Raw genomic sequence first — 120,068 nt, forward strand, 5'->3', positions numbered from 1 at the left:
GAAGAGAAGGAAGAAGACAGCGCAGACAAGCCCTGTGCTCCCGGAGGAGACAGGCAGAAGAAGGAAGAGAGAAGAAAGAAGACGGAAGAAAGCCCTGGCTCCGCGGGGGAGCCAGGCAGAAGAGGGAGCAGAGAAGACAGAAGAGAAAAGACCTGGGAGTTGGCGCACCCCCGGCAGAAGACCAGGAAGATCGGAACCCTGGCAGAAAGGCACCGGAAAGACCGGGGGATAGGCGCCATCCCCCGGCAGAAGACCCCGAAGTCCGGATGCCCCCCCCTAATGTAAAAGAGCTTAAATGGGGTGGGGGCATCCGGCGGAAGGCTCCGGAGAGGACCGAGGGATGGCGCCCTCCCCCGGCAGAAATCACTGAAGCCCAGGGTCCCGGCAGAAGATCGGGAGAGAAGAAACCCCCCCTTGTAAGAGAGCTAAAGAAGAAAGGGGGGGCTCCGGAGCAGATTAATAAAATATTTTATTGTGTGGTGTTTTATTTTACTTTACACTTTCCCCCATGTGAATGGGTAGAGGTACGATGTACCCCATACTCATTCACATAGGGTGGGGGGCCGGCATCTGGGGGCCCCCTTATTAAAGGGAGCTCGCAGATTCCGATTAGCCCCGCCCGCATACATAGTTACATAGTTACATAGTTAGTCAGGTTGAAAAAAGACACAAGTCCATCCAGTTCAACCACAAAAAACAAAAAAAAAAAAACACAGTAAAATCCTATACACCCAACTCCATACCCACAGTTGATCCAGAGGAAGGCAAAAAACCCCAGCGGAGCATGATCCAATTTGCTACAGCAGGGGAACAATCTGAGAGGCCCCTTTAATAAGGTGGCCCCCAGATTCCGATGGAAAGGGTTGTCGGGAAGAGGCTCTTGTCCCTATCGACATGGGGACAAGAGTGCTGTGGGGTGGGGGGGCAGTGCCCCCCTCCCCCACAGCACACACTCCCCATGTTGAGGGCATGCGGTCTGGTACGGCTCAGGAGGGGGGGGCCGCTCGCTCGTCCCCACCCCCATTCCTGTCCGGGCCAGACTGCGTGCTTGGGATGAGGGCTTGGTTTGGATCTGGGGGGGACCCCCGCGCCGAATCGGCGCGGGTTTAACCCCTCACCTTCCGGACCAAGCCTAAGAGCCTAATGTAGCCCTGGAGGGGGACCCGCGCCGATTTCAAGTTTGAAATTTGGCGCGGAGTTCCCCTTCATGGCTGAAAACAGCTCGGAGATTCCCGTGCGCTGCGTCACGCAGCGCATTCACGGGTACGCCGCTTGGTATTTACCAAGATTTTCACGGCGTACTGACAAGGCGCACGGGAAGCGCCAAAATTACTCTCTGCGCATGCCCAGTATGCAAATGAACCTCCCGAGGTTCAGGCGCACTGTGCAAGCGTACGGGGATCTGTTTTCAAAAAACACTTTCCCTTTCAATTCGGCCCGCCAAACACATTCAAACACATGTCACTTCACATGTGAAGTGTCCCCTGCATCCCCCCACCTCCCCCCCTAATAAACTCCAGCCCAAACCCCCGCAATTTACATTTCAATGTGCTGTGCGCCAGGTCTGTACTGGTGCACAATGCACCCTCTCCTGGGCGCACGGAGCACATTAGTAACTAGGGAAATACACTGCACTAGCAGCGTATTTCTTAGTAAATGTCAAAACGGCTGCTACTCCTGCTTTTACTCCATGAGTCATGGAGTAAAGGCTTGGTAAATCAGCCCCTATGTGTTAACCAGGATGAGAAAATCTCCTAACACGATCTGAACTTTCTAAACAGTATATAAATGTGAAGATAGCAGATATACATGTAAAACCTATGTATGGAGATTTTATTCATCCCTGTGTATCATCTGAAGCTGTTCACTTTACTGGGTGTATGGAGGGTTTACATCCACTTTAAGTGGCTCCTCCAGGGGGGTAGCACTACAGATGATAGAGACTATGATTGATAAAATACACATATGTAAGCACACAAAATAAATACATTTAGTGCTAGTTCACAGTGCAATTTCCATGTATTCCAGTGGCTCTAGTTCACACCATGCAGTCAGTTTCCAGTCAAATGATGCAGTCATATCCTAATCAAATGATTTGCACCAAGCTTTGAAAACAATCAAGTGCACAATGCAGGGCCACTGCTCATAAAGTTCAATAGACCCCCATAGCAGTGGGCGAAGGGCTGACCAAACTTTGCCCAAAGCATGCAGGGTTTCAGCATCCTCATAAATTGCCATTCATGCTTGCTTTTATGATGGCTAACTGTTTCTTTTGGTTTTATTCCTCAGCTGATATTCTCCCATATTTTGCACAGGTTTCCACAATGTATTTTATTTTCCTCCCAATTCCTCCCAAAAACATACAAGTATGATCATTTGCACAATACTTCATTTGTTTGCCTGGTCTGAATTCTTTTTACTGTAATACAAAAAAATGACAGGGATAAACACTGGCAGAGGCAAATAAAATGATCAGTTTTTATGTACAGAATTTGTGCAAAACATTTATCCTAAAAGGAAAAAAAAAGTTTGCTGTAACTACTTATATATAAAGTGTGACCTGGAGTTTGGCTTCAATTTCTTAGTGCAAAATCTGCTAATACATTTATCACTACCCTACCCACTGAGACTGACAATGCTGCTGTCTGCTTGCCTCTTATGTTCCTTTCTCCTGGGTTCCTGACCTGATGTCCTCCCATATTTGCACTGGTTTGCACAATGTATTTTGTTTTCCTCCCAAAAACATACAGGTAAGATCATTTGCACATGACTTTTCTGTACAACCGTTGCTTTTCCCAAACCCATACTGCACCAAGCTGACAATGTGGGCTTGCAATAATAAATACTACAGAAACAGCAACATAATTTACAGTTCAGTTTGTTTAAAGCGGAGGTTCACCCAAAAATCCACTTTTTGACATTAGCTGTAGCATACTGCTAACATCTGCAGTATGCTTTTTTTTTTTTTACTTGTACTTATCGTTATATGAGCCCTTGTTTTCCGGCTCCGAGCGGGGGAATCCTGCGGGGAATGGGCGTTTCTAAGCAAAGAGGAGTTGATTGACGGCTGCTAAGGCGCGTCTTGGCCTCTGTTTAATCTTCAACTGCCATGATGCTGCACATGTGATCAGTTATGACACCAGCCATTGGATGGTTTGACAGTTTGGTTGAGAGCACAACCAATGTGACAGTTAGCATTCCTGGCATGCCAGGAATGTAACTGCTTTTTCAAACTGTTAAATTGATGGGTGAACCCCGCTTAAGGCTGCATTCACACCTCCGCGACAAGATACGCCGCGTACGCGGCGTATTTTGCCGCGAGTGTGTAACTTTTTTTTTTTTTTTTTAACAAAGTCTTCCCATTGCTTTGTATGGCCAAACGCCAATGCCGCCTGAAAAAAAGGGTCCGGGACTTTTTTTCAGGCGGCAGGCATACGGCGTCTATGAGATGTGAACCATCTCATAGACAGCAATGGGAATTCTCCCCTCCAGCGGCACAAGCATCGGGCGTTTTGTCGCGGAGGTGTGAATGGGGCCTTAATGTCACAGGAATCTGAGTTGAAGTAAGTTATGACAAATTATGAGATATACTACAGTTGTAGTTTTTTTTAAAAGAATTATTAGTGTATTTGAAATCTCAGGTTTTGGCATTTTGGCTTCTGCAGAGCACATTTTCTCTGTGTTGATTAAAAAACGCTTTATAATTACATCTAGATAAATAGGGTATTATTGAAAAGCCAACTGTAATGTTCTCACGCAGAATAAATATTCTAATTTCAGTATTTCTGTCTTATTTACTGCTGCATATGCAAGTTAGTGCCTTGTTATACGATTACAGTCTAAATATTACACATTGAGTTCAAGTCTAACAAGCTATTCATGTTTGTTCTCAATAGCTGCATGGTGTTACCCTGAATAATATATATTTAAGATTTAACATCTCAAAGATATGATGTGGGTTAAATGAGAGTTATTTTGACCAGGCGTGAAAGCGTTAACATAATAACATTTATTGGAGTATAGCTGGTAATCTAATACACAAAATATATTAGGTTAAAGTAACATAATTACATGGAGGAATACAGAGTATATTCCTTTAAAACATTAATGTACAAACATATTCAGTTACAAGTAAAACAGATCTTTTTCCATAAATACCCTTTAGTCCCATCCCGATGGCTGCTGTTCCATAAAAGAGAGCCCGATGCTTGGGCGCCCAGCTGAAACCCCCATCGAAATGGAACGAATCCATCGGGCCCTGAGACCTCCTCCCCGTGACTCTGAACCCCCAAGAGACATTGTCTGCTGCATTGTCAATTTTCCCCTTAAGGAAGAAATACTGCAGAAGGCGAGAGACAGAGGCCGCATTTTGTTTAATGGAGCAGACATTAAACTATTTCAAGATCTCTCCCAAATAACATTACAAAACAGACGGACACTGCGCCCCCTGCTGGACACGTTGCGGGCTCGCAACATCCAGTATAGGTGGAAGTTCCCCTTCTGCCTCTCGGCCTCCTCCAGAGGTCACACAGCTCTCCTCCGTACCCCAGAAGACCTGCCCACGTTCTGCGAGCAGCTGGATATTCCACCTATTGACCTGCCGGACTGGTACGCTTTCTACTTCCCTGCTGAGCCGTGGAAACCGGTCTCCCACACTTCGTCCCCGAAGTCGCAAAGGCAACGTTCCAGACGTCGCAGACTGGACCCTACAGCACCTAATGACCGCCATTCCCACCGTGATCCTCCTCCACGTGACCTTGAACCAGCCGTCACCCCGCGTAGGGGCCACCAAGATGCTTAAATCCTGAAGACCTCACCCATCCACTCAACAATGACGAGAGGGAACCCCCGTTATGTTTTTTGTTCATGTTCTTTTTCCTTTTTCTTGTTGCTCCCTCTCGTTCTTTTCTCAGCTTGAAGGTTTACATGTTCTTATCTCCGTATCGCACAGTCGGGCCCTAGACGACTGACATCGCCCGGTAACCCGAAAGACCGTAGCCGACGCGATACAGTGAGCTTCCGATATCCTCCCGCGACTCCAGATGGACAAACCCCTGGATCTCCCCGGCTCAGGTACTGTTTCATCAGATTGTTTGCACGTACACAGTCGCAATAGCCCCCCCGTGAACCAAGCTGAATCATTATTTGTAGATTCTAAAGCTCAGGTATTGATGTGATCTTACACATGTATGGCTGCTATGGCCTCCTACGAACCCCAGCGAGCCCATGTCCTTGAAGCGCTCCAGCTTAGGCACTGTTTGACTCTGCCATTAGCCCATATGCACATCTATAACTGCAGTATCCCCCTGCAAATCTCATCGGACAACTTCTGATACCACCTCAGCCCAGATTCTGCTGTGTTTTATTCGTTAGAGCGTGTGTGCACTTAAGACCACTAGATATTTCGCTCTGCTATGTCCCCTTGCCCCCCTGAGGGCCTAAGGGAAATTCTACACGCCTCTTACACTTTCACTATGGGCTATACTCATACTTATACTCACTGCAAAAACTGTTAGTTGGGATTTCAAATGTTGCTATACATGTGTGGGTTGAGCGTATATCAAGCGGGAAGCGGTGACTACCTTCTCGGAGGAGGTTCCTGGCAGCTACATCTGGGTCTGGAGGGGGATGACCTATCCAGGTAAAGGTGCGGATTGCCTAGTTTTCTCAGAATGGGGAAATTGCATTGTATTTTACAACCCTGATGAAACATGTACTGGTCTTCTTTAATCGTTTGTTTTAACTGTTTATCTGCTTAAAGACTGACTGTTTTATACTTAATGTGTTTATAGGATTGGGTAGATCCAACCCCTTTCGGGTGTGCTAGAAGCTTCCTGGCGGTACTTAAAACCGCCAGATGCTGTCACTACCCCTCACATGTTATCTAGGATTTTGCCTACTTGATAGACTTTGGCCCTTGATTCTGCCTACCTTGCACTTGGTGTGCGGTTAAGCCGCAAACTGACTGCGGAGCTGAGCAGACCCAACGGACTACTGATAAGCTTTACTCTGAAACGTTAATGTCCCTCTTTAGTGGTGATACGTCTCTATCCACACCCTGGAAACACCTGTTCTCCACCCTTCGTCCTCTGTGGTGCGACATTCCGTATTCCGCCCACGGTTTTCTATCCCCCCCACAGCTTCCCTACTGGATTGAAGCTGACATTCCGGACTCCCTCCCTACCCCCCTAAGGTGGGTGGGTATTTCCCTAGCCACCTCCGGTAATTTCTCACACCTGGGACTGATACACCCTGCGTAGGTGTGACTTTTAATTCTAATATCCCCCTCCCCCGGGTCTGCTCAACTAGACAGACCCCCTCTCCCCTCTCCCCCCCCCTAATTTTTTCTTTTCTTTTTTTTTTTCTCTGTTCCTTTTTCCCCCCCCCCTTTTTTTTTTTTTTCTCTCTCTCTCTCTTCTCTCTCTCTCCCCCCTTCTCTCCCATTTCTTTCTTTCCTTACATCTCCTCCCTCCCTATCCCTGGGTCCAGCGAGTGACGCAAATCCCTCGCATACACTCTCTACTCCCCGCCAGCTGTTACGATGCAGAAGACACAGATCCCTACCCAACAATTATCGCTGAAATGCCTCTCGTTAAATGTCAAAGGCCTCAACCTCCCAGAAAAAAGGTCGCAGGTCTTAGCTGCTCTGACCAAACACAAAGCTCACTTCCTCCTCTTACAGGAAACACACTTCCGTTCAGATGCCATCCCTAAACTAGGCAACCATGTATACAAATGTGCATTGCATTCCACAAACCCAGACTCCAAAACAAAAGGGGTCTCAATCCTCATCTCCAAACACGCTGATTTCCAAATTTTAGACACGATGATAGACCCCGAAGGTAGATACATATTTGTTAAAGGTAGATACGCCTCCAAACCTGTTACGCTAGCAAATGTATATTGTCCAAACGAACACCAAACTTCCTTTTTCAGGAAAGTGTCCGATCTTCTCTTCACATTTCGCGAAGGGATCGTGCTGCTAGGAGGGGACTTTAACGTCCCCCTCAACCCAACTGTAGATACATCCACCGGTACGACGGCTCTCTCTTACAGAGCCCTCCGCCAAATCAAAATCCAGCTACAGAACCTGACGCTCCATGACACATGGCGCACCATGTTCACCACTGGAAAAGACTATACCTTTTTTTCCCCCCCGCATAACAAATACTCAAGAATCGACTATTTCTTTCTTTCTCAAACAGACCTTTCACTTCTCACGAAGGCCACCATAGAACCAATGTTTCTATCAGACCACCACCCCATTACAGTGACACTCGTCTTTCCAGAATCCAACAAAACGACTAAGACCTGGAGACTGAACCCCTCCTTACTAAAAGACCCCGAAAACCTTAGACAGATAAGCGCACGAATCCAACGATACTTTGGAGAGAACGCCACCCCTGACGTGACACCCATCACATTATGGGAAGCCCACAAGTGCGTTATTAGAGGGACTTTGATTGCCCTGTCAACGGCGCATAAAAAACGACACCAAGAAAGGATTAAGACACTCATTGCCACGATTAACCGCCTTGAAGCTGCCCATAAGCAGTCGGCCTTGCAAGCCACACTACAAGACCTCCTGCTTGCGCGCTCCACCCTGCTAGACGAATTAGGCAAACGTACAAGGCGACAATACGTCCTTGGCCAAAAAATCTTCTACGAGCATGGGAACAAGAGCGGGAGATTATTGGCGCGCACGATACAGGCTTCCAAAACTTCTTCGGTAATCCATCATATCCGGGACAAAAATGGCAATGTGTTCTCTAAAAATGAGGACATAACCAAGCAATTCGAGAAATTTTACTCAAAACTCTATAATTTGACGCCAGAAGGGGGGAAACCAGCCGACGCGCTCACACGTTCGGTCCAAATAAAAGAATTCCTTGCTCGATATTCCCCCAAGTCCATTCCCTCGGAAAAGGCGGAGGCCATGGAGAGTCCTCTTTCCATGGAAGAACTTAAATTGGCAATTAAACAAATGAAAGTGGGAAAAAGCCCGGGCCCTGATGGCCTCCCCTTAGTTTATTACAAATGCTTCCAAGACGACCTTACCCCTCAAATGCTGCGGACATTTAACTCATTCGCAAACCCCCAAGTGTCATTAGGAAGAATGTTAGAAGCCCATATAGCTGTTATCCCGAAAGATGGTAAAGACCCTTCACTAGTTTCGAACTACAGGCCAATATCCTTGCTTAATGTAGATATTAAACTCTATTCAAAAATCCGAGCAAACAGGCTGATATCACTGATTCCGGGCCTTGTTCTACCCGATCAAGTAGGTTTTGTCCCTGGCAGGGAAGCCAGAGACAACACCATCCGTACACTAAATCTACACCACTGGCTCACCTCATCAGGCACTAAGGGGTTCCTACTCTCCCTCGACGCGGAGAAGGCGTTCGACAGGGTGGCCTGGGATTACATGCGGGAGGTTTTGAGGAACATAGGACTCCTTCCTCGCATGTTCGCGCATATTGATGCTCTATACTCTAATCCCTCAGCCAAAGTTAAGGCTAATGGCCTCCTGTCGGACGCCTTCTCTATTAGCAACGGCACGCGTCAGGGCTGTCCGCTGTCCCCCTTGATCTTTGTCCTAACATTAGAACCCCTATTGAACAGAATACGTGACAATACTGACATCAAGGGCATCCCTTTTGACCGCAGAGAATTCAAAATCGCAGCCTTTGCCGACGACATACTATTATCCTTACAAGCCCCCCGAATCTCTTTACCCAACCTATTAAAGGATATTAATTACTTTGGGACATTGTCCAACCTTAAAATAAATTACACTAAATCTCATGCACTCAATGTGACACTGTCCCCCCAAGACGTCTCTCACTGTCAGGACTCCTTCCCTTTTCAGTGGAAAACTGAGGCCATTACCTACCTAGGAATCCAAATCACTAGAAAGTTATCAGATCTATATAGCGAAAACTTCCTTTCCTCCCTCACTAAAATTCAATCAGACTTGAAAGAATGGGCCGCACTAAACATATCTTGGTTCGGACGTTCAGCGCTCGTGAAAATGGTTGTCTTACCTCGCCTTTTATACATAATGCAATCTATCCCAATCCACTTACCCCCCTCTTTTTTCGCGACATACAAAAAGGCCTGCTCAGCCTTCATATGGAAGAATTCAACCCCACGCATTAAATTCTCGCGCCTAACCTGTGCAAAGACGTCGGGCGGAATTGGGCTCCCTGACCTGAACAAGTATTACCTAGCTTGCCATCTAACCAGAGTAGTCGACTGGAAAACTCACAAAAAAAGCAAACCCTGGGTGATGTTGGAGAACTCCTTTTCACAGTTCTTGACACATACTCTACCTTGGGTGACGCCCAGATACTGGCCCCCATCTATCAGGCAGCACCCTCTCATTCTCCCCTCTCTTCTAGCCTTCAGGAAAGCGATGTCTCTCTTCAACCTATCCTCACAACCAGGTCCGCTGACTCCCATGAGAGAGAACCCTGAGTTCCCACCGGGAGAGTCCAAAACATTCCTGCAAAGGGAATGGCCACACGAGGAGGTTCTGGCTTGTCATTTCTTTCAGAAAGGCCGTAGGCGTTCCTACGACGAGTTGAACTCCGATTCTCGTACGGGTGCCTTTCCCTTCTGGTCATACAGACAACTGTCACACTTCTTTACCTCCACAAACGCGAACGACCCCTGGAATAGAAGTCTTACGCCATTCGAAACACTATGTACACGCTCTACGCCCCAGAGACATCTAATCTCATGTATTTATGCTCTCCTGCAAGCTGACAAGGACCCCTCCCTGACACAGTCGCTACATACTTCCTGGGAGGCAGATTTACAACTGACTCTCACGGAAGATGACTGGGAATCCATTTATACATATGCTCACAAAGGCTCGATGAACGTAGCTATCCAGGAAAATGGATATAAAATCATCACAAAATGGTATAGGACCCCAGCCCGCTTACACAAGTTCTCACCCTCAGTTCCGAACACGTGTTGGAGGTGTCAAAATGCAATAGGCTCCATGATCCACATCTGGTGGGAATGCCCTCTGCTCCAACCATTTTGGAGAGAAGTTCACTCCATAATCTCCTCGGTCACCACCTATACCTTAGACTACACCCCAGCTCAATACCTTTTACACCACACATCCCTCTCCCGACACGCCTACCAGAAATCATTGGCCATGCACATGGTCAATGCGGCCAGACTCTGCATCCCCACCCACTGGCGCTCATCGGATGTCCCAACCATCAGAGAGTGGCTGGCCAGGGTGTCCAAAATTGAGGAGATGGAGGAATTAATTTATATTGCCCAAGATCGTATTCAGAAGTTTACAACGACGTGGGCATGTTGGTCACACTTCAGGAACTCAGATTTGTACAAGTCCCTCTTCCCTTGCTAGCAAGAAACTACTTGTCAGAAGGATTCTCACGACCTGGACCCACCCCACTTTCCCCCCCCTCCCCTCTTTTCCCCCCTTTTTTTTTTTTTTATTTTTTTTTTTTTTTTTCTTCCTCTTCTTTTCTCTCTCCGTCCCCCTCTTCAACTGGGGCCCTTGGCCCCTCCGGCGATATAACCGACCAACACCTCCCCCAGGCCCCCTGACTGAACCACAAGAGTCGGTTATTAATGACTTGTCCATAGGCTTATGGCATTTAACTGGTGTTATTATGTTAAATACTACATGGCGCTACCTTACGTACTCACTGATGCCGTGATCAACTGTGTTACCTTGCTTATGTCACGCCATAATTGTACTACCAGAAGTATTGTCATACTTTGTTTGTACTTGTGCATTTTTATACGCATATATGTATGACTATCTTTTTCCTTAATAAAAATCTTTTTTGTGGAAAAAAAATAATAATAATAATATAAAAACCATTGATGCAATTTAATAAACAGAAACTTTAATTATGGATTTGAAATGGTCGCGGCCCTTTTATTTGTATTTATTTAAAAACAACTTTTTCAATTATAAATTACCAATTTTATATAAGGTAAACTACACAATACACTATAAAACCATATTTAACTCAGCCATAACAGCTTGAGTTAATACACAAAAGTCCATATATAATATATAACTGTCCCATACACCAAGGCTCATCTAAAAATGAGCCTGGCACCCCACCTGCACCACGGCCAAGTCAATACAATTTTGTAGATCTAAATTGAAAATATCTAAAGCTACCTCAGACAAATGAACTGTGTAAGTCTTGTTGAACCCTGATAAACCTCCTTCTGTATCTTCATGACACGAAAAAACATTAACGGAAGGCATAAAGTGCCCGGTTAATTCTCACACAATTTTTTTCACAATACTTGAAAGTAGGCTTCGATAACCAAAGCAAATGAAGGACAACTTCAGAAAAGATAAGAACAGCTATGTATCAAAGTTTAAAAAAAATTATTGTAGTATTGTCATCGCCAATGTATTACTAGAAGCACAGCAGAAGTAAATATTTTAATATGTTCAATATAATGTATGATTTTTATTATTTAAAAGATCATTTATGATTATAATTTGTCTTTGAAAAAGTTGTTTATGGTTATTACATACACTTTCTTTTATTAATTATTTTTGTTTAATCTAGATTGATGCATGTACTCCTGAATAAGCTGTGTAAATAATCAACGAAACATGTCGGGTGGAAGCATCACTTCTATTCAATTAGATATATGTATTTGTGATAAAATTATTTGAAAAAAAAAATGAATTTAAATGATTTATGATAAATGTTTTTTATATTATTATTATGTGTTTAGTTGCACCTTTAAAGTCCCTGTTTTTTTTGTTTTGTCCATAAATCTACAATTTATTCCATACTAATAAATCATCACGTAAAGCCGATGTAATATGAATAAAATGAAATGGCGATTTAATGCTGGATATTGAATTGTAAAGTCGTTTAGAGAACACCATACTCACAGGTAGAGGCAAAAGCCAACAAGCCTAAGGACTGCAACGTCTTTAATACAACCTTACACTTAGCAAGGACATCAGAAAAAGAACTTTGGAAACCTTTTCAGCAGGTAAACAGAGCTGCATCAGTTCCGTGTCAATAGTGATGGCCAGAAATTCAGAAACAGGTAGTAGGAAGGCCAGTTTTTTCATGAGCAAGGGGGACATTGAAAATTTTGGCAAATCACTTGAAATTTGGTAAAAATATATAAGCACTCCATAACATCCACTGGACCAATAAAAAGAAAATCATCTAGGTAGTGGAGTACATTAGACAAACCAGATGAAAAACAGACAACCCATTCTTAAAATGTGAAAACATTTCTAAATAACGACACAACATAAACAGACCAAAGGCAGGCAACTGTCAAAAAAATAATGACCATTAAAAAAGAAACCCAACGAGTTAAAAGCACTGGGATGAATCAGAAGAAGCCTAAAAGCTGACTTAATGTCAGCCTTTGCCAGCAGTGCTCTCTGGCCCACCTTCTGAATCTTGACTAGACACTGACAGTAAAGGTGTCATGGCAATCAGATTAGCCAGAACAAGTGATGTTCCAGAGCATTGGTCAACCCAAACACCCGCAACACTATTGTCGACCTGAGCCAATCAGACAAACAAGATTGTTGTCCTAATTTGTTAAAAAAAAAACAAGCAAGCTAATTCATACACATCATTAGAATTCTGTAACTCACCAGGTTTACCAGATGGGTCAAGCACAACAGGGTCATGGACGCTAGACACAGAAGCAACGTCATCGATAATAGCATGTTGAAGCTCTACAGATGCAGATGTAGGCAATAAAGATTAAGTAACATCAGCAACATGTTCACTAATTGCAATAGAGTCTTTTAATGCGGAAGGAACATTGGAAGAAATGGAAGCATTAGGGACCGTTTTTAAAGCAGGAAATTTACCCTGCTGTTTACTGCATGGAAAAACGGATGTTTTTGGATGAAGATGCAAACTGCTTACCAGCAATCTGGCGAGGTGGTGAAGGGGATTCCATCCTGCAAGGTTTCTGAATCATTCCCACTAGATGACACAGCTGGCTGAACTGCACTAGTGCCCATCTGTGAATTCGTCATTTCAATGTTTTGATGGATGGCTGGGGATTCGATCCGGCGAGATTGCTGATTCTTTGCCATTGCAGACACAGCCGGTGGAACTGTGCAAGCGCCCGGCTGTATCTTCGGCTCTGATCCTCTTCTTGAATGATGAACGTCACAGGAGGCCATGTCAGCAGGTAGAGATAACGCCGAAGGCGACCTGGAAGAGGAAGGCAAAGAATTATAGTCATATGCAGGAGGAACCCAGCTGGTAGCAGGGGGGAACCAATAAAACAGGGACAGAAACGGGAACCGGGGAGGCAGATTGATGGGGTGGCAGAAGCAGGGGATCGCTGTCTAATTCGTTGTAGACAAAGCAAGGCACCACTTCATCCACTCGTCCCCATCTGGAGCACCGTCTCTCTCCATGATTTGTTGCAGGAGGGTTTTTATAATGAGCAGGTACGTGTCTTGCGTCTTCTTCTTCTGCTGATCCACTGCCGACTGATTTGTAATGGGAGTTACTAATGCGCTAACCACGCGGGTATAAATACACAATGACTAAAATTATAAATATACACAAGCAGCAGCCATAGCAAAAGAAGTGTTCACACACTAAAAACAGTTTGTTAAAGGGGTGAAATGGCGCTTACTCAAAATAATCTATTAATACATATATGGCAAAGATCCTGTGCAAATAAATACTGTTCCTGTGCAAATAAGTTCCTGTGCAAAAAATCTGATAAATACAATATATCTTAAATAAATAAATATAAAATTTCCTTGGTGCATAAAAGCAAATGCGGACTGATTGTTGCACAGTTACATTTATTTTTATAGAAAACTGATTGTGTAAGTTTTAACATGTGACTTGTCCTAAGCCAATCCTATTTTAATATTATAATTTTTTTTTTTTTAAATACTAACTGCTCTAAATTCTATATATTGTCTGCCACGGCCCCATAGGTGGGCAGTGCAAATTTCTTTGCCCCTCCCTTCTCCCATCCAAATTGAAAAAAACAGCCTTGTTTTCGAACATACATCAATAGACTGATTATATGTTCAATTTAAGCTAGTTATAGATCAATGGGTGTTCTGAAATGTGGGCACAATCTTACTGCCAATAGTGCTCCATCGAAAATGTTCCGATTACCATTTACCCCCAAGGTCTGTTTGGGAAATTGCTGGCACTTATTGACTTTAGGGTCTGCTTTAACTCATCTTATTTTAGTGGGCATTTTAATCCCTGCTGACTATGGACTGCGATTCGAGTTTTCAAAACAGGATAAATCACATTTACTACCTTAGGAAAATTAGTGTGATATATCTCTGTACTGCAAAAATGCTTTTGACGGAAAACTGTTCCACGACACCATGAATTAACCCCTTCAGCTATGGAAGATATTACTCCCTTCATGACCAGCCCTTTTTTTGTTATTCGGCACTGCCCTACTTTAACTGGTAAATGCGCGGTTATGCAACGCTGTACTCAAATTAAATTTATATTTTTGTTTTACACAAATAGAGCTTTCTTTTGGTGGTATGTGGTAAACGAAAAAATATCATACATTTTGAAAAAAGTATATTTTTTACTTTCCGTTATGAAACATACCCAATAAAAAAAAAATCGAATTTCTTCATACAATTAGGCCAAAATGTATTCTGCTACATGTCTGTGGTAAAAAAAAGTCCCAATAAGTATATATTAATTGGGTTGCATGAAAGTTATAGCGTCTACAAACTATGAGATATATACTGGAATTTTTATTTATTTAAAAAAATGTATAATAGTAATGACAGTGTTCAGTGACTTATAGCAGGAAGGTGGGAAATCTGACACTAACTGACACTTTGTGGGAACTGGCTAACTGGCTGGGTAAGGGGTTAACATCTGGGCCAATCAAAGGGCTAAATGTGTGCCTAACTATGTTTACTGTGTTTACGGTGTACTGCTCTTACTAAGGAATGTGCTGGTTTTTAATCCCCGAAACCAAAACCGGCACATCCATGATTTCTCCTTTCACTCGCTCCGGTGATAGGCATGTGCTGGAGCCAGTGGCAGCACAGCCAGGCAGGCGGGCGCCCCCTACCTGGAAATGGAAAATCATGTATATACCGGCCACATTGTAGCAATAAAACTATAGTGCGCGGTAGTCAAGTGGTTAAGAAAAACAGTGTATGATTAGTTCTTTTCTACGCAGCCTATTTACTATAAATTTATAGTATGTTATATATTTTGGGTAGATCCATGAAGAGGCTTTGCTACTATACAATAAAAGTAATACATCAGATGTGGTTAGTCATTTCATGTAAACATACTGCAGATTATGATACTGAGGTATTTTACATTAACTGTTGAATTTAATGATTTCTGTTCCCCATTGGTGATAGGTTAGCTTAAGATGTCTGGTTCAAAATTAAAACAGAACATTAAAATCCTGCTGCTTTCAAACATTCCCTCCTGCTGTTACTTAATGGCTTCTGTTGCCAGCAAAGAAAATTGATAGCTGGACACCAGAAATATGCAAGTTCTGAGCACAGACATTGATTACTTACTGTTATTCTGCTTGCTTGATATATTTTACGGTTGCCTGCAGTTCATCATGTTAAGGATACAGCAGTCTGAGTAGGACTTAAAATGTATTTGCTGTAAACATTTCAATAATTGTATATTGTAAGAAATTCCATAATTCAAAGTTTTGGAAGTGTTGTGTGACCTAATTAAAATTAATTTGATCCACATCCTTCCACCCACCCCACCTTCAGAAGCCACGTGCAGTTTCAGTGGCCCAAACTAAGCCATGGGGGCAGGACTAATATTGACACCGTAAATTGGGGCTGATGTTTGCATAACAGAGCCTCCAAATTCAGGAGATATCCAGGCAGATTAAGTGAATACATTCCTTGGAGGTTGGAAGTTTATAATCTGTGGACCTGAGAATTAAAGTGACGTTGACCCCTTGCTTAAAAAAACAAAGAGGCTCTCTTATTGCTTGCTAACTCGTTCAAATCCTTGATTTGCTGCACTTATCTGGCTTCCTCTCCACGGTCCCACTTCATGTGGGAATGTAGCTATCCTTTCTTGCTCACTCCTGATATGGACTACAAACTTACGTACAAACGCAATTGGAGCTCATAGCCTAATTCAGATAATGTTTGGCAAGATCAGAGGATGCCATGGAGTATGAGATTTACGTGTGCATAGGACAGTGCACTTGCCTGTATCTAACATGCAGTGTTCTTTCCAAAGCAATGGAATAGAGGCAGAAAAAGAGAGCTTAGGAAGCACACGCTGGACATTGCAGGGAGGCTGAAAAACACAATAAGTAAAGATTTTATGAAAATGTGATTACAATGCTTTTAAAGCGGAGTTCCAGCTTTTTTTTTAATGTTTATTAAAAGTCAGCAGCTACAAAAAGTGTAGCTGCTGGCTTTTAATAAACAGACACTTACCTGCTTCACTGTCCAGCGACGTGGCCGCCCAGTGTCGCTCCTCTCCCCCCGGCGCCTCCATTCAGACTGTGGGCAACCGGCCGTGACAGCTTTTGGCTTCACGACTGGGCACTCACCGCGCTGCGCTCTAGGAGTGGACAGGCAATCGCCTGGGACCTGTCACGTGTCCCAGGCAATCGCCTACAGGGAGGGGCCGTCTAAGGTGATATGACGAGTCGCCTAAGCAGTCCCTGGGCGGAAGGAGGAAGTGGGACAGGAAGTCCCACTCCTAACAAAGCCCCCACTCTCCGCCCAAAAAAATGACACGCCAAATGTGGCATGTAAGGGGGCGAGGAGTGGTTTAAGCGAAAGTTCCACTTTTGGGTGGAACTATTTTGTAGAATAAGGCTGTCAGTTAGTCAAACTTTAAATGACTAGTTATTAGGTTTAGTTATAAAGGTGGATCTTAAACTTGACTTGCAGAGAGGTTCTGTGTGCAGCCTGAGCCTAAGGCCCCGTACACACGACCGAACATGTCTGCTGAAACTGGTCCGTGGACCAGTCCGTCCGTGTGTACGAGGCCTAAGATGCAAGAGATCATTCTGAAGACAAACACAGGCATCTGGCCACAAGACAAGGTTCTTACACTATAGTTTAACTCAGGTCAAGTTCACTATTATAAACACACTAAATAAGCAAAATAAATGTTTTGCTGTGTCTTAAAAGTGAATCATGGTTATAAGTTTCACGACTCTAATAAACCCAATATCAGGTTAAAACAGTTTGCTTTTTATTTATCTTATGCATTAGTATTCAGTGCAGCTGTGGAAGATTTTCATTTGTGTTTTATTGGTTTAGATAGAAAAATAAACTGCACGTGGTGCTTCTATGTTTTTGGTAACACAAAATACATTAATTAAAGGGGTTGTAAAGGTACAATTTTTTTTTCCTAATAAGCTTCCTTTACCTTAGTGCAGTCCTCCTTCACTTACCTCATCCTTCCATTTTGCTTTTAAATGTCTTTATTTCTTCTGAGAAATCCTCACTTCCTGTTCTTCTGTCTGTAACTCCACACAGTAATGCAAGGCTTTCTCCCTGGTGTGGAGTGTCGTGCTCGACCCCTCCCTTGGACTACAGGAGAGTGAGGCCTCGTACACACGACAGAGTTTCTCGGCCGAATTCACCGAGAAACTCGGTCAAAACCCGGATTCTGCCGAGAAACTCTGTCGTCTGTACAGTTTTGGCTCGATGGAGCCGCCGAGGAACTCGACGAGAAAATAGAGAACATGTTCTCTATTTTCTCGTTGTCCGCGTTGTTCTATGGGAGAAGGCGGCCCGCCGAGCTCCTCGGCGGCTTCATCCCAAAACTCGACGAGGAACTCGACGTGCCAAGCACGTCGAGTTCCTCTGTCGTGTGTACGGGGCCTCAGGATGCTCTCTACGTTGCAGATAGAGAAAGGAGCTATGTGTTAGTGGGCATCCTGACAACTAATGGGGCCCCCCGGGCAATAGAAGATTATGGGGCCCCTGGGCTTACAGATGGCCACCACGCCCAGGAGGCAGTGCAAAGGCGGGGCAGCTAAAATCTCTGGATTTTCACATCAAAAGTTTGTCGGTTTTCGGACATATCAGGGACAGATGTAAAAAAAAACATAGATTTTTACATACTGTCCCTGGTTTTACTGAGCCTGGCAACCCTGATGGGGCCCCCTAGTGGCATGGGGCCCTCGGGCAGTGCCCGAGTGACTCAATGGTCAGTCCGCCCCTGGTCTTGACTCTCCTGTAGTCCAAGACACTCCACACCAGGGAGAAAGCCTTGCATTACTGTGTGGAGTTACAGACAGAAGAACAGGAAGTGACGATTTCTCAGAAGAAATAAGGACATTTTAAAGCAAAATCAAAGGATGCGTAAGGGAAGGAGAACTGCACTAAGGTAAAGGAAGCTATTTAGGGAAAAAAAATTGTACCTTTACAACCCCTTTAGATGGCCCCCCATCTATTTTCTTTTTTCACTCTGACTATTCTGCCTGCAAGGTGGTGGGACCTGCATTTACCTATATATGCTAAGTAAATTCTAACTTGTCAGTATACATACTGTAGTTATGACAATGTTCACAAGGGTGCCATTTCTTCCTTTTTACATCAGGTTTAAAAAGAAAGGACAAGGAAAACAGATGTAGAGAAATTATTTTCTATGCCAGCATGCAACGAGACTAGGAGGTAAACATTAAAAAGCCATATCTTACAGTACAGAGCACAGGCAAAGTATTCATGGACCTTGGTTCATAGGATGGTACCATAAGGTGATTGGACACTGGCAAGGCATTTTAGGACATGTGCTCTGGGTGCCACCCCTGTAACCTACTTTACTCTGTGAGTCCTTAGTTTTGTAGTAACTCATGCAGAGTAACAGAGGAATACTAGGGAGGGTGGACTGTGTCCTGTACTCCATGATATGGAATGTAAAGGTAAGTAAAAATTCCTTTTATGTTAGTCTTACAATACAGAATACAGGTATTCATAGAACCTGGAATGTCCTCAAGCAGTGAATGAGAAGAGTGGGCAACAATTTGGTAAAGTGAAACTGTGCCAACAGGCCCAACAACAAAAAGGGTCAATAGACCCAACTTCAGAAAGCTACATCTGCAGAAGATTGGACACACTGTACACCTGGTAAAACTTTAAAAAGGTTTGAACAGAGTAACGGGCGACACCCCTACATGGCTGAGCTACAGAGGCTTGGTGCTGGAATGACCAGGAACACACATACTTTGTGGAGTGGGCACATAAAAGGGCAGGAGGAGTTTTGTCCTTTAACCACTAGCCTACTGTGCACATACACCCCCTTCCTGCCCAGACGAGATTTTAGCTTCTGGCACTGCGTCGATTTAACTGACAATTGCGCGGTCGTGCGACGTGGCTCCCAAACAAAATTGATGTCCTTTCTTTCCCCACAAATAGAGCTCTCTTTTGGTGGTATTTGATCGCCTGTGCGGTTTTTATTTTTTGGGCTATAAACAAAAAAAGAGCGTACATTTTGAAAAAAAACACAATATTTTTACTTTTTGCTATAATAAATATCCCATTTTTAAAAAAATATATATATTTTTTCTCAATTTAGGCCGATACGTATTATTCTACATATTTTTGGTAAAAAAAATTATTCGCAATTACCTGGTTTGCGCAAAAGTTTGCCTACAAAATAGGGGACATAATGATTTTTTTTTTACTAGGAATGGTGGCGATCTGCGTTTTTTTCGGGACTGCGACATTATAGCGGACACATCGGACACTTTTGACAAATTTTTGGGACCATTCACATTTATACAGTGAACAGTGCTATAAATATGCATTGATTACTGTATAAATGTGACTGGCAGGGAAGGGGTTAACCACTAGGGGGCGGGGAAGGGGTTAAATGTGTATCCTGGGTGTGTTCTAACTGTGTGTGGAGGGGGTGACTGGGGGAGGTGACCGATCTGTGTCCCTATGTACAAGAGACACAGATCGGTCTCCTCTCTCCCTGACAGGACATGGAGCTCTGTGTTTACACACAGAGCTCCATGTCCCTTGCTCAGTTACTGGGCAATTGCGGGTGCCCGGCGGCCATCGCGGCTGCCGGGCACACGCACTGTGTTCCCAGTGACGCGATGGGTGTGCGCGCTCCCTAGAGGCTTTATGACGTCCTGTCAGAACAATATAGCATTCCGCCCGCCGTCATTTGACGGCGGGCGGGTGTCAAGTGGTTAAAGTGTCAGCTCTTGCAATGAGTTGCCAATTTCCATCAAGCAAAGGTACACTCACGATAAAAATCGCTGATCGGCGCCATAACTAGTTAAAAAAAAAAAAAAAAAATGCCATAAAACTATCCCCTATTTTGTAGAAGCTATAACTTTTGCGTAAACCAATCAATAATCGCTTATTGCGATTTTTTTTACCAAAAATATGTAGAAGAATACTTATCGGCCTAAACTGAGGGAAAAAAATAGTTTTTTTTATATATTTTTTGGGGGATATTTATTATAGCAAAAAGTAAAAAATATTGCATTTTTTTCCAAATTTTTCCTCTTTTGTTGTTTATAGCGCAAAAAATAAAAACCGCAGAGGTGATCAAATACCACCAAAAGAAAGCTCTATTTGTGGGGAAAAAAGGACACCAATTTTGTTTGGGAGCCACGTCACACGATTGCGCAATTGTCAGTTAAAGCGAGTGATGGTGCTAGATTCTTTTTGCCCATCATTCTGTATGTTGGTCCCTAAATGATTTAATTGTCACTGTATGCTTCAGACACCTAAATTATTTAATTATTACTTTCGGCTGCTTTGTATACCTGGAGTCATTTGACTACTGCCTTTGATACTGCTCTGGGCCTGCTCTTTGGTTAGTGTTCCTCTTGTGCCCCCCACAATACAAGAGTCCATGACGCTGTCTCCCGACCACCTTTGGATGCATTTTTGTGTTTGGTTTTTTTTTTGTGCATATGATCAGCCCCCTCCTCTTGTGGGATAGGTGGACTGCTATTTTTTGATGTTGTAAAAATATATATTCTGTTTGTATCACCGTATGTACACCATTTTGTCAAAAGTATTGCGACACCTGCCTTTACACACACACACACACACATGAACTTTATTGGCATCCCAGTCTTAGTCTGTAGCGTTCAATATTACGTTGGCCCACCCTTTGCAGCTATAACAGCTTCAAATATTCTTGGAAGGCCGTCCACAAGGTTTATAAGTGTGTCTATGGGAATGTTTGACCATTTTTCCCGAAGCGCATTTGTGAGGTCAGGCACTGACGTTGGACGAGAAGGCTTGGCTCGCTGTTTCCACTCTAACTCATTCCAAGGGTGATCTATTGGGTTGGGGTCAGGACTCTGTGAAGGCCAGACAAGTTTTTCAACCCCAAACTCGCTCATCCATGTCTAAATTGGACATTATTATTATTATTATTATTATTATTATTTTTTTAGGCCTTTTTCATATATTTTGTAAAGAAGAATAGGCAAAAATGTTACTCTCTAGATGTGCACGGCTGGTAGAGACATCCCCAAAAACACTTGCTGTAAATGCAGCAAAAAGTGGTTCTACAAAGTATGGTTTATGACAAATGCATGCCACACTTTTCAGATATTTATTTGTAAAAAAAAAAATTGAAAACCATTTTTCATTTTCCTTCAACTTCACAATTATTTGCCACTTTGAATACTTTTTCAATGCACTGTAGTGTGGCCTACACAGTTGTAGTTTTAATTGCACACAGTTGCGGAATTGAGCAGTTATGCAATATTAATAGCTACTCGCTGCTACTGTGTAGCATACACCATTACGAGCCATTTAATTGTTATGCTTAGCAATTACTAATGGGCAATTTTTGTAGTGCAGTTAAACCAAAATGAATGTGTAGGTTAGGCCTAAAGGACAACTGTCATGAAAACTTGTGTCAGCAAGCACTCCTGGAGAACGCTTTAAAAACAACATCAGCTAGGCAGGTATGGGAAAAAGAGCAGAGAATGGAGATCAATGAGGAGAATTGGAATGCTTGGACCTCAAGAAGTGTTTAAGGTCTTATCACAATAGTATTTGGTCCCTGCCAGACTAAGACTGGTCAGGAGGGCTCAATGTATCATACCTGGTGGATCTGTCCCAAGGTCAGGCGTCATTGGAAAAGGATGCACACTTATATTTTCAGTGACAACGAGCAATATTCCAACGGCCCCAGACCATTCTCTTGCATGAACCTATCAATTACATTCCCAAACATACACAATCATTGTTTTTTTTTTTATGTTTGCAGCAAAAATGTATATAGATGCTATTTGTAAATCACCAAAGGTAGACATTTCGGTCATGAAACAAACTCACCAGGATGATGTTGCATGAAAAATAAGTTTGCCCATTGCTAGACAAGGGAGCCAAATTAAAGAGGGTTTGGGGCCCTTGGTTGCATTTCTTCTGATCTCCATCTTCTTGAGACCCAATTGAGGGGGGGGGGGGGTCTTTTTCCTTCTGCTCTTTCATAACTAGATGTCTTGCAAAGTCCAATGGGGCCGTTTCTGGAACAGACTTGACAAATGATGATCTGTGTCAGTGATGGCGAACCTTGGCACCCCAGATGTTTTGGAACTACATTTCCCATGATGATCATGCACTCTGCAGAGTAGCTCAGCATCATGGGAAATGTAGCTCCAAAACATCTGGGGTGCCAAGGATCGCCATCACTGATCTATGTGGCAGCAGGGAGATAGACAGTTTGTTCTAACAGGCCTGGAATATTGGCACGGTGCTATGGCTCACTCTCGACAAATCGACTGTTTGCTCATTGGTGCAGTTGCCTTGAGTCCTTGGCTCTTTATGTTTAGACTGTTGATTGTTATGATGTGCTTCAGAAGACCTTTATTTTTTGTGTAACTACTCTTTGAATATGTTCCGATGCCTTACAGGCGATATGTGAGCTTTGTTCTATATTGACAATTTATTATTGTTGAAAACTGTTTAATAAGAAATCAATAAAAAAATAAAAGTCTGAAAAATCAGTATTTGAAATGGACAGAAACCCCACGGACACAGTATTGACATTTTTTTGACCAGCTGCTATACCACAAAGCGATTCCCTTGAATGGGCTCTCCGCACTGTAAGTGGACCCTGCTCAGGCCAACTGTCCCTCTGGATTGCTGTAAAAATTATTTGCCTCTGAATCTTAGTTTTGTTATACATTTGTCATGTTAATTCAAACTGTTGACTTTACTTATGCTCACAGGTTTCTGTCTGTTCCATTTCACATAAGTTGCACAGATACCCCCCTTCCCTCACTTAGCCACTATCATCTCTTGACCCTACTGGTCTAGTGCCGGGATTTGAGAAGTTTCACAATGGCTCATTTTAGGTACACCTTCACAGCCTTCCATCTTCCACCCCTAACTCCACATAAGATCCTCTTATCCCAATTGGGCTTTTGGGAGAGAATGTTTTGACGAAAAGATACAGGGATTTACCTACTGTCCTTTCCACCTACCTTTCCTCCTCTTGCCTCTGACCTACAGTATCTCACAAAAGTGGAAAACACCCCTCACATTTTTGTAAATATTTTATTATATCTGTTTACGTTACAACACTGAAGAAATTACACTTTGCTACAATTTAAAGTAGTGAGTGTACAACTTGTGTAACAGCATCAATTTTCTGTCCCCTCAAAATAACTCAACACAAAGCCATTAATGTCTAAACCGCTGGCAACAAACGTGAGTACACCCCAAAGTGAAAATGTTCAAATTGGGCCCAATTAGCGATTTTCCCTCCCCGGTGTCATGTGACTCGTTAGTGTTACAAGGTCTCAGGTGTGAATGGGGAGCAGGCGTGTTAAATTTGGTGTTATCGCTCTCAGGCCGCGTACACATGGTCGATCTATCCGATGAGAATGGTCCGACGGACCGTTTTCATCGGTTCACCGCTGAAGCAGACTGATGGTCTGATGTGCGTACACACCATCAGTTCAAAAACCGATCAGGTCAGAACGCGGTGACGTAAAACACACGACGTGCTGAAAAAAAAACGAAGTTCAATGCTTCCAAGCATGCGTCGACTTGATTCTGAGCATGCGCTGGTTTTGAACCGATGCTTTTGTGTACTAAACATCGGTTTGGACCGATGGTCAGCCGCCCATCGGTTCGGTTTTAAAGCAAGTTCTAAAACTTTGGTCTGAAGGATAAAAGTCCGATGGGCTGTACACACGGTAGGTTTGGACCGATGAAACTGAACTTCAGTCCGTTTTCATCGGTTTGGACCGTTTGTGTGTACGCAGCTTCACTCTCTCATATTGGTCACTGGAAGTTCAACATGGCACATCATGGCAAAGAACTCTGAGGATCTGAAAAATATATTTTTTTGCTATATATTAAGATGGCCTAGGCCAGGCATGTCCAAAGTCTGGCCCACGAGCCAATTGCAGTCCGTGTTCCGGTTTCATACAGCCCCGCTGGCAATTTGGATATATATTAGAGATAGATAGATATCTATCTATCTATAGTGGCCCCCAGCGAAACGCCACGTGGCTCTCAGGGATTCGTTAAGGGGCCACAAAAGATATATACCGTATTTATCGTTCCTCGCAGGCGACAGGGAGGGGGCGGGACGAGTGCCGTCCGATTACATACTGGAGAATCTACCGTTTACTCAGCGGCCTCTGTAACAGGAAGTCCGTCTCCTTGGCTGGCATTGGATGACTGTTCTGCCTATCATAGGAGGCGGGACATTGTGTTAAAGAGGCTACTGAGTAAACAGGATATTCTCCTGTATGTAATCTGTTGGCGCTCGTCCCTCCCAGTCCCCTCCAAGGCTACAGATGGCAATCGATCAGGCTGCTTTCATGGCAATGGTGAGGCTGTAGATGGGCACGGACCCTTATTTTGCTCCACACAGTTCTTTATTTAAAAATATTTTTTTTTCCTGAAACTTCCCTCTCAAAGTGAAGGGGGGTGTTATACACCGATAAATATGGTATAACCAAATAACTAGCACAAGCTCATACTTAGTCCTAAACGGCGCTCGAGGAATTGTTGGGGGGCCACAAAAGAGAGATTAATAGAGATAATCCCTATCTCCAAATAACATGCTGGAGCTCATCTCTTCACCACACAGCCACAAAGGCAAGAGAATTCTTGTTCTGCAGTGTATTAGTTTGTCAGGCAAAATGGTCGGCCTTCACGCATGTTCATCAAATCTGGCCCCCTTTGAAAAAAAAAAAAAATTGGACACCCCTGGCCTAGGTTATAAAAAGATTGCCAAGATCATAAAACTAAGTGAGTGCTGCCAGCATTGCTGCAGAGGTTGAAGGGGTGGGGGGGGGGGGAGATCAGCCCGTCAGTGTTCAGACAATACGCCACACACTGAATAAAATTGGTCTGCATGGCTGTCATCCCAAAAGAAAGCTTCTTCTAAAGATACACAAGAAAGCCTGCAAACAGATTGCTGAAGACAAGCAGACTAAGGACATGGATTACTGAAACTATGTCCTGTGGTCTGACAAGACCAAGATAAACGCATTTGGTTCAGATGGTGTCAAGCGCATGTGGCAGCAACCAGGAGAGTACAAAGACAAGTGCGTCTTGCCTACAGTCAAACATGGTGTGGGTATGTCATGGTCTCGGGCTGGATGTGTGCTGCCAGGAATGGGTAGGTACAGTTCATTGAGGGAACCATGAATGCCAATGTGTACCGTGACATACTGAAGCAGAGCATGATTCTTTCCCTTCAAAAACTGGGCCGCAGGGCCGTATTCCAACATGATAAAGACCCCAAACACACGGGCAAGACGACCACTGCCTTGCTAAAGAAGCTGAGGGTAAAAGGTGATGGACTGGCCAAGCATATCTCCACACCTTAACCCTATTAAGCATCTGTGGGGTATCCTCAAAATGGAAGGCGGAGGAGTACAAGGTCTCTAACATCCACCAGCTCCATTTTGTCCTCATGGAGGCGTGGAAGAGAACCTGTAAAGCTCTGGTGAACTCCATGCCCAATAGGGTTAAGGCAGTGCTGTAAAAATAATGGCGGCCACACAAAATAGTCATTTTGGGCCCACTTTGGACATTTTCACTTAGGGGTGTACTCACTTTTGTTTCCAGCAGTTTAGACATTTATGGCTGTGCGGCGAGTTATTTTGAGGGGACAGCAAATTTACACTGTTATACAAGCTGTACACTCACTACTTTATATTGTAGCAAATTGTCATTTCTTTAGTGTTGTCACATGAAAAGATAGAATAAAATATTTACAAAAAATTTGGAGGGGTGTACTCACTTTTGTGAGATACTGTATAACCAATCCTCTGGTACCCTCACTTCACCTTTCTCTTTCCGCTATTCTCTGTCCCTGACCTATCTAATCTCTTGCCTGCTCCTCCCTTGCTCTGTTTCTTGTCAAAAACCCACCTCGTCCTTTCCTCCACACAATGGCCTATACCTAAAAAAAGGTGATGATCACTCCTACCTCCTGAATGGCAGATGGTTGCTGTATTTAGAAGGAAAAAAAAGGGGGGGGGGCTGATTGCAGAAGAATTCTGTGTCACCTAGATATGTGATGCTAAATGGAAGTTGGGCCCATCACAACTACAGTTCCCACAGCTCATCCTTGTCTACCTTAGTACTTGCATTTTTATTTGTATTTAAGCAGAAGTGTACTAAAGTGACCTGCATATGGGTTTGTGCAAAATTAGTTGTCATAATATTTTTTTTATTATGACACAGGAGACAATTACTCATAAACTTAACGTCATGAGCAATTGCTGTAGGAACATGTTATGTTACAAGTGTGCTCCCATGCCGTGCAACTGGTCACATCAAGAAATAGTTTATCCACACCTGCGGTTATGTTCAATCCTAAAAAATAAAACAGAGTGAAACTGAAGATCAGAATTAAAAGAAGTTTTAATGTAGGCATCTGCATCCAACTGGACACTAGCATCCTAAATTAAGCGTTATATCTGACATTTCATTTTCATTTGTCAGCTCATCTCCAAAACCTAGACTGCTTTGCATTTCAGTGCCCTTTAGAGTTAGATGATTCAATCTCTGAGCTTGACGAGCACTCACTCCAAGCACAGCATCAAGGATGTCTGTGAAGGTTGCGTTCAGCCACATCCAGACTATTACAGATGCAATTACGTCCTCTCCCTGTCCAAACTGTCCGATTTCTGTCACCAACATGGCAACCTGACATCTAGGATTCCTCGCTTATGCGTTTGGGAAAATTAAACATTTCCTTCAAACATTATTTATGCATTGTTGGAGAACTGAAACAAAACAGTCAGGCAGGCAGATGTAACTGCACAGATTAAAGCATTTGCCCAATCCAGACAGAACACCAGCCTGTTGGGGAAACTAATCTAAACAAACAGAGGAATTATGCAGTGCTTTGTTTCCAAATAATTGCAGTTATAATATACAAAACACACTACATCTCTGCCTCAGAAGCACAATATATTTGTATTATGCAAAATATAAAACTACGCATTAAATATAAAATTTGATGGAACCCCTACTATAAAAGCGACTTATAATGAATCCAGGACACATAGCATCAGTGTTCACACTAAGTGCACTCAATTAACCAGAGTTCACAGAGGTTTGAATACTCCAGTGCTAAAAGGTTCATTGAGATTCTAACAGGGCATTTAATTGGGCATAAACTGTGGTAGGCTTAAAGTCAGGGCCATTCAGATGATAACAATTGTGGTGGGAAATAAAAAAAAAAACGATGCACAAGATGAATGCCATCATGAAAATTAGAGTCAGTAACCTCATATGCCATGATCTATCAACTTCCAACATAATTATGACCTTCCCCAGAGCAAATCAGACTGCCTCTGTAGCAAAGGATTTGCGATATTCAAAATAATATTGCCTGTAATCCAGAGCAGCCGATTGTGACAGTATTTTCAACCCTTGTGCAGCTGTGACAGTTCAACATATGTTCTGACAATCACAATGCATAGTAACACACCATCTTGCGTCGTGTGCTGCAATGGAAAAACGCTGCATGTCATTTTTTTTAATCTATTCCTGTTTGTTGGCAGCCCATTTAAAATGAGGTGGGTGACTTAAAGTGGTAGTTTACCTTTTCAAAAGAAATAAAAAAAAAAATATATATATATATATATATATATATATATATATATATATATATATATATATATATATATATATATATATATATATATATATATATATATAACACTGTACACCCTCCCTACACCCAGTTCGCTACTTACCCCTGGGGATGCCGAACTGTCATTTCCCCCATGCAGCTGATTCAGCAATCTGAGGATTTGAAGCGCCCGCTCTTCTCCCTCTTTCCTGTGCATCGCTTTCGGGACAAACTAGAGCGATTCAGATTCGTCAGTGCCTGCACAGTGAATCGCTGTAATCCATTCAGAAGCAATTCTCAGAGAAGTGTAAATCCAGCCTGACCGTATTCTCAACCCCCATTGCTGTAATCCTGGGCATTGGACTACAAGAATTGTGAAAATATTTGTGAATGATTTATCATTGTAGATCCAATACCTGTCTGTTTTTTTTTCTAGCAATGTAAAATGTGCAAACAAACACACAAACCTTTAATGATTGGGTATCCGTTTTTGAAATTCCTGTACCACGTTAGGACTGTACATACACATTTAGAAACCTTGAATCACCATTTCAATCCCAGAAAATACTGGGTGACAGACAAAATAATTTTCCACTATGCTTTGACAAAACTGAAGCAGCTGTCCATGGCAACCAAATCTGCTTCTATCTTTCTATCTGAACAAGGTACAGATAGAAAAACTCACTGGTTGCCATGAACAGCTGCTCCAGACTCTGACTGCTCCCCCCCCCCCCCATAGGATAAGGAGCACGTCCCCACATAACACAACACAATGTCATGCAGACTGTCTTAAAAAGTAGAGGGGGCTGCTCTTAAAAGTAGAAAGTAACGTGGTTGTAAAGGCTGAAGGTTTTTTACCCTAATGCATACTCTGCATTTAAAAAAAAAAAAAAACACCCCTTCTATTGCCAGTTAAACTCATGTGTCCTATTTACCTGAGCCCAATTTCAATCCAGCACTGCTCTTTGCATCCTCATTGCCCCACATACATTATAGCAAGAATTGCAACATGCATACCTTATGTTTTTCTATGCAGTTATGTGAACACAAACTCCAGCCCGTGTGTAAATGAGCGGCTAGTGGAAGGGAACACTCTTACCTGCAGCTTTAGATGATGACTGATGAAGTCACAGCTTCATACAATTTTTTCCCGCTGTCACCTTTGGGGTCACATGGAAAAAATAAAACAAACACACACACACACACACACACACACACACACACACACACACACACCAAAAAAAGAAAGTATATGTATATTGCAATCGATACCAATTGTATGCAGAGCAATGGGGAGGCAGTATTTAAAAAGGTAAACAATTGTATCGTTTTATCGTCTTCTTGGATTTGATTACCAAATCTCTCCCAGCATAAAACCAGAAGTTACCAAAACGTACACACTTTTTTAGTAGACGAACACACTTCTTAAAAATAGTTAGAATCCTCCAGGATAGCATTCAAGAACTTTCCTTAGTTAACTGCTATATTTCATGTTAAAAAAAAAAATACACAAGCCTAACCAATTTATGAAAGCATTGATTTATTAATACAAAAATATATCTGTACATATTAACAGTTCACAGTAACAATGAAATGAATTTGTTTCCTTATAATTCAAAATGGACATGAAAACACATTGAAAATTACTTGAATGATGAGATCTCACATGGGAAGACTGACACCTAGTGTTCAATATAAAAACCTCAATGGATATTTTATTTGCTACCCCAAAGATACATTTCTTAACAAAATATGTTCCAACAAGAATACAAGAAGGAAAAAAAAAAAAAAAAAAAAAAAAAATATTTTTTCAGGAAACAAAAAAACAACTAAATTCTTTACAAACAAATAACCTATGCCACCTGGATGATTGATTTACTTCATACCAAGTATAAATAACCTTACACCCCTTTTGTTTTGTAAAATACAGAATTACCAGAACCCTTTATCTGTAAATGTGATTTGTAACATAGTGAAGTTAGTGAAGTTAGACATGTGGACCCTACCAAACTTTGCAAAAAAAATAAAATAAAATTGTAATATATATATATATATATATATATATATATATATATATATATATATATATATATATATATATATATATATATATTTTTTTTTTTATTATTATTTATTAAAATTTAGACTATGCTACCAACTCCTCCCTTTATTGTATGTCTCAGGAAAATATATATAAAAAAAAAGTTTATTCAACATGTAGTTATGCAACAAAACCCAAGAAGCCTTTCTTTGAGATGCAAAATGAAGGAAAAAACATGATTTGTTATCCAAACATCTCAAAGAAAGAAAAATAGAAATCACCGCTCAAGGATACTAATCAGAAAGTCTCCTCACCTGATCCAAAGCCACGGGTGCTGGCAATGCATAGAATGATGCAAAATGAAGGAAAAACGTTCTGGACAGCCGCACTCCAAAAATAAATTGCTTTTATTGTAAAATACAAAAACACACAAAAAGCATGCCACAGCAGACGGGGTAAAAAGCTGGCGCGTTTCACACCAAACTTTAGTGCTTATTCATAGCTTACGAAAGTTTGGTGTGAAACGCGTCAGCTTTTCCCCCCGTCTGCTGTGGCATGCTTTTTGTGTGTTTTTGGATTTTACAATAAAAGCAATTTTTGGAGTGCGGCTGTCCAGAAATTTTTTCCTTCATTTTGCATCATTCTATGCATTGCCAGCACCCGTGGCTTTGGATCAGGTGAGGAGACTTTCTGATTAGTATCCTTGAGCGGTGATTTCTATTTTCCTTTCTTTGAGATGTTTGGATAACAAATCATGGTCACCCTAGTCATATATATATATATATATATATATATATATATATATATATATATATATATATATATATATATATATATATATATATATATATATATATATATATATATAAAAAATTCATTCCCCAATGTGCTCTGCTAAAGCCCAAGTCTACCCAAAACCTGGAAAAAGCCAGTTATATTCATCTGAATCCCCCCCATCCAGGTCCCTCGCTGACCCCATTTCCTGTGGGGACTGATAATCCAGCACAGTTCGTTAACCCCAAAAGTCCAGTCCTCTTCGCTACCATCAGTCTGATGTCATCGGTCGTCGTGATTCTAAGAGGACCCCTATGCTGGCTGGACTCTGCTGCTCGATGCAGAATGAGCACATGGCCACAGCTTAGTGTCACTAAACTTGCATCATAAAACAAACTATCAATAAATTCTGTATTACATGCTGTTCATTACTCAGTCACCATGAGATTAGTTTTCTGTATTTTTAAAAAAAAATCTGGATAATCCTGCTGTTCGTTATCTCCACCTTTTGACCAAGTTCCCAATTCAGACAGGGGATTTTGCAGGGGTTGTGTTGGCAGCTCTGCACATGCTCAGTATTAAGCACGTTTCTATGCTGACCACTACCTCCCTATCACATCTAAGCAGCCCATCCATGTGACTATAGAGTCACACATGTGGGTGTATACACCATGCTAAATGACAGCCCACTCCCTCCTCTTCCATACCTACTAACCAGCTAAGCACAATGGTGGCAGGATAGTACATCTTGATTGATGGAGGTTTTACCTTCCATTCTAAGACACAGCCTGTGACTGGCAGAAATCCACCAACACCATGTTACTGACAAACAATAATAAAGATTTGATTTAATAAAGATTTGATTATATAAAAGTTCCTCCTGCCAACGTTTTTCCTACAGACAGGCTGGAAAAGGGTCACGTGACAGCTGTATGTATATCGATTAGAAAAAAAAAGTACTTAAATTACAGTGCCATACTCTACACAGAAAGAGAAGGGACAATGAAAATTAAATAGTCTGTGTTTAGTATCACTTTAAAGTAAAAATAGGAATTAAAAAAAAAAAAAAAAAAAATAAAATTCCCCCCCTTTCTCTTAACCCAACGATCAGATGGAGGGAGGATTCTATTAACCTGGAATTGGGCTTTAACCACTTTAGCCTCGGACCATATTGCTGGTCAATGACCGGGCCACTTTTTGCGATTCGGCACTGCGTCGCTTTAACTGACAGTTGCGCAGTCCTGCGACGTGGCTCCCAAACAAAATTGGCGTCCTTTTTTTCCCACAAATAGAGCTTTCTTTTGGTGGCATTTGATAACCTCTGCGGTTTTGAGTTTTTGCGCTATAAACAAAAATAGAGCGACAATTTAAAAAAAAAATCTATATTTTTTTTACTTTTTGCTATAATAAATATCCCAAAAAACTTTTCTTCCTCAGTTTAGGCCGATACGTATTCTTCTACATTTTTTTTTATGAAAAATAAGTCGCAATAAGGGGGTGGGACTGACTTGGGGAAATGACTGATCGCTGTTCATACATTGTAAGAACAGACGATCAGGCATTTCTCCCCTGACAGGACCGGGAGATGTGTGTGTAAACTCACATCTCCCGGTCCTGTCAGGGGAGAAATGCCTGATCGTCTGTTCTTACAATGTATGAACAGCGATCAGTCATTTCCCCAAGTCAGTCCCACCCCCTTATTGCGACTTATTTTTCATTAAAAAAAAATGTAGAAGAATACGTAATTCGCAATAAGGGGGTGGGACTGACTTGGGGAAATGACTGATCGCTGTTCATACATTGTAAGAACAGACGATCAGGCATTTCTCCCCTGACAGGACCGGGAGATGTGAGTTTACACACACAGCTCCCGGTTCTCGCTCTGTAACAAGCGATCGCGGGTGCCCAGCAGTAATCGCGCCCACCGGGCATGCGTGTCGGGACCAGGGGCGAGCTGACGTATAGCTACATGATCTCACACAGCCGAGCCAACCTGCCGCCGTATAACTGCAGCGGCTGGTCGGCAAGCAGTTAAATAGTAATTTATACCCTAACATAATGTTTTTCCTACTATTTTACCAATATCCTTTTGGATCTACATTTGAATGTCATCCGAGTATTTTTTATCCTCTTTCGGGTACTTCTCTTCATATATATCCAATTTTACTGCCTAATATTCTTTATTATACACACCTGGATCACACTGCTTTACATAATTTGTAGAGATGTATATTGGTACTTTGTGTATATGCTAAAGGTTTTGTGCCGTATACCAGTATAAAATAGTAATGTGTGAAAAACCAAAAGAAATTATATAAAAAATGATTTTTGCCTGGAGCGATCATGGTTTTTCTCTAAACATCTCAATTAGCTGGAGTTAGTACTATAGATAAATAATAAATACATCATTTAGAAGTCGCACAAATCACTTAAGTTTTGAATTAAACTCCTCTAAATAGCTTATTCATAGTTTGTTCACAGTTTGTTGGTCTTTTAAAAATGTACTAGATTAAAGTTACCTAAATAAAGGTCTTTACAAGTGTTAAACACTGAAAGACATCGGTGAAGCAGTTTGAAGCACAATTCTACCCCCAAGATGTAGTACGGCACATGTTGGAGATTTTACAATTTGGGTCATTTTCAATCCAAGCTTTAACAGCAAGCAGATTCAAACCATTTACAGTATTCTAAAGGGCTGCATAACCAACTTCATCATGAGATTTTTTTTTTTTATCCAAGACTCAAAGCCAATATAAAATGAGCAAACTAGAATAATGTGTCACAGAATGACTGCCAGACTCCAGCTGTCATGTGACACCATCAAATCCTACAAGACTGGTGTAGACTTTTAAGTGTAGGTCAATAATACTAAAAACGCAACAGGAGAGGCTCTAAAAAATAGAGAACGAAGGAGAATTAATAATACTAAAAACCCATACTACAAAAAGACAGAAGAAAGCCCAAAGTACAAATAAATCAAATATAAATTGGATAGGTAATGTGGGGAAACAGTTGCACAACAGTGTGTACTTTCAAACAACATAAAATAGCTTGTGTAGCAATTATACAGATTTTGATTTCAACACCCTTTACCCACATGGCATCACTTGGGAACATTTGAAAAGGTGAGATTCTAATATACAATATTTACAAAATGTGAAAAGTGTAGCTATACCCCATTTTTTTTTAAATAGAATGCAGGAAGGTTAGAAACCCCATCAGGGTTTACAGCCATTTGGGGTTTCATTAGAAAGATTCCTGCTCTGGGAACAATTCTTTACCAGAGTTAGGCTCTGCTGAGAAATAAAACGTATAAAGCTTGCCCTGCATTCACTGGAGAATGGCACACTAACCCATTAATCAAACGATCTACTGTACTATAATAAGTCTGTGTTGCTTCATTATCTGACAATGTTTTATTTTTTTCAGAAAATGGGGAAAGATTGTTATTTTTTTTCCCCCCATTGTGGGTTTACCAGACAGCACTGTCTTTAACCACTTAAGCCCCGGAGCAAAATGCAGCTAAAGCCCAGGCCAGGTTTTGCGATACGGCACTGCGTCGCTTTAACAGACAATTGCGCGGTCGTGCGACGTCGCTCCCAAACAAAATTGGCGTCCTTTTTTCCCCACAAATAGAGCTTTCTTTTGGTGGTATTTGATCACCTCTGCGGTTTTTATTTTTTGCGCTATAAACAAAAATAGAGCGACAATTTTGAAAATGCAATATTTTTTACTTTTTGCTATAATAAATATCCCCAAAAACATATATATAAAAAAAAAAATTCCTCAGTTTAGGCCGATACGTATTCTTCTCCCTTTTTTTTGATAAAAAAAAAAAAAAAAAAAAAAATCGCAATAAGCGTTTATCGATTGGTTTGCACAAAATTTATAGCGTTTACAAAATAGGGGATAGTTTTATTGCAATTTTTTTTTTTCGTGACTGCAACATTATGGCAGACACTTCGGACAATTTTGACACATTTTTGGGACCATTGTCATTTTCACAGCAAAAAATGCATTTAAAATTGCATTGTTTATTGTGAAAATGACAGTTGCAGTTTGGGAGTTAACCACAGGGGGCGCTGAAGGAGTTATGTTTTACCTAGTGTGTGTTTACAACTGTAGGGGGGTGTGGCTGTAGGTCTGACGTCATCAATTGTGTCTCCCTATAAAAGGGATCACACGATCGATGCAGCCGCCACAGTGAAGCACGGGGAAGCCGTGTTTACATATGGCTCTCCCCGTTCTTCAGCTCCGGGGAGCGATCGCGAGGGGGTGGCTAGAAACGAATAGCCACGCCCTCATCCCGGATCGCTCCCACACGATTTCCGACTGCCGCATGTACCGGGGGGGGGGTCCCGATCGGAAAGGCAGGGACGTACATGTAGGCCCATCTGCCTGTACGTACCATTCTGTGGACGTATATGTACATGCGGCGGTCGTTAAGTGGTTAACTGATAATCTGCTGCTATATTCAATACAGCCAAGAGTGCATTTATATACTATTGTAAATGACTATTGAACTATGTTGATACTGTTGCATGGTCAGAGCTCTCATACTTTTTTACAGAGTCATGGAGAAATTGCCCTCTCACACAACATCATTTAAGATACCACTATAAAAAAAAAAAAAAAAAACACACACACCTCAACTACTCTAGGGTCTTGCTGATAATGCAATCTGATCTCCTGGCACAAATGGTCATGCCTTTTTTTTTTTATTATTTTGTTCTATTTTTTTTTTTTAAGGTATGTTTACATTCTAAACTCACATTTAATTACCTATTTACACATAAAGCAAGTTTAATTGCCATTTGTTGCATTGGGAGTGCAATTATGTAGTTCTGCATATGCATTTGGCAACAGTGAGCCCATCTGGGATTCTAGTTTCTCGAAATTGTATTGCACCTGTAAACCATGGTGGCTGCAATGGCTCAATCAGTAGGTTGAGGCACTCTTCTTTACTGGGGTTCACCATTTTACTTTTTTTGTAAAGTATAAATCTATTTTGGCCCTTTTTAAATCCCTAAATCAGAACATGTTTTGTTAACTGTAATCAAAAACTTTGTGAGATGATGCAGTTTGATTTGTTTACCAGACAGCATTTACCACATGAATCTTTGGGTGTCTTCACTATCAGGCCAAAGAAAAGTTTTATTCAAGAACAAGTGGAATGTAAATACGTTGACAGTAACATAGAGTAACAACTCTAGTAGTAGCTTGCCTACAGATGGAATTGGTGCATTTACTTTAAAGATAAGGTAGGGCAGGATAAAATACCGGAACTCCATTAGCTTCTGAGGAATAGTAGTACCCAATATACACATAAAGAACATCAGGAGCCACAGTATGGACTTGGACTTAAGAGCATCTACAAAGCTCCAAGCTGCAAATAGATATCCAGGAACCAACAAATATCTGACCAATTCATGTCTCTGGAATATTTTTTTCCAAATGTAAAATGTGTAATGTCGATTATCAGCAATTAAGTATTTGTGAACATAAGTGAACTTCCATATTAAAAACAGGGAAAGGCAAGCTACTAATGTGTATAGAAAAGGATGTTTCCAAACTGACTTGAGAAAGTCTGCACATTTCTGAGCTGAAATTAGGACTGGAAAGGAAAATACCATTGTAAAGGCAAAAAAATAAAAGAGCTGGGGGAAATTCAAACAGGCCTCGTGATTGCTTCTGTCACCTATCACAATACCACCATTGATTCCAATAAAAACTAGGAAACCTAGAACCAAGATGATATATGGCCAGGTTAACCTCAAGAGTGTCAGTATGTTCTTCGGATACAAAGAGTATTGGATGAGGAATTTTACAGCTGCTGCCGCTTCGGAAAATGCACCTTTAGGGGAGACTTTTTCATCGGTCTTCTTCAGTTGTGTCCTCCAAGCTTCTGTCACCTTTTCAGCTATAATATGTCCAACACAGAAAATAATCCAGATGATGTTTGTCTGCCGAAAACAAAATGCACAAAGCCCTAGAAGAGCTGCGCTTTTATGATTACCATAGAGGCACATTAAATAAGTGAAAAGGACAAAAAATGTAGATCCTGCATCCGTGTAGTAGAGGAATGTGAAAAAATATAAAGTGGGAAATACATAAAGTGTAAAGGTGAATAATATTTTCTTCATAACGGAAACCTGGAAAAAAAAATAAAAAATGAAGACGTTTTAAATGCTGTCCATCTTCGGTATAATGCTGTCCAATTACAATTCTAATATCAAAAAAAGTTGGGACACTAAAAACTACATAAAAAAAAAAATGCAATGATTTGCACATCTCATAAACTCATATTTTATTAAACAGAAAACTAGGGGTGTCCCGATACCACTTTTTTAGGACTGAGTACAAGTACCGATACTTTTTTTCAAGTACTCGCCGATACCGAATACCGATACTTTTTTTTAAATGTGTCCCCAAATGCAGCCATGTCCCCCCCACATATACCCAGCCATGTCCCCCCCACATATACCCAGCCATGTCCCCCCCACATATACCCAGCCATGTCCCCCCCACATATACCCAGCCATGTCCCCCCCACATATACCCAGCCATGTCCCCCCACATATACAGCCATGTCCCCCCATATATCCAGCCATGTCCCCCATATATCCAGCCATGTCCCCCATATATCCAGCCATGTCCCCCATATATCCAGCCATGTCCCCCATATATCCAGCCATGTCCCCCCATACCTAGATGCCGCCGCTGCATGGTTAATCAGCGTGTGGGGAACATCACAGCTTTCATTTGAATAGCTGTAGTGTTCCCCGCTGCGCCGCGTATAGACACTCCCCCTTGCTCGGGATTGGACAGATCCGTCCAATCCCGAGCAAGGGGGAGTGTCTATACACGGTGCGGCGGGAAACACTACAGCTATTCAAATGAAAGCTGTGATATTCCCCGCACGCTGTTTAACCATGCGGCGGCGGCGTTGTTGCGGTATGCGACGGCATTCGTTGCGGCGGCGAGTATCGGATGAGGCATCGGGGGCATTTGCGGGAGTACAAGTACTCCCGCAAATACTCGGTATTGATACCGATACTGGTATCGGTATCGGGACAACCCTACAGAAAACATATCAAAATGTTTAAACTGAGAAAAACTTACCATTTTAATAAAATAAGGTAATTTAGATGGCAGCAACACATCTCCAAAAAGTTGGGACAGAGCCATAAAAAGCTGTCAAAGCAAGCGATACCAACAAGCAAGAGTTGGGAGAATATTTTGAAACCAGGTTGATTGGCAAATCTCTGTTACTGACTTGTTGCCAATCTGTGAAAAGTTGCATCTAAAAATTGTCAAACAATTTCATGATTGTTCTTCAAAATAAAATTGCAAAGACTTTAGATTCTGTGATGGACATCACTGCATGGGCTCAGGAATACTTCCAAAAATCACTGCTGTGAACATAATTACCCATGCCAATCAAAAATGCAAGGTAAAAACAGAAAAAGCCATCTCTGAACATGATAAACAGAAAGTATTCCAGCACACTTACCAGCTAGCCTGCAAAGAAACTAAAGTAGCCCTGTCTAACAGTTCATGTTTAAAGACAGAGGATTTACATCTATGTGAAAGCCACAGTGCTTTACCAAGGCTCCCCTGTATACTGCAGCCCTAACTCTATAATGTCACCTAGGAGCACATATAGCAGTGGATAATTTAAAAGGCAGGTTTGTCTGGAAGGAGCCCACTCCTAATAGCTGCAGGGACACATTGGAAGCCCAACAAAAGCACAATGGCACCTGAAGGTATCCAAACTAATAAGGGGGCTGGAGGACCTCAGTTATGAGGAGCAATTACAAATATTACATTTATTTTTCTTGGAAAAAATGCACTTAAGAGTGGGATAGGATTGAAGTATACAAATACCTTAATGGCAATTCCAACATTGGGAGGAAATGGTTCAGTCTTCGGTCACTCAAGAAGACAAATGGCCACTCAATGAAGTTGTATGAGAAGCAATTTAACCTTAAAGGGCGTAGGTTTTGGTTTTTTTTTTCTTTACTGCTAGAGCAGCAGGGATGTGGAGCAGACTTTCAAAATTGGTGGTTTCAGCAGGAAGTAGCGAATTAAAAAAAAAAAAAAAAAAAAAAAGGATGGGCATCTTACTGAACACAATATACAGGGATATAGGAAGTGGTAGAGACAAACACACACACACACACACACACACACACACACAGTCTGACTAGATGGACTGGAGTGTTTATTCAACCTCACCAACTATGTAACTCAAATGCGTCCCCCACACCAAATTCAGCCAACAAGCTGTGCAGATAAGTGGCAACCACCATAATGTATAACTAGCCTTTACAGTAAGGTGCACATGGGAAAGAATATCTGAACATGATAAAGAAATACAGCGGTCTTCTCTGGGCCAAAGCTCATTTAAAAGTGGGCTCTTGCTTTACTTTTTTTTCTGGCAACCATGTCCTCCAGATTAAGACAATATGGACCTCCTGGCTTGTTATCAGTGTTATCAGCTGGCACATCTCAAAAGGCACTATAAATGCTATAAGTTTTAGAGCAGCATATGCTCCCATTAAGATGACATTTTTTTTCAGGAAAGGCCTTGCATATTTCAACAGGATAATGTTAACCGCATACTGAATTTATGATAACAGCGTGGCTTTGTAGTAGAAAAGCCTAGGGCTTAACTGGTCTGCCTGCAGTTCAGACCTTTCACCAATTGAAAATATTTGGTGCATCTTGAAATGAAAACATTTGACAAACCCACGACGACCCACGACTGTAGCAGTTAGAATCGTAGATCAGGCAAAAAGGGGACAACATTCCTCTCCCAAAACTCCAGCAACTGGCCTCCTCAGTTCCAAGATGTTTATAGTGTTAAAAGAAGCGATGATGCTACACTGTAGTATACATGGCCTTGTCCCAACTTTTTGAGATGTGTTTCTGCCAATTTTAAAATTATCTTATTGTTTTCTTAAAACCGCACATTTTCTCATCTTAAATAATTGATATACGTTTTCTATTAGGAATAAAATATGGGTTTATGAGAGTAGTAATAGTAAATAAACAACAGTACATATTTTTCTTTAGAATAATGTATCAAATTATTGCAGAGTTGAAAATAACGCATACATGCTCACACACTTGCAAGACTATAGGGCTGATTTACTAAAGGCAAATCCACTTTGCACTAAAAGTGCAGTCGCTGTAATCTGAGGGGAAGATCTGAAATGAGGGGAAGCTCTGTCGATTTCTATCATCTTATCATGTCCCCCTCAGATTTACATCGACTGCACTTGTAGTGCAAAGTGGATTTGCCTTTAGTAAATAAACCCCTATGTGTCTTTTGGTCGGCGGTGGTGGGGACTATCAACTCTATTGGTAAGTTGCGGGTTCCCTGTGATCCAATACCCCTTCTGCTGGGTGTCTGCGACACAGTCAAGGCCCCGCAGTCCAAAAAAAAGTATTCGTATTTTACGCAGCCCTTTATGCAAGGAAGGTAATTATTTTACAGTGGAACAAGCCCGCACCCCCGTCAGTCCAACAATGGAAAACTTTGATAGACCTTACAAAGAAGTGGAACTCCGCTTAAAGCGGGAGTTCACCCAAAAAAAAAAAATGTTTAACATTAGATTGGGCCTAATTACGGGAAGCAGAATCGGGTTTTTTGTTTAAAATCAATGCAGTACTTACCGTTTTAGAGATAGATGTTCTCCGCCGCTTCCGGGTATGGTCTTCAGGACTGGGCGTTCCTATTTGATTGACAGCCTTTCGACGGTCGCATACAGCGTGTCACGAGTTGCCGAACGTCGGTGCGGCTCTATATGGCGCCTGTGCACCGACGTTCGGCTACTTTCGGAAACTTGTGACGTGCTGTATGCGACGGTCGGAAGGCTGTCAATCAAATAGGAACGCCCAGTCCCGCAGCCCATACCCGGAAGCCACGGAGAACATCTATTTCTAAAACGGTAAGTACTGCATTGATTTTAAACAAAAAACCCGATTCTGCTTCCCATAATTAGGCCCAATCTAATGTTAAAACTTACGTACCTACTCAAATCACAAAGAAAAGGTATTTTAGTCTCATACCTTGTCGCACTAGTATAAGAAAAAAAAAAAAAAAAAAAAAATTTGCTTTTGAACTGGTGTCGTATCTCTAGTTAACTCTTTCAATTAAGCATTGCTGCTTTGAGAGCCAAACACATCAAATGATAAACGTTGGAAATCAAAGCTGGGTCCTTAGACACTTACCTTTGTGTGCAACTTGTTAAGGATTAAATAGAACATGTACAAGTTGCCCAGACTGAACAGAAGGTTAATAAATCGCAGCATTCCGGAGGAGCAGACAACATTCTTGCTCCAGCCAAACAACCAGGCAGCAGGTTTTACAATACCCACAGAAGTCAGATACAGGCCAGGTAAGGTTGTGATCATGGGATCCCACTGAGAACAAAAGAACAAGAGATAAATGAAAAGGAAGACAAAACATTACCAGTCAAATTATTGTTTTATTTGAACTAAATCTGTCTCACACCTGGTAAGTAAGGCTGCTTTCACATTGCAGCGTGGAGCCGCGGTGACGGTGGAGCCGCGGTGACGGTATAGCCGCGCTATTTGTAGCGCGGCTATACCGTCGTATTTACCGCGATATTCGGGCGTTAGCGGTGAGGTTTTAACCCCCGCTAGCGGCCGAAAAAGGGTTAATACCGCGGTATTACCGCGCTTTCCCATTGATTTCAATGGGAAGGCGCGGTATAGGTGCGGTGAACAGGGCAGGGCATGATTTTTCATGCGGTATAGCAGCGCTATTTTTAACGCTGTACCGCATGAAAAACGCCCCAGTGTGCAAGGGGCCTAAAGGTTACCTACAACAAAAGTATGTTCAGATGATCCTTCAATACAGATATACAGGCAACTATTCATTAAAGTGGTTCTAAAGCCTAAAAGGTTTTACCTTAAAGTGATTGTTATTTAATAGAAAAGCAACTGAGACTTTACAAACATGTTGTTATTACTAACCTGCTCTGTGCAGTGGTTTTGCACAGAGAAACCCTGATCCTCCTCTTCGAGTCCCTGGCTTGAGCTCCTGCCCCCCTACAGGGGCCCTCAGCAGGGGGGGGGGGGTGGGAGCGCCCGTGGGGGACCTCAGAAGAGGAGGATTAGGTCTATTTTATGAAAAAACACTGCACAGAGCAGTTGCACTTGTAGCCACACTGTCCCCACTCACTGTTAACATTGGGTAATATAAGAGTACAGATATGCTTCTAAAACACATTGATATGCAGATGCCAGCCTAAGAATCAGTCTGAATGTATATTTATAACATATCAATGTATTATTGCTTCAGTCTATTATCCCAAAACTATTTCACCTTAAATATTGAGATGTCAAAAAAACTATTGAATAGAACCAATCCCTCATGCAGACCGTACACTACAGTTTGGTACCTGACAAAGGAGACCAACTATGAAATGTCTGGTGTAGTTATGTTTTATAAATAAATGGGCCCAAATGCGCATTTGCAAAAATTCAGTGATACAGCTGCAAAGAAAGAGCCGCTCTGTAATCCCTGGCCATCCTTAAAACTGTTCACGGTGAATGGTCTGGCAGAAGGAAGTATAGCTGAACAACACTGAAAAACATCTGCTAATCAGTTCCAAAGAAAATTCTGTGTACAAGCTACTGACATTTAGGAATTTACATGTCCAGAACTAGAAGTGAATGAGAAGTATGGCTAAAATGATATGAGTGAGCGCTCAAGAGGGGGATAGCAGCTAGCACAAAAGGCGGCGATAGGCCAACCGTATATTAAAAATTTCAAGCGTAATAGTGCAGCGCTCAAAACAATTAAATACGCTGCACTGGACTTCTAAACTTCTAAGAGCCAGACTGAATTTACAACAAATATAATAAAAACAATTCATATACAGTGGATATAAAAAGTCTACACATCCCTGTTAAAATGTCAAAGATAAATAAATTTCAGAACTTTTTCCACCTTGAGCCTGAGTTCACACTAGCGCAATCTCAGATCGCATGCGACTGGCACCTGCACCGCATGTGGCAATCACATGAGATCTATGAGCAATGAGAGTTCAGCCATACAATTGTATGGCTGAACTCGCATTGCATTCATACAGAAAATAGTGAAGGGACTTGTTTTTTCCCCCCCTGAGATACATCTTCTCCGCCGCTTCCGGGTATGGGCTGTGGGACTGGGCGTTCCTATTTGATTGACAGTCTTCCAACAGGCTTCCGACGGTCGCATCTATCGTCACGATTTTCCGAAAGTAGCCGAACGTCGGTGCGCAGGCGCCGTATAGAGCCGCACCGACGTTCGGCTTCTTTCGGCTACTCGTGACGCGACGTATGCGACCTTCAGAAGCCTGTCAATCAAATAGGAACGCCCAGTCCCGAAGACCATACCCAGAAGCGGCGGAGAAGATCGCTCTCTAAAACGGTAAGTACTGCTTCGTTTTTAAAAAAAACTACCCGATTCCCCTTGACAAAATGAGCATGAATCTAATGTTAAAAAAAATTTCGGGTGAACTCCCGCTTTAAAGAAAATAGATCAAATAAAAAAAGTACAGCTATTGAAAGCCAGCCGTTTTAACTGCGTGGGAAAATGACTTTTTACTTAACTACACTCACACATTTTTTTCAGGGAAGGCTCTACAGATTGTCACAAGCAGAAACTGTCGACATTAATGTGTCGGAAATGATTAAATCATATTCATACCCTTGCTGGTGATCTCCTTTGACTAAATGGTTGTTTTAAATGAATTTTTTATGCTTTGGCACATACCTAAGGCCCTAAAAGCCATCTGTAAATTATGCGTCTAACTTTCATAAAAATGTACAACTACTGTCTCTTTAAAATTCTTATGACAAAACAAACCTTTTAACAATGCTGTAACAAAAGGATCAAGAAAACATTAGATAAAATGAAAAAGAAGGTACAGCCACTGAAAGCCGGCGACTTTAACTATGCAGGAAAAAGAATACTTTTTACTTATCTACATTCATAAATATTCATTTCTCAAGGGAAGGCTTTACAGATCGTCACAAGCAGAAATTGTCCACATTAATGTGTCTGAAATGATTAAATCATATTCATACACTCAGCAGCTAGTGTTTAAAACTGCAGCTGTGTGGGCACCATGTGCTGCAGGCCTAAGAATTAGTCTGAATGTATGTTTTTTGCCATATCAATGTATTATTACTTCAATCTGCCATCTATGCCCTCAGAGGACTCTCACTTCAAACATCATGGCATAGTTTCTATTGAGTTGGCAAAAATGCAGATTGGTACTGGGATTTGTTACTCTTCTAAACGACACGTTGTACATTGCAAAAAAAAAAAAAGCTCAATACAATGCCCAACTATTTTACTGGTTATGGATAAGGCAAGGGACGATTATAACATGTGCCAGGTTTTTGCCACCATTTGCATACTTCAGGACAACACATTTTAAAAATTTGGGACATTTTTATGTCCTTGATTTTCTTTCATAGTCCCTCTTCCTTGTATGGTCATCATAAGGACAGAAGTAATAGAAAATGTCCCCAAGGCAGTTAGACTCAAGAATAAAATGGACTAAAAACCGGCTTTAATTAATACTGAAGGCTCCATGCATACTAGCTTATTTTTAAGTTCCAAGCAGCTGCTTTGAGCATTTTCTTTTTCTGCCCCAAGAAGCAAATAGTGTTATGCAACAGTTTCCCACATTTTGCTTTTTGTTTTTAATTAGCCAGCGGCCCGCCGGCATCACTCACAACCAGTGTACAGCTGGTTGTTTAGGAGCGGGCTGGTGTTCTGTCAAATAGTGCAGCCCGTCAAAAAATATCTCCAATGGGTCTGTGCATGCGTAGTACGGAACGTCACTCCAGCTGTATGTTGTATGCTGTCAGCTGTCAGCTCCTGAACATTATGCATGTGCAGATCGTCTGTATAGCATCGAATAATGCCGCAAACAGCGAAGTGAGAATGAAATTGTCAGATTATGCTACGCTGCTGCAGGGTGTGTTTTGTGTGTTGCAGGGTGCCTTCAGTGTGTTGAATGGCGGGTTTTGCCTGTGTCTAAGGTCGTATTGCAATATGACCTTAGACACAAGCAAAACCCGCCGTTCAACACAATGAAGACGCCCTGCAACACACACAAAACACGCCCCGCAGCAGCGTGGCATAATCTGACAATTTCATTCTCCCTCCGCTGTTTGTATAGCGCTGAATAATGCTGTAGCATCCTTAACAATAGATGACTCATCAGCTGTCAGTGTGTTCCCTGCTCAAAGATTAAATTTAAACAAAAAAAAACACACACACACACACACACACACACACACACACACAGTGGCGTCTCCCGCTAGATTCATATCAGTCCCTTAAGTCTGGTATGGATTTTGAGTGGAACACTACACCATTTATTTATTTTTTTAATGGCATGGGGTCCCTCCCGAATTCCATACCAGACCCTTATCTGAGCATGCAGCCTGGCTCCTGAATCATATCTGGCCACGTGCCCTCAACATGGGGGAGGGGGCTGGCTCATTGAAATAAGAGTGATGTTTGCAGCTGCAGTCAGAGAAAATAGACTCAGCGGGCGAGACTTAGATGGGGGAGGTCCAGGGTTTGGTGTGATATCCCCAGAAATAAGGAGTAGTAGTAGGGTGAGGGAGGTGAGGTGGGAGCAGGATTTATAAGGGGCCAAATGCCCCAGTGATTCAGAACATTATGTGGGTTCAAAAGGCGCAGGAGATATGTGCAGTAGTATCGACAGGGGGAGAGACAGAGGTAGGTATCGGAAGCACATGGAAGATGCTTTGTGGGTAAAGAAGAAGTCCAACTCCACCTCCTTTTTTGTCCAATGGGTCTGAGTGAGTGAATCCACTGAAGGGGAAAGGGCAGATGGATGGGCCGGCTCCGATTCCTGGAGCCAGGTTTCAGTAACAGCAAAAAGACTGAGGGAGGTGGAGAGGAAAAAGGTCATTGAGAAAGGCAAATTTGTTAAGAGACTGAGCAGGCATTCCAGAGGGCACATAAAAGGGGGGCCGATTCGTGGAAGCAGGGGAATCAAAATAAGAGTGAGGGTTGCAGCTCAGCCAGAGAAGGGAGACTGACGGTTCTGTGGGTGAGAGATGGTGGAGGTCAAGGGTTTTGGGTGATATCCCCATAAGTCAGAAGTAGTGTGAGGGAGGCAAGGTGGCAGCAGGATTTATAAGGCCCCGTACACACGACCGGATCGATCCGCTGGGATTGATCCGCGGATCAGTTCCAGCAGACAGATCCGGTCGTGTGTAGGCCCGAGCGGACATTTTCCAGCGGATAAAAATCCAGCCGACGGATTTCCAGCGGATAAAAATTTCTTAGCATGCTAAGAAATCTATCCGCTGGAATCCTGTCCCTCGGACTTATCCGGTCGTCTGTACAGACTCACCGGATAAGTCCGCCCGATCCCCATCCCTCGCATGCGTCGAAGTGATTTGACGCATTCGTGGAAGTATTTACCTTCCAGGGTCGCGCACATCGCGGCGACGGCGCGGCCACGTCACCGCGGATGTTTTCCGCGGGGATTTTGATCTGATGGTGTGTACAAGCCATCAGATCAAAATCCGGAGGAGGAATGTCCGCTGGAAACGGTCAGGCGGACCGTTTCCAGCGGATATCCTCTCATCTGTACGAGGCCACGTCACCGCGGATGTTTTCCGCGGGGTTTTTGATCTGATGGTGTGTACAAGCCATCAGATCAAAATCCGGAAGAGGAATGTCCGCTGGAAACGGTCCGGCGGACCGTTTCCAGCGGATATCCTCTCGTCTGTACGAGGCCTAAGAGGGCAAATGCCCTGAAGATTGGAAAGCAGTATCTATGTGTTACCAGAAGGAACAGGAGTTGATATGTGCAGTAATTATGAGAGGGCGATATGTACAAGCTGTGAGGTGGAGAGGAGGTGTAAAGAAGTGAGAATTTGAGGACAGAGGGTATTATTGCAAAAAGGAACGTTAGGGAGAGCATGTTGGATGGTGAAGAGAGGGAAGAAATCAGGCTGAGGGAGAGAGATAAGAGATGAAAGTGCACTTGTAGATTGGAATGCAATACTAATGCCGCGTACACACGATCAGACCGTTCTCATCGGTTTGACCGATGGACTGTTTTCATCGGTTAACCGATGAAGCTGACTGATGGTCAGTCGTGCTTACACACCATCGGTTAAAAAAACGATCTTGTCAGAAGGCGGTGACGTAAAACACAACGACGTGCTGAAAAAAAAAAACAAAGTTCAATGCTTCCAAGCATGCGTCGACTTGATTCTCAGCATGCCTGGATTTTTAACCGATGGACGTGCCTACAAACGATCAGTTTTGTTCTATCGGTTAGGTATCCATCGGTTAAATTTAAAAAACAAGATTGCTTTTTTTTAACCTATGGATAAATAATTGATAGGGCCCACACACGATCAGTTAGGTCCGATGAAAACGGTCCATTAGACCGTTCTCATCGGTTTGACCAATCGTGTGCAGCATAGCATTTGTACTTACATTTATTAATGTGACTTGAAGAGCCAAAACACCTAATGCAGAAAACTTGTTTTGAATTTATACTTGGATGGGGTGGGGGAAGTTTGAACAGTTAATCAAGAGCTAATAAGACGACACATTAGTGAAATTGGAGTTTTTCTGCCCTAAATCAAATTGCAAAAGGGGGACGAAGACAGTGTTCTGTTAACACAGAATCCTGTGTGTGATTGGACACAGCCAATCAGCTGGTTTCAGCCAAAATAATTGGCGGAAAACTGCTGCCAAACTTGTGCCCTATTCACAGCACGGGTCAGCAGGGTGCACGTGCTTGCATGCCTCAAACCTGGAAGAAGCCAGTATATACACATTTGTGCCTGAACTTGCAGCTTGTGATATAAAGTATTTACTATTAGTGGTCGGCAAGTAGTTAAAAAGGGGATTTTTAATACAGCTTACCTGTAAAATCCTTTTCTTGGAGTACATCACGGGACACAGAGCGGCATATTCATTACTATGTGGGTTATATGGAGTACCTTCAGGTGATGGACACTGGCAATCTCAAACAGGAAGTCCCCTCCCTATATAACCCCCTCCCATAGGAGGAGTACCTCAGTTTTGTAGCAAGCAGTATGCCTCCCAAAATGGTCCCCAAAAGAGGGGTGGGAGCTCTGTGTCCCGTGATGTACTCCAAGAAAAGGATTTTACAGGTAAGCTGTATTAAAAATCCCCTTTTCTTTTCCGTACATCACGGGACACAGAGCGGCATATTCATTACTATGTGGGATGTCCGAAAGCAATGCTTCCAATGAGGGGAGGGAGACATCTCAGCCAGGAGATTTAATTCAGAAAGTATTCTTTAAATCATAATAAATCCAAATTAAATCCAACAAAAAATAATTATTCTGATTAATTTAATTAATTCATTAATCAATCAAGGGTGCCCCGAGTCTAGAGGATCTCAAATCGCAGCCTGCAGCACTGCCTGTCCAAAGGCTGCATCGGCCCTTCGTCTTACGTCCAATTGGTAAAATTTTGTGAACGTGTGGACCGATGACCAGGTTGCCGCTTTGCAAACCTGAGCCATAGAGATCTGGTGGTGTGCTGCCCAGGAGGCGCTCATGGCCCTAGTAGAATGGGCTTTAACTGATAAAGGAGGGGGCAACCCCTTCAAGCCATAGGCTTGACCGATTACTTGCTTAATCCATCTAGAGATGGTAGCTTTAGCTGCTGCCTGACCTCTTTTAGGCCCTTCCGGCAGAATGAACAATGTATCCGTCTCTCGAATCTCTTCTGTAGCTTTGAGATAGGCCTTCAAGGCCCTGACAACATCCAAGGTGTGCAGTAACCCTTCCTTTCTAGAAGAGGGCTTTGGAAAAAAGGATGGTAGGACCAAATCCTGGTTCAAGTGAAAACTGGACACCACCTTGGGCAGAAAAGACGGATGTGGACGGAGAACCACCCTATCCTTATGTAGAATGAGGTAAGGTTCTCTACAAGACAAGGCTGCCAGCTCTGAAACTCTTCTAGCGGAAGCCATAGCGACCAAAAATACCAATTTCCGAGTCAGTAAAACTAACGGAACTTCCGCCAGAGGTTCAAATGGCTGTTTCTGCAGTGCTGACAACACAAGATTCAAATCCCACGGACAAACCGGAGACTTGATGGGGGGATTAATGCGTAAGACCCCCTGAAAAAAGGTTTTAACTAAAGAGTGCGTGGCTAACGGCCTCTGAAACCATACTGATAAGGCAGAAATCTGTCCTTTAATAGTACTTAAGGCCAAACCCTTATCTACCCCTATCTGGAGGAAACGCAATACCCTGTCAATGGTGTATTTGCGTGGAAGCCATCTCTGGGACTCACACCAGCTTACGTAGGCCCTCCAGACCCTGTAATAAATTACTCTGGAGACTGGTTTTCTAGCCTTAATCAGAGTAGTAATAACTTGGCTAGATAGGCCCCTACCCCTGAGGATCAGGGATTCAGCCGCCAAGCCGTCAAATTTAGATGCCGTAAGGCAGGGTGGAGTATCGGGCCTTGAGAGAGTAGGTCTGGCCGAAGCGGAAGGGTCCATGGTTCGCCCACTGACATTCTCACGATCAGTGAGTACCACGACCTCCGGGGCCATGCGGGGGCTATCAGAATGATTGGTTTGTTTTCCACCCTGATCCTGCGCAGCAGGCGGGGCAGCATCTGTAACGGGGGGAAGGCGTACAGCAGATTGAACGGATGCCAAGGGCAAACCAACGCATCGGTTCCACAGGCCAGAGGGTCCCTTGATCGGGACATGAATTTGCTCAGTTTCCTGTTGAACCTTGATGCCATGATGTCCACATCCGGAGATCCCCATTTCTGGCAGATCTCCTGAAAGACCTGGGGATGGAGAGACCACTCCCCTGAAACCAGCTGCTGGCGACTTAAGAAGTCCGCCTGTAAATTGTCCACCCCTGGAATAAAGATCGCCGAGATGCATGGTACATGCAACTCTGCCCACAGGAAAATTAAGCTCACTTCCCTTTGGGCGGCTCGACTTTTCGTGCCCCCCTGGTGATTTATATATGCTACAGCCGTGGCATTGTCGGACTGCACTCTCACTGGAAACCCTAGAAGTTTGGACGTCCAGGCCTTTAAGGCTAAACGGGCCGCCCTGATCTCCAGGACATTGATTGGCAGCCCCCTTTCTGACTCTGTCCAAACTCCCTGCTGGACTTGCCCATCCAGGACCGCTCCCCAGCCCTTCAGGCTGGCATCTGTGGTTACCAGTTTCCAGATGATGGGACTGAATGACTTCCCTTTTAGGAGGTTCTGAGGCTTTAGCCACCAGTAGAGACTTTGCCGGACCCTTGATGGGAGGATCAACGGAAGATCCAGGCGTTGCGGATCTTTGTTCCATGCAGACAGGATGGTAGCCTGTAGGATTCGAGTATGTGCCTGAGCGTATGGCACTGCCTCGAAAGCGGCCACCATCTTTCCCAGTAATCTCATGCACAATCGTATAGTTGGCTGCCTTTTGCTTAGCACCAACTGAATCAATTCTTTGATCCCTTTGAACTTCTTTAAAGGAAGAAACACTCTTTGCTGCTCCGTGTCTAGCAGCATGCCGAGGTATTCCAATCGTTTTGTGGGCTGCAAAGCCGACTTTTCTTGGTTTAAAACCCAACCGAATACCTCGAGGTACTGAACTGAAAGGGCTACCGCTCGACACAGGCCCGGAGCAGAGTGATCTATGATCAGGAGGTCGTCCAAATAGGCCGGGATCAAGATTCCCTGGGTCCTTAGATTGGCCAAGATGGGGGCCAGGACCTTTGTAAACACACGGGGGGCAGTAGCCAACCCGAAAGGAAGAGCCACAAATTGATAGTGGCGCCCTGCGATAGCAAAGCGTAGGAATTTTTGATGACCCTGAAAAATTGGGACATGAAGATACGCGTCTCTTATGTCTATTGAGGCCAAGAAATCGTTTCGCTGCAAGGCTGCGGAGGCAGACCGTATGGATTCCATCCGAAAGGACCGAATCCTCAGGTAAGAATTTAGAATCTTTAGATCTAGGATGGGCCTTACATCGCCGTTGGGCTTTGGCACGACGAACAGATTGGAGTAAAAGCCTAGCTTGTGCTCCTGAACTGGTACCTCTACGATTACCCCTTGGTTTAGAAGACGATCCAAGGCTGTTAGCAAGGCAGCCCTCCTTTCCGGATCGCTTGGAATTCTTGATTCCTGAAAATGCGGAGGGGGAAACTCCCGAAATTCTATTTTGTAACCAGTCGCCACCAGTGAAAGAACCCACTTGTCGGGGATCTTGGCTTCCCAAACCTTTGCAAAGAATCGAAGCCTGCCCCCCACCCGATTGAGTGGGGGCGCCCCTTCACAACGCTGACTTTGGAGCAGGTTTAACTGGCTTGCGGACCCATGGTCGCTTGCCACCCGCGGCCTGCCCTTGCGACTTATTACCAAAGTTTGACCGTGCAGGAGGCCGTCGATACTGCCTGGGGGCCGAGGGCCCTGGGGCTGGGGATTGCTGCCGCTTAAACGCTGGACCCCGAAATCTCCTTTTGACTGGTAAAAGAGTACTCTTGCCACTAGATATCGTCTGTATGTATTTATCCAGATCTTCCCCAAAGAGCCTTCCTCCGTGGAAGGGAAAACCCGCCAACAGCTTTTTACACGGAGTCTCTGCCGACCAATTCTTTAGCCACAGGAGCCTTCGCATATGCACCAAGAACAGCGATAGACGGGAAGCTTGTTGGATGGAGTCCTTTATGGCATCCACCGCGAAACATAGAGCCCTGGGAAGATCGGCCAGATCCTGTGCCTGCTGAGCCGGGAGCTCTTTTAGCATCTGCTTAGTCTGGTCTTTTAACGCCTGACAAACGCCAATTGCAGCCACGGCCGGTTGCACCACTGCCCCTGCAGTAGAAAAGGATGCCTTCAAAAGGGTTTCCAACCGCTTATCAACCGGATCCTTGAACATCTGTATGTTTTCTACTGGGCAAGTTAAAGATTTGTTTACGCAGGAGACCGCTGCGTCCACAGCGGGAAGCACCCATTTCTTTGAAAATTTTTCCTCCATGGGGTACAAAACAGAAAACCTTTTAGGAGGCACAAAAATTTTATCGGGCCGGGCCCAATCTTGAAAGATCAGGTCTTCCAATAATGGGTGAACCGGAAACACTGCGTTACTTAATGGTGCTTTTAAGGAGCCCAAAGAGGATACGGCAGGAATCTGAGGCCCTGGCGAGGGCAGCTTAAAAGCCGAGCGGACCATGTCCGTTAAAGACTGTACCCACAGATTCTCTGCTTGAGATACCGAAAAAGGTTCCTCAATAGTGGACTCCTCAATGTCTGAACCTTCTAGGCCCTGCTCCGTTTGGTCCTCCTGGGATTCTAAATCCTCTGGGGAGAGAATCTCAGCATCAGAGGACACCAATTTAGGGGACGGAGATCTAGTCCGCTTTTTGGCTGTCAAAGAATTAGTAAGCAAAGTTGTCAGCCTCTGTTCTAACCCCTGCAGGGAGACAGATAACATATCCTGTGTGACAAACACTGGGTCGGGCAGAATGGGGCCAGCCACAGCACCCACCACATCTAATGGCTCCTCAAGGGCGGAATTTTCTAGCTTACTAGGAGAGGACAGAACCGGCATAGATAGATTAAGATCCTCAGAGCTAGAGGGGGAACCCTTCTGTTTCTTTGCCTGTTTAGCACCTTTAGTCCCCGAACCTTTAGGGCCCATGATACAATACCGAGGCACTCCGCTACTAACAACTAACTGTTGTAGCAAGGAGAATAAACCAAAAATATACAAGTAGCTTAAGGCACGAAACCTTATAAGCTTATGGGAAGGTAGTGCACACCTTTCCCCTGAAAGAAAAATATTTTTTTTTTTTTTGTCTTGTTGTTTTTTTTTTTTTTTTTTAAATAGTTAAACAATCTTTTTTTTTTTTTTTTTTGCACTTTTTTAAAGGGACTGTGTAAATTGCCAGACTGCTGTCAAAGACCCTTTGGCTAATAGAGAAAATTAGGGAAAACTTCCTATTTTCTCCCTTAATCAGTGAGGAGCTTAGCTCCAGACCTATACAGGTCTCTTTACCGCCACCAGGTGTCACCCTTTCCTCCGCTCTGTCCACGCTCTGTGTCCCTCCGGTCAGCAGACGAATCCCACACTGACCGGAGGACAGAACTGCTGCTGATACCAGCGAGGGGGGAACGCCCCCCTCTCCCCGCCGACGTCGCGACGCTCCCCGCCCCCTCAGCGCGCATCTACATCATGCGCGCGCACGCGCGCGCGCGTTCCAGAGGGGAAGCATCCATGAGGAGAGGAGCAGCACGCCGGCGGCGCAAGAGGACCCAGAGCTGCAGGGGAACCCAATACAGGCAAGTCCCTGGTCTTTAAGCCGGGAGATAACGGGGGGGGGGCCTGCCCTGCTTTCCCTAGAACCAGGCAAAGGAGCCTCTACCCCCCAAAACCATGCGGGACAGCCACAAGCAGACACAGTCCGTGGGGGAGGGGGGTACACTAGTAAATGGGAGGTGACCATCCTGTCTAGCAGACATAGTGGTAGAAGTTGCCCATGCAGAGCATCCCAGGCTAAACCCAACTAGTCTTCCCCCTGAGGGACCTGCCGACGAACCAAGTTCCGCAGGCCCCCCTCTTACCTGCTCCACGCTGCAGGGCTTTGCAAAAAGCAAGAGGCCCAATCTTCCCCCATCTCCGTGGGGTCTGTACTAGACCTTCAGGGACCCGGGTCCGGTGGAACACCACTGCCCTGGACCTATATAGCATCCTGGCAACAGTGCCTTTTGGGCTTTTTGGAAAGCTCAAAGTTCTGGGCCCAGGATCCAGCCCCTTAGTGAAGGGGCATTATAGGCGAAACCCCACGACTTGGGGCCCGGGTACTGTCCACTTTGGCTCTGAGGCACTTTGGACAGATCCGGTATAGTCTGCCTAGTCTCAAAGACCTGGAGGCAAACTTCTCTGTGACCAACACCTAAGACACTGGCGAAAAAACTGAGGTACTCCTCCTATGGGAGGGGGTTATATAGGGAGGGGACTTCCTGTTTGAGATTGCCAGTGTCCATCACCTGAAGGTACTCCATATAACCCACATAGTAATGAATATGCCGCTCTGTGTCCCGTGATGTACGGAAAAGAAAATGCATTGCATGCAAACTATTTTTTTTATTGAATGCAAAACAGAATTAAACTGGGGTGTTGTATATCTGCCTACATTTACACGTTACAAGCAACAAGACAGACGTAATGACTTACATCAACAAATGTTCGCAAACACCTACATTTTAGCAAGCCATATGGTTTTATTTTCGGATAGCATGTGAAAGTGTTAAAACATATGTCAGGTTTATAGTGCTGAGCCCTCATTAGGAAGATCCACTTTCTTTGGCCAGTTACATTTATTCTGTGACAACTGTTCAAGTTGAGATTTAGCCAGACTTTGGAGGAATTTCTTTCTGCATACTGTTGGGTCTGTAGGACAGAAACTGAAGAAAAATGTCCCTAAGGGGACATAAAAAAAAAAACACACACCCTTGCTGCTCTTTCCACAACCAACACCACACATTGGTTTAACATACAATTTAATAAAACAGTGCAAGAAGCAACATCAGCACCCTACTGAGGCCATGATCAATGAATTCTGACTTCTTGAGCCCCTGCACTTTGTACATTCCTCTTTGCCAAAATAAAACATGGTATGGCACAGTGCAGCCCGAACCTCCTCTTCTGGGGTCTTCCACCAGCACTCTTCTGTGTCTGCCCCAATAGCAAGCGTGTACAGATGTGTGGGCTGGATCCCAAGCCAGGCTGTATACATTCACTGACTTGGCCTCACCCTACACTCCCTGTTAACAGGATTTGACTGACAGCAGCAGGAGCTCAAAGGGCACAAGAAGTGGCAAAAAATGCAGGAAATGCATTAAAGTGGTTGTAAAGCCTAATTTATTTTTTTTACCTTAAAGCGGGGTTTCACTCTAAAAAAAAAAAATAATTCTAACATTACATTGAGCTCACTACCGACATTGACAGTATGCAGATCTTTTTTTTGTTATTTTCCCCCTGGCTTCCGGGTAGTGAATCCCGCGGGAGTGGGCGTTCCTATGCACAGGCCAAGTGATTGACGTATGACAAAAGCTTCCCCTCTGCGCATACGGCCGCATCACGAGTTGCCGAAAGAAGCCGAACGTCGGTGTGCAGGCGCCGTATAGAGTCGACTCGCAGTCCGGCTTCTTTCGGCAACTCGTGACACGGCCGTATGCATCGAGGGGAAGCTTTTGTCATACGTCAATCACTTAGCCTGTGCATAGGAACGCCCACTCCTGGGGGGATTCACTACCCGGAAGCAAAATAACGAAAAAAACGGTATGTACGACAAAAAAAAAAAAAAAAAAAAGAAGAAAAGGTCAGCATACTGTCAATGTCGGTAGTAAGCTCAATGTAATGTTAGATTTTTTTTTTATGGTGAACCGCTGCTTTAATGCATTCCTTGCATTAAGTTTAAAAATGGTTAACTGTTAGCATCCCCGCTCACTTCCCCTTTTATTTACCTGAGTCCTCATTTGATCCAGCCCATGCACATCTGCAGCTCCTCTCTCCTCTCACTTCCGTGTCTTGGTGGCTTTGCTGGAGCACCAGGAGCCATTGGCTCCCAGTACTGTCAATCAGAACCAGTGACAAGGGAGCAGGGGCCGATTACCGCTGTCTGTGCCAATGGGCGCAGCAGCGGGGCTCGGATGAAAGCATGCACAAGTGCCCCCCATAGGAAGTGGCTTTCCATGGGGGCACTGGACAGAGATGAGGGGCCAGGAGTGCCGGCCGGGGACGACCCGAAAAGAGGAGGTTCCATTGCACAGAGCAGGTAAGTATAGACATGTTTGCCTTGTTTTTTTTAAACATATACCTTTACAATCGCTTTAAGGTAAAAAAAAATAATAATAATAATAATAATAATAATAATAATAATAATAAGTTTTACCTTTAGAACCACATTAAGTTCACAATACTTTTACACTTACCTGATTAAAGTGTCCCTGGCAGTATTGCTGAGCTTGGGGGATGTGGAAGACTTCATCCATGTATGGGTCTCTCTGTTCTCGTGTGATTTTTGAGAACAGTAGGCTGGATAGAAGAAAACCGCCACTAAACAGAGCAGAAAAGTAATAGCCTTCAAGTTTCTCCATTTTTTTTTATGATACAGCAGTCCAAGTCTGGAAGAGAAAAAGACCATTAGGAGGAAATCAATATGTGCCACAGTGAACAATACATACAGAATTTTATATCTAAAAAAGTTGTGGTAAAAAAGCTAAATGTCACCAGCCTCTAGTCTGATCATAGAGCGCATTTTCCCTTTCAGATATTTAGAAAAGGTTAAGAGCTGTGCTTGGCGAAAAAGCCTTAATAGCATGGGGGAGGGGCATATTTGACAAGCTCAAGACAAAAAGAGAAATTTCACATGACCAGATTTTAATGAAATTTCATCTCACGTCAAATCATGGTGTTGGGCAATTTATCAAGGAGCTTAGATCCTCATATATTTTCTCAATAAAGACAACAGATGAAAAAAGAATTCAATGATGAGTCCTGTGCTACAGTCCCCCGACTCCCTCACATTCATTACAGCTTCAAGTACTATCAGTTGTTTGCCTTGCAAGGTTATACCGCAAACAAACAGGAATCTGCTTTTTCAAAACATTACCAATTTATGCACCCAATTGGCTTCTTTAGGCAACAATCTATGCATTGGATACCTTGTTTCACACTATGCAGCCAGAAATCTTATTTATGAAGATCGCCCAAGTAGTACATTAACTCCTTCAGAGCAGCGCTATGGCCAAATGACGGTTACATCACGGATCTGCTTTGTCAGAAGGCCCCCTGCAGGGCATGCGCTGTGATCACAGAGTCACTGAGACTCAGGTGATCACAGATCCTAGCCCCTTACCATGTGATCAGCTGTCAGCCAATGACAGCTGATCATGTGATGTAAACAAAAGCTCGGTAATCGTTTTTTTCCCTCCTCATGCTCACAGCGATCACCGGCTTTTGTGCAAGGGACATCGGTCTCAAAGAGGAAGTGGCATATCTACCTCATCTGTGCCCACAGGTACCACCTGCCAGTGCCACAAATCAGTGCTGCCTATCAGTGTCACCTACCAGTGCGCCTTATCAATGCCCATCAACGAATACTCGTTTGCAAAATTTTATAACAAAATATTAAACTGTTTTGTATTTTTGTTTTTAATTGGTCCAAAAGAAAGCTCTATTTGTGGGGAAAAAAATGATAAAAATGTAATTTGGGTACAGTGTTGTACGACTGCGCAATTGTCATTCAAAGAGTTAGAGCGCTGGGCAGGAGGGGGGTTTAAAGCGGAGGTTTCGTCAAATTTTTATTTTTTAAAAGCCAGCAGCTACAAATACCCCAAGCACAAATAGAGCTTTATTTTGGTGGTATTTGATCGCCCCTGCGGTTTTTATCTTTTGCGCTATAAACAAAAATTAAGCAACAATTTTGAAAAAAAGCAATATTTTTTGCTATAATAAATATCCCCCCCAAAAAAAAAAAAAATTCCCTCAGTTTAGGCCGATACATTCTACATATTTGTGGTAAAAAAAAACAACAACAACAACACCAAGCGTCTGATTAATTAATTTGCGCAAAAGTTATAGTATCTACAAAACAGGGGATAGTTTTATGGCAGTTTTATTAATATTTTTACTAGTAATGGCGGCGATCAGCGATTTTTATCGTGACTGCGACATTATGGCAGACACATCAGACACTTTTGGCGCTATTTTGGGACCATTCACATTTATACAGCGGTCAGTGCTATAAAAATGCACTGATTACTGTGCAAAAGTGACTGGCAGTGAAGGGATAAACCAGTAGGGGGCGGGGAAGGGGTTAAGTGTGTCCTAGGGATGTGTTCTAACTGTAGGGGGGGATGGACTATGTGTGACACGACACTGGTCGCCGTCCTGTCACTAGGCAGAACGGGGAAATGCTTGTTTACATTAGCACTTCCCTGTTCTTCCTCTCCGTGAGACGATTGCGGGACTCTCAGCAGACATCGAGTCCGCGGGACCCGCAGTCAGAATCACGCAGCTTGTGGCGGCGCACCCACAACCACTGGCCTTAAAGGCGATGTATATATACACACCGATCTGCCCAGCCGTGCCATTCTGCCGACGTATATAGTCGTGCAGCGGTCGGCAAGAGGTTAAGGAGTTAAAAAGGTTAGGCTTAGGAGTTAATTTATTATTTATTTTGGAAGGTTAGGGGTTATTGTTTAGGATTCCCCTAATCCTAACTGTTAACATTAGGGTTAGGATTATTTTTTTTATATTATTTATATTTTATTACTGAATTTGAGCATAAAAAAAAAAATGTACAAAAAAATACTCGAGTCAAGTGCTTTCACGCATTTCTATGGAATGAAAAACATAAAAAAAAAAATGCACCAATCCAATTCAAACTACAAACACAGTTTTGTACTTTATATTCTTAAATATGTTTTTTTTTGCTTTTTTTTTAATGGTAAACTTATTCAATGAATCCAAACTCTGCAAGCTGAGATGACATGCACTGCATTGATGCATTCTCACAATTTCACAGTAACCATGAGATAAAACAAAGGTCAGGAATATTTCTTTATCCCATTGTTTTGCAAATCTATGTACACTACAAACTGTATGATTGAATTGGTTCTGATATCGCTGTTTTACTAATCTGACAGTTTATTATTCTAAATAGGAAACCTTCATGTTGTTTGCAAATATTAAAGATTCTAACTACCAGCAAGAATAAGTCCTTACATTTAAAGAGCACCTGTCATTTCAGATCCATCATGGCAGCGCCTGTTAACGGGCATCCACTCACCTGCTGCCGCCATATCCCTCACCTTGTTGTTTCACTGCCGCATCACCAGCCGTCCTATTAAATGTGACTGTCGGTGAGTCAACAGTGGGTCAGAGGAGGCGCCGCTGCGGGACAGAAATGACAGCTGCTCTTTAAAAATTATGATTTAAATCAAGTCGATTTAAATTAATCCATTAACTAATGATGTCAATCATGATAAAGCCTAGGTTCACATTGCCACTGATCTGACATGTCAAATCGCTCCAATGGCACCATCCAAATCGGTGCAACGCCGCACCGATTCCCAAAAGTGGTTTCTGTACTACTTTCTGTGACTTTGGGGTGCGATTTGTATAGACATCAGTTCAGCAACCCGCACAGATGTCTCTAAAAATCGTCCCCCTTAGTCGGGACTGATATGTGGGAATGAAATTGAGCGAGTTCTGCTGATTTCATTCCCGCTGTCTGTGTGAACCTGAGCTAAAAATCGTGATAAAATGCAACTTGATTTAACTCAAATCCACCCTGACTAGAACTAGTGTCCCCATTGGAAGATTTCCCTTCTATTGCTTTTCGGGGGACAACCCAAAATGTAGGCTTTTCCTTTACTTTCAACGATAATGGTAAACAGGACAGATAAATAGAGAAGGCGAATCTCTTTAAGGCAGAAACAGACAGCAACAAAAACCTGACAAGCGTTCTAACCTCTCTCCACTCCATCCAAAACTAAAGAAAAAAAATGGTGCCCTTGGTTATCCTTTAAAGTAACTGTGCCGCTAGTATACCAAAATCCAGGCAGTGGGCAGAGCAAAATAAGAAGCTGAATATTAAACCCTCCAGAGGGCAGCAAGAAGGTGGTTTGCTTTCTCACAGCACCAGATCCATCCAGCTATCAGACACTGTTTCCCCTCTGTGTGCTTCCTCCCACTTAATGACACAGGAGGCTTCTTATGGCTGGATTGTTCAATTATATGACTCCACTGGAGAGATTTTCCCTCCCATTTTATTCCTGTTCCAATGGGACGCGAAAATGGCAGTAATTGGGGGTCACCAGGATGGGAAATGACAGTAATTGGGGGGTCACCAGGATGGGAAATGACAGTAATTGGGGGGGTCACCAGGATGGGAAATGACAGTAATTGGGGGGGTCACCAGGATGGGAAATGACAGTAATTGGGGGGGTCACCAGGATGGGAAATGGCAGTAATTGGGGGGGTCACCAGGATGGGAAATGGCAGTAATTGGGGGGGTCACCAGGATGGGAAATGGCAGTAATTGGGGGGGTCACCAGGATGGGAAATGACAGTAATTGGGGGGGTCACCAGGATGGGAAATGACAGTAATTGGGGGGTCACCAGGATGGGAAATGACAGTAATTTGGATGGGTCACCAGGATGGGAAATGACAGTAATTGGGGGGTCACCAGGATGGGAAATGACAGTAATTGGGGGGGTCACCAGGATGGGAAATGACAGTAATTGGGGGGGTCACCAGGATGGGAAATGTGTAATTGGGGGTCACAAGGATGGGAAATTACAGTAATTGGGGGTCACCAGGACAGGAAGAAAGCAAACACCTCATTCAAGCCCTAACCTTTCCCCGATCTGTCACCAAGACAGGAAATCAGGGGGAACTCTGACATTACGCCTGGTTGTAAAGACCTGTCAGTGAGGGGCTCCCTTCCTTATTCTATCCAACAATAGTACACAGAGATTGATGGAGCTCCTTGTAACGAGCCTGCGCTCAGTCCTCCCAGTACCATAATGATAATAATAGAGCTCCCATACCAGAGACACCTTCCGCCAGCAAACCTGAACCGTACTGCAGACTTCCGGAACCACGGTGCACCCTGGATCGCTGTCCGTGCTTCGCTCTGCTCACAGGTTCCGCCTTCCTGCGTGTCCCCCGGTGGATTTGTAGCTGGTCTTCTTCCCAGGCGGAGGGTCGTTGTGGTATATGGAAGGTGGAGTGTTGTCAGGACTCAGGTGTCTGTTTTCCAGGTGAGTTCTAAGAGGTTGACAACAGACCGCCATAGATATGACGTGACTGTGGAGAGGAGAGCTGGGTGGGAGTTATGAGAAGTGTTTATATTTATGTCCTTTATTCCAAAGCCTCATTCAGACCTGCGGATGGTGCTAATGTGCAACAGCATAGGACGGTCTGTTTTCTTGAACAGGATACTATATATGCGGCAAAAGAAGCCCCCTGCATTTTTTTGGGCACACACACACATCTTAAAAAAAAAAAAAAAAAAAAAAATTCACTTTTATTCCTATTACAAGGAATGTAAACATCCCTTGTAATAGAAAAAAAAGCATGACAGGACCTCTTTAATATGAGATCTGTGGTCAAAAAGACCCCAGATCTCATATTTAAACTAAAGTGCAATCCAAAAAAAAAAAAAATGTTTTTTGAAATAAATAAATAAAAAAAGTCCCTTTTAAGAGCTATGGACGGAAATTAAGTTTTGATGTCGCTTCCACCCTGCAATGTTAAGGAGCCGGATGGGGTCCATCTTCCCCCTCACTCAGCTCCATACCAAGCAAGAGACAGGATCCGATCACCTCCGCCACTGCAAGGTAAGCGGTGGAGGGCTTCGGAGCACGGCGGGAGGAATGCCCCTTTCCCGCCACCAATAAAAGTGATCTCGCTGCAAATCCGCCGCTGAGACCACTTTTATCTTAAAGCGGACCCCCCGCTGAAGAAGTGGATACCGGGGTTGCCATAACAACAATATTCTACTTCATAGAGCCAATGTATAATGACGGCGGGCGGTCCATAAGTGGTTAATAAGTCAAATAAGTATTTGACCTTCGCAAACCATGACAGTACTTGGTGGCAAAACCCTTGTTGGCAATCACAGAGGCCAGACATTTCTTGTAGTTGGCCACCAGGTTTGCACACATCTCAGGAGGAATTTTGTCCCACTCCTCTTTGCAGATCCTCTCCAAGTCATTAAGGTTTCGAGGTCTGAAGTTTGGTAACTCGAACCTTCAACTCCCTCCACATATTTTCTATGGGATTAAGGTCTGGACACTGGGTGGGCCACTCCAAGACCTTAAAGGGGTTGTAAAGGTAAATGTTTTTTCACCTTAATGCATCCTATGCATTAAGGTGAAAAAACATCCGACGGTACCGCCCCCCCCCCCCCCCGAACCCCCGTTTTACTTACCTGACCCCTCGTAAGTCCCGCGCGGGTCCACGTGATCCTCTTCGGTTCCCAGCCTGGCCGTTGATTGGCTAGGCTGGACGGATTGATAGCAGCGCAGCCATTTGCTGGCGCTGCTGTCAATCACAGCGGATGAAGCAGCGAGCCAGGAGGCGGGGCCGAGTGATACAGTCCGCGGCTATACCCGCCGCTGTATCACAGGAGCGCACTCGCAAAAGCTTTCCACCATGCAAGCTCGCTCGCATGAAGGTGGAAAGCTTTTGTGAGGAGGAGCCGAGACAGCCGCCGAGGGACCCCAGAAGACCGGATTCGGGGACACTCTGTGCAAAACAAGCTGCACAGTGGAGGTAAGTATAACATGTTTGTTATTTAAATAAATAAAAAAATTGCCTTTAGTGTTGCTATAATGTGCTTCTTCTTGAGCCAATCCTTTGTGGCCTTGGTCGTATGTTTTGGGTCATTGTCATGCTGGAATACCCAACCAAGTTCCATTTTCAATGCTCTGGCTAAAGGAAGGGGGTCCTCACCGGAGATTTGACGGTACATGGCCCCATCCATCATTCCTTTGGTGCAGTAATATTGTCCTGACCCCCTAGCAGAAAAGCACACCCAAAGCATAATGTTTCCACCTCCATGTTTGATGGTGGGTATGGTGTTCTTGGGGTCATAGGCAGCATTCCCCCTCCTCCAAACACAGCGAGTTGGGTTGATGGCAAAGAGATTGATTTGGTCTGATCCGACCACAAAACTTTCACCCAGTTCTCCTCTGAATCATTCAGATGTTCATTGGCAAACTTCAGACTGGGCCTGTATATGTGCTGTCTTGAGCAGGGGGACCTTGCGGACACTGCTCAATTGCAGTCCTCCGAGGCATAGTGTGTTACCAATTATTTTCTTGGTGACTGTGGTTCCAGATGCCTTGAGATCATTGACAAGATTCTCCCGTATAGTTCTGGGGCTGATTCCTCACTGTTCTCATGATCATTGAAACACCACAAGGTGAGATCTTGCATGGAGCCCCAGACTTAGGGAGATTGACATTTTGTGTTTCTTCCATTTGCGAATAACCACACTAACTGATGTCACCCTCTCACCAAGCAGATTGGCGTTAGTCTTGTAGCCCATTCCAGCCTTGTGTAGGTCTACAATCTTGTCTCCGACATCCTTGGACAGCTTTTTGGTCTTGGCCATGGTGGAGAGTTGGAATCTGATTGCTTCTGTAAGGAGGTGTCTTTTTACAGGTAACAAGCTGAGATTAGAAGCACTCCCTTTACCACTTCAATACAGGGCACTTATACACCTTCCTGCCTAGACACATTTTCAGCGCTGTCGCACTTTGAATGGCCATTGCGCAGTCATGCTACACTGTACCCAAACTTTTTTTTTTAACATTTTGTTCCCACAAATAGAGCTTTCTTTGGTGGTATTTAATCACCACTAGGATTTTTATTTTCTGCTTTTTGTTTCTGTTACAAAACTTTGTAAATAAGTACTAACAGGCACTGATGGGGCTGCACTGATGGGCACCAATAGGCGGCATTGATGGGTGGCACTGATGTATACTGATGGGCATCACAGGCTGGCATTAGTGTTTGACACTGATTGGCACCCATTGTGGGCACTTATTGACATCCCTGGTGGTCACAAGTGGTGGGCATCCTTGGTTGTCCAGTGTGGGCATCCTCAAGGGGGGCTGCCTTGATAATCAATCAGCAAAGACCCCCCCCAGTCAGAGGAGCAGCCGATCATCTCTCCTCTACTTGCTTCTAAAAGACGCGAGTGAGGAAAAGCCGATGCATGGTTGGACATGGCTGATCACGTGGTAAAGAGTCTCCATCAGAAACTCTTTACCTAGATCGGAGTTGCGCTGTGTCAGACTGACATGCCGCACAACTGATCATTGCGCACCCCCACAAGCACACACCGGCTAGTTATCCTGATCATGTCATTTGACCTCCGTTCAGGGTAAAGGAACCACTTTACCCCTGTCATTTTGCTGTATGACGGGCGGCAAGTGGTTAGGTGAGTGCGCCTAATCTCAGCTCATTACCTGTATAGAAGACACCTGAAGGCCAGAAATCGAATTGATTGATAGGGGATCAAATACTTGTATACATACGCACAGCACTTTGCACAGGATACTTAAAATGGTACCAGTCTTCTGACTGCAAAGGTATGTCATCACATGATGTATCTTTTGTCTGCTGAGCTAAGATTCCTTGGCAGACCACTGTTTTTTTTACTCGTCAGCATTGCCTGCTTCTGTGTTTCTGCAGAAGAGCTTGGACAGCACTTATGGAAAAACCTGCCTTCCTTGAAATTCCTGCTTGTAATGGCATTGTTGATGTAATAAAGCCGCGTACACACGACCGTTTTTCATGTCATGGAAAAAAACAAAGTTTTTCTCGACGTGATTCTTGTCAAGCCTGCCTTGCATACACACGAAACACTCAGGAAAAAAATGCTTGAGAAAAGCGCAGTGACGTACAACACGTACAACGGCACTATAAAGGGGAAAAATGCTCTGGAGCCCACACACGACCGTTTTTAACGACCAATTAAAAAAATTGCATTTTTCTCGTCATGAAAAACGGTTCTGAGGAAAGTTGCAAGGTCTGCATCCCTTTAGACGTGATTTCCCTTTCAGAGTATCTCACCAAAAATTGCATTTTTGTTGCAGGGGATGCTCAAATCTGATTTTTTTTATTTTTATATCTTAGTGCAGACTTCTGGGAAAATCAGTAAGCCAATCACACAAGCAAGAAATTACTAGAAGGGAAATTTTGGCCACCAAAACATATCGGTCGAAAACTGTGTTTTCGTCATTCGGCCTAAAGAAGAAAAGGTGCCGATAATTATCAGCACCGAAAAGCGGATCGCAGAGCAGAGCTAAACTGTCCACCCGGCCGCAGTAACAATGTCCCGCCTTTTGTGATAGACGGCACACTGAACCAATGCTGGGGCATTGAATCAGTGTGACGTATCACAGAAGGCTGGACATTATTACTGCGGCTGCCCAGCCCGGGAAATTCAAATCCAGCTCCGTGGCACAGTGGGAGATTGCAGCTCTGATCCAGGCACTGGTAGACGCTGCATCTGACAGGCATCGGTGAGGCTGCATTTGATGGACACTGGTGAGGCTGCATTGATCTCTTGTATCGTGTCTGCTAGAGGTGCACCGAATGGAAATTGTGAAGAGATGGTTAGGGACTGGGCACATGATTCAAAAGATGGTTAGAGACTGAAGAGATGGTTAGAGACTGGGGACATTATACAAGAGATACAAGATACAAGATACAAGAAATGGTTAGAGACTGAGGAGATGGTTAGAGTCTGGGGACATGATACAAGAGATGGTTAGAGACTGAAGAGATGGTAGGGACTGGGGACATGATACAAGAGATGGTTAGAGACTGGGGACATGATACAAGAGATGGTTAGAGACTGGGGACATGATACAAGAGATGGTTAGAGACTGGGGACATGATACAAGAGATGGTTAGAGACTGAAGAGATGGTAGGGACTGGGGACATGATACAAGAGATGGTTAGAGACTGAAGAGATGGTAGGGACTGGGGACATGATACAAGAGATGGTTAGAGACTGGGGACATGATACAAGAGATGGTTAGAGACTGAAGAGATGGTAGGGACTGGGGACATGATACAAGAGATGGTTAGAGAATGGGGACATGATACAAGAGATGGTTAGAGACTGAGGACATGATACAAGAGATGGTTAGAGACTGAAGAGATGGTAGTGACTGGGGACATGATACAAGAGATGGTTTGAGACTGAGGACATGATACAAGAGATGGTTAGAGAATGGGGACATGATATAAGAGATGGTTAGAGAATGGGAACATGATACAAGAGATGGTTAGAGACTGGGGACATGATACAAGAGATGGTTAGAGACTGAAGAGATGGTAGGGACTGGGGACATGATACAAGAGATGGTTTGAGACTGAAGACATGATACAAGAGATGGTTAGAGAATGGGGACATGATACAAGAGATGGTTAGACTGGGGACATGATACAAGAGATGGTTAGAGACTGGGGACATGATACAAGAGATGGTTAGAGATGGTTGATACAATGGATGATACAAGAGTTGGTTAGAGACTGGGGACATGATACAAGAGATGGTTAGAGACTGAAGAGATGGCAGGGACTGGGGACATGATACAAGAGATGGTTAGAGACTGAAGAGATGGTAGGGACTGGGGACATGATACAAGAGATGGTTAGAGACTGGGGACATGATACAAGAGATGGTTAGAGACTGACGAGATGGTAGGGACTGGGGACATGATAGAAGAGATGGTTAGAGACTGAAGAGATGGTAGGGACTGGGGACATGATACAAGAGATGGTTTGAGACTGAGGACATGATACAAGAGATGGTTAGAGAATGGGGACATGATACAAGAGATGGTTAGAGACTGGGGACATGATACAAGAGATGGTTTGAGACTGAGGACATGATACAAGAGATGGTTAGAGAATGGGGACATGATACAAGAGATGGTTAGAGACTGGGGACATGATACAAGAGATGGTTAGAGATGGTTGATACAATGGATGATACAAGAGATGGTTAGAGACTGAGGACATGATACAAGAGATGGTTAGAGACTGAAGAGATGGTAGTGACTGGGGACATGATACAAGAGATGGTTTGAGACTGAGGACATGATACAAGAGATGGTTAGAGAATGGGGACATGATATAAGAGATGGTTAGAGAATGGGGACATGATACAAGAGATGGTTAGAGACTGGGGACATGATACAAGAGATGGTTAGAGACTGAAGAGATGGTAGGGACTGGGGACATGATACAAGAGATGGTTAGAGACTGAAGAGATGGTAGGGACTGGGGACATGATACAAGAGATGGTTTGAGACTGAAGACATGATACAAGAGATGGTTAGACTGGGGACATGATACAAGAGATGGTTAGAGACTGGGGACATGATACAAGAGATGGTTAGAGATGGTTGATACAATGGATGATACAAGAGTTGGTTAGAGACTGGGGACATGATACAAGAGATGGTTAGAGACTGAAGAGATGGCAGGGACTGGGGACATGATACAAGAGATGGTTAGAGACTGAAGAGATGGTAGGGACTGGGGACATGATACAAGAGATGGTTAGAGACTGGGGACATGATACAAGAGATGGTTAGAGACTGGGGACATGATACAAGAGATGGTTAGAGACTGACGAGATGGTAGGGACTGGGGACATGATAGAAGAGATGGTTAGAGACTGAAGAGATGGTATGGACTGGGGACATGATACAAGAGATGGTTTGAGACTGAGGACATGATACAAGAGATGGTTAGAGAATGGGGACATGATACAAGAGATGGTTAGAGACTGGGCACATGATACAAGAGATGGTTTGAGACTGAGGACATGATACAAGAGATGGTTAGAGAATGGGGACATGATACAAGAGATGGTTAGAGAATGGGGACATGATACAAGAGATGGTTAGAGACTGGGGACATGATACAAGAGATGGTTTGAGACTGAGGACATGATACAAGAGATGGTTAGAGAATGGGGACATGATACAAGAGATGGTTAGAGACTGGGGACATGATACAAGAGATGGTTAGAGACTGAGGACATGATACAAGAGACTGCAGACTGCATTTTTCATGAGCTTTTCTTTCACGAATAATGGCCATTAATGGCCAACAATAAATTCATATTAATTTTAAATTGATGATATTAATTAAAAAGTCGAATACAATATAATTATTTATAAAAATATAAAAATATAAATATTTATAAAAATATAAAAATATAAATATTTTTCTGCCAAAATTTACATTCGGTGCACCCCAAGAAATTACATTTCTGGGGGGCATTCTACATGCATTCTACATGCATGTAAACAGCAACTCCACCACACATGTTGTAACCACAAACATCAGCATGAGTGCAATATATTTAAGGCCATTATTTATAGTTAACATTAAACACTTATTAAACTCATGAGATGTTAAGGTTTTTAAATCTCCACTGATTAATAATTTTGGGTACTGTTAATTTTTTACCATTTTGTGTTTGGCGCACGCAGTTTTGAGGCCTGACATAGTTTGTATCTATTCATTCCATACATCCTCATCTTTTATTTTGTAGGAAAAAATGGGAATTAAATTGTATGTGTGTGCACTCCAAGTCATTTTAGTGTTTTATATTACAAAAAAAAAAAAATCTGATAAACGGCTGTGCAAATATGGTGTGACATAAAAAAATGCAACTACCATTTTGTTTATTCTACAGAGTCTTTTGTTTCAGAAAATATGTACTGTTCTGGAGCTATTAAGCAGTTTGAATTCAGATTTTACCATGCGTGCAAAAAACGAAAAAACGACTCTGGAGGGGAAGAGGGCTATCGGCTGCAAAATCCTTAATTGTGTGCTATTGTACCTGTGAGAATGAATGTGGTTTTAAAGGCCAGGGGGAGACGCATCAAATATTAATGTGATTGATAAAGAATCTCAAAGCATCTGGGTGTTTGCATAGAGCTTTGTCATGAGATAAATCTGTGTACTATTTTTATCCTACATCTGCAGGGGCCGTTCATAGCTAGATTACAATGGATGTAACTTATCACCTCGAACTGTTTCCTGAACATAAAGTGACTTTGCTTTTATTCAAAGATGTTAAAAATGCATCAGGACTAAGAAAGAAAGCGATTGATGGAGATGTTGATGGAGTGTTACTGAATCCTGCAATGGTAATATTGTAGCTTTATATAATCTTTAAATGTACTTACTGTTTTCTTTACGTACACAAGCTTTAAAATTTACTGGCAATGTCAAAATGTGCCACACCCTCTCACCCTTAGGCCCCATTCACACCTGAGCGTTTTGTCGCCTGAAGTGAGGCGCTCCAAAACGTTAGAGGGGAACAAATACATTATTCTCTATGGAGATGGTTCACATCTCCACTCCAAAACGCCTGACGCTGAACGCCTGAAGCTCAAACAAGTTCCGGACCCTTTTTTGTCGCGCAAATTGTGTGGTTTGGGTGTTTTTGAGCGTTTGTATTTCCCATAGAAAGTAATGGAAACGCTCGATTCAAGTGTCTAGCGTGACAACAAGCGTTTCTACAGGCGTTTTGTCGCTTTAATCAATAGAACATTTCACCCAGGCAGAAGATAAAAAAATCTACAAACATAGCAACAAGTGATGAAAAGATGATAATTTTTCCTATTGGCTAAAATAAAAAACATCGAAGTACAAAAATGTCGGACGCCGCTGTATGCAAACGCGCAAATACGCGCGACAAAACGCCGGAAAAAAATACCAAAAACGCCACGCTCAGGTGTGAATGCAGCCTAACACATTCCCAGAAATCGGATCCAGAAAAAACACTTGTTTTATTGTAATGTTTATTTTGTATTGCAAAAGATTTCCAAAGAACTCACAATTTGTTGTGTAACCTTTCACACTGTTTACTGCGGGTACATATAGTATGAAATCGCACATTGCCTCCAAAAAAGCTAAAAACAAACTTTGATGTTTCAGCACACTTTAAGACATTCCAGCTAGCTTCTTGCTGATGTGTCCCCCCCCCCCCCCCCACTGGGACATCAATGTGGTAAGAGCAGACAATAAATGGCCGTCTGGATGCGTAACGAGTGACCGTCCCACCGGGACTGCCACATTCACGCCATTTAGGAGCCTGGACACTTCTTTATTTTTTTGCATGGCCACCTTGTAGATCCAGCTCTACTTTCTTTCTTTTCCCCAGCTGCCGCACTGTCATCCTTTTAAGCATGGCAGAGGACTGGAGAGGCGGCAAGCTGGGAGGTCTTGGGGCAGGAGCTGCAACCGGGTGATTGGTTGCTTGGACACTGAGCAGTCCTAGCAACTAATAACCAGCTCGTTGACAGGAAAAGCTTGGCAACTCCCACCCTTTGTCCAGACCTGCCCTTTGTAAGGTAGGGCTGTGTGTGTGGCTGCAAGCGCTGCTGTAATGGGGAAATGAGGTGTAAGGAAATTGTTATGAAGAGGAGGTGAAGGGGGCTAAGAACACTGTTATGAAGGGTTGTAAAGGAGGCTAAGGACACTGTATTGAAGGGGACTAACGATGCTGCTATGAAGGGGGGTAAGGACACTGCAAATAGGGGGGGTGAGGGTGATGGGGCCTAAGGACACTGCTATGAAGGGGGGGGAATGTGATGTAAAATGGGGAAAACTGTGATGTTGAGAGAACGATGACACAAGATGGGGGGAACTGTGACATAAAGGGGGGCACTGTTGTGAAGGGGGACGGACGACTGAGGACACACTGATATAAATATGAGGGCTTTGATGTGAAGGATCTGAGTCATTGCACAAACATGCAACTTGGACCTCTGCTGGAAAAATGTTTTACTCCTCGGACCTACATGAATTTTAATTCAATACCTCGAGTATAGAGTTAAAGCCCAGTAAGAGGTGAAACGCATCATAGAGGAGCTGGGTAGAGGGTCTGGAAGCGAACTGGTACAATTACTGTATTTATCGGAGTATAACACACACTTTTTTGAAAATCGAGGGTTAAACTGTGCCTGCATATTATACACCGATATTTAATTTTCTTTATCGTACATCACGGGACACAGAGCGGCATATTCATTACTATATGGGTTATATGGAGTACCTTCAGGTGTTGACACTGGCAATCTCAAACAGGAAATGCCCCTCCCTATATAACCCCCTCCCATAGGAGGAGTACCTCAGTTTTTACGCCAGTGTCTTAGGTGTTAGTCATGGTTTAGCTTGCCTCCGCATCCTTGGGATTAGGTGAGCTACCGGTTCTGTCCAAAAAAGCCTCAGCGCTAAAGTGGTCAGTAACCGGACCCCAAACCCTTGGGGTATAGCCCATAATGCTTTTCTTTTTAGAGAGCTGGACCCTGGGCCCAGAACTTAGAAAACCTTTGGGTGCCTAATGTTTCTGTTGCCAGGGTGCTATATGGGCCCAGGACAGTGGATCCTTCATAGGAACCCAGGGCCTGAAGGTCTAGACATCCCCACCGAGATGGGGGAAGATTGGGCCTCTTGCTTGGCAAAGTCCTGCGGCATGGAGCAGGTAAGTGAGGGGAAAACTTGCGGAACTTGGTTCTTAGCAGGTTTTTTTTTTCTGGGGGGTCACAGGGGACATGCCTAAAGTTATGCACTGCATCTGGCAAACTAGTCACATATCATAAAGATAGGATGGCTCTATATGTATTATTCCCCATAAGAGTGACCTCCCTTGTAGTGTTGGAAAAGCATTGAGTGGGGCCTGTGTGATATAAAAGTATATGTGTGTGTCAGAGAGCTGTGCTTACCTGCAAGCCTCCAGGCGATGCTCCATTCAGTCTTCCTCCTCAGAGCCTGCAAAGCAGGCAAAACGCTGACCTCCTCGTGGTTCCAGGCTGCAGGCTGCAGTTTGCTGGAGCAGAGAGGTCCCTTCCTCCCAAACCCCCCCTGTCGGGAGGGGCATTTCCTGTTTGAGATTGCTGGGGGGGGAAGGGCGGGTCAGTGGCTTAAGGAAGGGGCGGCCCTTCCTTGTTTGTTCCATACAGCTCATCAATACTTTGGAACGGGGGAGGAAAGACCAGAGCGGCAGCACGGGGCGCCGAGGACACACAGTGGCCAGAAAGGATATTGCAGTCTTCAGAAGACTGTTTTTCAAGCCTAGAAATAGGCTGTTTTCTTTTCCATCTCATAGTTTTTCTTTGCAATACTACTCAGGGGGACAGAATGTTTTTTCTTTCCTGGATTTGAAACAAAAACGAAAAAAATAAAAAAAAAAGTCATCTAGGGGAGAGGAAGCATTTTTTATCCCCCAAACAGGTGTTTGGGCAATTAACTTTTATAGTTCCAAATACCAATAGGTAGCAGGTGTACCTTGGTATTGTACCATGGCATCCGGAGAGTCTAAGGTCTCGGACAAAGTTATGCCGCTGCTTTCCCCACAGGGAGCCTTGGGGCCATCGGGATTTGGGGCTGGAGCTGGCGCGGGTCAGTCCAACCCTAAGATGGTCACGGACGAGGTATTACTCACCTCTTTAAGAGAGATGGAGAAAAGAATGGGAAAAATGATAGCCACAGCTATGCGGGGCAGTAAACGGATTAGATCTCCGTCGCCCGAGCGCAGACCCTCAGAAGAGGAGGTCCTTTCCTCAGGGGAATTGGACGACCTCTTGGACAAGGACCAAGTAGGTTCAGGGATCGAAGATCCGGATACAGAGGAGTCTGGAGCAGTCTCCCAAGGGGAGAGCTGGTGGACTCAAGCCTTAACGGACTTGGTCCATAATGCATTCAACTTGCCAGTACCAGATCTCCAGGTATCTACGGTTTCAGCTTTGGGCTCACTGAGGGCGCCTCAAAGCAATGCAGTATTTCCGATCCACCCTCTACTAGAGGGAGTTTTGTTCCAAGATTGGAACAAGCCAGAAAAATCTTCTTACCACCTAAAAGATTCTCTGCCCTATATCCTATGGAAGATAAATTTTCCAAGAAATGGGCTACTCCTGCAGTGGACGCAGCCATCTCATGTATTAACAAATCATTAACATGCCCTGTAGAAAACATACAGGTATTCAAGGATCCAGTTGATAAACGCTTGGAAGCACTACTTAAGAACTCCTTCACTACTGCAGGGGCAGTAGTACAGCCAGCTGTGGCTGCGATTGGGGTTGCTCAAGCATTATCGGATCAGGTTAAGCAGATGCTTAAACTTATTCCTGCCCAGCAGGCAGAAGAATTTTCGGATGTCCCTAGGGCCATATGTTTTACAGTAGACGCAATTAAGGATTCTATCCAGCAAGCGTCACGTTTATCGTTATCCCTTATCCATATGAGAAGACTCTTATGGTTAAAAAGCTGGGAGGCCGAGCCCCCATGCAAGAAGCTCCTGGTAGGGTTCCCCTTCCATGGAGGACGACTCTTCGGAGAAGACCTAGATAAATACATTCAAACCATTTCAAATGGCAAAAGTACTCTCTTGCCAACTAAGAGGAAGTTTCAGGGGCCTGCGTTTAAACGACAGTACTCCCCTGGGCAGGGGCCCTCTAATGCCAAACAGTATCGACGGCCTCCTGCGAAAGCAAACTTCGGCTTCAACAGCAAATCACAAGGACAGGCTGCTAAAAGCAGAAAGCAGTGGGTTCGCAAACCAGCAAACCCAGCCCCCAAGCCGACCTTATGAAGGGGCGCCCCCACCCACGAAGGTGGGGGGAAGGCTGCGACTCTTTTTCAGAGGTTTGGGAAGCCAGCATTCCCGACGAGTGGGTACGGTCTTCCGTGGCCACGGGCTACAAATTAGATTTCCTAAGGTTTCCTCCTCTTCATTTCCAGGAGTCGAGGATTCCAAACGATCCGGAGAAAGGAGCCGCATTAATGTCGGCATTAAATCATCTACTTTCCCAGGAAGTAATAGTAGAGGTACCAGTCCTGGAACAGGGGCTAGGTTTCTACTCCAACCTATTCATCATCCCGAAGTCCAATGGAGATGTCAGGCCAATTTTGGACCTAAAGATGGTAAATACATACCTAAAGATCCGCTCATTTCGGATGGAAACCGTGCGGTCAGCAGCTACCACACTCCAAAAGGACGACTTCATGGCGTCCATAGACATAAAGGATGCCTACCTTCATCTTCCAATTTATCAGCCACATCAAAGATATCTACGCTTCATGGTGGCTTTGCGTCACTTCCAATTCGTGGCGCTTCCCTTCGGGTTGGCTACGGCCCCCCGGGTGTTCACGAAGGTCCTAGCTCCAATCCTAGCCAAACTAAGGATCCTAGGGGTCACGATCCTAGCATACCTGGACGACCTCCTAGTCATAGATCACTCGTCTCCCGGCTTGGAGCGAGCAGTGGCCCTCACGGTCCAATACCTCGAGAAGTTCGGCTGGGTCCTAAATCGAGAAAAGTCAGCTTTCCTGCCCACAAGGCAGTTGGAATGTCTCGGCATGAGATTAGACACAGAACAACAAAGAGTGTTTCTACCTCTGAGGAAGGTCAAAGCCATCAAGGAATTAATCCTACTGGTTCTAAGCAAGAAGGAACCGACTATTCGCCTATGTATGAGATTACTAGGCAAGATGGTGGCCACATTCGAGGCGGTACCATACGCCCAGAGCCACACTCGCATCCTGCAGGCAGCCATCCTGTCAGCATGGAGCAGAAGGCCGCAGGCCTTGGATATCCCGTTGCCGCTCTCATCAAGAGTCCGACAAAGTCTGTGTTGGTGGTTAGACCCTCAGAATCTACTGAAGGGGAAGTCTTTCAGCCCAGTGGCTTGGAAGATAGTGACCACAGACGCCAGCCTGACGGGCTGGGGAGCAATTTTGGATGGTTGCACTCGCCAAGGTACTTGGGCAACGCCAGAGAAGCAGTTGCCCATCAACATCTTGGAGCTCAGAGCTGCTCGACTAGCCCTCAGGGCTTGGACGTCAAAATTGCAGGGGTTCCCGGTGAGAATTCAATCAGACAATGCCACGGCCGTGGCATACATAAATCACCAAGGGGGAACCAGGAGTCAAGCCGCTCAGAGAGAGGTGAGCTTGATTCTCCTATGGGCAGAGGCTCATGTGCCCTGCATATCGGCAATATTCATTCCAGGAGTGGACAACTTTCAGGCGGACTTCTTAAGCCGCCAGACTCTTTTGCCGGGGGAATGGTCTCTGCATCCACAAATCTTTCAAGCACTCTGCCAAAGATGGGGAGTGCCGGACGTGGATATCATGGCATCGAGACTCAACAAGAAGCTAGACAGGTTCATGTCCCGCTCAAGGGATCCGATGGCCTGCGGAACCGATGCGTTGGTTTGCCCTTGGCATCAGTTCAAACTTCTTTATGCGTTTCCCCCGCTCCAGTTACTACCCCGCCTGCGGCGCAGGATCCGGGTGGAGCACATACCAGTCATCCTGGTAGCTCCAGCATGGCCCAGAAGGGCATGGTACTCACTAATCTTAAAGATGGTAGTGGGAGACCCTTGGACTCTTCCTCTACGGCCAGACCTGCTATCGCAAGGTCCGATCCTCCACCCTGCCTTACGGCATCTAAATTTGACGGCCTGGAAGCTGAATCCCTGATTCTCAGGGGTAGAGGTCTGTCTCAGAAAGTAATCTCTACCCTAATCAGAGCCAGGAAACCGGTCTCTAGGGTGATTTATTACAGGGTCTGGAAGGCCTATGTAGGCTGGTGTGAGTCCAAGCGATGGCTTTCTCGCAAATTTACCATCGATAGAGTATTAAGTTTTCTCCAGCTAGGAGTGGATAAAGGATTGGCATTAAGCATAATCAAAGGACAGATTTCTGCTCTGTCAGTGTGGTTTCAGCGGCCGCTGGCCACCCACTCGCTGGTTAAGACCTTCCTTCAAGGGGTCTTACGTATTAAACCTCCAGTTAAATCCCCGCTTTGCCCGTGGGATTTAAACCTTGTTCTGTCAAGTTTACAGAAACAACCGTTTGAGCCGTTGGCTGAAATTCCTTTGGTTTTACTGACAAGAAAGTTAGTATTTTTGGTCGCCATAGTTTCCGCAAGAAGAGTATCGGAACTGGCGGCCTTATCCTGTAAGGAACCATATCTTATTTTTCATAAGGACAGGGTCGTTCTCCGCCCTCATCCTTCCTTCCTACCGAAGGTTGTATCCAGTTTCATTTGAACCAGGATTTGGTATTACCATCCTTCTTCCCTAAACCTACTTCCAGAAAGGAAGGGTTGCTGCATACCTTGGATATCGTCAGGGCCATGAAGGCCTATCTTAAAGCTACAAAGAAGATCCGGAAAACAGATGTGCTGTTCGTATTACCGGATGGGCCCAAGAAGGGGCAGGCAGCTGCAAAGTCCACCATTTCTAGGTGGATTAAGCAATTAATCACTCAGGCCTACGGCTTGAAAGGGTTGCCTCCTCCAGTATCATTAAAGGCTCATTCTACTAGGGCCATGGGCACCTCCTGGGCAGCACACCACCAGATCTCTATGGCTCAAGTTTGCAAGGCGGCAACCTGGTCTTCTGTCCACACGTTTACAAATTTCTACCAGTTGGACGTAAGAAGGAATTCTGATACAGCCTTTGGGCAGGCAGTGCTGCAGGCTGCAGTTTGAGACCCTCGGAATCCGGGGGCTCCTCTTTTTTGAGTTAAATTTAAAATTTAAGATTATTTTTCTCAACTAAGTTGGATTTATTATGATTTGAGTATTCTCTAAATTAAATCCTTTTGTCTTGGAGATGTTCTCCCTCCCCTCATTGTGAGCATTGCTTTGGGACATCCCATATAGTAATGAATATGCCGCTCTGTGTCCTGTGATGTACGATAAAGAAAAAGGGATTTTTAATACAGCTTACCTGTAAAATCCTTTTCTTGGAGTACATCACGGGACACAGAGCTCTCACCCCTCTTTTTGGGGACCATTTTGGGAGGCATACTGCTTGCTACAAAACTGAGGTACTCCTCCTATGGGAGGGGGTTATATAGGGAGGGGCATTTCCTGTTTGAGATTGCCAGTGTCAACACCTGAAGGTACTCCATATAACCCATATAGTAATGAATATGCCGCTCTGTGTCCCGTGATGTACTCCAAGAAAAGGATTTTACAGGTAAGCTGTATTAAAAATCCCTTTATTTTTTACCAGCGGGGATCGGGCAGTCCACCTCGTGTGCCACCCAGTGGGGTGGGGGTCCAGTGTCGGGCCGGCTGCCCCACTTCTCTTGGCCCTGGGACAGCGCTGCCATACTTTAAAGTTAGGAAAACATTTCTGACAGCCCCTTTCTCATATATCGCTCCTCCTGTCTCACTCTCCATGTAAATCGAAGCCTCTAATACTTAAATTAACGCTGATCGTTCTGGCTGCTCTTCTCCTCCTACTCTGCCTCCTCCTTGAGTATATGTACTGTGCAGGGAAAGGGGGCTGTGGAAAGGTTTTTTTTTCTGAAATTTCCCTCTTAAATTTAGGGTGCGTATTATACTCCAATAGATACGGTTATTTTGTTTTTTGCTTTTATGAAAGTGGCGTGCACCATGCAGCTCTATAAAATTTCCAGAGTAACATTTGAAACTTCTCAAAAGCAGATCCATCAAAACACTAAAGCTGGCCATAAATGGATTGAAATTTAGCAGGTTCAGCAAGGAACCTGCCTATCGACTTCTGTTCAAGCGCCCTGTTGTAAAATGTCCGCTTGGTCAGTGCTTTAGGCTGGAGACTGCAGTGGGGATCTGTGTATTCTGATGGGAGGGGAGCCTCCCTGCCGTCAGAGTACAAAGACACAACGGGTAGGATTCCTGCATCCACCTCTAACGTGTGGATGGGGGAATTGATTTTGTGTGACTATTGTGATGGACTCAGAACTCATCCCTTATGTCTGATCTCTTAAGAAAAAAAAGTAATAAAAGTTTAGGGATTTTTTTTAATTTTTTATATTGAATTGGTTGGACAGATCAAGGGAGAAAATTGCTGATATCCATAGATTCATATGTGAGGCCTAGGCATGTGTCCAGCTAGTCCTGAGAATCAACTTGTTCTATTTATCTTCACAATGCTGCATGTTTTTGCACGGTATATTGTATCTGTGGTTATTTGTGGGTCATTCTTGGGACTGTCCATGTTCATTTTTACACTTTAGTTCCACTTGAAATCAGTGTTTGCACAACATTGCAAAGCTTCCACAGTGTTTCACATCTTCAGGGGTGCATAAGAGGATAACCATGTGCTGGCACCTCTGGGTACCTGCATGTCATTCCCACTCATAGTTATTTATACTGTACATCAGATACATTTTAGTGTAAATAGACTTTCAGATTTTAGCACATTTCCAGTGTTTGGGGAATAGCACTAGCTAGTCCATAATTGATTTCACTTGTTACTTGCAATTGCTATATAAGTGGAACACAATGCGCTGTGCTACTGTAAAATGTATAGTGTAAGAAACATTTTGCTGCATAAGATGGTTTTGATATCGGTAACATTTTATAATATTTTGTTTAAAATTGGTGGATATCTTCGTCCATGGCTCAAAATTTCAAGTCCTGGGCTACTAGCCAGGACATGAGGGTTATTCGCCACTAGTTGCCTCACACAACCCCTACCCTGTCCCACCCCTAATTCCGACCCTAAACGCCCTCATAAATTATCTCATGAAATTTCACTTAAATGTTTTATGCAAAATTAGGTTACAAAAATAAATATTAACAACAACTTTATCAGTGCAGCCTCACCTGTGCTTATCAATGCAGACTAACCTGTGCCCAACAATGCCGCTCCACCTGTTCTCCACAATGCAACCTACCTGTGTCCATCAATACTAGGGCTGGGATATTAAAAAGAAAACTTTTTTATTTTTTATTTTTTCTTCTGATGAACACTACACCGGCAAGAGTTTTTAGGCCGAAGCTGCGGCATTGCTTAAAAAATCCTGCCCGCAGGTCGCCGCGATCCTGGGAAAAGGGCGCGAGGCTTCGGCCTAGTCCGCGGCGTCCGGCCTTGCTGCCTTTTCCCAGGATCGCTGCGGGCAGGATTTTTTAGGCGAGGCCTAGTCCGCAGAGCACCGGTCCTATGGAAAAAAAAATATTGATTCGGTCAAAATCTTGCCCTTGCAACTCGATTCAGATTTTAAATAAATTTTTTTTTTCCCCAGCCCTAATCAATACTGCTTCTCCTCTGCCCATAAATGCCGCTTCACCTGTGTCCATCAATGCCGCTTCACCTGTGTCCATCAATGCCGCTTCACCTGTGTCCATCAATGCCGCTTCACCTGTGTCCATCAATGCTGCTTCGTCTGTGTCCATGCAACCTGTGCAGGGGAAGAGAGGAGAGGAAGAGGATTGCCGGACGGATCATCAGAGCAACGAGGAACATCGCTGTAACAGCTTTCATTTGAATTGCTGAGTGTTCCTGCCGCTCACTGATACATGTCACACATATCCCGGCTTTAGACGGGGGATCTGTTTATCAAAGTACCCAGGCTAGGAGGCGGGGCTGTGTGTGACTGCTAGTACGGAGAAAGCTGTGCAATTCTAATGAAAGCTGTTAAAGCGATGTTCCTCTGCTCTCGTATGATCCGGCCGCCTGCTCTCCTCTCTTCCCCGCCGCTATTGCTCGGCTCCCATTCAACAACCCCGCCTGCCAGCAGTGCCCCCCCCCTTTCTCTCCGAGGCAGCCCAACGCTCGCTAGTCCTCATTTTCCACTTGCAAAATGCGAGTAATCGAGTGGAAAATTTGAGGGCTGACTTAATGTTTATAGCACTATTGAAGAGAAATTGTGCTCTACTAAGCCAGATATTACTAGCCATAAAGGGGTGTTCCAGTAATTTTTAATGTTTATTAAAAGTCAGCAGCTACAAAAAGTGTAGCTGCTGGCTTTTAATAAACATACTCACCTGCTCCACGTTCCAGCGACGCGCCGGCCGGGGCTCCGCAACCTCCCCCCCCCCTCTCCGGCCGGCGTCGTCATTCTAAGTGTGGGCACTCGGCCAAGACAGCTTTCGGCTTCACGGCCGGGCACCCACTGCGCATGCGCTGCGCCATCAGATTGGACAGGCGATCGCCTGGGACCTGTCGCGTGTCCCAGGCGATCGCCTACAGGAAGGGGCTGCCAAAAGGCGATATGACGTATCGCCTTAGCAGCCCCTCGGCGGAAGGAGGAAGTGGGACAGGAAGTCCCACTCCTCCTGAAGCCCCCACTGACCCCCGCCCCCCCCCCCCCCAAAAAAAAATGACATGCCAAATGTGGCATGTAAGGGGGCGAGGAGTGGATTTAGCGGAAGTTCCACTTTTGGGTGGAACTCTGCTTTAACTTCGAAAAAAGATTCTTATGTTTTTACTAAGTGCTATCAGGTAAGTTTCATTATGATAGATTTACTGTATCATAAAATTCATTTAACCACTAAGGGCCAGTTCACACAATGCCCACACAGGATTCACACTGCATTAAAAAAGCAGTCTATTTGCGATCTGCAATGAATGTAACTAATAAGTCACTGACTTACTGCTTGCACCAGATTGCATGGTGCAAAAGTACCATGTCATCCGATTGCAGTGCGTTTTCTAAAAGTAGTGCATGCACAACTTTTGGTGTGCTGCAATTCTAACCTATTTAAAATGAATGGGCTGAACTCGCACCACACAGAACCGCATGTGAGTCGCACAGGAACACACAGCATGTTCCTGTGCGACTCCTGTGCAGGCATGGTGTGAACCAGCCCTTAATTAGTATAACCCCTTTCACAGTGTGAGAGCCTGAGTTCTTTCACACTGGGGTGGTTAGAAAAAGTCCTGCAAGCAGCATCTTACGGGCAGTGCGGGAGTGGTGTATACACTGCCTGTACCATTAAATGAATAGGCACCGCTGCCGAAACGCCACTTTGTGGGTGCTTTTAACGCTTTATTCGGCCACTGGTGGTGGTTAAAGGCGCCCCGCTAGTGGCCGAAAAGCACCGACATAACAGCGGTAAAGCACAGCATACAGTATATCGGCATCACCAAATTATTAAGCAAGAGAAGGGAATTACCGCTCCAGGTGGGTCTTGTAGGCAATTAAACCTCTCAGGAAACCAAGGTGCCGGAAATGCACAAGGCAAATGTAGAAAATAGGAAATGGATGGACAGCCGCACTCCAGGGAAACTTCAAAAAGTACCATATTTTCCAGCGTATAAGACGACTTTCTGGATGCAAAAACATGCATCCAAAGTCGGGGATCGTCTTATACGCCGGGGACGGTCTCCGTGCTGCCAGCGTCAATGATTTAAAAGACGCTCCTTCTCCTCAGAGTGTTCTGTGATAAGCGGAACACAAATCTTCCCAGCAGCGCCTCTGTTCTGTGTTCCTCCTATCACAGATGCCTTCTCATCCTCGGACGAGATGAGAAGACGTCCGTGATAGGCGGAACACAGAACAGAGGCGCTGCTGGGAAGATTTGTGTTCCGCCTAACACAGGACAGTCTAAGGAGAAGGCGCGGCTTTCAAATCATTGACGCTCGCAGCACGGAGACTGTCACCGCCTGCAAAAAAGTGAGTGTTTGCAGTTTAGGATGAAGGAAAAAAGCTGGGACAGCCGCACTCCAAAAAAACTCCTCCTTTAATTAAAAATCACAAAATACATGCCACAGCAAAAAACAGCACAACAAAAGAAAAGCTGACGTTTCGCACTATGCCTTAGTGCTTCTTCATAATGAGTGTTTGCAGTGATTGCACTGGGGGGCAAGTTCAGGCACAGTGGGGGCAAGTTCAGGCACAGTGGGGGCAAGTTCAGGCACAGTGAGGGGCAAGTTCAGGCACAGTGAGGGGCAAGTTCAGGCACAGTGAGGGGCAAGTGAGGGGCAAGTGATGGCACAGTGAGGGGCACAGTGAGGGGCAAGTGATGGCACAGTGAGGGGCAAGTGATGGCACAGTGAGGGGCAAGTGATGGCACAGTGAGGGGCAAGTGATGGCACAGTGGGGGCAAGTGATGGCACAGTGGGGGCATGTAATGTAATGGCACAGTGAGGAATGTAATGTAATGGCACAGTGAGATTTGAAAAAGCCTGTTTTTGTCAGCGGTTCCGGCTACCCCTCAGCTTCCAGAAAGACTAGTAAGAAGGGGGTAGTCTTATACAGTGAGTATATCCCAAAACCAAAATTTTTCCTGGAAAATTAGGGGGTCGTCTCATACGCCCAGTCGTCTTATACGCCGGAAAATACGGTAGTCTTTATTGGTAAAAAATGGACATGCAAATCAAAAAAAGTGCCACAGAAAGGGACAGCCGACGCATTTCAAACTATATCAGTGCTTAGTCATGGCTAATCACTGATATAGTGTGAAACGCGTCGGCTGTCCCTTTCTGTGGCTGTATTTTTGATTTGCATGTCCATTTTTTACCAATAAAGACTACTTTTTGAAGTTTCCCTGGAGTGCGGCTGTCCATCTATTTCCTATTTTCTACACCAAATTATTAAGATTTGATTATGTACATGTAACTTTGAAACTTTACTGTGCCTTTTACTTTTTACCAGATTTTTAATGTGTGTTTTTTGGTTTATTTTTGAAGATTGTGGATCCGCTTCAGGTTCTTATTGCAGTAAACAAAGCTATCCATTTACACCTATTGGAAAAAATGAAAACAAGGAGTCTTAACTCTGAAATTATATTCAATTTATCACCAACAAACAATGTAAGTAAGGCTGTAAATCGAATATCCTACAATGTGATGTATGGTTAAAGTAGACCTAAAGGCAATTTTTTTGCTTTTTGAATAGAGTAAGAGAGGGTTATAACCCCTATCATTTTTTTCCCATATGTGTTCCATTGTGGAAATCTTCCTTCACTTCCTGTCCATAGCCAAAATGGGAAGTTAGAAGAAAGCTCCATTCAAACTGAGGGAATTCCTTGTTGTCACCAAAACTAGTGTCCCCAGTGGGAGATTTCCCCTCTAATCCTGTTCTGGTGACAACCCATTTACTTACCTAGATAACGATGCTTATTTGCAGTGGTTTAAACAGACTATATTTTTCTTAGCAAACGATACCATCTTACCACATACAGTATATAGGCACAGGAATGAGATGCTGTAGGCCTTGCGTAAAAGAGTCATGCCAAGGGAGGGGCTATACAGAACAGGAAGTAACTTTCTTATTTTTTCTTACATATGGATAGAGTAGAGAAGCAGTAGAGCCTCTGTAGGATTTTTATTGATGTCTGCATGCCTGCTGGCAAAATGTTCTTACTTCTGTTGGATCACGAACAGCACTAAAATTCTGACTTCTAACCCTTCCCCACTCAATGCAAAAGTTAAAAAAAAAAAGAGGTGTGACGTTCTACTTTATCACATCTATTAATTAAAGGCTAATAAAAGTTTTCTTAAAAATGTTGCCTCTAGGGCCGAAAACAACTAATCAATTAATCGACAACTAATCGTTTATGAAAATGGTTTTTAACTATTTTCATAATCGATTAATCGGCCTGTATATAGAATGCATTGTTTGTTTACATATCAGGAAATACAGTGCAGCACACATACAGCTCAGTACACCATCCATGTCAGTAAGTGCCTGAGAACTTGTGAAAGTGTGAGGAGCAATGCCTCATGGGACATGTAGTCTGGGGCAGGAAGTGAGTGGTTCTAAAGGCAGACTTTTTTTTACCTTGCTATAAGGGTACGCTATACCATACTTTGCAGCTTGCTATTGGGGAACTCTGAAGGCAGGAGGAGCTGGAAGCATTGGTGGGGGACCCCAGAAGAGGAGAATCAGGGCTGCTTTGTGCAAAACCATTACACAGAGCAGATAAGTAGAACATGTTTGTTGTTTAAAAAAAAAAAACACTTTAAAGACTGTGCAGGAAGATCAGTATCTGAACCCAGAGAAGGTGGAGGCTGATAGACTGGAGGTAATATAAAGGCATTACAACTACATTTGAAGTAAACTTTTACCAGTATTGTGCATTGTATTTAAAGCGGTTGTAAACCCTCCTATCTTTTTCAGCCAAGGAAGCTGCCATCTTGGCCTTTGTTCAATCTTCAACTCCAATGAAGCTGCACATGTGATCAGTTATGACACCAGCCATTGGATGGTTTGACAGTTTGGTTGAGAGCACAACCAATGTGCAGTTAGCATTCCCGGCATGCCGGGAATGTTAACAGTTTTTTTAAGTGTTACATCGATGGGTTTACTTCCGCTTTAAGATGTCCATATCCATGGAAGAAAAAAAAGTTTCAGTTTTTAGTACTACTTTTAATATAAGATTTATATCTCCCTTCCACTCTTCATATAGCTTGACCACTTCAGCCCCGGAAGATTTTACCCCCTTCATGACCAGATTATCTTTTACAATTTGGCACTGCATCGCTTTAACTGATAATTGCCCGGTCATGCAATGCTGTACCCAAACGAAATTTGTCTCCTTTTCTTCCCACAAATAGAGCTTTCTTGGTGGTATTTGATTACCTCTGCGTTTTTTTTTTTTTTTTTTTTGCGCTATAACAAAAAAAGAGCGACAATTAAAAAAAATATATATATTTTGCTATATTAACCGCTTAAGCCCCGGACCATTTTGCAGCTAAATGCCCAGGCCAGGTTTTGCGTTTCGGGACTGAGTCGCTTTAACAGACAATTGCGCGGTCGTGCGACGTGGCTCCCAAACAAAATTGGCGTCCTTTTTTCCCCACAAATAGAGATTTCTTTTGGTGGTATTTGATCACCTCTGCGGTTTTTATTTTTTGCGCTATAAACAAAAATAGAGCGACAATTTTGAAAAAAATGCAATATTTTTTACTTTTTGCTATAATAAAAATCCCCCAAAAACATATATAACATTTTTTTTTGTTCCTCAGTTTAGGCCGATACGTATTCTTCTACCTATTTTTGGTAAAAAAAAATCGCAATAAGCGTTTATCGATTGGTTTGCGCAAGATTTATAGTGTTTACAAAATAGGGGATAGTTTTATTGCATTTTTATTAATTATTTTTTTTTTACTACTATTGGCGGCGATCAGTGATTTTTTTTCGTGACTGCGACATTATGGCAGACACTTCGGACAATTTTGACACATTTTTGGGACCATTGTCATTTTCACAGCAAAAAATGCATTTAAATTGCATTGTTTGTTGTGAAAATGACAGTTGCAGTTTGGGAGTTAACCACAGGGGGCGCTGTAGGAGTTAAGGATCACTGTGTGTGTGTTTACAACTGTAGGGGGGTGTGGCTGTAGGATGGACGTCATTGATCGAGTCTCCCTATATAAGGGATCACTCGATCGATGCGCTGCCACAGTGAAGCACGGGGAAGCCGTGTTTACATACGGCTCTCCCCGTTCTTCAGCTTCGGGGAGCGATCGCGACGGAGCGGCTATAAACGAATAGCCGCCCCGTCGTCCCGGATCGCTCCCCGAGGGATCCCGCCCGCCGCACGCAGCGGAGGGGGTCCCGATCGGACCCCCCACCCGCTAGAAGGCAAGGGCGTATATATACGCCCTTCTGCCTGTCCGTGCCATTGTGCGGACGTATATAGGCGTGCGGCGGGCGTTAAGTGGTTAAATGCCCCCAAAAAAATTTTTTAAAAACAAATTTCTTCATCAGTTTAGGCCAATATGTACTCTTCTACATATTTTTGGTAACAAAAATCGCAATAAGCATATATTGATTCATTTGTGCAAATGTTATAGCGTCTACAAACTATGGGAAAGATTTATGGCGTTTTTATTATTATTATTATTTTTTACTAGTAATGACAGTGATCTGTGATTTTTTTGTGGTATTGCAACAGACAGACCGGACATTTTTGACACATTTTTGATACATTTTTGGGACCATTGGCAAGAGCGATCAGTGCTATAAATATGCACAGATTACTGTATAAATGTCACTGGCAGGGAAGGGGTTAACACCATGGGGTGATCAAGGGGTTAAATGTGTGTTCCCTCACTGTGTTCTAACTGTGTGGGGAGGGGAGTGACTAGGGGAGATGACAGATCGCTGTTTCTACTTTGTAGAAACACACGATCTGTCTTCACTCCTCTGACAGCACAAGGATTTGTGTGTTTACACACACACGCATCCCTGTGCTGGCGCTCGTGCCACCGGCAGCGCTTGCATGCCCTCTGGTGACTCTCCTGGACAAAGTCATATATATACTGGATTCCACCCAGGAGAGCCATTCTGCCGCAGTATATCTGCGTGAACCAGTCGGGAACCGGTTAATGTCTAAATCCTAATTAATATGCACATGTATCCTACTTCTGGGTGTATTTAATTGCCCCCTAATGTCCCTGCCAGTGACAGTATTCAGTGACAAATTTTAGCACTGATCGCTGTATAAATGTCACTGGTCCCAAAAAAGTGTCAAAAGTATCCAATCTGTCTGCCGCAATGTCGCAGTCCTGCTAAAAATCGCTGATCACTACTAGTAAAAAAAATATATAACAAAAAAGCTATAAATCAATCCCCAATTTTGTAGACACTATTAGGTAGATTCAGAAAAAGTTAGGCCGGCTTATCAGTAGATAAGCCGACCTAACTCAGAATCTACGCCGACTTATGTTTAAGTGTATTCTCAATCAGAGATACACTTAAAGCGGGAGTTCACCCAAAAATCAACTTTCTGCAGTTAGATCCAGCATACTGCTGACATCTGCAGTATGCTGGTCTGTTTTTTTTTTTTATTTTGGTACTTATCGTTTAAGCAGTATGTCTTCTATGGCTCCGAGCGGGGAATCCTGCGGGAAATGGGCGTTCCCGAAGGCAAGCAAGTTGATTGACGGCCTTCGATAGCGCGTCACGGCTTCCAAAAACAGCCGAGGTGACACTTGGCTGTTTACGGCGCCTGCGCCTGCCGTGTAGAGCTGACTGCGCAGGCGCCGTAAATTGCCGAGCGTCACTCGTGTATTTTCGGAAGCCGGGACGCGCTATCGAAGGCTGTCAATCAACTTGCTTGTCTTGAAGGGAACGCCTATACCAGGAAGTAATCCCCGCTCGGAGGCATAGAAGAATTACTGCTAAAACGATAAGTACCAAAAAAAAAAAAAAGTCCAGCATACTGCAGATGTCAGCAGTATGCTGGATCTAACTGCAGAAAGTTGATTTTTGGGTGAACTCCCGCTTTAAACATATCTAAGATACGACGGCTTGCGCCGTAATATCTTAGGTTGCAATATTTCGGATGGCCGCTAGGTGGCGCTTCCATTGCGATCGGCGTAGAATATGTAAATTAGTAGATACGTCGATTCACGAACGTACGCCTGGCCGACGCAGTACTTTTACGCCGTTTACGTTAGAGATAGGCCGCCTAAAGTTAGAGCTAGGCCCTAGTTGGAATAGTAATGTTAAGTATGGCCGCCGTTCCCGCGTCGAAATTTTTACGTCGTTTGCGCAAGTCGTCCGTGAAACGGGATTTACGTCGTTTAAGTCCACGTTGAAATCAATAGGCCCGTGCGGCGTACTTAGCCGCAATGCACACTGGGAAATGTAGGCGCATGCGCAGTTAAAAAAACCTTCAAAAACGTAAGGTCAAGCTCCATTAACATAAAACACGCCCCCTTACACACATTTGAATTAGGCGCCCTTACGCCCGCCCGCTTTAGGCTACGCCGCCGTAACTTAGCAGGCAAGTACATTGTGAATCATGTACTTGCCTCGCTAACTGACGGCAGCGTAGCTTAAATGCCTTAAGCTACGCCGCCGCAAAGTTGCGGCAACGTACCTGAATCTAGGCATATAACTTTTGCGCAAACCAAGCAATATACGCTTATTGCGATTTTATTTTATTTTTTTACTAAAAATATGTAGAAGAATACATATCGGACTAAACTGACAAAGAAATTTTGTGTTTTTTTTACATTTTTTGGGGGAATATTTATTAATAAGAAAAAGTAAAAAATATTCTTTCTTTTTTTTTCCGCAAAAGGAAGCTCTATTTGAAGGTGTACATTTATTTTATTTTTTTCACAGTTTTTTTTTTTTTTTTTTTTCACATAATGTCACCAGTAAAGAAAAACATTTTTTAATTTCTTTTGAAATTTTTTTTTTTATTATTACATTATTGTTTTACAAACAGTGTCTATTGCAATGCAGTGTTACCACAGTAAAACTGTACTACTCTGGGGAGGTGATCAGGATTTTTTTTTACACACTATGATTGCTTATAACTGTGCATTTTTCAGTTATAAGCTACCATTTTTTCTGAATGAAAACAACTTATTCAGTGTCTACTATTATAATTAGCTGTGATTAGCCCTGTCGTCTGATTACATGGTACAGATGGAATGTGATCGACCCTGTCTGTACCATGTGATGACTGTGACCAATCGCAGAGCTCATCACAATAGTACACAGTGAAAGTCATGTAACAAAGCCTTTAATTGTGTACAACTGACATGTGATCTGATGTGATTGGGCACAGTGATCACATGGTATCAGCAGTGGGCCGGTAAATAGATCTGTCATCAGCCGTGTCCGATGTATATGGTGGGTGACAGATCGTGCTGGAAAACAATAGTGCTCTTGCCAGGCCATAATTTTGCAATAGGCTTATATTAGCCTTTACTTCCACTTAAAATACTTTCCCAAAATATTTTAGTACAGACACTGCCCTAAATGGGAAAAATACAAGTTTGCCTTAAATCCTTTTGAGCTTTTAAGAAATGTTCAGCATTATGGCCTCTAACATAATGTTGCGATATATCGCCAACTTGTTCCATGCCTAGAAGACTTGGTGCAGTCCTTACAAATTATGGAGGTCATACAAAATACTAGATGTAGTAGTTTTTGTTGTGGGGTGTATTCATTTTGCATCTACTAATTTGCGTAAAACTGAGGATTTTGTAATGTAAGTTGTATTATTAACCTTACTTTCATGTAATGCGCTAAACAGATGTTTTATCAAAAGTTTGGAAATTGTTCTTGTGTTCATTGAGAGATCGATTAAAATCTTTCTTTTTAAAAGGGGTGTACTCCATTATGCTAAACACTGTAGATGAATTTTAATAACCTTTTAAAAGTTATCCAGCTGTGTAGCTGAATTCTAAAACTGTCGCCCTACTTTGTTTTGTTCCGAGGAAAAAATTAGTTTATTTTTGTGAAACAAACTGCGCACAAAAATAACTCTGGCTCCAAGTAATGCTTTCTAATTGGAGAACTAAATGGAGTAAGTGCTGTTATTTATAATTGCCTAAGGGCTGTGAAGGAATGTAGAGAAGAAGTATACATCATTTTAAATAACCTTTATTTGAGGCCATTCCCTCTCATTGCTTCTCTGTGCTTAGAGCAAAACAGGGTAAAGTTATTATTTTAGGAACAGAAATGGGTTTTGTTTCTATTCCTAGTTGTTATTCAGCTGAATGTATTAATTTATTAAATAGATAATGTCACGGTACTGTTCTCTTGTACAATATTTTACATTTGTGTGCTGCCTTTTGTTTAACTGCTTTCACATGAGAACATTTAGAGCTTGTGCTCAGTGCAAAGTGTTTTACTTTGGTCTATTAGGTTACTCTGCAGTGTATTAATGTGTTTTTACTAAACAAAAATGCTTTACATACAAAACTATTACAATTATAGGAATACAAAAAAAAAGACATACAGAGATATACCTATAACAGATTTTTTATTTTTATTTTTATTTTTTTGTTACGTTACAAGTCTGAGGCAAAAGTCATATAAATATATATACAGTAAAACCTTGGATTGCGAGCATAATTCGTTCCAAAAACATGCTTATAATCCAAAGCACTTGTATATCAAAGCAAATTTCCCCATAAAAAATAATGGAAACTCAAATGATTTGTTCCACAACCATTTATTCAGAAGTCCTTGAGTTTAAAGTCCATATAAAAAGATTATAGCAATGTGCTAGGTTGTATAACCATAAAATGTCTATCCACAAATGGAAGCCTCCATAAGGGGATTAGAAGCAAACTCCAGCAGGAGCTACAAAGTATAAAAGAGAAGAGAGGCGCCTCTAAGTGTAGCAATGTGGTTACATTTAATGAAGGTACAACATTTAACAAATCTGCTCTCACTGCTGTCAGTCTGCAATTGTAACCGGGAAGACTACCCTGCAGTAGGGTGATTGAACCACTGAGCTTCCTCCCCATCACAAATGTATCTCATATGTCGGGAAAACTTGTCAGAAGTGACTTATGCTGATAACAGGAATGAAGCACCAGAGAGAAATTACACTTAGAGCTTTGGGAATAGATAAGTAAACACTACAGATATATGTGCTTAGTTCAGAGGTTTACAACCACTTTGCGGAAATTACACACTGTGACATTTCAATGAAGTTAAAAAAAAAAAAATTGTAAACCGTGCACTGCACTTTACAAGTGCAAGGCACAGCCGGCCAGAACGGACACTTCCTGCATGGCAAATCGCAGTGTTTTACCATGCAGTAAGTATGAACAAGCCCTAAAGTTAAAAAAGAAAAAGTAACAACAAATCTCACTGCTCATACACAATGCACACGGTTTAGTGGGTCTGATGTAAGAAAAGTAGGTTAATGGGAATATTTTAACCTGTCAAAATCCACTTTTTTATTTTCTACTAGGACTGCAGAAATTACATCTGACAGTCAGGAGAAACATCAATTACCATGCATACAAATTTGTGTTTATCTGTTAGCTTGGAGTTTAGCTTTTGTTTTGCTAATTACATTGCAAGCATGCATATTCACAAACAAATATACAATATCTTCCATTAAAATACTGTACAATAAAAGCACTTCTGGACATACTTCTTCCTTTCTCTTCATGAGGAAATGAACCAGTATAAACATGATATTTCTAAAAAAAGAAAGCTTATTAATGTCTTTTCCGTTCAGATTTCGGAAGCTTTTAGAAAGTTTGGCCTGTCAGACAGTGATTCTGGAGTTCTTGTTGTTTTGACTGACGATGGGACTAAAGCCTTGAATTCTCAAGAAATAATCTCTCACGTGGAAGGCCAGCAAGTGCCTCTAGCAGAGCTGTCACAACTAACAGACTTCACGAAAGTGAGAAAGGTACTTAAATCCATTAGGTCAATACCTTTTATTGTTTTTGTTTGAATGTATTGGAGTCCTCTGGGAGAGATCAATCTTAAACTTCTCTTTGATGTAGGCCCCTTTCAGATGAAGCTGACCCCGTCAACGGGATTTGCCTGCTCAGTGGGTGGTCGGTCCGCTGATCCTGCTGAGCAGGCGGATGATGGGTCTTCATCTGTTTCCTGCATAGCGGAACGAATAAAGCCCATTCTTCTCTGTGGGGTGGTCAGGTGGAAACGGACTGCCTGTTTCCATCTGACTGTCATCCAATCCGCTAGACAGATAGAGAACGATCCCCATCCGTCTATTTTTGGCGGCCTGGATCGGATGAAGGCAAGTATTGGGGGAGCTGGAGAAAGTGCAGAGAAGGGCAATCAAACTGATAAGAGGCACGGAGGAGCTCAACTATAAGGAAAGATTAGAGGAACTGAATGTATCCTCTTAAAAAGAGGAGATTAAGGGGGATATGATCAACATGTATAAATACATATGGGGTCCATATAGTGAACTTTGTCACTTTAAGTTCATCACAGAGGACAAGGGGGCACTTCTTATGTCTAGAGTAAGAGCTGTGAAAATGTGGAATAGACTCCCTCCAGAGGTTGTCCTGGCCAGCTTAGTAGATTGCTTAAAAAAAGCCTGGATTATAATATAACTGTGTACTGACATTGATAGATCAAGCAGATACAGTGAATATCCAGTTGCCTCTCGGGGGATGAGGAAGAAATGCTTTCCCCTGTTGTAGCAAATTGGATCATCATTGCTGTGTTTTTTTTGCCTTTCTTTGGATCATCTGTGGGTTGTGGTGTGTTTGTGTGTGTGTGTGTATATAGATATATATATATATATAATTAGTGTGTGTGTGTGTGTGTGTGTGTGTGTGTGTGCGCGCGCGTGTGTGTGTATATGAAAAAAATGATGGGATTGTATGATTTCCTTTTTTTTTTAATTGGTTGAACTAGATGAACTTGTATTTTTTTCAAACTAACTAAGTAACTATGGGCCAGATCCACAGCCAGCCTCCGTAACTTATCTTTTCCCATTTAAGTTACACTGTCGGAAAATTTCTACCTAAGTGCCCGATCCACAAAGCACTTAGAAATTTTCGGGTGTGTAACTTAAATTCCGCCGGCGCAAGGCGTTCCTATTCAAATGGGGGCGAGTCGCATTTAAATTAGGCGCGCTCCCGTGCCGGACGTACTGTGCATGCTCGTGATGTCATTTTCCCGACGTGCATAGCGCGAAATTACGTTACGCCGAGCTTCGTGAATTTAAAAAAAAAAATAACAGCGTCGCGGTGTAAACAGTTTACACTTTGTAAAAGCAGCCGTAATTTTACACATGCAACTTAATACTTACGGAGAAAAAACGAAGCGTAAAAGCTTTGTGGATCTCCGTAAGTGCTAATTTGCATACCCGAAGCAGCATTTCGACTCGAAATGCCCCCAGCGGCGGATGCGGTACTGCATCCTAAGATCCGGCAGTGTAAGTCCCTTACACATGTCGGATCTTCTGCCTATCTTTTGGAAACTGATTCTGTGGATCAGTTCCAAAGATAGAAACAGGGATACGACGGCGTATCAGTAGATACGCCGGCGTATCCCTTTTGAGGATCTGGCCCTATGAGTGTAAATTGACACATGTCCCTAGAGAACAATGGGTGGTCTGATCTAGTCTGCCTGAAGAGCTGATTTTATCAGTCCACTGGTGTGAAAGGGGCCATAATTGCTCATGTGTATTCTGTTATCTGAATTTCAAAAGAGGTAGGGCATGGGACAGATCTGTTCAATAGGAAAAAAATCTAGTATGTATAACTCCTTTACGCTGTCCATGTCTCCTATAGTGTGCAACTATAACCAGTCTTGCCCTGTTATCAGCAGGTTTGTAAGCAATTCAATGGCAATGTCAGGTCCCTGCTGACACTCAGTACAGCTGAAGTATGGGCAGACAGTTACTGAATTGCAGAAAGTGTCAATAAATTACGAGAGCACTCATCAGTGCCCTCACTGTTCACTTAAAACTACAAGCCGTCTGCTACAGTGGTAGGCGGGACTTGTAGATTTGTGTGAATTAATGAAGTGGCTGTGCAAGTGAAGCCCCGCCCAGCTGTACTTTTTTTAAATTGTGACAGCGGGTGGAAGGAGAAGATCCTCTGCCCACTGTAACAGTTGGGGATAGGAGGTTGAGTGAGCTGCTGCAATAGTAATATGTTACATGTTACTCCCTAAACAAAAGTGTAACATGTTACTAAATATGACCTTATGATCTGCATTATCTAGTACATGGGTGTCAAACTCCACTTCGAGGGCAGCATCAGCATTATGATCGCCCTTAAAGGGCCGGTTGTCTCTGTAATACTAGATGTCCAGAGAACCCTCTCCCCCCCCCCCCCCCGTTACATCGGATGTCAAAAGTTCCCTCCCCCACCCTCCCTTACATCAAAGTCCACCCCTTACCTTGTGTTACTGCTGGGAAGAAGCTGGGGGCAGAGTTGGAAAGCAGAAATTGCAGGGTCCGGAGGAGGCCCAAATGAGGGCTGCAGCTCTAGGAGAGGTGCGAGGGCCACATGAAATGGCCTGGAGGGCCGGATTTGGTTGGCTGGCCTGGTGTTTGACACATGACCTAGTATATATTCCAGCAAAAACTTTCGCAGTTTGATTAATATTGAATTTGTTTATAAATAATTCCGATTTTAATAGCAGTGTCTTTATTTCCAGATGTATAAACTGACCAGAGAAGAAGATAAAATTGGTTCTGTACTGGATGCTGTAATCTGCAGAATGGCTGTGAAAGACTTATTATAAAGAATGTACTACTAAAAAAAACTCCAGAGAACTGTTCACTTGTATTTTATATATTGATATTGTGCTTTGTACAGTTACATTTATTATCTTCTATAGTTTTGGGAATTAAAAATACTGAAATTCTGTTTTAATAACTTACTAAGTTTATTGTGTTAATGATTATAATAAAGATTTTACTTTTATTTGAGATTCAGAATGAACATGTATAGCTTCATTCTCACAAGTCACCTGTTTAAACATTGCACACTAACAAAGATATAGGCACCTATGGTTCTATGCAAATTTTGACATAAAATAAAACATAAATAGAACTTAAAAAATAATAAGAAATAAGAATCGATAGGGAGGCTTCCTTTTTTTATGAATCTCCTCTGTGCGTGCTTGTCAAAAGCCCTATGAACAAAAAGTGGACTATGAAATCACAGCATACGAAAAAAGGTGCAAGAGGGCACAGTACTGGTCTGACCTTCGAAGAGGAAGGCCCTCAAACTCTGAATGTCCTGGGGAACAAGGCTTCTAACAGGGGCCAGGTTCTCTGGTATACCTGGCCCAAAGCCAGGTGGACTCTGCTCCTTGAGGGCATGAGATGCAGCTCCATCCCTCCCAAAAAAGCAGTAGCAATTACAGAGAGCCTTCAGAGATTCAGCCTGGGAGGAAAGGATCCCTCCCCCAACACGCACCTTATTCCATTAGAAATTACTAACCCCCCCTGGAGTTGGTTAGATTTTCTGGAACACAGAAAGGACTCCAACTTTCTCAAAGAGCCTTGAGTCTTCTTGCCTCTTTTTTTTGCTGAAATGACTGTTTACAGGGTATAGAGACATAATAGTTAACTGATTCCTTTTAAATATGATTAAAATAGATAAAAATCAATCATATAATGTGCCTTCAGTTTCGCTTTTCATCTAGTTTCATACTTCTGTGAAGGACAGAGACACAGAGCCAATACAGGGCAGTGTTTGTTTTTAAAATGAAACTGATTGGTTCTGAGGGGTTTTAGACACACAGTAATCACACCTTCTTGATTAGAGACCACAGAGAGAAGCTCCCAGTACTTTTTTCATAAGGAAACAGACAACCAGGAAGTGTGCAGAACAGAGAAGGATTACAGCAAAAACGAACAATGAGGACATGAAACCAGGACTGCATTAGGGTAAAGTTAAAAGGTAAAAAATTCCTTTGGTGACCCTTTAAGTCTCAGTCATCTGCATAGTCGAGTTGGGCTGAATACCCCTTGGTTCAGTTTGCGCCAGAACTCTCAAACATCACAAAAGTTCGGACCCGAACCCCATTGAAGTATATGGAACCCAAATTAAAAAATCAAAAGTCCCCATTTAAAAAAAGATTATTTTTACAGTAGCATTGATTTTAATGATGCTTAAAGTGAAACAATAAAAATTCCTTTAAATATAGTGTCTAGGGGGGTCTTCTTAGTCTGCCTGTAAAGTGGCACATCTGTACCGTGTTTAGAACCTGCTGCAGCAGGTTAAATTGGAGAACACGATTAGTAACGTAGCACTGGGGAAGATTATACGAATACCACTGGAGTATAGAGAATTGAGTGAAAATACGCACGTTATAACAAAGAAAGTTTTGGTAACATGGGATTTGATGCACACAAAGGAAAAATGGAAATTCAATTCACCTTTTGATACCATTTAAAAGAAACTTTTTTTTTTTTTTTTTTTTTTCCACCAGGGAAGGGGAAACTGTTCAGGGAATGGATAAAAAAAAAAAGAAAATGCACAATTAAAAGACATTACAGCGAAAGGCAAAATACACACGTTACAGGATTTAAAACACAAACAATATTTACATCACTGCCTCAACCAGTTAGATCCGAGGAGAACCTATGGCTGTTTGAGAGGGTATGTACTGCAGTAGGCACAAAGAGGGGGTTCTCTAGGATCTATAAAGTGCTTGTGGGACTGAGGGGGTTGGAAATGCCGCCATTCATATAAAGTGGGATAAGGAACTGGGAAAGCGAGAAAAAGATCAAGATATGGGTAAAATACAAAGATGACACATACCACGGCAATAGACGATAACATCACAGAAATTAATTACAAATGTTTAGCACGCTGGTCAGTGACGATCCTGACCTCCTTGGGGCCCTAAGCAAAATGACATGTCACATTAAAGTTGAGAAGCGGGGGTAGGGGGGGTTCTGCTGTCGGAAATTACATCCTACATTAAAGTGAGGAAGCGGGGGGTGCCGACTTCTTACCTCTTCTCCCATGCAGCCTGCAAGTTGAGAAGCAGGGTGAGGGGCCGAAAATGACTTCTCACCAGGCGGGGCCTCTAGTAAAATTTGGGGGGCCCTCCACAGCTTTGCGGGGCCCTAAGCGGCTTGCATAGTGAGCCTATAGGGCGGATCTGCCCTGACGCTGGTATATAACACCTGATAAGGTGATGGATAACGAAATGTCTCACAGTTATGCTGGCGGGGATGCGGTGCAGTGGGAACCATGGCCCACATATGGTGGACATGTCCAAAAATCTAAAAATATCAGAGAGAGGTGTTGCAGTTAATTAAGGAGATCACCAATATAGAGATCTCAGAGGAACCTTGGAGGTGTTTGTCTCATGGGGTTAGTATGCCAACTAAACAATATCTGAAAACATTGGTACCCCATCTAATGAATGTAGCCAAAAGCTTAATACCTCGACAGTGGCAGGAGACAGAAAGCCCCACGATGGGGAGTTGGTGTAAAAAAAAATGAACAAAATTTATAAAAATTGAGGTAAAAAATAATTGCAAATTGTGAAGGTGTTTGAAAAGTGTTTTTTTATCTTTTCATATAAATTGTTATAAAGAAAATCAATAAAGAAATTGAAAAAAATAACAATGAAGGCAATTGTACACAAAACGAAAAAATAAAACCTGTTGCAGCGAAACTGACATTTATAAAGAAAATTACGTTTAAATTGCTGCAATACAATACCATTGCCAGCAATACAAACATGTTTAAAAAAAATGCCCTTCAGATTCTGTTTGATTTTTTTTTAAGACATGTTGGTGTTATATCTTTCACGTGGATGTTATAGGTTGCATTTAAAGTGATTGTAAATGATCACCTTGTAAAACAACCCATTCAGTTTAAAATAGAAATGAAATACAACACATTTTTGTATAGATATAAAAATACATTATAAATATTTTATTTTTTTTATAAGTGATCACATTCCCTCTGTTCTCACCTGCATAAGAGCTGGGGGGCGGAGAAGCAACATCACACTGAGCTTCCCAGTAAAAGCTGTCTCAGCCTCTCAGCGAGCCGCTGAGAGAGCCGAACCCGGCCCTCCACAGCTCAGCGATCCAGTAAGCGTGGAGGAGCAGAGCAGGAAAGCTGCTGATTGACAGTCAGCAGCTCTCCTCTCAGGGAGCCGACAGAACCGAGCCAACGCCGACGTTCGATGGCTCGGTTGCAGTGCAGAGACGCCGGGGGACCGATGCTGCATCCACCTAGGTAAGTATAATTAGGGGAAAAAAAAACCCACACTTCTCCTTTAATAGGAAACCAAGGGGACTAGCAGGAACACCAGAGATTTCACATAAAGGAAGCAATACAAAGAGAACAAGATACTTTTTCATACACATACATGGCACTGCAGGTACATAGCAGTAATATGAAGTGTTGGGGTAACAAACGCTTTAACCGCTTACGGACCGCCGACTGTATATATACGTGGCACGGACAGGCATAATCGCGTACCTGTACGTGACCCTTTAAATGCCCGCAGTGTGGTTGCGAGCCTTCCCATTCCGCCTTCCCCGTGAGTCGGACCGCGGGTCCTGTGGACTCGATCGCCGCTTGTGTAAACAAGCATCTCCCATCTCTGACTAGTGACAATGACACTGATCTCGGCTCCATGTACTCGGAGCGGAGATCAGTGTCATGTGACACAGAGCCCATCTCCCCTACAGTAAGAAACACTATGCAGGGAACACTTAACCCCTACAGCGCCACCTAGTGGTTAACCCTTTCACTGCCAGTGTCATTTTCACAATAACCAGTGCATTTTTATAGCACTGATTGTTGTGAAAATGACAATGGTACCAAAAATGTGTCAAAAGTGTCCGATGTTTGCGCCATAATGTCGCAGTCACAAAAAAAATCACTGATCACCGCCATTACTAGGGGGGAAAAAAATAATTAATAAAAATGCCATAAAACTATCCTCTATTTTGTAAATGCTATAACTTTTGCGCAAAACAATCAATAAATGTTTATTGCGATTTTTTTTTTTTTACCAAAAATATGTAGAAGAATACGTATCGGCCTAAACTGAGGAAAAAAAATTCTCATATATTTTTTAGGAATATTTATTATAGCAAAAAGTTAACAATATTGATTTTTTTTCAAAATTGTCGCTTTAATTTTTGTTTATAGCGCAAAAAATAAAAACCACAGAGGTGATCAAATACCACCAAAAGAAAGCTCTATTTCTGGGGAAAAAAGGACGTAAATTTTGTTTGGGAGCCACGTTGCACGTCTGCGCAATTGTCGGTTAAAGCGACGCAGTGGCGAATCGCAAAACGTGGCCTGGTCTTTGACCACCCAAATGGTCCCGGACTGAAGTGGTTAAGTAAATACAGCTGTATAAAACAAAAAATGTGTCTGTCTTCATTTCAGGCTGCAAAGCAACAAAATGTGATTATTTTAAAGAGGGATGATTCTTTGTGTGTGTATATATACTGTGTGTGTATATATATATGTGTGTATATATAAATCTTGGTTATGATTGCAGGTTGCTTTGAAGATTTTAGTTACTGTATTTATTGGCGTATAACACTCACTTTTTTACCCTGAAAATAGAGGGTAAACTGCCTGCGTGTTATACGCAGGGGGAAGTGGAAGTTTTTTTTCCTGAAACTTCCCTCCTAAAGTTAGGGTGCGTGTTATACGCCGATAAATAAAGTAACCACTTTATTTCTGGCGCAATTTTCCTAATTTTGCTTATTGCTTCCAGCTTCATTCGTTGCAGAGGAGATAGCAGAGCTGATGTTCCCTGAGTTCGGTCTCCTGTCATAAAACCCTACCCATCAGCAGTTTAAAAAAAAAAAATAGTTTAATACAATTTTAATTTCTTTCTTATGGTTCATTGTGGTCCTTTTTCATGTACTGATTTAACACAGACTGGGGAACCTCAGAAGCAGCTGTCATTCCCATATTGATAGTCATAACAACAATAACAAAAGGATCTGTACTTTCAGTACTGGCACAGTGTCATGTGCCCTTTCAGCAAACATTATGTACCATCGCTGTACACAAAGGTAATCTTTTTATGTCAAGCTAGGATAGTTATGTTTATATGTTCATAGTTAATATTGCACTGTGGATAAACAGGTGTCACAATGATTCACATCTGGGTACTCAGCAGAGCCAGCCTGAGTGCTATCCTTCTCTCCTGGAATACATCCAGTACTACTCATTTAGACAAAGCGAGATATTGTCCAGCACATTGCTGAGCATCAAGCTGTATTTCTTGGTTAGGACTGTATTCAGCAGTTGTACAGTGAGGGCATTCTACAAACATTTGTTCTGTATAATAATATATTCATTGTAGCATACAGTTTCGGGGGCCATACACCGGGAGATAAAACTGAACAATTGATTTCCAATTTGACAAAACAATCAAATTGAACATTGATCAAGCAAGACAAAAATGCAAAACATGGCATAATGGGGAGCAACCCAAGTTAGCCAGTTGTGCAAAACCAAGTTAGCCAAATATGCAAAACATGGCTTAATGGGGAGCAACCCAAGTTAGCCAGTTGTGGTGAAAAAACAATAATACAGCATCGATCAAAGGCCTTTTTTCATATCCTATAGGACATGTTTTTTTCTTATATCGATTAATGATAAGTGATTCACAAGGGCACAAAAAAAGTAATTGTTTGATCCTTTGCAATTGATTTTTTTTTTTATCACAACCAATCAACCTGGGTTGATTGAAACCATCACTTAGGCCCCTTTCAGACGTCCGCTCCGTCTGTCCGTTCATTACAAGTCCGTTAATGGACTTGTAATGAATCCCTATGGGGACGCGTCCGTTAGCGGATGGAGCATCCGCTAGCGTCCGCGTCAGTCAGGTTCCGCTTTTCCGAACGGAAGAAACACTATTTTTCTTCCGTTCGGCGGAGCGGAACTGATGCAGACGGACAGACGGTCCATCTGCATCAGGTTCCCCATAGGGGACAGCGAAGCAGAGGCAGGGCGGTCCCTGCACTGTGTGCGGGGACCGCCCTATCCGCCGACAGCTGAGCGGGGATCCCCGCTGAGCCGACGGAGACACACGGAGCGGACCCGGAAACGGTCCGCTCCGTGTGAAAGAGCCCTATCTGTTGCTCATCCATGCTAATTTTGTCTTGCTCGCTCGATGTCTAATTTTATTGTTCTGGCAAAACTCAAACTAATCGTTTAGTTTTATCGCATTGTGTATGGCCATCATTACATAGTTTAAATGATTTTGTTCTATACTGTTCTACTGAAATTTCAGTGAGAATTTTTTTATGTACTGATATACTACCAATAGTTCTACTGCTCTTTATAATTAGAAAAAGTTTCTTCCATGAAGGCAAGCAACAGCTAATGTTCCTACTAGGGGTGCAACGGATCGTCACCGATCCGTGATCCGAACGGGTCACCCCATTTGGATCGGCACACTAGGCGATCCGCGGAGCGCTCCGGAGCCTCGGCCGTAGGAAAGTCCCCGGCTTCGGCCTAGCTCCGGAGCTTCTTGCTCCACCCCAACCAATCACAGATCGGCTGTGATTGGTTGGATGGGATGTCCGGTCTCTGCACCTGATTGGCCCGCGTGATGAGCTGCCCGGATTGGCTGGCTTACTTGGCGGCGCTCTGGGAATCATCTCTGCTGACATGTGTCTTCATTCCGGTGCCTTGGCTTCCACTGTAAAATACACTGTGACGCACACTCCATGCAATCTGCCTGCACACTGATTAAACTTCTCCTGCAAACAGACCAGGTGGATAGGAAGGATGGCACAGGTCAGTGATGTAGCCCAGGAGCAGTTATAGAGCTTGAAATGAAGCCATAAAAGGTTTTGGGCAATTTTTTTAAAAGAAAATTAAGTTTACAAATTTGCAAAAAAAAAAAAAAACTGTGTATATTTATATAAAATCTCACATACGTATATACTGTTTACATGTTAAATTTTAAAAGCCGCAGCAAACCTTACATGTTTGCTAATGTGACAGAACACCTCTGATTTTCAAACATGTAAGGTTTGCTGCGGCTTTTAAAATTTAACATGTAAACTATATTTTGTGTTGAAAAAAAATGAATCTAAAACTCTGTTGGGTGTAACAAGATTAGTCTTTTTTTTTTATTTTTTGCTGATCCGAAAAATGATCCGATCCGTGACTCCTGATCCGAGGATCGATCCGATCCGTGAGTTTTTCGATCCGTTGCACCCCTAGTTCCTACCACATATTATTATTATTATAAAGGATTTATATAGCGCCAACAGTTTACGCAGCGCTTTACAATATAAAAGGGAGACAATACAGTTATAATACAATAAAATACAAGAGGATTAAGAGGGCCCTGCTCAAAAGAGCTTACAATCTAATAGGGTGGGGCAGGGGGTACAAAAGATTGTAACTGTAGGGAATGAGCTAATGGGAGTAGTAAAAGATTAGTTGGAGACATGATGGGCTTCCCTGAAGAGATGAATTTTCATGAAACGCCTAAAGGTAGCAAGAGTAGGGGATAGCTGGACAGGTTGAGGTAGTGAGCTCCAGAGGATGGGAGAGGCTCTGGAGAAATCCTGCAGATGAGCATGGGAGGAGGAGACTAGAGAGCTTGAGAGTAGGAAGTCTTGAGAAGAGCAGAGAGGACAGTTTGGGTGATATTTGGAGACAAGATTGGTGATGTAGCTCGGGGCAGAGTTGTGAATGGCTTTGTATGCTGTGGTTAGTATTTTGAATTTAATTCGCTGGGTGATTGAGAGGCAGTGTAGGGATCAGATGAGAGGGTTGGCAGACAATGAGCGGTTGGTAAGATGGATAAGTCTGGCAGCAGCATTCATGATAGACTGAAAAGGGGATAGCTTATGGAGATGCATGCCAATGAGAAGGGAGTTGCAATAGTCAAGGCGAGAGATAACAAGGGAGTGAATGAGGAGCTTGGTGGTTTCATTTGTTAAAAAGGGGCAAATCCGATGTTACAGGGGGTGAATTCTTCAAATTTTGACAACGATTGGACTTGAGGCTGAAATGACAAGTCAGAGTCTATGATTACACCTAGTACCCTGGCGTGAGGGGAGGGACTGATGGTTGCATTGTTTATTTTGATGGAAAAGTCATGGAGGGGGGCATGGGCGGGGGGAATATTATTAGCTCAGTTTTAGAGAGATTTAGTTTAAGGAAGTGGTGCGACATCCATTCTGATATGTCAGTAAGTTAGTAATGCGAGAGGAGACTGAAGGTGTGAGGTGAGGAGTAGACAGATAGATTTGGGTGTCATCGGCATATAAGTGGTATTGGAAGCCATGGGTGGTTATCAAGTGACCAAGGGAGAAGGTGTAGATAGAAAAGAAAAGGGGTCCACGAACAGAGCCTTGGGGGACCTCCACAGAAAGGGGCAATGGAGAGGAGGAGACAGATTTGTAGGTAACACTGAAGGAGCGCTGTGATAGATAGGTAGAGAACCAGGATAGAGCAGAATCTTGGAGGCCAAGGGAATGTGGTTTATTGAGAAGGAGCGTGTGGTCAACAGTATTAAAGGCCGCAGAGAGGTCAAGTAGTAGAAGTGTGGAGTACTGGCTGTTGCATTTAGCAGTTAGTAAATCGTTAGTGATTTTTAGTAAGGCAGTTTCCGTGGAGTGTTGCGAGCCAAAGCCAGACTGTAAGGCCCCGTACACACGGTCGGTTTGGTCCGATGAGAATGAACCGAAGTTCATTTTCATCAGACCAAACCGACCGTGTGTATAGGCTATCAGTCTGGTTTCCTTCGGTCCAAAATTTCTAAACATGCTTCAAAACCGAACCGATGGACCGCTGCCCCATCGGACCAAACCGATGGTTAGTACAGAAAAGCATCAGTTCAAAACCTGCGCATGCTCAAAATCTAGTCGACGCATGCTTGAAAGCATTGAACTTCGTTTTATTCAGCACATCGTGTGTTTGACGTCATCGCGATCAGATTTTGGACTGATGGTGTGTACACATATCAGGCCGTACGGCCACTTCAGAGGTGAACCGTCATGCGGGCCTGCGGGGCTCCTCCCACACGCCACATCATTCATTCAAAATAAAATGAAACCTGAGGTATAATCAGCGAATGGTTAGGAAAAGGCCCAAAATAAACTGTAAATGTGTAAGGAAGAAAGAAACCCCCTAGGGATTTTTTTTAGGCACATGTGGTTAGGATCAAAAATTGAAAATTACATAGTATAAAATGGCACATTTCTACAAACTGTATTGAAACTATGTACATAGTCTTAAAAACAATTAGCGGCTGTTATGATAATACAGTATCTAAGTGAATCAAACAGCATAGAATATGGTTGCACAGTATCTGTTAACAGTGTAGTAATTGCTTATAAATCAGTCAAGCATAAATCAGCCAATGCGTTTCAGAAATAGATTTTTTTCTTTACGGGTGTAGAATGTGCAGAACAACCTTGCTCTAAAGGTAGATAAATATATATAATCAATCAGAATAAACAATAAATGCAGTCCCCATACTGGAATCGGGAGAATCAGCAAAATTGCCCAATTAAATAATGTGCTCACAAGGAGCTTGCTAATAGGAGGAATAAGCAGAGTGACAGAGAGATAAGCTCATTATGGTGCTGCTTCTTCTTCACTGGAGAGTCACAGGTGTGGAGTTATGACGGCCTGGGCTCAGAGGATTTAAGGTTGAATGATGCTGGCTGTCAAACTGAGGACATCTGGTGGCAAAAAATAAGTACTCTTATGCTGCGTACACACCATCGGAAATTCCGACAAGAAAAGTCCGATGTGAGCTTTTGGTCGGAAATTCCGACCGTGGTTATGCTCCATCGGACTTTTGCTGTCGGAATTTCCTCCAACAACAGATTGAGGGCAGGTTCTCTATTTTTCAGACGGAAAAAGTTCCTATCAGAAAGACCGCTCGTCCATATTCAATTCCGACGTGCCAAAAAAACACGCATGATCAGAATCAAGCAGAAGAGCCGAGCTGCCTATTGAACTTCATTGATCTTGGCTCGTCGTACGTCTTGTATGTCACCGCGTTCTTGACAGTCGGAATTTCCGACAAGATTTGTGTGACTGTGTGTATGCAACACAAGTTTGCACAAGTTTGAGCCAACATTCCATCTGGATCAATTGTGAATAAAGCATCAAAAGAAGTTTTTTTGTGTTGTATTTTTATGGACTGTTAATTTTTATCTTGGTACATTTAGCGCTGTGGCTCCTTTATATTCTTTATACCCAATTAGTTAAATAAATTAAACAAGTTTACTTTTGGGGGGGGGTGCCAGTTATAACAAGAAGCAGGAAAACATTGTAGTACCTCTTATTTCAGAGTACATTATCGCTTAGTTCACACTAAGGTGATAAGCTAATGTGTCGTGTCGAAAAAATCTTTCATGTAACATTTCTCTTTTTACTAAGATTCACCTTCACTTAAAGCCTGTTTAACAGGCTCTTTGAAAATGCATTAACATATAACAATAATTGTATTTTGCAAGACTGGTGTGAAAAAACAAAATCAAAGCAAAAAACCCTGAATAGTGTCAAAAGCCCATACACTTAATTATTTACAGTGGCTTACATATTGCTTTACCCTCTTGGCTTATTTCCCATTTTGTAGCATTACAAATTGGAATTGAAATAGATTTAAGTGGGATTATATGTCACTGTGTTCAGCAGGCTTAGAATAATGGAGCCTTTGTTCTGTGCCAGTTACTTTACTAGGGTGGGCTCCCAGTAGCTATTTGTCAGTGTATGTTGGGGAAGTTTAGGCCCCTTTCACACTTGTACAACTTGTCCCACAATGTTGGACTGCAAAGTAGCATGACAAGTCATTCATCGTGATTTCCTATGACAACCATTCATATTAGTACGACTTCAAGTCATTTCCGACTTCAAAGTAGTCCCTGCGCTACTTTGGTCCAATTTTGATGCCAGTTAGTGTGCCACAGTAGTGTGAAAGGGGCCTTAGTCTGCGTTAGGAGAGTTACAGTAGTTGCTATTAGGGTTGCACTGATACCACTTTTTTAAGACCGAGTACAAGTACCGATACTCGCCGATACCGATTACCGATACTTTTTTTTAATGTCAAGTGATAGTTTTCAAATCACAATACAGACTAACAATACCTTCTTTATAATTATGTTATCGTTTCTGTCAGAAAACGTTGGAAATAAGTACTTTTTCTCCTTGTGCGCTAATGAGGCTACAATGATGGGCACTGATAGGATTAGGTGGCACTGATGAGACAGCAATGAAGGGCACTGATGAGGTGGCAGTGGCACTGATGAGGAGGCCCTAATATGCAGCAGCACTGATAGGTGGCACTGACTGATGGGCACTGATTTGCAGCACTGATAGATGGCACTGACTGATGGGCACTGATTTGCAGCACTGATAGGTGGCACATACTGATGGCCACTGATATGCATCACTAATGGCTGGCACTGATGTGTGGCACTGACTGATGGGCACTGATTTGTGCCACTGAAAGGTGGCACTTATGGGCACTGATAGGTGGCACCAATATGTGGCACTTACTGATGGGCACTGATTTGCAGCACTGATAGGTGGCACTGACTGATGGGCACCGATTTTCAGCACTGATAGGGAGCACTGACTGATGGGCACTGATATGAGGCACTGATGGGTGGCATTTATGGTCACTGATATGTGGCACTTACTGATGGCACTGATTTTCAGGACTGATAGGTGGCACTGACTGATGGGCACTGATGGATGGCACTTATGGGCAGTGGTATGTAGCACTGACTGATGGGCACTGGTTTGCAACACTGATGGCTGGCACTGATAGGTGGCACTTATGGGCACTAATAGGTGGCACTTATGGTTGGCACTTATGGGCATGGATAGATGGAACTGATTGGTAGGCAGTGGCACTGAAATGCAGCACTGGTAATTGCTGGTAGCCTGGCATGATCAAATTAAATTGATAAAGAGTAGAGTATACAAGAGCCCATCTTGATATACCCTGCACTTGGCCTCAGTAAGCCTAGTCAGAATGCAGCAGTGGACATCTTGTTACACCCAGCCCATATAGTTAGTGAACTATATGGGCTGGGTGTAACAAGATGTTCGCTGCCACCTTGTGACTGCAGGCTTACTGAGGCCAAGTGCTGGGTGTACCAAGATGAGCATCATGATGTACAGTCTTCGACGGAGACACGGGCCGTCACTTCCGTTAACAATTCTGACGGCCCGTGTCACCGATTCTGATAGGGGCCCATGCGGCTGCGACCCACATCCCTGCCCCAGCCAGCTTACCTTCTGCTGCAAGGGCTCGCTCTCCACTGTGCCAGAACTCACGCTCTGCTCCGCCTTCTCCACCCGCTCCGCCTACTAACTTCTGGGAGCCTCTGCATGCAAAGGTATCGGGTGAAGCATCGGGAGCATTTGCCGAGTACAAGTATTTGGGTAAATACTCTATATCGGCACAGATACCGATACTAGTATCGGTATCGGTGCAACCCTAGTTGCTATACTGTGCTATGTTGCCCTAACTTATTGTGGATTGCAGTGTGGTTGGCTACATATTCTTGTGTACTTTCCCGTGTTCACTGTTCAGATACCCAACAGTCCTTTTTAGGACTACCATTTTGTGTCAGCCAGCAACTGTAATTGCTAGTGCAAACCACAGTTTTGTTATGTTTTTTTTTTTTATATTTAAAATGTACTCACATTTTTTTTTATTGTCTGCTAGATTCAGGGCTTTTTTTCAGCTTGAACTTGGTGGAACTCAGTTCCGCCACCTCTGGCTCAGGCCCACTGCTCCCTGCTCACCACTATCACTTGTAAACACAGAAGTCTGGCTTTGGTGTTCACAAGTGGCAGCTTGTCTCCCAATGGCTCCTACAGATATGATCTCCTGAGCGACTCCCACTGAGTGCAGGATGGGGAGAAGGGAGATGCAGGTGTCAGGGTGCAGTGCAGATCCCAGCACCCCCACTGGATGATCTCCCTGCAAGTGAGGGGGCAGAGCCAACTAGAGTGTGTGGCAAGGTACTAGAGCTGGATTGGTGCTTCAGCATAATACAGCAACACAAGTAAGACATGTGGAAGATGGTGGAGCTTTTAAGGAGGGAGGGAGAAGATGAGGGCAGTGGAAGGCAGGGATGGACTGGCCATAGGGACTACAGGGAGTTTCCCGGTGGGCCGATGTCTCAGTGGGCCGTTTTTTTAAAGAGAGATGCTGCTTGGAGGACTTTTTAACGCCTTGGCAGCGCCCCAGTGTGAAAGCACTCAGGCTTTCACACTGGGACTGCAGCGTAAGCGTTTTTCAGTCGCTTTACAGGCGCTATTTTTAGCCCAAAGGCGCCTAAAAAACGCCTCAGTGTAAAAAGGGGTCCTACACTCACCCCCTCTCTTTTACACTCACTCTCTTTTTCTTACACTCACCCCCCTCTCTCACCCACCCCCTTTCCCTCAACCCTCCCTCTCTCTCTCTCACCCTCTCATGATATACAATAATGGATGTAGGGGCCTTTTGGTGAGCATTTTATTGAATTAAAGTGGGCCGGTCTGGATGAAGTCCAGGGCCCGATTTTTGTCCCAGTCCAGCCCTGGTGGAAGGGGAGTTGCATACAGAGGTCAGAGCTAAGGAGGGGTTAAAGTGAGATGTGGATGGGGGATGCAGAGGTAAGCAGCTGTGGAAGAAGGCACTGTGTGTGTGGTGAACCCCTGAACTCAGCACTCTGTATGCAGCGCACCTCTGAATTGTACATAGCACCCCTTAACTCTTCAAGTAGTGCACCTCTGAACTCTGCATTCTGTAACATTCCTCCCGGGAAGTCTGCACTCTGTACATAATGCACTCCCGGAATAAAACCCTTCCACTGTTGGCAAAATTGTGTGCGTGGGGAAGGGGGTTTTTGGGGGTCATCTACTGTTGAGTTCCTGCACCTATTTTCTGAGAAAAAAATAATTTGGGGTTTAGTGTTTCAGGGTTTATTTTTCTTAGGGGGGTATATTTTATTTACATTTTTTGTTGATAGAATCCCTTTTTTTTTCACCTACCCAGCGTACACTTTTTACTGATACAGGCAAAGCAGCCCTTTGTTTGCATAACATCACTGCATACTTGTGTTATAAAATAGTGTGTGTCAAAGGACCATGTATTTATTTCAGCATTGCCCTAGCTGCGGTAGGACACAAGTCCATTTACATCTTCCACTAATTGAAGTCTATGTCTCAGTGCAGGTAACCCACAGGTGCACTTCTCTGCACCTGTGGATCATTTAGAAAGCAGCCCAGTAACCACTGCAGAACAGATATGCCCATATATACACTGTGATTTTAATAACAGTATTCTATTCTATTTTATTCCATCCCAGAGCAGGAGGTCGCGGGCCACGTGAGAGGGCTCCGCGGGCCACTGGTTGGGCACCTCTGATGTAGAGGATGTTTTTGCAGCTTGATGGCAGCTTCAATATTTCTAATGTTCACTGCAGGGTAAATCCTGAATAGGACCTCAAAGTATACAGCCTATTCCAGTGCCACACAATGTTTTCCCTAGCTCTTCACAGTTCCCTCCTTGGTCATGACAGCCTCCTCAGCACTGTATTTTCCACCCTATTACCCAGCTAACATGACTCATCCATATTTAAGGACTGGCCTAGCCACCCTGCCAGGACAGTTCACCTGTGTATTGGCCAGGTTCCCCTAAGTATGCAGATCATTCTCCTGGCCTCCACAACACAAACTTCTAGAAGTTTTTCTAAACTTCCAGAACCAGGGGGAGGCACCAGAGACCTGCCTCTGTGAGTCATCCAGCCTGACCTGCAGTAAACCCTGACCCAGATTCAGACTAATTTTACCATGAGTCAATACATTTGCCTGCACTATTCTAGTAGCACACTAGAGGGTGCTACATGTATTGGGCTTATGTATGAAAATTACATTTATGAAGAGGCAGTGTCCCAGACATATATATTGCCAAATAAGTACTAAAATTACAAATTGTCTTTGGCAATTAAGGAGCCTCTCCCTTCTCTGCCTCATTATTTGAAAAAGAAAATATAACTATTCTCCAAAATCTCTGGTCATAGTAAAGATATTGGGCCAGATTCACAAAAGAGATACGACGGCGTATCTCCTGATACGCCGTCGTATCTCTGTTTCTAACTATGCGACTGATTCATAGAATCAGTTACGCATACATAGGCAGAAGATCCGACAGGTGTAATGGACTTACACTGTCGGATCTTAGGATGCAGTACCGCGGCCGCCGCTGGGGGGGAGTTTGCGTCGTAAACCAGCGTCGGGTATGCAAATTAGGAGTTACAGCGATCCACAAAGCTTTTTCCAGTCGTTACGTCGTTGCGAGTGTTAGATTTCCGTCGCAAAGATAGTACACCTTTAACATGGTGTAAAAGTACTCCACCATGTTAAAGTATGCCTGTCTTTCCCGCGTCGCTTTTGAATTCTTTTAAAAAAAAATAATTTTCCCGGCGTAACTCTTTTTTCACGTCGCGATTCACAAAACGTCGGCGCGTCGTAATTTCGCGCAAAGCACGCCGGGAAATTTGCGACGGGAGCATGCGCAGTACGTCCGGCGCGGGAGCGCGCCTAATTTAAATGGTACCCGCCCCATTTGAATTGGGCCGCCTTGCGCCGGACCTGTTTACGATACACCGCCGCAAATTTCCAGGTAAGTGCTTTGTGGATCGGGCACTAAATCGGAAAAATTGCGGCGGTGTAACGTAAACCGGTTACGTAAAATTGCGCCCGCTCTATGTGAATCTGGCCCATTGAAACTGGCTTAGGGGGAGTATAGTGAAAAATATATTTTTTATGGTTATCACATGTTTACATATTCGTTTTTACATCATTATTCATCATCATTATGTGGTATTTGTATGAAATGTGTTCGGTTAAAAAAATATTGTCCTACTGCAGTATCACCTTACTCAGAAGGTCAAGATCTGGAAATAAGTAAATATCTACGGTGGGAAGGTTTTAAAATTCTGGGAAAAAACATGTTGACTGCTAAGACAGTGCATGTCGTAGCTCTGCTTTTGTCTCTATGAGACGAATCTTTCCCTTGCTGGAGTGTTCATTGCTCGTCACCATGGAAAATGAAATGTATGTTTAGATTTGCTGACAAAACAGAGCATGGAATATCTCAGAAAATATATTGGCACAGTCAAGTGTTTGACATGATTTGAGCTTGGATAGTTTTCATCGTCAGGTATGCCTAACTCACATCCTTTTTTGAATAAATTCACAAATTTCAATGCTTCATGTTTCATATAAACAGTAGGCAGTAGGAACAAAAACATTGTGCGTAGAAACTGACCCAAGTGTTGAGTGATTACGTTAGCATTAGTTCACTCGCCTTAACTTTGCACGTGTAATGACTCAAACACATTATTTATGATCCTGTATTCCTACCTGGAAGACAAGTATTCCCTTTACAGTGTGGATATTTGTATGAATGTGTAAAAATACGCAACCTGGTTATCAGTAGCTCTTAAGGGGATTGCAGTCCAAGAATGGCATGCCAGACAGCCATGGGCATGGTAAGCTAGAACTTTATTTCCTTATCAAAAGGAGAATAGTTTGATTATTTGAATGCCGCTATGGTTAGAGCTTATCTCAAATAAATGATCTCGGAAATTCTGCCTTTCAGGACCCCACGGCACAAACCCAGGTTTGTAATAGAATGATTTTGTGGGAGGTTGATTTGGGTCCTATTAAGAATGAGACTTGAGTTTTTGTTCTCACAAGAAGTCATGTCCTCAAACAAGGATATTGACAAAAATAAATACCTGACACAGTTTAACCATTTACCACTATATCCAAATTTAGCAAATTCACAATAAAATAATGAAAGGACACTTTATTTCTGAGGAATATACCTAATCTAATCACTTATTATACTGGGTTGGGAGTCCATGCTGCTTTACAAACCCACTGTAGTGTACAGTATACTAAACAAAAAATTACAATATATTTAAATATAGAAAAGTAGTTTAGAAAACCTTGAGTTGCTGAAGCACTGGCCAATAACTTGTGATTAAATTGTGTCTAGAACATATTTGAGGAACAAATCTACAAATCTACAAAAGGTGAGGAGTGTCCTTTGAAGTCAGAGTCAACCAGCGACTGTTTACTGTACAATAGTGAAAACAATGGCTTACCTAGAAAGATTACCATAATGGCACTATCAAATGTTCGTCTCAATTTTAGCCTAAAAATGCTTCCATCGTCAGGTTAAAAACCTATTTAAACAGTAGGCAATATGAAGAAAAGCACATAAAATTAACCAAGTATTGTTGGATTACATTAGCATTAGCTCACTTGTCTGAACTTTGCATGTGTAATGACCCAAAAACATTATTTATATTCCTGAATTCCTACCTGGAAGATGAAAATTCCTTTTACAGTATGGCTAGCTTAATGAATAATGTTTAAAAATAAGCCTGGACAACCTGGTTATTATCAACTTTCAAGGGAATGGCAGTCCAAGAAAAACATGGCAAGCTGTGAACACGGTAAGCTTAAACTTTAGTACAAAGCAGTCATACTGATACACGTTGGTCCACAATTTCTGGCAATCCATAGTTCGGTGCATATCCAGCGCAGCTGCCCACCACTAAGGAATATATTTGATCCAAACATAAATGGTGGCACAATCCTGCACTGGATGCAAACCTCTTCAATGTACTTAACTAGGGTATATATAGGCAGCAATAGATCTCTTTCACTTCCCGTTACAATACAATAAAAAGTGCCATCATCTGTTGTTTGGTTCAATAATAAGGGAGGAAAAATCTGCAACATGAAAAGAGGCAATGACAAAAAGTTGACAGAGGTTCCAGTATTCCTAGACACAACTTAAAAAAGGAGTTTTACCTCTGTCTATATCAGTGGCGGCTGGTGCTCAAAATTTTTGGGGGGGCGCAAACGGAAAAAAAAAAATTGCAGCCTCACTGTGCCCATCACATGCAGCCACTGTGCCATCAAACGCAGCCACTGTGCCATGCCACCAAATGCAGCCACTGTGCCATCAATTGTCACCACTGTGCCATGCCATCAAACACAGCCACTGTGCCATCAATTGTCACCACTGTGCCATGCCATCAAACAGCAACTGTGCCATCAATTGTCACCACTGTGCCATGCCATCTAACGCAGCCACTGTGCCATCAATTGTCACCACTGTGCCATGCCATCAAACGCAGCCACTGTGCTATCAATTGTCACCACTGTGCCATGCCATCAAACACAGCCACTGTGCCATCAATTGTCACCACTGTGCCATGCCATCAAACGCAGCCACTGTGCCCCTCAACTGTTGCCACTGTGCCAATTGTCACCACTGTGCCCTTTAATTGTCACCACTGTGCCCCATGATGCCACTGTGCCCATTGTCACCACTGTGCCCCATGATGCCACTGTGCCCATTGTCACCACTGTGCCCCATGATGCCACTGTGCCCATTGTCACTCACCACTGTGCCCCATGATGCCACTGTGCCCATTGTCACCTCTGTGCCCTTTGTCACCACTGTGCCCCATGATGCCACTGTGCCAATTGTCACCTCTGTGCCCTTTGTCACCACTGTGCCCCATGATGTCACTGTGCCCCTTTCCCTGTAAAAAGCACTTACCTGAGGATTCCATGTGCTCCCTCGATGTCTTCTGCCGCTGTGGTGAAGCTTCAGCCAATCAGGTTCCTGATAACCAGAATCCGGGAACCTGATTGGCTGAAACGGCCGTTTGTCTTATACAATGAGCGCAGATTGCCTGCGCTCAGAGTATAGACAGCTGAGAGCCGGAGAAAAGCCTATCAGAGCCGCTGGCTTTGATAGGCAGTTCCCCTCAGCCAACCAGCTGCCGCTATTCAGGTAACCGGCGTCCCGCATCCGGTTATCTGAATAGACCAGGCAGCGCTGGCAACCAACAATAACATACATTTGTGCATTTATGCACGAATGTGTGTTATTTGCGAGAGGGGGTGGCGCTGCAGCGCCCTCTATAGACGGCCGCCAGAACTGCGGCTAAAATGTCAAAATGACATTTTAGCCGAATAAAAGTTCTTAAAGGGCCCGTTTTTTTTTGGTTTTTTTTGTGACTGTGGAAGGGGGGGCGGTGCCCGTGCGTCCCTATGGACGGGCCGCCACTGGTCTATATTGTCATTGGAGGGCTTCCCTCACTAGAGGGCCCACCCACTACAGGCTGCCTGCAGAAAACTACATCTGATGACCAGAGAAACACTCATACATCAGAGTTTCCCTCTACACCAGAGTCTGCAGCATCCCCCCTTACATCAGAGTCCTCAGAGTTCTTATTTACATCAGGGTCCTCCCTTGCACTGTAACGTCTGCAGAGTTGTAAGGGGGAACTCTGTGCTGGGTTATAGTTACCTGACCGTCATGTAAAAGGAGAACTATGTTTTTTGCCTTTTGTTATACCTTAAGCACATTGCTAATCATACTAGCTACATGTTTGTTAGTCATTTTGACTAACTTTTTGAGCTGCCAGTAAAATATTGTCTCTGTCAGTAAAAAAATTGTGGTGTATCAGTAAATTTCTCTTCGGAAGATTCTGCTTCTTCTGTCAATCAGGGGCTCCATCATATTTTTACCACGTGATCGGCTGTGTCCAATTACAGTATAAACACAAATGGCGGTTTCCAGGGATCTCTCCTTCTCTCTCCTCACACACCGATTGTGTGAGGAGAGAGGAGAGATCTGTCAGTTACAACTTTACTGTCTGCATTTTACACATTACTGTGCACAACCTGGGCCCCCCCAATAATGAGAACCTGTCATACAGCCCATCTGGATCTGTAACAGCCCATCTGGATCTGTCACAGCCGATCTGGACCTGTCACAGCCGATCTGTCACACAACCCATCTGTCAAACAGGCCGCCACCAGTACCGCCATTTGGTACCATTATCGGTACCACCATCTGGATCTGTCACAGCCCATCTGGATCTGTCACAGCCAATCTGTCAAACAGGCCCTCCATCGTCTGGGGGGAAGCATTTCAGGCCTTGGTTTCTACCAGGGACAGACTTATTCATTACAAATTTCTGCATAGGATTTATTTAACCCCAGCTAGACTGGCCAGAATGTTCGGGAATCAGCGATCTGTATGCTGGCGGGGGTCCATGCCCTCTGAAAATTTTATGCATGTCTTTTGGGATTTTCCCAGGTCAAACCATACTGGCAGGCTGCGGTGGATTGCATTCGGTCAGTCACTTCTATTTCGATTCCCATGACTGTGGAGGTGTGTTTACTACATCTAGTAGAGCACCTGGCCATGACCAGGGATATCAGAACTCTCCTCATTATTTTGCTTTTTATGCCAAAAAATGGATCATCCTTTCTCCTCAGCCCCAACGGTGGCATCTTGGAAAGTGATAGTCAACAAAGCAATCCCATTCTACAAAGCTACTTACCTGAGTAGGGGGGCACTGACCAAATTTGATAAGGTGTGGGGGGGCTGGATGGCCTCGGGGGATACGGTGTCAGATTAAGGCCGGATATAGTAAAGCCATTGATTATATGCAGGATATAGTGGGCAGGGCGGGGAATTCTTTTGGGGGGTTGGTGGACTATTGATCATCATATTTTAGGGTAATTGTTCACTCTGGGAGGGGGACGTGTTATTTTTCCCACTGCATCTGGGTTTCTTCGGGGGGAGGAGGGTCATGCTTTGTATTTTATTCTCTATCCGGTATCACGGGCCAGGGGGCCAAAAAGCGTGGGTGCTGTGTCATCTGGCACCTACCTCCAGTCTGGGGGGTCAGCATTGAAACTATGATTAGGCAAAAGGTTTTCATTATGTTGGAGTGGGGAGCATTTCATTTTAGTTTGGTTTGTAAGTATTTGGTGAAAATATTTTTTTTTAGGACTGTAAACTGGTAAATGTGTTCTGGCCGGTAATTGTTAATCACGTCTTGTGGCCTGTTGTTGTATCTATGTTTTGAAAATTAAATACAAATTATTTTACACACTATTCTGCCATACAGTACCATCACACAGGCCCGCCTATAAGTACCGCCATGTCTCAAAAGATTTAAAAAACCTGAGGAGGCATATGCCATCCTTACCATGTCAGATGATGAGAGCAGCGGGGAGCCCCCATCATCTGATTCTGGTTCGGAATACGAGCCAGTGAAGGATAGTGGATCAGAGTCCGAGTCAGAGAAGGAAATCGTCCCTCCTTAAAGAATAAGGAGATCGGGACCAAGATCTAAAGACCTGCCTACCAACAGCAGCGCCAGATCCCAGGAAGAGGAGCCCAGTATCAGTATTGGAAGTACTCGCCCAACCCAAAGAATCCAGGTCCAGTCCTACCTTCCCGATGCCCTGACAACCGCCTTATGGTTGCCTGCCAACTCAGGATCCGCTATAATCCCCCCTTTCATCGCACAGCCAGGTGTGCAGCCCAACACTACAAATTTTTCCCAATTGGATTATTTTTATTTAATTTTCCCACAAGATTTGCTGCAGAATATGGTGAGCCAAACCGATCTGTATGCAAAGCAATTTATTGCTGCTAACCAAATTTCATCCTACACCCGCATGTTCCAGTGGCGACATCTCATACTGGACAAATTTAAATTGGTTTTGGGCCTTACGTTTAATATGGGGCTTACAAAAAAGAAAGAACTCCAGACCAGATTCACGAAAAATTTGCGGCCGTGTAACGTAACCCGTTTACGTTACACCACTGCAAGTTTTCAGTGTAAGTGCCTGATCCTCAAAGCACTTACCTGGAAACTTGCGGCGGTGTAACGTAAAGTCGTCCGGCGCAAGCCCGCCCAATTCAAATGGGGCGGGTACCATTTAAATTAGGCGCGCTCCCGCACCGGACGTTCTGTGCATGCTCTGTTCGCAATTTTCCCGACGTGCTTTGCGCGAACTTACGGCGGCCCGACGTGTTTGTGAATCGCGACGTGCGTAACGTACTTACGCCGGAAAAAAAAATTCAAAAGCGACGCGGGAACGACGGGCATACTTTAACATTGTGGAGTAATTTTACACCATGTTAAAGCACACCTAACTTTGCGACGGGAAAAAAATACTTGCGCCGACGTAACGACGGGAAAAACCTTTGTGGATCGCCGTAACTGCTAATTTGCATACCTGACGCTGGAATACGACGCAAACTCCCCCCAGCGGCGGCCGAAGTATTGCATCCTAAGATACGACGGTGTAAGTCAATTACACCTGTCGGATCTTAGGGCTATCTATGCAGAACTGATTCTATGAATCAGCCGCATAGACACGACAGGAGATACGACGGTGTATCAGGAGATACGCCGTCGTATCTCCTCTGTGAATCTGGCCCTCCATGCCTATTGGTCCACCAACCCCATCCACCACATGCCCATATATTCTCGTGTCATGTCGAGGACACGCTACAACATGATTGTGTGCTTTCTACACTTTAACGATCATCCCAACCACGACAAATTGTACAAGATACGCCCCCTAATAAATTAATTTTCCCAACAAATTATCCCAGACCAAAACATTTGTGTGGACGAAGCCCTTATATGTTTTACTGGCCAACTGCAATTCAAGCAGTATATCCGAAGTAAGAGAGCTAGGTATGGGTTAAAATTTAATAAATTGTGTGATCGAGCCACTGTGTACATGTACACATTCCACATTTATGAAGGCAAAAAGACTCCCAGCTCCAGCCCCGGGATTGCCCCACATATATTGGAACCAGTGGGAAAATACACCCTGTTAGAAAAAGGATACCATTTATATGTGGACAATTATTATACCAGCCTGTCCCTTTTTTGCCACCTTTACCATAAACAAACCCTGGCCTGTGGTACCTTAAAAAAAAAACGGAAGGGCTTCCCACCAAATCTATTGCCAAAATAATAAAAAAAACTGGGAATTGGCATTCATGAAAAATGAGGAAGTGTTGGCCATGAAGTGGAGGGACCAGAAAGATGTCCACATCCTCTCTACCATTCACAATGACATTTTGGTGGAGTTCCAGAGAAGACGCGGCCCCGTTATAAAGCCTGAATGTGTCCACGACTATAATTTGTACATGGGGTGGTACAATCAGATGCTACAACCCTATCTGTCAACCCACAAGTCCCGTTATTGGTATAAGAAAGTTGCATTTCATATGTTTCATATGGCCCTGTTTAATTTGTTTGTCTGCTACCAAAAGTGAAAACCAACAAATCACCTACCTCAAGTATATTGAAGACATTCGTCACTGCCCTGATTTACCAACAAGGACCCGTCCCAGGAAGCGTTTGCTCTGATTGTGTGAGTAGACTTCATGAACAACATTTTCCCTATAACATTCCCCCCACAGAATCCGGAAGAAGACGCCAAAATAAATGTTGTGTATGCAGTAGAGGAGGAATTAGAAGAGATACAAGTTTTTATTGCCCCCAATGTCCCTCTGAACTTGGACTGTGCATCAGCGATTACTTTCAGAAGTTACTACATATCCATTAGCTATTAGTTCCCCTTCTTTTTAACAGACTGCCATTTCCCCATTTCAAATACCTATTTGGATCATTTGCCTGCTACCATGTTTATATCTTCCACGTTAACTGACCCTGGCCTGTTTACCAACAATGTCTTTGCCTGTCATTTTAACCACTTGCCTTCAGGGAACTTATGGCGCGTACACACGATCATTGAGAAATGATATGTGTAATTTATTCTCGTAGAATGCCTGAAGGTGCTACTTGTGTTGGGCCTCTGTATGTGGCCAGGCTGTGTAAAAGTCCCAAACATGTGGTATTGCCAATCTCAGGAGGAGTAGCAGAATGTTTTATGGGGTGTAATTTTTGCTATGTACATGCTATGTGTTAGAAATATCTTATAAATTGACAACTTTGTGTAAAAAAAAAGTGTTTTCATTTTTCTCCACATTTTCCAAAAACTTAGAGTAGCAGAATGTGTTTTGGGTGTAGTTGCAGGTATGCATATAATGTGTGTGAGAAATAACCTGTTAATATGACAAGTTTGTGTAAAAGAAAAGAAAAACAATCTTAATTTCCCCAAGAATTGTGGGAATAAATTACAACTGCAAAAAACTCACCATGCCTCTTACTAAATACATTGGACTGTCTACTTTCCAAAAAGAGGTCATTTGGGGGTATTTGTATTTTCCTGGCTTGTCAGGCCTCGTACACACGATAGGTTAACCAGAGGACAACGGTCTGATGGACCATTTTCATCGGTCAAAACCGATCGTGTGTGGGCCCCATAGGTTATTTAACCATTGGTTAAAAAAAAGCCAACTTGCTTTAAATTTAACCGATGGATTCCTAACCTATAGGTTAAAACCGATCGTTAGTAGGCACAACCATCGGTTAAAAATCCATGCATGCTCAGAATCAAGTCGACGCATGCTTGGAAGCATTGAACTTCATTTTTTTCAGCACGTCGTTGTGTTTTACGTCACCGCGTTCTGACACGATCGGTTATTTGACCGATGGTGTGTGGGCGCGACGGACCATCAGTCAGCTTCATCGGTTAACCGATGACAACGGTCCTTCAGACCGTTGTCATTGGATGGACTGATCATGTGTACGAGGCTTTATGGTCTCAAGAAATTAGATAGGCTGTCAGTACATCAGGTGTGATTAGATATGATACATTTTCAGTGATTGGCACCATAGCTTGTAGACTCTTTGGGCCAGATTCAGGTAGAATTCCGGCGGCGTAGCGTATTGCATTTACGTTACACCGCCGCAAGTTTTTACGGGCAAGTGCTTGATTCACAAAGCACTTGCTTGTAAACTTGCGGCGGCGTAGCGTAAATCTGTCCGGCGCAAGCCCGCCTAATTCAAATGGGGCGTGGATCATTTAAATTAGGCGCGTTTCCGCGCCGAACATACTGCGCATGCTCCGTTTTGAATTTTCCCGCCGTGCTTTGCGCGAAATGATGTCGCACCGACGTCATTTTTTGAACGTCGACGTGAGTTACGTCCTTTCCTATTCACGGACGACTTACACAAACAAAAAAAAAATATTTAATTCGACACGGGAACGACAGCCATACTTTAACATGGCAAGTCTAAATATAAGCCAAGAAATAGCAGCTTTAACTATACGCCTGGAAAAGCCGACTAGCGACAACGTAAGAGAATGCGATGGCTGCACGTACCTTCGTGAATCGCCGTAAACAGCTAATTAGCATACCCGACGCGGAAAACGACGCGAACTCCACCCAGCGGGCGCCGAAGTATTACACCTACGATCCGAAGGAGTACGAAGCCGTACGCCTGTCGGATCGAAGCCAAAAGCCGTCGTATCTTGGTTTGAGGATTCAAACTAAAGATACGACGCGGCAAATTTGAAAATACGCCAGAGTATCAGTAGATACTCCGGCGTATTTCTTCTGTGAATCTGGCCCTGTAACTTTCACACAGACGTGATATGTAGCAGTATAAATTTTGGCCCAAATTTACTTATTTGCTAAATTTTAAATTTTAAATAGAAACAAAAAAAAGTATTTTTTTCAAAATTGTCGCTTATATCGAGAAAAAGTGATTAAATACCACCGAAAGAAAGCTCTATTTGTGAGAAAAAAATTATAAAAATTTGTTTGGATACAGCGGAGCATGACTGAGTAATTGTCATTCAAAGTGTGAGAGCACTGAAAGCTTAAAATAGTTCTGGGCAGGAAGGTGCATAAGATTACGCATGTATTTGCAAATGTATGCAACTAAACCCCTGTTTTTAACGGATACTGTTAAACAGGTTCATTCATTTGGTCGCAGTTTGGTTGGTAAGTTGAGCTTGGAAATTCTTTGTTTTTTTTTTACATGCATTTGCCCTTCCAGGGCTCCTTGCTGTGAAGACCAGTTATAGGGTGGGGGCAGTGACCTTTTTTTGTATTGTTGACATATTGGTCAGTCAACCCACTGACACCTTTGCTGCCATTGTGCTGGGTGTCTAATGTGTTCCTGCGCCTTTAAGGAGGGTTGGGCTCCCTCCAGTCATCTGCCCTTCATCTATCCATCAGAATACATGTGCTCCCACTGTGGGGACCCTTCAAATTTAGAGTTAGGGTCTGCAGGATACAGGATGCCTTGGCGGGGCCTGTAGCTTACGCATGTACTGTAATTGCAAATGTGTGCAACTAAACCCCTGTTTTTAACGCATACTGTTAGACAGGTTAATTCGGTTGGTCGCAGGCTGGTTGGTAAGTTGAGCTTGGAAATTCTTTGGTTTTATTTGACATGAGGAAGGTGCATAAGTGCCTGGTATTGAAGTAGTCAAACTGAATGGGTTGTTTTACAAGGTGATCATTTACAATCACTTTAAATTTCCTTTTATCTATATAACAGCTTATACAACAAATGTGCTTGTTTCCAAACTGTAAATTATCTATGTAAATGACCTCCCAGGAAACATTTGCCTGGAGAAGTAATATTTTTTTTTATTTTTTTTTAAAGAAAATGTAGCATTTCACATTTTTTGTACAGGCTAATATAGCCACTGTCATCTTATATTTCAAAAGTGTTTCTGATAATATCATGAAGCCAAACAAACATCAAATGTCAACGTTAATTTATTGAACAAACATTATAAAATACAACAAAAGAACAGATTAGACAGGATATACCCATAATCCGATTTTAACGTCTGAA

At 43.4% G+C, this 120,068-nt stretch overlaps 2 protein-coding genes across 3 annotated transcripts; one reads left to right on the forward strand and one right to left on the reverse strand.

The window, feature by feature from the left end:
* Positions 1-35,628: 35,628 nt before the first annotated feature.
* On the reverse strand, positions 35,629-60,648 carry ALG10 (ALG10 alpha-1,2-glucosyltransferase). 2 transcript variants are annotated; one of them, XM_040343624.1, is made up of 4 exons: positions 60,555-60,648; positions 55,928-56,119; positions 41,134-41,325; positions 35,629-37,046 (listed from the first exon to the last, which is right to left on the reverse strand). In XM_040343624.1, exons 2-4 carry the CDS (start codon positions 56,090-56,092, stop codon positions 36,000-36,002), a joined length of 1,404 nt encoding a protein of 467 aa, XP_040199558.1. In that variant the 5' UTR covers positions 56,093-56,119; positions 60,555-60,648; the 3' UTR covers positions 35,629-35,999. The 2 variants fall into 2 exon arrangements, with proteins under 2 accessions (XP_040199558.1, XP_040199559.1); XM_040343625.1 differs by lacking the exon at positions 60,555-60,648 and adding an exon at positions 60,429-60,544.
* A 7-nt stretch (positions 60,649-60,655) lies between these two features.
* Positions 60,656-93,376, forward strand: TPRKB (TP53RK binding protein). Its single transcript, XM_040343626.1, has 5 exons — positions 60,656-60,767; positions 68,540-68,703; positions 81,976-82,098; positions 90,237-90,413; positions 93,152-93,376. Exons 2-5 carry the CDS (start codon positions 68,563-68,565, stop codon positions 93,236-93,238), a joined length of 528 nt encoding a protein of 175 aa, XP_040199560.1. The 5' UTR covers positions 60,656-60,767; positions 68,540-68,562; the 3' UTR covers positions 93,239-93,376.
* Positions 93,377-120,068: the final 26,692 nt, after the last annotated feature.

This window comes from Rana temporaria, chromosome 3 (assembly GCF_905171775.1).
Source record: "Rana temporaria chromosome 3, aRanTem1.1, whole genome shotgun sequence".
Classification (NCBI taxonomy): Eukaryota; Metazoa; Chordata; class Amphibia; order Anura; family Ranidae; genus Rana; species Rana temporaria.

Coding starts and splice junctions, on each gene's coding strand:
- ALG10 (XM_040343624.1), bottom strand. CDS start 56,092: ATGGAGAAACTTGAAGGCTATTACTTTTCTGCTCTGTTTAGTGGCGGT. Junction 41,326..55,927: donor GCCAGGGACACTTTAATCAG/GTAAGTGTAAAA, acceptor TTTTGTTCTCAG/TGGGATCCCATGATCACAAC. Junction 37,047..41,133: donor TTAACAAGTTGCACACAAAG/GTAAGTGTCTAA, acceptor TTTTTTTTCCAG/GTTTCCGTTATGAAGAAAAT.
- TPRKB (XM_040343626.1), top strand. CDS start 68,563: ATGGATGTAACTTATCACCTCGAACTGTTTCCTGAACATAAAGTGACT. Junction 82,099..90,236: donor ATTTATCACCAACAAACAAT/GTAAGTAAGGCT, acceptor TTTTCCGTTCAG/ATTTCGGAAGCTTTTAGAAA. Junction 90,414..93,151: donor ACTTCACGAAAGTGAGAAAG/GTACTTAAATCC, acceptor CTTTATTTCCAG/ATGTATAAACTGACCAGAGA.